At 45.4% G+C, this 144,179-nt stretch overlaps 1 protein-coding gene across 1 annotated transcript; it reads left to right on the top strand.

The window, feature by feature from the left end:
- Positions 1 to 41,291: 41,291 nt before the first annotated feature.
- Positions 41,292 to 106,017, top strand: FDFT1 (farnesyl-diphosphate farnesyltransferase 1). Its single transcript, XM_069236154.1, has 8 exons — positions 41,292 to 41,879; positions 59,949 to 60,046; positions 76,740 to 76,923; positions 78,288 to 78,416; positions 81,525 to 81,716; positions 82,969 to 83,145; positions 94,403 to 94,555; positions 102,527 to 106,017. Exons 1-8 carry the CDS (start codon positions 41,661 to 41,663, stop codon positions 102,746 to 102,748), a joined length of 1,374 nt encoding a protein of 457 aa, XP_069092255.1. The 5' UTR covers positions 41,292 to 41,660; the 3' UTR covers positions 102,749 to 106,017.
- Positions 106,018 to 144,179: the final 38,162 nt, after the last annotated feature.

The following is a 144,179-nucleotide window of genomic DNA, read 5'->3' as shown; positions in this document are numbered from 1 at the left end:
GCGTGTACCGCCTCTTGCCAACCTCTGTTGTTGACATTGTTGCCCCCATGACCGTCTGCGTCACTGGGTCTCCCTGCGCCGACTAACCCCTCGGCCGCTCTAGCCTCTTGTCCCTGCTCTCCTCTTTCCCGTGGTACCCATACCCAGGATCCGCTCTCTTGACCTGGCTGTTGCATACCTGGTTGCCCTCTGGCCTCTCTGTTTTTTGGCGTTGCCTCGCTGTGTGCGCTCGCCTCTTCCCTGTCTTTGCACAGCTGTGCCCACCTGGCCTCCGTCTCTAATACCACCCTGCGCTGTTCCTTGATTCTAGCCTCCAAATCCCATGTATCTGCATGTTCCCAATTCCCTTGAGTTTGCGGAACCTGGCTCGTCCCCGCCCTTGCTTCTTGCGGTGTCTTGACTTCCCCCCCCTGGCCTGGCGGGGCGCCATCTTGGCCCTCCCCGTCCCCCCCCTGTTCTTCCCGGCGTACTTGCCTCTTTTCTTCAGTGGCGCCCCAAACCAACTTGGGTTGGGTGCCTCCCCCCTGTGATATGACAAATCTAGGGGGGCGCAAACCCCGCTAGTCCCCGGTGCGTGTTGTTCTGCCTCCTTCCCTAGTCCTTCCACTCCGGCCTCCCCCGCCGCTTGGCCGCCCGGGCCTGCGGGGTCAGGGCCCACCTGTGCGCTATCTGTGCCCCTGCCTTGAGAGGCTTGTGTCTCTTCGCCGAACATCAGAGGGCTCTGAGCCCCGTACCTTAATTGAGCCGCAGTGCCTTGCCCAGGGGGAATTGGCCCTTCATCCTTCTCCCCGTCAGACTCCTGTGACTCACAGGCCGCTACTGCAGCCGCGACCCGGCCAGATGCCGCCCTGGTGGGGCGTGTCATCCCGACCCACGCCTGGTCTAAGACCCCTGGCCTGAGCAGATCTGCCCTGCCCGCTTCACCCAAAACGCGCAGTGCGGCCCTCACCGCCTCCGCATCATGGCCTGTGGCCATACCGTCGGCCTGCCTTATCGGTTGCCGGTCCAATGAAAACATTAGATCCCCTTGGCCTAAACTCTGTATGTCTGTCTGACTATATCTGTGGCATGGGTGTGCCCTGTAGACCTGCAGCTGATGCCTATTTGCCCTATAGGGTATATATAAATGGGGGGTTGGGGAAACGCTGCCCAAGGTTGTCCCGGTCTCAAAATACGAACGCCGCAATTATAATTGAAAATTATTATTATTATTTTTTTTTAAATATTATTTTTATAACCGGGCGGCCCTCGCCGCCCCTTGTGATTCCGCTTGCTCTGTGTGCCCCCCCCCGCGGGGAAACGTGCTCGCCGCCCGCCGCTGGGCCTGCTGAATCTGGCTCCTGCACTGCACCCGACGCTCACAGCTGCCGGCGATCTATGGGGGCCGCCTTGATTAGACGCGCGTGCTCCGCGCGTAGTAAAATATTTATTTATTTATTTTTTTAAATGTCCGCGGGGCCGGCTCCCGCTGGCGCGGCGCTGCCCTTATGGGCTTCCCCGGTTTCCCGGCTCCACACGCCTTTGCAGGCGTAGGCTTGCCCGCGGAGCCGCCCTCCCTTTCCTACACTGCCTGCCGCCTCTACCGCCCGCGACCCAGTGAATAGAAACTGGGTAAAACCTCCCCTATATAACAGGCCTAAACTAATTGTTTTTTCCTCCTGCCTCACCTCACTTAAATAAATCCTGCCCCCTCCTAAGTCGGCGCGCAAAGAGGCCCGACCCCACCCTCCACCCCCCTTATAAACCTACTCTAACCCCCACCCCCACTTACCCCTATCCAATCAGGCGCCTAGTGCGCCACTTCCCCCGTCCTGAATCCCCCCGCGGAGAGACTAGACTGCGTCTATCTCTCCGCAGGTCCCTTCACAGGAAAAATAAACCTGAAAATGAAAGGAATGCTTTGAGACGGAAAGGAGAGAAAGAACGGAAAATATGGAATCAAGCATATGGAATCAAATAACGAAATAAAACAGGAGAGGGAGTGGATGAAAGCCAAGAGCAAAAAATGGCTAGACGAAACAAACATTGGTAAAGCCAATAGGTCTCACTTGCCTTTTCTTTTTGCAGTACAGCATCTGTGCCAAAGCCGTAGGACATTAAGATTTTTTTTTAAGTGCCCATTGAAGTGACTGCTGCATCATAGGGTGGGAAGGTGCAATTAACCAGACCAGTTAGAGAGTAAAAGGCTGCCTTATTAGGACAGGTAAGGAGAATATTAACCAATTATGCTTAAACATTAATCAACCCCCCCCCCACTCACTAATGCACAGTACAATCCTAACCCCCCGCCCTTAAACCTCCCACCCTAAAAATAAAACAGTTGCCCCATCCCTCATCAAAAACATTCATTCTTTTATCAAAAACAACAACCCTGTCAAGGATATGGGTGCTCTAGAAATTAGGGGTCTCTTGTGTTTTTTTGATCACCCCACTAAAATTCTTTTCCCATCTCACCCACTGAAGGTTAGTAGCCCCCCAAACATATTTGCCATAGAAACTTATCTCCACTAGTATTCCTGAAAGAGTAGTAGCTGAGATCTCTTTATTCATATTAGCCACGATAAACCTCACCACCTCATCCCTCCTGGCTGCCAAATCAAGAACTCTGTGGTTTCTACATTTAGCCTCTCCTCATAAAAACTCCACCCATGCTGTCCGACAAGCACACCTGCTGCTCACTGCGATGGGTTTTTCAACCAATTCCATTATTCTTAATCTGTTGGCTCCCAAACTTCTGAAGGAACCTGTGCCTTCTACCAGTCTTCTCCGGGCACCAAACCACAGAATCTCTGCCACTGCAAACAAGACAAAGCGTCTGCGATGTCATTGTCCGCACCTGGCACATGCTTGGCTCTGAATACTATGTTAAAGATCGAACAACCTAGCATGAATCTCTGTAATAATTTCAAGAGCTTCTTGTCCTTTACTTTTTGTCCATTGACCAGTTCCACAACTGTTCTGTTGTCTACATGGAATGTCACTGTTTTGTTTTCCAGCCACTTGCCCTGTACCGGAAAGGTCACCAGAAGAGCGAAAAACTCAAAGAAATCTATACTTCGACTTTCCTGTTTCTAGTGCAAAGGCCACTTCACCGCACACCAGTGGCCGTCCCAAAAGAGACCAAAATGCTCTAAAGCCTCAGCATCAGCGTAAATTTGTACCATTCAGTGAAAATCTTTGTCCAAGGACATTATAGAAACACCATTAAGACCTCTCAGGAACATTAGCCATACCTCAAACTCTGCTCTAAACTGGGGTAAAATCCTTACCCTGTGATGCAGTATATGTGCTCCTGCCATGGCAAAACCACCTGACAAGCAAAATTGAGGTGCCCCAGCAATTGTTGCCATTGTCTTAGCTGCAACTTGCTTGCTGCTATTGCCTGCTCTAGCAACATGATCAATTCTTGAAATTTTTGTTGAGATAACCTAGCCTCCATTCTCACAGTGTCTAGCTCAATTCCCAAGAAGACCACATTTGTAGAAAGCTCTTTAGTCGTTTTTTGGTGCTAATGGAACCCCTGTTTCTGTTAGCAATGCCTGAAAACTGTGTGGTGCATGCAAACATTTTCCACCCTCCGTCTCACCAATAAACAAGAAATTGTCTAAATAATGAGTAACTAACTCATGTCCTGCCTGAAAAGAAAAGCACCATTGTAAAAATGAACCAAATGTCTCAAATACCCTCCAAGATATGGCACAACCCATTGGAAGTATCTTGTCGACATACAAACCATTCTGAAACTAAATCCCCAACAGAGAGAAATCAATAGGATGAACATGAAAGCGCCTGAAAGCAGATTTAATATCTAATTTTGCCAGTCCTGCGCCCACACCTATCTTTCTTACCATTTGAAGTGCCACATCCAAGGACGAAAACTGCACCACTGAATCTTTTCTGGCAATAAAACTGTTTACTGAGAACCCCTCCGACCACGTAAGGTGATGGATTAATATAAATTCTCCAGTATGCTATTTTGGCACCACCCCCAGTGGGGATACCATCAAGTCAAGCAACGGACAGTAATCAAAAGGTCCGGCCATCCTCTTCCTTGTCCAATGTTTGTCTTACAACCTCTGGGTGATCTTGTGCTGATTTAGAATTATCCGCAAATCGCTTAACCTGGGGTCCTTGGTAGCCTAGCTTAAATCCAGTCTCATAGCCACATTGTGAAATTAATGGCTCCTCTCTGATACAGCCAATATTTCAAAACTTCCAATTTAATTGGAGTAGAAGCTCTTGTTTCCAGACATATATGTCCCCTGAGCTCTATCATGTCCACACTGTTGAAACCTGCTTGCTCCCCGAAGCAGTGCAAAACTGTGCCTACCTGCTCATTTGGAAGATTGATGCTTATACTTGCAGGGATTTCTGGGAGAAAATACCCTGTTAAAACTGCAGCAGGCCCCAGGGTTTGCACTGTATCCTCTACCCCAAACTACCTACCCCTTCCCCCCCCAGGGTGTGTCTTTTCTGTAAGGGCTGATACTGAACTGCTAAGCTGCTAGCTGTATTTATAGTTGTTGGGGGACGTTGTGGGTACATCCACTGAAGTCCGAGTTCATTATCCACTTCCCCTCAGGGTTTGTCAGGCCTCAGTACAATCCAGGTCCTAAACTCCTCATCATAGTCGAGCCAAGCGAAAGCCCCAAACTCCATATGTGCTTTTCATATGGTATCCGTGTACTTAAATATGGCTACAGATATGTCTGGGAAGTTTTTGCAATAAACACTAGCCTATATAAAAAATGTTGATATCCATGTGTCAATTGTAGTGGGTACCTAAGGGCTTTTAGTCAATTCCCAAGTTTCCTCCCTAGAGCCCTCTTTGTATTGCAGTTCCCTATGTAATAATTTGAAAACATCTACAAACTCCCCTTTCCAAATCTTCTCCTTTGTCGCCACCGACAAATGAGCTCCTAAAAACGAGAGCCACATATACGGTAATCTTTTTAAACCTTCCTTCAAGCTTTTGTCATTATCATCCCCTTTCCTGGATGCTGTTTCTGTGCCCCCTTTTCCCGTATCCTCCTTTTTGCCAGCTTTTTTGATACTTCCTTTTCTGCTGCCCCCCCGAATGTGTGTCTCCTCCTTCACTTACCGTCATATCACTGGAATCTTTACCAACTAATTTGTCCTCTGTGGACGTTCCTACCCCAATATCCATTGTAAGTGATTCTCAGGCCTTTTGTGTGTCCCAACCAAGCTACCAATTTTTCTCACCTTGCCTAAAAGTACGCCTCTCTAGAGCCAGCGTTGATTTCTCGTTTGTCCCTGCATCCTTTTTAGATGTCTTCTTGCTTCTCTCGCCACTGCGAACCCCTCCTTGCCCCTTATTTTTTCTTGCAGTCGAGTACTGGGATGGAAAGCATTATTGGATTCCACCTTCCTTGCCTCCACTTTTTAGGCCTTTGTTTCTCCAACCAGTTAGGTAACTCCCCCTCTTCCAATTCGTCCTCTTCCTCTTCATAATCAAATTCACATTTGGACACATTACACGCACCCCGCCACTCACTCCCGGTCTTTCCCCATCCCCAACACCCCCATCAAATGTCCTCCAATCAGTCACCACTTGTTGAAAATTATTTGTGGTCGCATGGCAGCCACTCCTTCGCTGTCGGGATGGTTGCACTGAACCACTCCCTTGCCTTGGGCTTTTTGATCCAGGTTGCCTGAAACCTGGCTGGATCTATCTCACCACAGCTCCCTGGTTTCTGTGGTGTGCTCACGACAGTGCCCTGCAGGTCGCCTCAAACTGCGGGATCTGTGGTCCTGGTCCCTGACCTAAAAGCTCCTCCTAAAGCCACATTGTCATTATTGGAAGCTTCTGCCCATACCCATCTTCTTTGTGGGAACCCCAAGCTCTTACATCCCAATTGTATGTATTTCTCATTAAATGATTACCTGTTAACACTTGAAATATATTCTCCTGTAACCTTTCTTCCTGATTGGACTCTGTTTGACGGATTAGGTCACCACCATCCAACACAGTTTCACTTCCCCCCTCCCTCAAAGGCATCACATGTTCACTGTAGGAAGCTGGCTCCATATTGTGCGCTAAAAAGGAGTGCACCATGCAGAGAGTCTAGTGGATCCCCAACTGGTTTTCAGAGGCACAAGTTGATAGGACTAATTAATCAATCAATTGTGTATTTGTAAAGCACGACTTGTCACCCACAAAGGTATCCAGGTGCTGAGAAAGGTCTTATTCAAAATGTCAAGTTTTGAGTCCTTTCTTGAAGTCTCAGTGAAGGGGTGATAGGGAGGTGGATGGGGAGGGCGTTCCAAGCCTTGGCGGCAAGAAAGTAGAAGGAGCGTCCTCCGGTGCGGCAGTGACAAGTACGAGGGATCTGTGGGAGGGCCTGGTGTCTGGCGCGAAGGCTCCTGCTGGAGTGGTGGAAGTGCAGGTGCTGGTTCAGGTAGGCGGGCCCTTGGTCATGGAGGGCTTTGTAGGCATTGGTGAGGAGCTTGAAGTGGCATCACGTCTGGACTGGGAGTCAGTGGAGGTGTTTCTGGTGCTGGGAGATGTGAGTTCTCCTAGGCAGGTCGAGAACCAGTCTGGCTGCAGCGTTCTGTATTGTTTGGAGCCTTTGGATGAGTTTGGTGGAGGTGCCAGCATAGAATGCGTTGCTGTAGTTGAGCCGGCTGGTAATGACAGCGTGGGTGACCCTCTTTCTTGTGTTGATGGGGAGCCACCTGGAAATTTTTCTGAGCATGCAAAGCATGTGGAAGCAGGCTGAGGTGACAGAGCTGACCTGACATCTAATGGAGAGTTCTCTGTCTAGGATGATGCTGAGGTTGGGGGCGTGCTCTTTTGGCGTGGGGCCTTGATCCGCTGGCCACTAGGAATCGTTCCAGATGGCAGAGTGTTTGCCGAAGATGAAAACTTCCACCTCGTCTGTGTTCAGCTTTAGGCAGTTGTCCTTCATCCATATTGCAACACTCTTCATGCAGTTGTGAACATTTTTCTTGGCTGTAATTGGGTCGGCGGATAGCGATAGGATGAGCAGGGTGTCGTCGGCATAGGAGATGATGCTGATGTTGTGAGATGTAGATCTTGAAGAGTGTGGGGCTGAGGGACGAGCCATGGAGAACGCCACAGATGTTATTCTTGGTGAGTGATGCGAAGGGGGGAGGCTGACTTTCTGGGTGTGTCCTGTGATGAAGGATGCCATCCATTTGAGCATGTTGCTGATTATTTCTATCTGGCACAGGCGGTTGATGAGTGCGTAGTAGGAAACCATGTTGAAGGCAGCAGACAGGTTGAGAAAGATGAGAGCTGTGGATTCTCCTCTGTCGAGAAGGGCGCCGATGCCATATGAAGCAGCGATCAGCAATATCTTAGTGCTGTGGTTGGTCCTGAAACCAGATTGGGAGGAGTCTAGTATGTTGTGTCTCTCCAGGTGTTTGGTGAGTTGGAAGTTGATGGCCTTCTCCAGGACTTTGGTGTGGAATGGGAGCAAGGAGATGGGTCTGTAGTTTTGTAGTTCGTTAGGGTCTGCCAAGGGTTTCTTGAGAAGTGGTCTGGCCTTGCGTGTTTCCATGCATTTGGGAAGGTGGCTGTAGTTAGCGAAGCGTTGATGATGGTGGATAGTTAGAGGCTGTTCTTTTCTTTTCCTACGTAGAAAAGATCGTGGGCGCTCCCGAATGGATGGTGCTCATAAGGGTAATTGTGTCATCTTTGCTGAGTTGTCTCCAGGTGTTGAATAGGTGGTCGTTAGCAGTGGTTGATTAGAGGCTGGATGTGCAGGAGGGTTTGGGGTTGATTCTTGTACATGGCTGCTGTTTTGTTGTGGAAATGGTCGGCAAGTGCGTCACAGAGCTTCTGTGATGTGTGGATTGTGTTTTCTGTGGCTGCGGGGCAGGTGAACTGTCTAACAATGGTGAAAAATTCCTTGGTTTGGTTGGTGCTGGTATCGATTTGGACAGGCAGGGCCTCCCTCTTTGCTGTTTGGATCTGTTGGTGGTAGTTGTTGAGGGCTGATTTGAATTTGGCTCTGTCGATTTCGTTCCTGCTGATGCGCCATCTTCTTTCCAGCTATTTGCATTTGCGTTTTGTCATGCTGAGTTCCGTAGTGCACCAAGTGGCTTGTTTGGCTAATATGTGTGTTTTGCCTGGTTTGGTGGAGCAACTATGTCAGCGGCATTAATGATCCAGTTGTTAAAGTTCTGTACTGCTAGGTCCAGCTTGGGGGGGTAGTTGGGCTGAGTGTTGCAGAGGGCGTCAGTCCATTGTTGCTGCATGACCTTGCGCCACACGTGGGAGAGTGTGCTGTGGTTGTTGGGAATGGAATAGGTATGTCTGGTGATGGTGAAGTTTACGATGGAGTGGTCTGTCCAGGTGTGGTCCGAGGAGTGGGTGTACCTGATTCTGTTGCTAGATGAGAAAATGGGGTCCAGCGTATGTCCTGCTGTGTGCTTGGGGTCGGTGACTAGTTGCTTTAGGCCAGTCTTTCCAAAAGGTTGGTGGAGTTGGTGAGGTCATCCATGTGAATGTTGAGGTCTCTCAGGAAGATAAGACGAGAGGAGTGATGAAATCTGCAATGACGTTGTTTATTCTGGTCCGAGGACCTGATGGTCTGCAGGCCAAGGTGCCTTTGATGGTGGTGTTATGGTCGATGTGGAGCTGGAAATTCATGTGTTCCATGATTAGCGTGGTGTGATGGTGCAGGTGATCATTTCCTTGTGTATGATCGTGATGCCGCTCCATATTTGTTGGGGTTGTCCTGGTGGGTATCTGGTGGGTATTGCAGTGGTGATGTTCAGAGTGAAAGCTGGGGTGATCCAGGTTTTGGTGATGAATGTTACATCAGGGGCGAGTGAGGAGATGGTGTCCCGGATTTCAATGGGATGCTTGCAGAGGGATCTGGCATTGAGAAGGATGCAGCTGAGTTTGCCTGCTTTGGTCGGTGTTGATGGTGAAGAGAAGGGTACTGCAGGGGTGTTCAGAGACGGCGTGGCGGTGAGGTGGCAGTGATGACAGCTGAAAGGTCCTCCTGTGTTGCGGGTGATGCTAGGCAGCAGTTGTTGCATCTGGGATTTGGGGTGCAAAGATCAGTGGCGGAATACCTAAGGAGGTCCGGAGATCCAGGGTTCCTGGTGTAGGGCGCGGTCAAAGGCATTAATGAATTAAATAGACCGTTCAATTTCAGTTTCTCAGTGTTAACGTATGTGAGGAAAACACAGTCAGCATACAAGCACCTATTGACAATTCACAGGACCAGTCTTGTGGACTTAAGGTAAGTACTGGGCAAGGGTCAGGACCACACCAACAGAACACTTCGGGGAGCAGAGGCGCAGTACTCGTCTGGTGCCCAGGGTATTTCAAAGTGGATTGGTCTCTGTGGAGTTAGGCTGCAGGCTCTAGCTAGTTGGGAGGCAGTCAGGGCATCCAACAGATAGGTCACAAACGTGTAGTGCTCAGGGACATAGGTGCACCTTTGCTCCTCTTCTCCAAGGCACAGGGGCAATGGATGCAGGGGTGTCCTTTGGTGTTGGGTTTCCTAGTCCAGGAGCACTCGCGGTTGGGTGGGGTCTTGTGGTCTGAGGCTGCAGGCATTGTCGGGGAGTCCAGGAGGGGTGACACCACAGTAGACTCAAGCTCAAGAGAGCTGGGGGATTTTGTTGAGGGGATGGGGTCCACTTCAACTCAGGCCGGCAACGACGAGTATAATGGTTGCTTTAGGTGTTGGGTTCTCTCACTTTAGTAAGCTGCAGTAGAAGTGCGGTCTGTGTGCAGAGGCAGCAGGTGCCTTCAAGGAGCCACAGGAGGGATGAAACCACAATGGACTCAGAATCTTTACAGCTTGGGGACCTTGTTGGCACCGAAGGTCCACTCCCACTCGGATCGGTGACAGCGGGTGCGGTGGTGACTTCAGGCGTCAGGTCTTTATTGGTCCGGAGGCTGCAGAGTCCTTTCTCTGGAGTTGGTTGGAGAGCAGGCCTACTGCTCACAGGAGTCTTGGGTCTTTTTCAAAGGCAGGCACTCCCCCCAGCCTTCTGGAGGTTCAGCTGCAGGACAAGTCTTTTTTTGGTGCAGAGTCCACCAAGGAGTGCAGACAGGCCAGCGGGGCTGGTACCAGGTCAGCTTCTTCTTATTCTCCTCTTTTGCTGGTACTTCTCTTCTTTGTCCTTTTCTTCATAGGTCGTCAACATTTGAGTTCTAGGGTTCAGGGGTGCCACCTAAATACTCAATTTAGGGGCGCTACAGGGAGTGACAGGTGGTAGCCAGTGGGCTGACCACCTTCAAGGTGACTTCACCCCTTCTATCATCACATCCGCTGGGAAGTGGACATAGCCCTAACCGTAGTGGCCTAATTCCTTCCAAACACAGATGGAGGGATATAAAAATTGGTGTCCACTTAAGCTTGTCCACCTTAGGGGTGGAACTGGCATGAAATGAGCACACCTCCTAATCTGCCTGATTTTCCCACCTGTTCTGCCACCAAAAGGGGGGTCAGGAATCTCAGTCATCTCGGTCATCTGGAGAGACCTGAGTCACATTACAAAGGTGGTTAGGCCTTTGAAGCTTCCCGCCTTGGAATGTCCATCCTGCCTGGGTGAGGGGCTAATACCCCTGCCCAGTGGAGGCTTTTGTCTGTGGCCCTCGAGAGCGCTGGCTCTCACCTTGAGGGGCTAGAAACGTGTCTAAGGTGATTGAACTGGTCAGGGCAAGTCAGTCAACACAGTATTACCTCTAAAGTGCCTTCTGGGTGCATTTATTAATAAATCCCTCACTGGAACCACTGAGGGTTTATTAATCTTAGATATTTGATACCAAACAAACCTGGGTTCAGAGAAGCCATCAAGTAGCTGAGAAAGTCATAGTGACCAGTGCCCAGCATATGTATTTAAAATGGCTTCCCTGTTCACTTACTATGTCCAAGAGTTGGCTGAGAAAGTCATAGTGACCAGTGCCCAGCATATGTATTTAAAATGGCTTCCCTGTTCACTTACTATGTCCAAGAGTTGACAGAGACATAGTAGGGGCATATCTACTCATGCATATATTCCCTCACATGTGCCCTGATGCACCCTGCCTTAGGGGTGACTTACACCTGGCATGTGCAGTGGTAAGAGACATGGCACACAGGGTTGTAACAGGTCGTATTTTCAATCTTACCTACACCAGCACATGCTGTTTGCAATAGCAGCACTGTGTGGGTTTGGTGAGAAGTCCTTGGGGGTAGCACAACTGGTGCTGCAGTCCTTAGGGACCTTCCTTAGTACCCTAGGCACGAGGGTTACCATTTACTAGGGACTTACAGAGGGTACTAAAGAGTTTGCCAACTATGGAGAACAACTGTGCAGTTTTGGGAATGAGCTCTAGCACTGGGAACCTGGTTATCAGGGACCTAGTGCACTTTCAGTCTAAATCACATCAGATACTAGGCAAACAGTGGGGGCTAACCATGCCAAAAAGAGTGCGTTCCTACATTCACCTTTTACTGCTCTTTTTCCTTTACTGCCCTTCATCATCAAATTATGGGCCTTTCCCGGCCTCTTTCCTGCATTTAGCAGTCCTCCTTCACTTCCCATTGTTCCCCCAAGAGCACTCGTGATATGGCTGATAATATGACTGACAAACGAGCACTCTGCTGTTTGACCAGAAACTGTTAGGGTTGTCTTTGTGGTGGGGCTGAGGCCCCGTGCAAATGCGCCACCTTGCTAGCTGCCTCCTTCTCTTGTCCCTTGAGACTCGCTGCACAAACACCGGGCATGCCGCGGACCCGAGCTCTGCCTCTGCCCACCTGATAAAAACCATCATCACCATCTGCGGTAAGTACTTTTTTCCAGTGCTAATTTCTTTTGTGCTTGCCTCAATTACACCAACCTCCTCAACTGGATTAATTTTTTATTTGCCTTTTGCTGGTGAACATGCTAATACGGCCGCCACCACTCCACTTGTGGCTGATCTCTTTGGCCTAGTCATCCCAACCGAGGCCTGAGATAATACACCTGGTAGAATTAAATCGTCTCTCCCTGCCTCAAACAGAACCGTCAAAGCATTGCGCATCACTTGCCATAATCGATTTTAAAATTTCTACACTGCAAATTTTGCTAATGTAATTACAGGTCATCCGAACAATTTCACATACATTCACCACCAAATTTGGCACACTCAGTAAACTGGGCCTAGCTCTAAAGAAAAAAAACGAACTGCGTCCCTCCTGGACCATATTTAACTGACTGGGACGTCGTTGAGGTGACAAATGACCCAAACTTTCACTGTAACACCCCCCACCCACCTACTAACCAATAGGGGACCCCTGGTCAAGGACCGCGCCACCCACCCGAAGAACCCAAGGGGTGGACACCATTGGGTGCTATCACAGTACACCCATTTTGTAGACACACACACGCAACACTCCTGGACCTGAAGCTTTCTACAGATTTTTGCCTTTCCCTACTTTCCTTTGCTGAACCGTTTTAGTTGGCTTTTAGGGCTCTGCAATTTCGTCCTTACTAACCAGTGGTAAAGTTTACAAATAAGTCCCTAGTAAATGGTACTACATGTACCCAGGCCCTATAAATTACATTTTACTGGTGGGCTGCAACACTAATTGTGCCACCCACTAAAGAAGCCTTTTAAAACATGTCTGAACCCTGCCATTGAATATTTATTTTTTCAGAAATTTAGAGTAAATCTCTACATTGGCATCTATTAAAGATAATACTATTTAAATATAAACATTTCGGCAATGATGTGGCAAGACTTGCTTGAATGAAGCAAGAGATGGCATTTGTCAATAGCACTGTATACAAGGCCAAAATTATGATGTTATGTTGATTTGTATAGCACGACTTCTCACGCATGAGGGATCCAGGTGCTTAAATGCATGGCATTATTTTCAATTAAACCATACATGCATTAAGTTTTTAAGTAGTGCACATTCTAAACTTACTCAAGGTGCTCTCAGATCTGGCATACACTCAAAATAAGGCATAGCGAAGTACAGTAAATTGAGTAAAATCACACAAATTGGTTAAGCGAGGACAGGTGGATTTGAAACCAGATTCTTTTGTTATAGACAATGCAGTTTAGTCACTAGATGAATATCTCCTGCTCTGTTGCACAAACATTTTGTGACCTAAATTAATGTATACACTATTTTAAAAAAAAAGTCAGATTTTATTTCAATCTAACATAATGTACACACATAAAAGGCAAAAATATATTTCTGTTTTTATGTTAGTATCGCTGTTTCCCTGACTTAACAAACAGTGAAGAGTGAACAAGTTTGTGCCTCTATGACCGAAATGACATTAACTAGCTAAACAAGGAAAATACTAACATCCTGCTGAAATTACTATCCTTTTGCAGTAAGATACATGTAAACTACATGTTGACTGCAGTGAGATACATGTAAACTGCACTTCAGTCTGGCTGCAGACTAGGGATGTGTGAATTGTGTATCTTTTTTAAATTTCAATAAAATAAATTCATGACGTTATGCTAATAGAATGAAATATGGTTTGCTGGTGTGAAAGATTGGGCTTTTGATTGAGGTGAGTGAAAACCCTTCTCAAGCAACAACCACAACCCTTGTCAGTGTGAACCACAGAAATCACTAAATTAAACTTGTGCTTACTCCTCTGTTAACTTGGCAGACAGGTATAACTTAGAAGCAATGTGTAAAAAACATATGCAGCACAAAACAGTAATAAAGTGAAAAAGCACAAGAGAATCCCCATATCAATTCAGGAAACTGGAGTCAAATTTAATAAATAAATTTAGACCAAAACAACAAACATCCACTCAGTAGAACCGGATTTATACATTTTTAGTGCAATCTGGTGCCTAACAGATCAAAGCGGTAACCGAAGACATTTAGTTGCTTGAGACAAGGGCAGAGTCAAAAGTTATGGCTGACCACAAGGGGGCGCAGTTCAAATACAAGAAGTGGATTGGGCACGGTCTCCGCTTACCTTTAGACTTAAAAGAAATGTCAAATTAAAATGTCTGAGAAAATAACGTTCTGCAGGGCAAGAGAGTCAGCAGTGTCTGAGGAGGAAGCATTGTCACTGGGGAGCCACTGGGCAAAGCCACAGTGAAGATTTCTATGTTCTGACTTAGTCTTTTATTTAGAAGTCAAAACTCTCCAGCAAGATGAAGTTGCAGACTGTATCCAATGAAGGCTCCAGAAGAGTGCATACCTTTCCAGAGAGGACCCGCAAAACAGGATTTGCTGCTGCAGAGAAGAATGTAATGAAAGCTACTACAAAGTCAGACAGACCAGCAGAGCATCTTGGGCAGATAGGTAAGCAGGTAGGTCCAAGTTTCCTCTCAGTTCTCTGAGTAATTTCTAGCAGAAAAATATCTGAGTCCCAAAGTCTGGATTTTGGCTGGTTGGGGACCTTAGCGCCACTTCCTAGGTCCAGGACTGGGGGACACCACTTGGAGGGTTAGGACTAACTTCAGGCTGGATCCTGGGGCACTGTAGCATGACAGTCTCCTCTCCTGAGAGTCCTGTGTCGGTCTGGAAGTGAAATGAAGAGTTGGTCTAAGATTTCTGATTTTATACTTGGTGCCAGCTTCAAAGTGGGAGAAACTTCTGGAATCCCCCCACACTGATAGTTCTGGAATTATCTGCCTCCCTGACAAGGCTCCACAGGGTCTGGGGTCACAAAAGGCTAGAATGAAGTTCTTTCTTTGTGTGTTGAGGCAGCTCCTTTGAAATGTAAGTAGGGCTGTGCCTAGCTCCGCCCCTCCCATCCTGCAATCATGGCACAACCGGCCGTTACCCAGTCCCCTTTGTGTTACTTCTGCGAGGCACCAAATGGTTAGGACAAGAAAATGGCAACTTTCTAAAAAAGTGGCATTTTCAGAATTGTGACTTAAAATTCCAATTTACCTTTACATGATACTTCAGATTACAGTTCTCTGTACAATAAACATGACATTTCTATGTGTTCCCAAACAAACATTATGACTTACTAAATGCATTAGGTAACCCAGTGTTATCCTAGGGGAGAGATAGGCCTCACAGTAGTGAAAAACGAATTTGTGAGTTTTCCACTACCAAAACATATAAAACTTAAAAGTACATGTCCAATGTTTTAAATACAATGTACCCTGCCCTATTGGCTGTTTAAGACTTCTCTTGGGATGACTTATATGTACTGTTAGACCTGACAGCCTTAGGGTAGTCACCCCTAACTTTTTGCCTGCCTCCCTCCATTTTTTTGGACACTGTTTTTGCTGGTTTATAGACTCTGCGCACTTTACCACTGCTAACCAGTGCTAAAGTGCATATGCTCTCTCCCTTAAAACATGGTAACCTGGAATCATACCTGATTGGACTATTAATTTACTTATAAGTCCCTAGTAAGGTGCACTTTATGTGCATAGGGCTGGTAAATTAAATGCTACTAGTGGGCCTGCAGCACTGGTTGTGCCACCCACTTAAGTAGCCCCTTTTTCCTTGTCTCAGGCCTGCCATTGCAAGGCCTGTGTGTGCAGTTTCACTGCCACCTCGACTTGGCATTTAAAAGTACTTGCCAAGCCTAGAACTCCCCTTTCTCTACATATAAGTCACCCTTAAGGTGTGCCCTAGGTAACCCCTAGGGCAGGGTGCTGTGTAGGTAAAAGGCAGGACATGTACCTGTGTAGTTATGTCCTGGTAGTGTAAAACTCCTAAATTCGTTTTCACACTACTGAGAGGCCTGCTCCCTTCATAGGCTAACATTAGGGCTGCCCTCATACACTGTTGAAGTGGCAGCTGCTGATCTGAAAGGAGCAGGGAGGTCATATTTAGTATGGCCAGAATGGTAATACAAAGTCCTACTGACTGGTGAAGTCGGATTTAATATTACTATTCTAGAAATGCCACTTTTAGAAAGTGAGCATTTCTTTGCACTTAAATCCTTCTGTGCCTTACAATCCACGTCTGGCTGGGCTTGGTTGACAGCTCCTTGTGCATTCACTCAGACACACCCCAAACACAGGGTACTCAGCCTCACTTGCATACATCTGCATTTTGAATGGGTCTTCCTGGGCTGGGAGGGTGGAGGGTCTGCTCTCACACAAAGGACTGCCACACCCCCTACTGGGACCCTGGCAGACAGGAGTAAACTGAAAGGGGACCTGGTGCACTTCTTAGCCACTCTTTGAAGTCTCCCCCACTTCAAAGGCACATTTGGGTATAAAACAGGGCCTCTGCCCTACCTCATCAGACACTTGCTGGAGAAGAAACCTGAACCAGAAACTACATCCTGCCAAGAAGAACTGCCTGGCTGCTCAAAGGACTCACCTGTCTGCTTTCTACAAAGGACTGCTGCCTTGCTGTTGCCCTGCTGTCTTGCTGAACTCTTGTCTGGCTGTGAAAGTGCTCTCCAAGGGCTTGGATAGAGCTTGCCTCCTGTTCCTTGAAGTCTCAGGACCAAAAAGACTTCTTCCTTTCACTTGGACGCTCCGTGCAATGAAAATTTCGACGCACAGCTTGTTTCGCGGCGAGAAAAACGCCGCACACCGACGCTGATCGACGCGACGCCCTCGGGACGATCGAGACTTCGACGCACAACCTCGCAAGGACAAAGCCGCCCAACTTTCCAGGAGAAATCGACGCGACGCCTACCGTGAGCGCGAAACTTTGACGCACGGCCTCGCAAGGACCACGCCGCCCGACTTCCAAGGAGAAATCGACGCGACGCCTACCGTGAGATCGAAACTTCGACGCGCAGCCCCGCAGAACGACGCGCAGCCGGAAAACAAGCAGGAGAATCCACGCACAGACCCGGGACATCTGGTAATCCCCGCGACCCACAAAAAGAGACTGTCTGCGCGCCGGAAAACGACGCCCGACTTCCCCGCGTGGAAAAGAACGACGCAAGTCTGTGTGTGCTGAGGAGAAATCGACGCACACACCCCTTTTTCCGCGCATCTCTTCTCCTGTGGCCCTCTGAGGAGATTTCCCACCAGAAACCAGGTACTCTGTGCTTGAAAGACACTTTATTGCTTTTTAAAGACTTAAGACCCTTTATATCACTTCCCTGTGATATTTCTACAATTTTCCATTGCAACTTTATTCTTTTTGACCTACAATTATCCTGATAAATATTATATATTTTTCTAAACACTGTGTGGTGTATTTTTGTGGTGCTATATGGTGGTATTGTATGATTTATTGCACAAATACTTTACACATTGCCTTCTAAGTTAAGCCTGACTGCTCGTGCCAAGCTACCAGAGGGTGGGCACAGGATAATCTTGGATAGTGTGTGACTTACCCTGACTAGAGTGAGGGCTTTTGCTTGGACAGAGGGTAACCTGACTGCCAACCAAAAACCCCATTTCTAACATTGGTGATCAGCGGTGAGGATAGGACTTGTATTTGTGCAGTGACATACAGTAGCTAAGTATTTCACTACCTACCCACAGTTGAAGGTCAACTTGGTTTTTTCTCTTTTTGAAAATCCGTTTTTTTTCCTGACAATTTTCAAAAACTAAATCCTCACTCAACATGTCTCTGACTGGGTCTCAGACAGGGGACTTTGACCTAGTCCAGTTGGATACATACACGGTCAAACAACTAAGAGGATTCTGCAGGGCATTAAGGGTACCCACCCAAGGGGCCTCCAGAAAGGAGGACTTTCAAGTGGCGCTGAGGGCCTGGGCAGAAGCCCATTTAGAGGATGATGAGGAAGAGGAGCCAGAAAATGGCCCCTCAGAAGGATTTTCACTATCTATGGATGGTGTTACCACTGCAATTGTGCACCCTTCCAGACCAGGGAGCAGTGTCTCCATGCAAAGCCTGACCGCAGAGGAAAGGAGAGAGGAAAGGGAGTTCCAATTGCAAATGGCAAAACTGAAAATTGAGGCGCAACAGGAGGAAAGGAGGGCAGAAAGAGAAGCCAAACAAGCTGAGGCTGAAAGAGCAGCCAAACAGATTGAAGCTGAAAGGACAGCCAAACAGATTCAAGCAGAAGCTGAAAGGGCAGCCAAACAAGCAGAAGCTGAAAGAGCAGCCAAACAAGTGGAAGCTGAAAGAGCTTTGGCTGAAAAGAAACTATTGTTGGCTCACGAACTGAGTCTCAAGGAGCTGGAGATCAAGGCAAGACAGTCTGAATCCAGCAATAATGGTGGCAGCATACAGACAGGACCTGCTGGAGAAAAGAAGGTTCGTATACCCAAAAATGTGGTGCCCAGTTTTGTGGTGGGAGATGACATAGATAAATGGTTAGCTGCTTATGAAGTTGCACTAAGGGCTCATGAGGTTCCTGAAGGGCAATGGGGGGTAGCTATGTGGGGTTATGTGCCGCCATTGGGGAGGGACACACTTCTCACATTGGATCCACCGGATCAAAACACCTACCCACTCCAGAAAGCCACTTTACTTGCCAAGTTTGGGCTGACCCCTGAGGGATACCGTCAGAGGTTCAGGGACAGCACCAAACAAACCACACAAACATGGGTAGATTTCTTTGATTTCTCTAGTAAGGCACTGAATGGATGGGTGCGGGGCAACAAAGTAGCAGATTATAAAGGTTTATATGACTTGATCCTGAGAGAGCATATGCTTAATGTTACTTATACAGATTTGCGCCAGCACCTAGTGGATAGTAAGCTGACTGATCCCAGGAAGCTTGCTGAGGAGGCGGACCTCTGGGTTAGCACCAGAGTGTCCAAAAAGGTACCTGGGGGGGACTCCCACAAAGGTGGTCAGGGTTCCCAACAGAAGAAAGAGGGGGGAGATAAACTTACAGATAAGGAACTCTCTAAAGGCCCCCAAAAGAATTCCCAGGGGGGGGGGTGGCAACCCTTCCTTTTCCAGATTTGGGAAAAAGCCAGGGACATTTGACAAGTCAGGAAAATCTAGCCCCAAATGCATGGAGTGTTACCAATATGGTCACTACAAAGGCGATCCACAGTGCCCCAAGAGGGCACCGTCCACTACCGGACAGGCACCTGGGTTGACTAGTGTAGCACTCGGGGGGGAGATGGACCCAACTAGCTTTGGGGAGCAGGTAGAGATTTCCCTAGTGTCCCTGGGAGAAGGAGAAATGGTGCCCAAGGCCCACATGCCCAGAAATACTTCCAAGTACCGGCAGTGGGTCACCATTGATGGGCAGAGGGTGGAGGCTCTGCGTGACACAGGAGCCAGTATGACTACTATCAAGAGTCAGCTGGTGTCAGCAGAGCAGATAATACCTAATACATTCCACCAGGTCAGAGTAGCTGACAATCGCGAGAGTCACCTACCGGTGGCTCTGGTTCCCTTTGAGTGGGGGGGGGTCTCTGGTACTCTGAAAGTAGCTGTGAGTCCTGCCATGCCTGTAGATTGTCTGTTAGGCAATGACCTTGAGCACACTGCTTGGAAAGAAGTGGAGCTCAGGTCTCACCTGGAGATGTTAGGGTTACCTGAGTGGGTCTGCATGACCACACGGTCCATGGCTGACCGAGAGGGAAGTCAAGGGCATCTGGAGCCTGGAACGATGGCCCAGAGAGCTGCCAGGAGGAGGGACCAGGGGTGCGGGAAACCGGCCCCAGCTGTTCCCACAGTGGCTGACGGGGCTCCTGAGGAGGAGGCTTCCGAGCCAACTGGGGAAGACATTGCCGCCCTAGGTGACTTACCTGAGCTTGCTGGCTGGCAAGTTGAGGGTGGACCCACCAGGGAGGAATTCTGCAAGGCGCAGAAAGAATGTCCCACTCTAGAAGGTTTGAGGAAACAAGCCTCAAACCAGGCAGCCGGCGACGCCTCTGGCGATCACCACATATATTGGGAGAATGATCTCCTCTACAGTGAGCCTAAGGTTCCGGGCTTTGGGGCAGCACGTGTGCTGGTGGTCCCCCAATGTTACCGAACCTTCCTACTGGGTCTGGCTCACGACATTCCCCTGGCAGGACATTTGGGGCAGGGCAAGACCTTTAACAGGCTTGTCACCCACTTTTATTGGCCCAAAATGAGGACACACTCAGACAAGTGCTGCAGATCCTGTCCTACCTGCCAGGCCAGTGGTAAAGCAGGAAAAAGGGTTAAAACCCCCCTGATTCCACTTCCTGTCGTTGGCACCCCCTTTGAAAGGGTGGGCATCGACATTGTTGGTCCCTTGGACCCCAAAACTGCCTTAGGCAACAGGTTCATCCTGGTTTTGGTGGACCATGCCACCCGTTACCCAGAGGCAATCCCTCTAAGGACAGTAACTGCAGCGGTGGTGGCCAGAACCCTGATGGGGATATTTACCCGTGTGGGATTCCCCAAGGAAATAGTGTCTGACAGAGGCACTAACTTCATGTCTGCATACATGAAGTCTCTGTGGGATGCGTGTGGTGTAACTTACAAGTTCACCACACCCTATCACCCCCAGACGAATGGTCTTGTGGAGAGATTCAACAAGACCCTGAAAGGCATGATTGGTGGCCTCCCTGAGGCCATGAGGCGTAAGTGGGACGTCCTCTTACCATGCCTTCTCTTTGCTTATAGAGAGGTCCCCCAGAGAGGGGTAGGGTTCAGTCCCTTTGAACTTCTCTATGGGTACCCTGTCAGGGGACCCTTAAGCATTGTCCAGGAGGGATTGGAGAAAGCTCCAAAGACACCCCCTCAGGATGTGGTCAGCTATATGTTGGCCCTCCGCAACCAGATGACCCGCTTCTGGAAAGAAGCCCAAGATAACCTTGAGGCCAGTCAAGAGGTGATGAAACAATGGTATGACCAGAAGGCCACCCTGGTAGAGTTTCAACCTGGAGACAAAGTGTGGGTAATGGAGCCAGTAGAGCCCAGAGCTCTCCAGGACCGCTGGTCTGGCCCATTTGAAATAAAGGAGCGGAAAGGGGAGGACACTTACCTCGTGGACCTCAAAACCCCTAGGAATCCCCTAAGGGTGCTCCATGTGAACCGACTAAAAGCTCATTTTGAGAGGTCGGAGATCAACATGCTTCTGGTCACAGATGAAGGAACGGAAGAGGAGAGTGAACCTCTCCCCGACCTCCTCTCTGCCCAAGAAGGTGATGGGTCAGTAAGCGGGGTCATTCTGTCTGACTCCCTGACTCTAAATCAGAAAGGAGACTGTTATGAGCTGTTGGAGCAGTTCTCCCCCCTGTTCTCCCTTACTCCTGGGCTGACCCACCTCTGTGTTCATGATATTGACACAGGTGACAGTCTCCCTGTGAAAAACAAAATTTACAGGTTGTCGGATAAGGTGAAGGCCAGCATCAAGGAGGAGGTCTCCAAGATGTTGACTCTAGGGGTCATTGAGAAATCCAGTAGTCCCTGGGCCAGCCCAGTGGTATTGGTCCCTAAGGCTACTGCCCCAGGTGCGAAGCCAGAACTCCGGTTCTGTGTGGACTACCGGGGTCTCAACTCAGTCACCCGGACTGATGCTCACCCCATCCCCCGAGCTGATGAGCTCGTGGACAGGCTAGGCGCTGCCAAGTTCCTGAGTACGTTTGATCTTACTTCAGGGTACTGGCAGATCGGCCTAACTGAGGGGGCCAAGGAAAGATCCGCATTTTCAACCCCGGATGGCCATTACCAGTTCCGGGTGATGCCGTTTGGGTTGAAAAATGCCCCCGCTACCTTCCAACGGTTGGTTAACGGGGTCCTAGCTGGCAAGGATGCCTTCTGTGCAGCCTACCTGGATGACATAGCTGTCTACAGTTCCAGCTGGGAGGAACACCTGCTTCACCTCAAGGAGGTGCTTCAGGCCCTGCAACAGGCAGGCCTGACCATCAAGGCCAGTAAGTGCCAGATTGGGCAGGGTTCTGTGGTGTACTTAGGACACCTAGTGGGTGGTGGCAAGGTGCAGCCACTCCAGGCCAAGATTGAAACTATCAAGGCCTGGCAACCACCCCGAACACAGACGGAGGTGAGAGCCTTTCTAGGCCTCACGGGATACTACCGCCGATTTGTCAAGGGCTATGGTACCATTGTAACACCCTTGACAGAACTCACTTCCAAGAAGCAACCTAGGTTGGTGAATTGGACAGAGGCTTGTCAGAAAGCCTTTGACGCCCTGAAGGAAGCCATGTGCACGGCCCCCGTACTCATGGCCCCTGACTACTCCCAGGAATTTATCGTGCAGACAGACGCTTCAGAGCATGGCATAGGGGCAGTCCTAGCACAGCTGAATGAGGAGGGCAGAGATCAACCGGTAGTCTTTATTAGCAGAAGGCTATTACCACGGGAACAGAGGTGGAGTGCTATTGAACGAGAAGCTTTTGCTGTGGTCTGGGCACTAAAGAAGCTAAGACCCTACCTTTTTGGGACTCACTTCCGGGTTCAGACAGACCACAGGCCCCTCAGATGGCTCATGCAGATGAGGGGTGAGAATCCAAAACTCTTGAGGTGGTCCATTTCCCTACAGGGGATGGACTTTACGGTGGAACATCGCCCAGGGGTTGACCACGCCAATGCTGATGGTCTCTCCAGGTACTTCCGCCTTAGCGATGAGAGCTCCCAGGAGGTCGGGTAGCTCTCCCCACTTTCAGCTGGGGGGGACACATGTTAGACCTGACAGCCTTAGGGTAGTCACCCCTAACTTTTTGCCTGCCTCCCTCCATTTTTTTGGACACTGTTTTTGCTGGTTTATAGACTCTGCGCACTTTACCACTGCTAACCAGTGCTAAAGTGCATATGCTCTCTCCCTTAAAACATGGTAACCTGGAATCATACCTGATTGGACTATTAATTTACTTATAAGTCCCTAGTAAGGTGCACTTTATGTGCATAGGGCTGGTAAATTAAATGCTACTAGTGGGCCTGCAGCACTGGTTGTGCCACCCACTTAAGTAGCCCCTTTTTCCTTGTCTCAGGCCTGCCATTGCAAGGCCTGTGTGTGCAGTTTCACTGCCACCTCGACTTGGCATTTAAAAGTACTTGCCAAGCCTAGAACTCCCCTTTCTCTACATATAAGTCACCCTTAAGGTGTGCCCTAGGTAACCCCTAGGGCAGGGTGCTGTGTAGGTAAAAGGCAGGACATGTACCTGTGTAGTTATATGTCCTGGTAGTGTAAAACTCCTAAATTCGTTTTCACACTACTGAGAGGCCTGCTCCCTTCATAGGCTAACATTAGGGCTGCCCTCATACACTGTTGAAGTGGCAGCTGCTGATCTGAAAGGCGCAGGGAGGTCATATTTAGTATGGCCAGAATGGTAATACAAAGTCCTACTGACTGGTGAAGTCGGATTTAATATTACTATTCTAGAAATGCCACTTTTAGAAAGTGAGCATTTCTTTGCACTTAAATCCTTCTGTGCCTTACAATCCACGTCTGGCTGGGCTTGGTTGACAGCTCCTTGTGCATTCACTCAGACACACCCCAAACACAGGGTACTCAGCCTCACTTGCATACATCTGCATTTTGAATGGGTCTTCCTGGGCTGGGAGGGTGGAGGGTCTGCTCTCACACAAAGGACTGCCACACCCCCTACTGGGACCCTGGCAGACAGGAGTAAACTGAAAGGGGACCTGGTGCACTTCTTAGCCACTCTTTGAAGTCTCCCCCACTTCAAAGGCACATTTGGGTATAAAACAGGGCCTCTGCCCTACCTCATCAGACACTTGCTGGAGAAGAAACCTGAACCAGAAACTACATCCTGCCAAGAAGAACTGCCTGGCTGCTCAAAGGACTCACCTGTCTGCTTTCTACAAAGGACTGCTGCCTTGCTGTTGCCCTGCTGTCTTGCTGAACTCTTGTCTGGCTGTGAAAGTGCTCTCCAAGGGCTTGGATAGAGCTTGCCTCCTGTTCCTTGAAGTCTCAGGACCAAAAAGACTTCTTCCTTTCACTTGGACGCTCCGTGCGCCGAAAATTTCGGCGCACAGCTTGTTTCGCGGCGAGAAAAACGCCGCACACCGACGCTGATCGACGCGACGCCCTCGGGACGATCGAGACTTCGACGCACAACCTCGCAAGGACAAAGCCGCCCGACTTTCCAGGAGAAATCGACGCGACGCCTACCATGAGCGCGAAACTTTGACGCACGGCCTCGCAAGGACCACGCCGCCCGACTTCCAAGGAGAAATCGACGCGACGCCTGCCGTGAGACCAAAATTTCGACGCACGGCCTCGAAAGGACAACGCCGCCCGACTTCCAAGGAGAAATCGACGCGACGCCTACCGTGAGATCGAAACTTCGACGCGCAGCCCCGCAGAACGACGCGCAGCCGGAAAACAAGCAGGAGAATCCACGCACAGACCCGGGACATCTGGTAATCCCCGCGACCCACAAAAAGAGACTGTCTGCGCGCCGGAAAACGACGCCCGACTTCCCCGCGTGGAAAAGAACGACGCAAGTCTGTGTGTGCTGAGGAGAAATCGACGCACACACCCCTTTTTCCGCGCATCTCTTCTCCTGTGGCCCTCTGAGGAGATTTCCCACCAGAAACCAGGTACTCTGTGCTTGAAAGACACTTTATTGCTTTTTAAAGACTTAAGACCCTTTATATCACTTCCCTGTGATATTTCTACAATTTTCCATTGCAACTTTATTCTTTTTGACCTACAATTATCCTGATAAATATTATATATTTTTCTAAACACTGTGTGGTGTATTTTTGTGGTGCTATATGGTGGTATTGTATGATTTATTGCACAAATACTTTACACATTGCCTTCTAAGTTAAGCCTGACTGCTCGTGCCAAGATACCAGAGGGTGGGCACAGGATAATCTTGGATAGTGTGTGACTTACCCTGACTAGAGTGAGGGCTTTTGCTTGGACAGAGGGTAACCTGACTGCCAACCAAAAAACCCATTTCTAACATGTACTAAATGGGAATTTTAGGCCTGGCAAAATGTTTTTTTGCCAAGATGGACTGGCAGTTTAAAACAGCATACCACCTGCAATGGTAGGCCTGAGACATATTTTAAAGAGTTATTTAATTGGGGGTGCAATACGTGCTGTAGGCCGAATAGTAGCATTTAATTCGCTACATAGTGTGGAAGACCACCCTGAGGATGAAAGGTCTAACAACAGGTCCCCTGTATGACTTCTTTTATGCAAGCATTCAATTTTCATTAAAAAAAAGTATTGTGCGATAGACTGAAGAACAGTTTAAGTACAAAATATATGTCAGTGAGACATGTTCTGTGCTAAACAGCCTCCCATGTGCAAATAAAAAAAATACGATACAGTGCAATACCATAAAAGTTCACGAATTTTGTGTAATACAAAATTCTGAAATTAAATACGTTTTGCTGGCATAAATAAAATTATGGCTATTCCTAGTGCAACTACCTTGCATAAAAGAACATCTGTGGATGCCATGTTCTCAGCTGTCTAGTAGTTTTTATTTTAAAAGAAAACTACAATAGGAAGTGAAAATATCAGTGGCTAGAATGATGGGATCAGCTCTTTCTTTCTTGCCTTTCCTCATTGGACAAAGGTTGAGCCAGTCTTAAACATTCTGCCTAAGTCAGGCTCGAACCTTGATTCTAGTTCACCTATAGCCAATATTGAATAGTGTTGATATTTTGATGACTTTTTATCAATGAAAAAATAAATTCTGGAAGAGAGAAGGATAGAGCCAGATCTGATATCTGTTACTAAGCCGGGTCCTGGATCTGAGCTGGCTCCAATTAAATGTACTGAGTTTATCCCTGTGCAGTTTGCCAGCACTGGGGCACTCTGAGCAGAATTCACACTCCGAGTGTTTTGCATTGAGAGCAGCTATCTGGTGGGGGTGAGGTAGCCTCTTATTTTCCGTTCTAGCTGGACCCACAAAAATAACACAATTAAAAGGTAATCAGCACCGCTTATCTCTCATTATGGTGTGGAGTTAGCTATAACTTAACATCTTGATGCTAATACCCTTGAGAAAACAAAGACACTTAGCTTGTTACTTCACAAGTGCTCATGATATAAACTATGATACAGAAACTTTTTTAACTTTCCAACGTCTTTATAAGAAGGGATATGAATGCACTATAAGAATGTTGGATATATCTGTGGTACCAATATGGGGTACAGAAGCTTCCCGTAACCATATACAGCCCCATATTACCCATCACGCGAACTGTACCAATCTGCATCAAAGCCCTGCTTATATTGCTCCTCCCCGGAAAAGAGTTAAAATCTCCGTTGCTCATGGTGAAAGAGTGGTAAACATTTTGAAGGATGCCTCATTGTATTGCACAGGCACCAAAAAGGAAAGGCTGGCGGGAGCGTTAAATAGCACTCTAAACGGCACCCAGGTGAAGGGTATTTCTTTACATCCCTGTTACACACCAGAGTTTCTCCTTGGTCTCCTGGAATGCGGCAGGCTTAGGGAACACTACAGAGAAATGAGATCTTATCTGTTCACTTCAAGTGGGTGCAATCTTCATTCAGGAGACCTGGAGAGTAACAAACTTAACCTATCCTGGGCATCTGGTTCTAAGTATAAAGGCACAGCCATCAAAGAAAGGGCGAGCAAAAGGAGGAATTGCCATGTTATTCAATGATACATTTAAATGGGGATATGTTAGCACGTCTATCTCCCCAAATCTTTTTCAGATTGTGAGAGTGTAACCGATTTCTGAGAATGGTAGAAAAACCTCCCTGTTAAAAGTTAATACTTGTATCCCCCCCCAAATAAGGAATTTGATAGTGTTTTATTGTCTATGCTTAATCAAATATTAGTTACCTGCTCTAATCCACATGAAAGGGTAGATGGGTTACTGATAATGGGAGATTTAAATTGTAGAATCTTCAACTTATCCCTTTCCACCTTTGGGGACTCAGAGAGGGAAACTGCTTTAAATATTCTGCTGACTCTATTCCCCCGAGAATAAGGACTGATAAAAGGGGATATATCCTATTTGAAAGGCTTGCGAGAATTATGCTGTTATTCTAAATGGGCGTTTTAATTCTGATCATCCAGCAGCCTCTACACATAAATCCCCGCAGAGTAGCTCAATAATTGATTATATGATAGCTTCCTATAATATTGCTCAATCAGTAGAGGATATGAGGGTCATGAATACATCCTTTAGGGATCACAAATGTTTTCATTCTTTTGTTAAAAATGCAGTTTTCCCCCATAGATTCTTGGAATCCCCTGGGCAAAACCATTAGCTCTTGTGGGAAAACAGGTAGAATTTTTTGGACTCCCGCTAAAATGTCCTCTGTAAAAAAAAAAAGCTCTTGAATCTGTAGTGAAAGATGGAGTGGAATGGAATATCGATCCCCTAAATAATTTTTCTGAATTTATTGAATATATAACCCGCAGTGTTAAATATCATCGTCCAAAGCCGCGACAAACGAAAATAAGTCAATCCATTTTATTATTAAATAGAGAAATTAATAAATTGTTAAGTAGACAGTATGAATGGGAGTCTATAGATAGGAGCAAGAGAATATCTTTATTAAAAAGAAGACCACGAGTGAAGTTAGGTATAAAAAGGGAAAAGGAGGAACAGATGTGGATAGCTGTGAGGGAAGCAGCGTTGAAAAAAAATTCCCGCAAATTTTGGGACACCATTGCTAAAGGCTGTGGAAGGCGTAAATCGTCCAGTGCCCCCCTATAGCCGAGGCGGTTTGGAAGAATTATATATTGGCTCTATACGTATAAAACAAGATGAGAGAGACATGGGAAATGGATTGGAGTAAAAATAATAGCTCTGATGAGAATTGTTGGGGTCCCCCCTCTGTGTCTGAAATTGAGGAGTTTATTAGGACAATGAGGAATTCTTGAGCCATGGGCCCAGATGAGGTCCCGATGGCTTTAATCAAACTTGAACCTCTGCTTTGGGCAAAAATCCTCCATCCGGTGTCCCGTGCCAGCTACTTAAAAAGTGGAGTCCCAGACTCCTGGACAGGAAGTATTATTGTCCCATTACATAAAAAGGGTGATAAATCCTTGCCCGTAAATTATCGCCAAATCGCACTATTGGATGCAACTGGCAATATATTTGCAAAAAGTATTTTAGTACATTTAACTTCCTGGGTCGAGGACAGCAAAATACTTTCTCTGGCACAAGCAGGTTTTAGAAAGGAACGTAGTACTTTGGACAATATTCTATTGTTACATACAATAAATGAAAAATATGTTCAGATAAGGGGGGGGGGACAGTATATGGAGCGTTTATTGACTTCTCTATGGCTTTCAACAGAGTGGACAGGAAAATACTGTGGGAAAAACTATATGAGCTGGGTGTCCCCCCAAACCTGCTACGCTTGATTATAGCCTTGCACTCCTCTACCTGGTGTAACATTCTGCTAGGAGGAGAACAGGGCTTGTCTGATAAATTTACTACAAAAAATGGACTGAAGCAAGGCTGCCTGTTGGCACCAGTGTTATTTCTATATATTCATGATCTGCCTGTTTTTTGCAAAATGCGGATGGGTTTTCACCGAAAATTGGAGGATATCCTTTGTCTTGCCTCCTATATGCAGATGATATAGTTGTGATTGACCTTACCCCAAAAGGTTTGAATCAGCGATTGGCGGCGTTACATCTATATTCTACACCGCATCATCAACATATTAATCTATCCAAATCTCAAGTTATATGTTTTCTTGGGGAAAAACTGGGTAGGAAAATCAACTTTTCCTGGTCTTTGGGCCAAAACAGCTAGAGCGGATAAAATCCTGCTGTTTCTTGGGGAAAACCTTTTCTTCCTTACTCAGTGATAAAGATCACATGTGCAATAATGTTTCGAAGGCTTTATCTCAAGCACAAGGTTTAGCTGCATTTTTTACAGCAGTTGGCCGCCGTTATTTCCACCATTTATTAACCGTATATCAAACAAACATCCTGGCCACTCTTCTGTATGCTCTTGAGGGCATAGAGATCTCCAAATGGAATTTTTGAGATAGGACGGAAGGACAGATATTAAGATGATTAGCGCTGTGTCATAACTCGGCCTCAGTGGCAGCCTCAAGGCTCAAATTTGGTATTAGGAATATTTTCGTATTGGGCCTTGTTGCTGTGGTCAGGAGAGCTTATGGTTTAGCCCACAGTAAGACAGCTACCTTAACAAATGTAGCTTTTTTAGAAATATTTAATAGACTGAAAGAAAAATCTTTTTTTTTTTTATTATTATCTAGCTTTACAATTGCTTGAGCTAAACCATGATTCGATTCAGTCCTCCCTGCCCACTAGTCTTAAAACTCTTTTAAAAGAAGCGTCCTGGCTAAAAGGTTTCTCCTCTTATTTTTAGCTCTGCAGTAATAAAAGGAGACTGACCAGGTTAACCGAATCAGTAATGCTTACACAATCTCAGTCCTACCTTTCTTGGAATCTTCCCGATGGGATAAGGCGCTTGTACCTTTTGCTGAAATTAGATAGATTGCCCCTTAGAGATCTTACTTCCAAATGGGATGGTCCTGATAATAATTGCAAACGGTTAAATGGGTGTGCAGAATTGTAAACATGTTCTACTTATTTGTCCGGCTTTAGCCCCGGCTAAGAAAAAATGGCTAAAACCTCTTTACCTGCACTTTAATATTCGCTCAGCAGGAGAAGCTTTGGAAGCCCTCTTTAATCCTCCCAATGAACTGTTTTGTTTTAGGATTTTTAAATTCTTTCAGTCTTTTTTAAATCTCTACTGATTGTCCTGTATCAGTGATAAATGCAAAGTTTGAAAATGTACTCTACAGGGAAGACTGGAGAACTCTGATAAGATCTCCTGGTGTTTTTCAATTCGCAGTTACTGTTAAAGGTCGTTAGTCTTGAACTTTTCTATTATTCTGGCTTGGAAGTATGTTTCACTACCTTTTTATTATAGAAAATGTTATGGTATGTGAGGGTTCTTTACGAGAAGTCTCCCTATTGTTACATGTCTTACTGTCTGAGGTACTCTATGGATTTTTCCTCCTCAGAATATTTAATGCTTATACTCTCGAGGCTAATTTGAATAACTCAATCAATTTTAGACCCGCTATTATGATATTCTATATGAGCAATGTATTTGTATAATTTTTTAACTCTTTTTTGATCTTCTGTGGAATTTGTTTTTTATATGAATGTTCTTAGGTTGTTTTATGTTTTTTAGGGAGTGGTTTAACATGTGGACCTCTTAGGAGTTCCAATTCATGAAATAAAAAACTTGTGTACATATATCTGTCTATATTAATGATTATTGTGTAGCACTCAAAGAAACATTTTAGCAATCTTGGACTAATGATGGAATGATAAAAACACCAAGGTTCTAAATGTCTGCCCTGCAGTTTGCCTGCAGCTCCTTGATGCAGGCTCATAACTCATTAATAAGGATTGTAGCTTCTGACTTGCAAGTATGCAACAAAAACAAAAAACGTTTGAACTGTTTGCTTTGAATTCAACTCTGAAATAAAAAAAAGACAAATTTGCAAGTTACACAGTGTACTTTGCAGCAAGCATATTAACCCTTTATGATTAGTCAAGCCTGTAAGCACTGCACACACATCTCTCCAGCAAGTGCATTAACTTCCAGAATTATCTTACCGTTGTGATACACCTGAACTAGAAGTTTACATAAGAGATTAATGTAGCAAGTCGTTTAACCCCTCGGGCATTTAAAAATGCATTGTACTGTCACCAGTCAACATGGATACATTTACAATAAATGTCATAATTGTATTTATATAGCACTTACTACCCCTGATGAGGTGTCAAAGCGCTTTTCAACAAGTAGCATGCTATGCCCGAACCGAAAAGGATTAGTTGTGGATTAGTATAGATAAATACGAGTTAATTTGAGCGGTAGACATGCAACTTTGTTAGTTGGATTGCATAGAAAGTGTTATTTGAGAGATCATAGTATTAAAACGAGGTTTGGGTTGAGTTAAAAGGAAAGATGGAGGAGAGAAGAGTCTGTAGAAAAGGGATTAGGGAAATCACAGTTGTAATATGTGGTTTGGGATTCGTCATAAGAAAGATACTTGAGGGAAAAATTTAGTGAGAGTTGTTTGGGAGAACATTGTAGTAAACTGAGGTTTGGGGTGAGCCAGGCGGGACAGAGGAGGGAGGAGTCTAGAAAGGGTTATTTTGGAGACAATAGTGGTAGAATGAGGTTAGGGGTGCATCAGAGAGTGGAGGTAGAGGATATATTAAGAGAGGTATAGGATGAGACAGAGTAGTGCATTGGAGAGAATAAAAGTTATTTTTTCCCTCTTTTCTACAGTAAGGGGAAAGTAATAAATATATAGTTAAAATACTACATAGAAAGGGTACATAATAAGTGGAAGATAATACATTGAAATTTAAAGTTGTATTGTATTAACTCAGACTTTCAAGTATTGCTGTACTTCCAGCTAATTTATCTTTGTATTTTTTATAACTTGTTTTTTTTTTTAAATGTGATGTTTTCCTCAATATTTCAATAATGAAGCGCTTGCTTGTAGATAAAATAGTTATGAGAAAATTGACATATTGTGATAGATAAATAAAAGAAACACCCATAAGCATCTAATCAGACAACTTATATAAAAACTATGCAACGGCTTATAAACATGTTAACCCCTTGGGTGCGGGCGTCGGCCACTGGCCGACGCCCGCACTCCCTCCCTGGTGCGGGTCACGACCAGTGGCCGACACCAGGGAGGGGGTTAATAAATCCTCGGGTGTGACTTATTTATTTTTTTCTCCCCGGGAGACATGGAAGCTTTTCCGTGTCTCCCCCCCCCCCCGCCCCTTTTTGACGTCAGTACGCTGCGAGGCGCGCTGACGTCACTTTGTTGATTTCCCCGTCGGAGCAGGAAGCGGCTCCGATGGGGAAAACGGCCCCAAACGGCCTTCCCCACGTTCGGGAAGTCCTCGTAAGAAAGGGGAGACTCTCCCCTTTCTTACGAGGCCTACCTGAAAGTGTTTCTGCGATCGGGGGCCAGGAAACACCACTAGACACCAGGGATTCACTTGGGTGGGTCGGCCCCCTCGGAAAACACCCCCCCCCCCCCCCGCCGGCATATTTTTTTTAAAAAAAGGTAGGTGCCCCCTGGGGGGGGGGAGGGTGTTGTGATCTCTTTCGATCGTGCTCCCCCCCCCCACCCCCAGGGGCTAATTTTTTATTTTTTTTTAATGTATTTAAAAAAAAAAATGGACAGGGGGTCGTCCGTGGGCAGGGCAACCCCCTGTGGGGACAATATTTTTTTTTTGTGGTTGTATGGTTTCCCTGGGGGCCATTTTGGCCCCAAAGGAAAACATACAACTACTAAAAAAAATATATAGATCCATATATATATATATATATATATATATATATATAGATATATAGATCACTTTTGTCAACATACAACTACTAAAAAAAATATATACATCTATATATATATATATATATATATATATATATATATATATATATATAGATCTATATCTATAGATATATCTATGTAGATATATCTACATGGATATATCTATAGATAGATAGATAGATTTATATATATATATATATATATATATATATATATATATATATATATAGATCACTTTTGTCAATACATGTGTGGTTTCCCTGGGGGCTGAGATCGGTCCCATGGAAAACCAGACGCACATATAAAAGTGATATATATATATATATATATATATATATATATATATATATATATATACTTGCCACCAGTTGTCTTGCAGTTGCAGCTTGAGTCTTCAAAGCAATGCCAGTTTCACCTGTAGCTTTTAGGCAGCAATAAAAAAGTCAAGTAAATATTCTGATTATGTTTCTGCTAGAAAAGGATCAGACTTTTGTCTAGTGGCAGTTTTAGTGAAGCGCAGAAGGTTTATATGCCTACTGCAAAGAGCAAATCTGTATTTTTTGTCAGTAGCTGAGTACATTAGTAAAGTCAGCCATTATTTGTGCTATAATACAAATTAAATGTATGTGCGGGGTGGGGGGCGGCTATGGAGAGATGAAGGGCACATTTGCTGGGTGGTAATGAGGGAATCAGAGGAGGAGGGAGTGGGAGCACCAATAATGATTGTTGGACTGGGCGCAGGAGGTGCTAAAGACTGTGACAAATGGTACGTGACAAGGTATTTTTTGAGTGTCTTGAAAGAACGTGCTCATTGAGGGAAGAAACGCAGGTAAGGTGGCCTCTACTGTTGCACGTATCTCACACACACCATCGATTTTGTGACTGTCTACGTAGGCTAGTGTTTTAGAGCAACAGTTTAGCCAATAGCAGAGATGGCATCTTGATGGATGACTGCTGCCGTCACTCGGGTTATAGAGGACAGCTCTGACATAGGATCAGTTACTGAGACATCAGATACTGAGACAGCATCTGAGGGATAGGACAATGGCGCAGACTCTGGGAGTGTTTTTTCAGCCAGAGGAGTCCCATTTGATAAATCCTCTTCCAGTAAATTATGAGGGAGATGATGAGGACAGTCCTGCGGTCCCTTCGCAAGCACAGTCTGTGCAACGGGGTGATAGTGGGTTAGCCCAACCCAGAGAGCAGGTGAATGCGGCGGCAAGCAGAGAGAGAGAGTGCTCTCTTGGGAGCTCCCCAATTTAGTTCAGCCCCAAATTCCACCGCCCAAATCGTATTGTGGAGACATAAAAATTATCTATCACAAAACAAACTGGTTTTGTAAGGCAGGCACCTGTGTTTTTGGTCCTGGGTTCGGCGGCCATATAGAGAAACATACTAAACCCAAACATTTCTGGAAACTAGACATTCGGGGGAGTCCACAGAGGTGTGACTTGTGTGGATTCCCCAAAGTTTTCTTACCCAGAATTCCTGCAAAGCTGAAATGTTGAATAAAAACTCTATTTTTCTTGCATTTCTGTCACACAAACTACAGGACTATGCTGGGATCCACAAAATTCCTACCACCCAGTGATTCCTCACCTGTCCTGATAAAAACACTACCCCACTTGAGTGCCTATACCTAGTGCCTGTGTCAGGAATGGATCACCCCAGGGTCAACAGCTGCCTCATGTAAGGACCAACATTGACCGTTGTGTGATCTATTCCTGTTGCGGGCACCAGGCCTACCCACACAAGTGAGGTACCATTTTTATTGGGAGACTTGGGGGAACGCTGGGTGGAAGAAAATTTGTGGCTCCTCTCAGATTCCAGAACTTTCTGTCACCGAAATGAGATGAAAAAGTGTTTTTTTAGCCACATTTTGAGGTTTGCAAAGGATTATGGGTATCAGAACCTGGTCAGAGCCCCACAAGTCACCCCATCTTGGATTCCCCAAGGTCTCTAGTTTTCAAAAATGCACAGGTTTGGTAGGTTTCCCTAGGTTCCGGCTGAGCTAGAGGCCAGAATCTACAGGTAGGCACTTTGCAAAAAACACCTCTGTTTTCTGTCAAAAAATGGGATGTGTCCACGTTGTGTTTTGGGGCATTTCCTGTCGCTGGCGCTAGGCCTACCCACACAAGTGAGGTATCAATTTTATTGGGAGACTTGGGGGAACGCTGGGTGGAAGGAAATTTGTGGCTACTCTCAGATTCCAGAACTTTCTGTCACCGAAATGTGAGGAAAATGTGTTTTTTAAGCCAAATTTTGAGGTTTGCAAAGGATTCTGGGTAACAGAACCTGGTCAGAGCCCGACAAGTCACCCCATCTTGGATTCCCCTAGATGTCTAGTTTTCAAAAAGGCCAAGGTTTGCTAGGTTTCCCTAGGTGCCAGCTGAGCTAAAGGCCAAAATCCACAGCTAGGCACCTTGCAAAAAACAGGTCTGTTTTCTTTGGGAAAATGTGATGTGTCCACGTGTTTTGGGGCACAACCTCTCGCGGGCGCTAGGCCTACCCACACAAGAGAGGTACCATTTTTATTGGGAGACGTGGGGGAACGCTGGGTGGAAGGAAATTTGTGGCTTCTCTCAGATTCCAGAACTTTCTGTCACCGAAATGTGAGGAAAAAGTGTTTTGGGGCCAAATTTTGAGGTTTGCAAAGGATTCTGGGTAACAGAACCTGGTGAGAGCCCCACAAGTCACCCCATCCTGGATTCCCCTAGGTGACTAGTTTTCAGAAATGCACAGGTTTGGTAGGCTTCCCTAGGTGCCGGCTGAGCTAGAGGCCAAAATCTACAGCTAGGCACTTTAAAAAAAAAAACGTCAGATTTCAATGTAAACATGTGATGTGTCCATGTTGCGTTTCCTGTTGCGAGCATTAGGCCTACCCATGCAAGTGAGGTACCATTTTTATCGGGAGACTTGGGGGAACACAGAATAGCAAAACAAGTGTTATTGTCCCTTGTCTTTCTCTACATTTTTTCCTTCCAAATGTAAGACAGTGTGTAAAAAAGACCTTTATTTGAGATATGACCTGTAATTCACATGCTAGTATGGGCACCCCGGAATTCAGAGATGTGCAAATAGCAACTGCTTCTCAACACCTTATCTTATGGCCATTTTGGAAATACAAAGGTTTTCTTGATACCTATTTTTCACTCTTTATATTTCAGCAAATGAATTACTGTATACCCGGTATAGAATGAAAACCCATTGCAAGGTGCATCTCATTTATTGGCTCTGGGTACCTAGGGATCTTGATGAACCTACAAGCCCTATATATCCTCGCAGCCGGAAGAGTCCAGCACACGTAACGGTATATTGCTTTAAAAAATCTGACATTGCAGGAAAAAGTTACAGAGTAAAACGTGGAGAAAAATTGCTGTTTTTTTAGCTCACTTTCAATATTTTTTTTATTTCAGCTGTTATTTTCTGTAGGAAAACCTTGTAGGATCTACACAAATGACCCCTTGCTGAATTCAGAATTTTGTCTACTTTTCAGAAATGTTTAGTTTTCCGGGATCCAGCATTGGTTTCACACCCATTCCTGTCACTAACTGGAAGGAGGCTGAAAGCACCAAAAATAGTAAAAATGGGGTATGTCCCAGTAAAATGCCAAAATTGTGTTTAAAAATGTGATTTTCTGATTCAAGCCTGCCCGTTCCTGAAAGGTGGGAAGATGGTGATTTTAGCACCAGAAACCCTTTGTTGATGTCATTTTCAGGGACAAAACCACAAGTCTTCTTCAGCAGCCCTTTTTTCCCATTTTAAAAAAAAAAAGCGAAATTTTCACTGTATTTTGGCTAATTTCTTGGTCTCCTCCAGGGGAAACCACAAACTCAGAATTGCTGTACATTAGTGTTTAAGTATGGTGGTTCTGTAGGAAAGAATCAACTCTTGAGTAGACTTCTGAAGATAGGATAGTTATCAGCAGATCTTATATTGCAGGGTAATGAATTCCATAGTTTGGCTGCTTGAACAGAGAAAGATGTACCACCTATGGTACTTTTTGGGGGTTTTGAGGCGAGGTGCCAATCTCAAGCGGAGGCTCCTTTGCTGAATATATTTGGTGATTTTGTTCCTGATGAAAAGTGGTCCTGCTCCATGTATTGCTTTCTGGGTGATACAAAGCAGCTTGAAGGTAGATCTTTTGCAACTGATAACCAATGTAGGTTGCCCGTGAATTCTTGAGTAATGGGATGAGTTCCCTTCCGTGCATTTAGGTTTGCGAAATTTGGTGAGCATTTTGAGAAAATTATTTATTTGCACATTTTGAATTCTGTCTGAAAAGTACCTTTTTTTAGGTTTTTTGATTGTTGATTCTGTTAAGTTTGCATATGTAAAATTTGTCTTGATTGCTGTTTGTTTTGAGCCAGTTTGTTGCAGCCTTCTAATTTGTTTTATCTTTTTTTTGTTTTAGTGGTATAAGGATATCAAAATCTTCCTTTAGCCACTCAAAGTTTTTGAATGAAATTTTCTACATCTATGTTGGATGTTAGTTGTGTTTCTAAGTATTCAAAACTGAGTTTGCTCCATGATCAATAGGTGGATGCATGTAAGGTTGTCTTGGTTGTGTTGATTTGTGCTGTTTTATGTTGGAGTGCTACCAAATAGTGACCTGAACATGTGACTGGAGAAATCCTTTGAGAAGTAACTAGTTCTGGATTTGCAGAAATGTCACCTAGGATGTGTCCTGCGATGTGGGTGGGTTTGGGTACGATCTGATGTAGGTTCAGTGTGACTAGGCCAGTGATGACAGTTTTTGTATGGGTATATTGGGTTTGTCAAACCAAATGTTTAGGTCACCAAGAATGCTTAGGTTGGAGTGTAGTGTTATATAGTTTGAAACTAGGTCTAGACAGGTGTCTGGGAATGTTGCACTGCTAGGTGGTGGCCTGTAAAGGATGCGGAAGTTACAGGAGGGATTGGTGTAGGGTTGCATCTAGTGATGAGGGTCTCATAACCCTGTATGGAAACATCATGAGTTTTGGTGAGATTTATTGTTTGCTTGGATATAACAGCTAATTAACCTCCTCTTTTGCATATATGATTTTGTGTGATAGTTTGAAAGCCTGGAGGAATGGCTTCATGCAATACTGGAACCATGTCATCTCCCAACTGTGATTCAGTTATGAAGAGTAAGTCAGGTTGTGTGTCAGTGAGTAGGTCGTAGATGTGGTGCTTGTTTTTAGAAAGTGATTGAGAATTTATTAGTAAACAGTTTAGAGATTGTGTTTTGGTGGTGTTGTGACTTTGTTTTCTAGAAGATTCAGCAGTATATTTTGAACTTGTGGTCATTAGTACTGGTTTAACTGTGGTGCTTTTCTACATCGTATTCCTCACCCAGCAGGCTTAGAAGGCATTTTGTTGGGTTGTGTGTGTCAGTGGTGGAGATGGTGGTTGAGAGTGAGGGTGACTGTGTTGTTTTTATAGCGTAACCTTGTTGGGTAACAGAAAAGGAGATGTGAATCTGCGAAGACGGGCTGTTGTTTATTTTGTTTGTGTCTGTTTAGGGCGCAAGGTGTATGGGCAAACAAGAGCTGTGTTTACCAATTTGTGGTAGGTTTTTTTGAAGACTGAAAACTTGGTAGTAAAGATGGTTTAGGATGTGTATTATTTGTGTAGTCTTGAGGGTGGAAGTGGGCGTATGTTTCTCATTTGTGACAAAGTATTATGAATGTGTGTGTGTATGAGAGAGTTTGATGTGTTTGTGTGTGTGTGTTATGTTTTATATGGCATAATAAAAGGAGATATTAATATAGTGGTTTTCTGAGAAGGATTTGCGTGTTAAGTTCTGCTGGTGAGGGGAATTTGAAAGGTAAAGGGGGTTGTGATGTGTTTTGCGAAAGAACGTATGTGTTGTGTGAGAGGGGATGGGCAATAGTTATGGGTGTTTGTGTTCGATTTAATCGCTGGAAGAGGTAACATGTGTGGTGGAGTGTAAGAATTGTTTGGTTGTGTGTTTTTCGGAAAAAGAGGAGGGTGTTGGTTGATGATATGATGGAAGGCGGAGTATTGTTTGGTGGTGACAGAAAGATCTGTTAGGAGCAAGTAGAGGATGGGGCAGGTGTTGTATATGAATAGGGAATGTGTGTCTGGATGGATTAAAGTTTTGTATAATGGGGCTTTCTGATGTGCTGGTGATGTGTGGATTTGTTAGTGGCATAGAACAGAGTGTTTTGTGTGAGAATGAGGGTGCCATTGTGTGGTATTTGGGATAGAAGGATGTATACGTGTGGTTTGTAATCTTGTTGATTTGTTTGTGGCAGGATTCTTTTTTTAAATAAATACATGAGTTGACTTTCGGAGTCCACTCATGACTCATCTCCCACATGACTCCACTTACTGTTTGATGCCATAACTTATACGATCTGAACTTTGTTTCCATTTCCCACTTTATAAGAGACAAAAACAAATCTTACAATACAAATTGCTGTAGGCTGAAAAGGAGATGCTTATCCTAGCACGAGTCCCTGTGCAAACAAATAAAACATGTGATGCCCAGTCGGTGTTGTACTCAAAGAAGCCATGGGAATGTTTAATTATTGAAAAGCCATAGGGGGTCATTCCAACCCTGGCGGGTGGACGACCACGGAAGCACCGCCAACAGGCTGGCGGTGCCTCCTTTGGTATTCCGCGGTCGCCCAGCCGGGTCCGGCGGTTTTCCGCCGGATTTCCCCCGGCTGGGAGAATCCTCCATGGTGGCGCTGCTTCCGACCCCCTTTCCGCCAGCCTGTTTCTGCTGGTTTTCACCGCCAGAAACAGGATGGCGGGAACGGGTGTCGTGGAGCCCCTGGACTGCCCATGCCACTGGCATGGCCCTAGCATGATTTTCACTGTCTGCATTGCAGACAGTGAAAATCGCGACGGATGCAACTGCACCCGTCGCACCCCTGCAACACTGCCGCCTCCATTTCGGAGCCGGCTTCAATGTTGCAGGGCCTTTCCCGCTGGGCTGGCGGGTGCTCCTTTGGCGGTCGCCCGCCGGCCCAGCGGGAAAGTCGAAATGGCCGCTGCGGTCTTCTGACTGTGGAGCGGTCTTTCGACGGGGGAAGTTTGGCGGGCGGCAACTGCCGCCCACCAAACTTGGAATGACCCTCATAGTGTTTTATTCAATGGTTGAAGTGGGTGGGATCTATTGAGAACGGCGTTTCCAAACCTTTTTAATTTTACACTAGCAGTTCCCAATCTTCTTCTTGCCTCGCCCATCAATTCACTGACCCCAGGCCCTCTGCGCTCATCATGCTCCCCCATACTTTTCTTTATGCACTTCATCCTCTGGTGATATTTCCGTTTTCTTCTCGTGCGATTTCCCCTTATCTCTTAATTCCTACACCGTTCCCTCGAGGGATTCGCTGCCACTATTCCCTCTCCTTTTTTATTTATCCTCCCTTCGTGTTCCTTTCTTTCTGTACAGGGAGTGTAGAATTATTAGGCAAGTTGTATTTTTGAGGATTAATTTTATTATTGAACAACAACCATGTTCTCAATGAACCCAAAAAACTCATTAATATCAAAGCTGAATATTTTTGGAAGTAGTTTTTAGTTTGTTTTTAGTTTTAGCTATGTTAGGGGGATATCTGTGTGTGCAGGTGACTATTACAGTGCATAATTATTAGGCAACTTAACAAAAAAAAATATATACCCATTTCAATTATTTATTATTACCAGTGAAACCAATATAACATCTCAACATTCACAAATATACATTTCTGACATTCAAAAACAAAAACAAATCAGTGACCAATATAGCCACCTTTCTTTGCAAGGTCACTCAAAAGCCTGCCATCCATGGATTCTGTCAGTGTTTTGATCTGTTCACCATCAACATTGCGTGCAGCAGCAACCACAGCCTCCCAGACACTGTTCAGAGAGGTGTACTGTTTTCCCTCCTTGTAAATCTCACATTTGATGATGGACCACAGGTTCTCAATGGGGTTCAGATCAGGTGAACAAGGAGGCCATGTCATTAGATTTCCTTCTTTTATACCCTTTCTTGCCAGCCACGCTGTGGAGTACTTGGACGCGTGTGATGGAGCATTGTCCTGCATGAAAATCATGTTTTTCTTGAAGGATGCAGACTTCTTCCTGTACCACTGCTTGAAGAAGGTGTCTTCCAGGAACTGGCAGTAGGACTGGGAGTTGAGCTTGACTCCAGCCTCAACCCGAAAAGGCCCCACAAGCTCATCTTTGATGATACCAGCCCAAACCAGTACTCCACCTCCACCTTGCTGGCGTCTGAGTCGTACTGGAACTCTCTGCCCTTTACCAATCCAGCCACGGGCCCATCCATCTGGCCCATCAAGACTCACTCTCATTTCATCAGTCCATAAAACCTTAGAAAAATCAGTCTTGAGATATTTCTTGGCCCAGTCTTGACGTTTCAGCTTGTGTGTCTTGTTCAGTGGTGGTCGTCTTTCAGCCTTTCTTACCTTGGCCATGTCTCTGAGTATTACACACCTTGTGCTTTTGGGCACTCCAGTGATGTTGCAGCTCTGAAATATGGCCAAACTGGTGGCAAGTGGCATCGTGGCAGCTGCACGCTTGACTTTTCTCAGTTCATGGGCAGTTATTTTGCGCCTTGGTTTTTCCACACGCTTCTTGCGACCCTGTTGACTATTTTGAATGAAACGCTTGATTGTTCGATGATCACGCTTCAGAAGCTTTGCAATTTTAAGAGTGCTGCATCCCTCTGCAAGATATCTCACTATTTTTGACTTTTCTGAGCCTGTCAAGTCTTTCTTTTGACCCATTTTGCCAAAGGAAAGGAAGTTGCCTAATAATTATGCACACCTGATATAGGGTGTTGATGTCATTAGACCACACTCCTTCTCATTACAGAGATGCACATCACCTAATATGCTTAATTGGTAGTAGGCTTTCGAGCCTATACAGCTTAGAGTAAGACAACATGCATAAAGAGGATGATGTGGTCAAAATACTCATTTGCCTAATAATTCTGCACTCCCTGTAGTTGCTATCATTTTTTTTCGTTTCCCTGATTTTCCTCGATACTTTCCATATGATTGTATTAATTTGGCTCTCCCGTGAGGCTGTCATTGCCAGTTATCCGTGATGGTGGTGGCACAGAGACGCTTGCTGACCGACGCTAGCCAAACGGGGACCGGTGTTTCCAGCAGCAGCTCTCCTCGGTGCGCGATTGCTTCTGTCTGCCCCTGCAGAGGCAGGGCGGAGAAGCCCGTTTCCTTGAGCAGGCTGGGCAACGAAGGAGCCGTCCGAGCTGTCCCTTAGGGCTGAGCTCCGAAGACAGTAGTTGTGCGGCAACCAAATATCACCTGTTCAGCTTCACGGGATCCTTCCCGGGCGCACGAACTGCCGTTTCGCCTGCGTTGTAGTGAATGATAAACCGGATCTTGACGTTAAAAGACCTCCGCATTCGGTTCATTTAACGCCATCCAATCATTCGGTTTAATGAATTTGTCATGACATCGGCCGAGTCCTGCGATTGGTTGGCGGCCTGATCCGAGAGGCGGGTAACCAATAGTTCGTGTCAGCCCACCCTGAGGCCAGGTGCGCCATTGGCTGTCGCCGAGGAACGTTTACGCTGCTTTTTAAAGATGTCGCTCCGGGAGCTGGGTGATGGAGAGGCGTTGGGTCGGGGAGGGGGACATCGCCGAAGCATACGCCGGTCGAGACAGCAGCTACACCGCAGAAAGGGAGGAGTGACAGCTGTCGTAATGGACATCCTAAAGTCGCTGGGGCACCCGGACGAGATCTACAAGTTGCTTAAGTTCAAGATGGGGGGCTGCTCCACTATAATGCCTCGGCTGGACTATGTAAGTACACACATGCGCCTCTGCTCTTGCCCGGCCGTACATCCCTGCGTCTTACACCCTCCTCGCTGAAAGGATGCTTCCTCGACCGCAGGTCACACGTTCCTCAGGGGAAGCCAGATGTTATAGTTTGCAACCTTATGTGCCATGACAGCGGTAAATTAGATGTCCAGTTTGTGGTGCGCTTAAAAGGTCCAACAAGCCATCATGTGCGTGTAGTTCCCAGTCTGTAAGGATGAAAATAAAAATACATTTGCTTGTATTGTACTGTGATGCGAGGTAAAAAAAAACAATATTTGAGTGGTTGTATCTGCGCTGGCGTGCGAAAGATTGAGATCTCTTAAGCCAGTGTCTGTATGGAGATTGTCCGACAGAAATCTTAAGGAATCGTGCTACTCGCTCCCCTTGTAAGTAAAGAGACCCGAGCATTGTTGTCAAATGTCTCTCTGCTGCGTAACACTCTTGAGGCAGGCATTTTCTCCTCTCTGAAACTTCTAGTTAGGTTCTTCGATTATAAACATGGGTTTGCACGTCTCTGAAATCAGAATGGGCTTAAGGAGCACACATAATTTGGGCCCAATGTATGTGTTGTAGTTGCATGATATGAAGATGCTCAGGACACAGGTTGTTTCTACGGCATGTTTACTTCAAGGTTATACGTCAAAGACAGGTTGCGCACTAAATGGGACCAGAAATGTATTTCAGTTTCCAGCCCAATTCTAAGATCAGTGTAACTAGAGGATCGCAAATATTCTGAACCCTCCACAATCCGACATTAACGCTCCAGGCAAGCACCTTTCGAACACCCTGGAACCAAAGGGAAAATAAGATCCCATATACCTCCTTCATTCATAACGCACACTCCAAATCTATGGAACTCATCCAATATAAACTGAGAAACATAGAAAAGGTTCACGAGATCACCTCCCCCCCCCCCTTCAGAAATATGTCAGATCATAACACTTAATCCACGAAACATTATACAGTAACACATTACAGACCTGAAGACCTCCACAAAGGCGTGAACTGATATGTGGCATAAAATACCCCTGCATAATAAATACTCAACACTGCTCTACCCCCTTTTGACCCACTTTGAACAAAACCTGTTGTGAAAACCCAGTACCAACCTTTAGTCGCAGAGCTGTATTCTGGTCCACTATAACTCCACAGAAAGACTACATATTGACTGGCAACACATTTCCAGACAACTGCTCGAGTCCACCTTGACTGGAACATAAACCTTCAAACAATTGCACTGGTCCACAATGATATGCTACTGTTGCCAATACTTGACAAATTAAAATGTTAATAAACAAAAAAAAATGCACTGGACCACTTTGATACATTGGCAGCAACAGTACATGCCCACCTGAACCGACCAGCAAGATCTGAAAGACCCCCCCTCCCTCAGAATCATCAGAAGAGAACCACATTGCCCCACAGCCCTGCTAGTCCTGGTCTACTTTGAGCGACAATCAATTCAAATAGACGTTCTCTCTAACTTTCCTGCACACTTGTATAGTTTCAACCTCACCCACAAGAAACGTTAATCACACTGTCTGTTCGACGGCCAACAAAGAAATGTGTACAGAAAAAAACTTAGCATTTCCAGAGCTCTACTGCATTTGCACATTCCAGATATCATGCAACCAGTGCTTAATTTGATCAAATTTAAAATCCACTGTCCTCCTTCAGGAGGCCACCTCCGCTTATACTGCTCATTGCTACTTTCAGAACTGCCATTTACGGTAACAACACAACTACTAACTAGCACAGTCTTACTAGTGTGACTAATCTGACTATTCTAGGCCCCAAAGCTATAAGAATGGCTTTGGCTGAGTTATCAGTCATTTTAATGTGCACTGAATAAATAAAGAACTTGTTATGCTCGTCTTTAAATAACACAGACTTCACCAGCATGTGGCAGACTGTCATAAGTACTGCTGCCGAGCACCGGAATCCATCGGCTGTTACGAGCACAACACAAAGTACAGGGACATGGATTTGGGGGAAGGAAGGACAACACACAAGGGAGAGAGTAAGAAAACATGCATTCCATTGGAATTCTGAAATTAAAAGAAAAAAGTAGTTTCCTGAATGTAAAGCAGTTTAAGGAAAGATAGAAGACATTCAATCAAACTTATCCAAAAGAAGCTATACTCTAGGTGAGACAAGCTCAGGAATAGGAAGGAAAGCCTTTGAATAAGCAAGTTCATTATATTGACAAAAAGTCAGCCAGTAGTAAGAAATGGTTTGAAACCAAACTCAGTACAAGTATTCATATTTTCCACAGTAAGTCTTCAATAACAGACAGCTAAAAGCGTCTGTAGGCAAGACTTGATGCAACTACAAGCACCACACAGAGTACTCAGAAATCGCTCACAATATCCACATCGTTTTAACGAGGCAGAACACACTTGCAGTTTTTCCATTTTTTTTTTCTAGTTTCAGGCATGTAAAAGAGGGGTGGATTTAAAGGACAGGGTGTGATATGCTAGGAGCTGCAATGCCTGCTCTTTGATTAGTTTTGCCATATGGAGAAGGCTACCTCTATAGGAAATCGCTCAAGTGGCATTTTTTTTGTGAGCTCGTGCACCCACCAGCATTCTGGCTATTTCGCTGTGCGCCATGCCGTACCCAGGATTTCACCAAAGCCCTTACCGGCAGACACGTCAGTAAATAACTGTAACTGATGCAAGATCACCCAAGGCAGCTGCTAGATCAGTCCTCCTGAAAACAGTGAGAAAAGTGATCCACGTTTGCAGATCCTGCTATCAGCCTAACGTGATGATGCTTCTTGCATTAACCTGCTATGAGTCTTATTATCCTTTTCGAAAATGCCTTACCAAGCAGAATATCATGTTTCTTGCAAAGCTGAATTTGCCTAGCAATTCCTTGATCTCTCTTAGCATAACCTTGGTCCTTCCAGCCACATTTTGAACAGTACACTTGCGTTCCTTCAGCTTGTCCTGTGGCAACCTGCACAGAGTATAGTTCAGTCCCTAGGAATGTCTATCTGGTCACTGGACCCACTGTTTTGTATTCTGCCAATGGCACCTCCAGTGTCCATGCCAGCTGCTGAAAGGATCCTGGTAACTCCCTACACTGCCCTGTGCATGCTGCCACAAAAAACAGTCTTCTGGGTAATGTCATTTACCTTCCCCAAGGTGTTGCCTATGCAATTCTTACTCCAAGACAGTGGTGAATGCCACGAAGTATGAGCATGACATGGAGCAAATCATGCATAAGCACATATAGTGTTGACCTACAAGCCGCAAGCCCAAGAGGTGGACGCGATCTAGGTGAAGAGGGAACAGCCAGAACGATGATTAGATGTCTGCTTTAGCTACAGGAGCACCTTTTCCAGCTGTCCATACAAGATCATTTGCCTCACCAAAAGCCACCAACCATTGTTCCCGTTTTATCCAGTCGTTGACGTATCCACCTGAACATGAGATAGATGATGAGTTAGTCTAGACTGAGACAGATCTTTCTTCGTGACTACCCCCAGTGGTGAGACTATAAAGTTGGGAAATGGGGCTTGATTGACTGTGCCTTCGGTCCAGTCCAGTCCAAGTTCTTTGTTCAGTGCATCCCTACCCATTGTTGTATGCTTGGAAACTGATTTCATTTTTTTTTCCCTGTCCCTTCCACTGAAAAAACTCTGGAAGGAATTTGGAACCCACCTTCCTAAATGTGACCTCGTTAGCTGGGCATCCTTATTCTTTGGTACTTATTCAGCAGCATCCAGAGGGGTACTAGCATTATAGGTGATAATGTCAATTGTCTGTCCCTGCCAATCCTTGTTCTGGCCACCTCAACTGCTGCACCTTCACTCCATTCGGGTTTGGGTGCTTCCTTGGTACCCGCTAAGTCTTGGTGAACCCATGTTGTATTATTTCTGTTATTTATTAGTTTATGCTTCAGTCTTGTGATTTAGGAATCACAATTTAAAGTGAATCCAGCACCCCACCCACTCTTGTTCCCTCTATAGTGTACATATTCAGGCCAAAACTGCCAAACGTAGATGGTTAGAGCATGCCAGCCAGTCTTAGGGAGGTAGGAGGTGTGAGCAGGATTCTGTCATCGCCCACATCAAAAGCTGCAGAGAGGTCCAGGAGGGCGAGCCTGGAGAAAATTGCTCATGATGAGCAGAAGGTAGAAATGTTAATACCTGAGTAGGGGCTGTTACAGTGCAATGAAGTTAGAGGTGGAGGAGTTGTGGTGGAATAATTTGTGAAAGAAGAGCTGGACAGGAGGGATTGCCGAACTTGGGCTCTTTGTTGGATGGGTGGGAATTTCTTTTTAGTTTTTTCGGTCGTTACCCTCTGGTCTGCAGCAGCTTTTTGACTGTTTGATGGGAGAGGGTGCTGGTATCGTAAAGCAAGGTGCCGGCTTCATACAGTAAGTTTTATTTTCTCACTTCTTGGCTGTTTAGTACTGCACCACCATTTTGGTAATTAGCGGTATAGTTGTTTAGAACATTTGGCTCCTTCTAGCAACATCTAATTAAGGAGCATGCCAGCACAGACACCTGCCTAAGGCAAGGTCATCCGTGCCCAGACAGCGCCAGGACCAATGGCCGTTTTAGGTCAGATCCCTGCAAGTACTCCTCAGCTGTACTATGGAACTTGGCGTCCCCATCCTCTAATAGGTGTCATCATGTTTTGGACCTCTCAAAGGTGCAGCAAGTACCGGTTGTGTACTGTGACTACTCCAGCTCCGAGCAGGGAGGTAAGTCCCACTCCTCAGCCCCTGTTCTCTACCAAACTTGTTTCACTGAATTGTAGGATTAGCTAAACATAAATCAGAGACAAATGAATTCCTGGTGAACACTCACCGGATGTGTTCTTCTTGACGGAGACCTGGCTGAACGAGAACTCTTCGTCGAATATTCTGGAAGCCGTCCCACAAGGCTTCACCAAAGTGAGACAGGATTGGCACCTGCATAGAGGTTGAGGAATTGCTTTCATCTTTAAACAATCTTTGCAGTGCTCCTTCTCGATGTGTTCTATTGAGGGATTTGAAGCAGCCCTGCTTTTCCTTGCTCTTACAAAAAAGTTTTGTAGGATTCTGCTCTACTGCCTGCCTGGGCCGGTGGCCAGTTCCTACACCTCTTTTTGCAGTTGTTCTGCCCTCTCTTGGTTCTCTGCTGCGCCAGCTTTTTGATTGTAGGTATTTCAATATTCATTTAGATGCTTCAGAGTGCATGATAGCATCATCCTTGCTTTCAGAGCTAAAGGACTTACAGCTCACCCATTCTGTCTCTGCCTCTACTCACAGACTGGGAGCATATTCTAGATCCCATCTTTTCCAACTTGGCTCAGTTAGTGTCCTGCCCTTATATTCCACTTGCCTGGTTAGACCACTTGGCTATCCTGTTCTCGGTTCCTTATTCGAAACCAACTGTGAATCATCCGCTTGCCTAGACAGCGTGAGTGGGTCAAAGTGATCACTTCAGTTTTACTAAAGCATTGAAGGTTAGCCAATCGAGCTTAATCCCCTACTGGAAAATTGGATCTCTGGTGCCCTAGGTCAAATGGCCCCTCTGGCTCATCAGTCTGTGTCAAAGACAGAAACCTTCTCCGGAATGGTTTAATGACGAACTTATAGGGATGAAGAAGAATTGCAAGTGCCTTGAACGCCTTTGGTGTAACGCATATGATCCTGATAGCATAATTAACTATTTGGCTGCGCTCAAACAGTATCACAGGCGCCTCAAGTATGTTCGCTGGGTTACTACAATAATAAACATTTTCTCTGAGCTGAATTCCTCATGAGAAGTGGTTGCTATTGTAACGTTGCTTACCTCTTTGTCTCGAATTTCAGCATCTACCATACCGTCAGAGGAGGGTTTTAATACCCTCACTCAGTTTTTCTCAGAAGGCGGCAAAGATTTATTACTCTTTTCCAGTAGAGTCTAAAGAATTTGCATGCCTGATTACATGATTTGACTCTACTGATGATAGCTCAGGGCTTTTGCATTTCAAACCCATAGAATTTGAGGAGAATTTCAGAAGATGTCTGCTTTGCTTATGTCTGTCAAGTCGGGTTCCCTGTTTGATCCGGTTTTGTCCTCCAACTTAGAACAAGAAGTGGAAGCTCTGTTGCCTCTGATCCATGAGCTACTTAATAATTCCCTGACGGTCGGCTAGGCCCCAAAGAAGTGGAAGCACGCAATGGTAGACCCTGTGCTTAAAAAGCCATTGCTGGATCCTGCTAATCCGGAAATCTACCGACCTGTTTCATTGCTATCACGTTTAACTAAAGTTATTGAAAAGCATGTCAAACGACAGCTTTCTCTGTTCATCAAGGGTAAATCTTTTGTTGCATAGGACAATGTGGGGTTTTGCCTGTCTTATGATACAGAGTTGGCACTGCAGTTAGCCTCAGAATCCATTCGCCGAATATTGGATGCAGGAGACATGACCACTATGTTGATGCTAGATCTCAGTGTGGCGTTCAACACCATATCGCACAACTTGCTCATTGAGTGACTGTAGAGATGTGGTGTCAGTAACCCGGCCTGACGGTGGGTTGCGTCCTGTTTACAGGGACGCACCTTCCAGGTGTGTCAAAAAGCAAACCACTCTAAAGTGTTTAATCTGCAGCAGGGAGCACCTCGGCGCCTCCCCTGAGTCCTGCTGTATTTAATATATACATGCTCCCCCGGCTAAGATGATTGTTGTACCTGAGAATGTCAGAATCTCACATGATGAGACTCCAGTGAGTGCAGAATAGAGCATGCTCGTCTGCTATTAAATCACTCGAAACGTGTCTCCATCAGATCTTTACTGGCTAAGCTACACTGGTTTCATGTAGAGCAGAGGACCTCATTCAAGGCTTTGTGCTACTGTTACAAAGCTTTGACAAACAACGGCCCGTGGTACATTCAGCCTTTCATTTAACTCTATACCCCTTGGATGAATCTCAGATCTTTGGGAGCTAGGAGGGTTTGTATCCCAAAAGATAGTCGAGCGCGCTTTGGTGGTAGCAGTTTTAGCTTTCAAGCTTCTAAGCTCTGTAATTCACTATACTTCTCTGTCTGACCGGCCCCTTCGGAACTGTTTTTTTTAAGGAAAAACATAGATTTTCCTAGTAATTTATGACGGAAAGTCTTAATTTTATTAAAGCGAAAGTAGAAACGAAACGGCTAAGGTCTTTGATGAACGAATCACCGAAAAGTTTACCATCGGCCTGGATGCCGGGATCCAAAGTACCATCGGCCTGGATGCCGGGATCCAAAGTAGCCAAATTAGCCAGCTTAGGGTCCATCCTTAGGAGGAGACCCTTACATCTCTCGTGAATGATTGCCGAATTTGCATTTCCCAAAAGGCAGAAGGCTCTTTGTGTCCAAAGGGACAGATCCGAGGGATCGATTGGAGAATCTTCCAATCTGGCTGATTCGCCTAAGTCAAATATTCTTGCGAGGGGACCAACTACGTCCAGGAGTTTATCCTGGTACGTCGTCCAGGCCTTGTCCACCCCCTTGTGGGGATCCTTTCCGAATTTGGTGAAGAACGTTATGAGTGACTGGTCGATAGCCGGAGTTACTGTTATGTTGGAATCCAACGAAGGTCTAGGACACTCCGATTTTAGTTTCGACCGTGTCTGTTTGTCCAAAGGGAGACGCAAGCAAGAAGATATATATTCGCCCACATGGTCCAAAGGGAGCCACTCGGTGGAGTTAGGATGTTGTATCAGAGACGGATCGAACATGGGGACACCCTCTGAATCAACAACACTGGACGAAGAATCACTGGAAGAAAGTTTAACACGTTTTGGGGGAGGAGAGGATGGGGAAAACGCATCATCAGGATTATCAGATTGTGATAAATTGTCCATGTCCTCATTATCTGTGTCCAATATTTTTGAAATAACAATCTTTTTTGGCGCGGAAATATGCTTCGTTTTTTAATTACATTTTAATTGCGACACCGGTTTTTTAGAGATATTCCCCTCCTTCGTAGGAGGCCTGGGAGGAATCAAGTCCTCAGTCTGATGTGAGGCAAGCTCACTTTCTATTTGTGCGCCTTTGCCGGATTTAGATATAGTTATTTTTAGTTCTGATACAACTACCTGTGGATTCCTCACCTAATGAATACTCCTATGGCGCCAGCATTCGACGGAAATCTTCTTACTAGTCTCTGCACGTCGACGAGGACGTCACTCTAGCCCACGCGACGCCGTCTGACGTCATACAGGCAATAAGAGGTCCTCGACGACGTGCGGACGTCAGTTCCCTTTTTTCCGTGCATTCGAAACGGTTATCTTCGAGGGAGCAACTGTTACTTTTGTGGTTACAGTGTATTTTTGCTGCGTAGTCTTTCGCTGTGGTAATAATGTCGCAGAGAAAGTCTGGATTCAAGCCTTGTCGTGAGTGTGGAGGCAAGATGTCGGTGACAGATCCTCATTCCGATTGCCTTTGGTGTTTGAGCTCCGACCACAACGTCTCGACTTGTGATTCATGCCAGCACATGAATCCAAAGGCCCTCAAGGAACTTGAGGCGAAGCTGTTTATGGCGAAATCGAAGGAGAAGCATCACAAGAAGTCTTCTTCTCCAAGACATCGGCGTCATCGAGACTCCCGGCGCCGTAGAGAATCTCGGCGTCATTCGAAGGAGACTCGTTCCAGGTCTTCGGATCGGCCCTCTCCGGCGTCTCCAACTTCACCTGGACAGGCGTCGGTGATTGAGGTATTGGAGCCTCAGGTGTTTTCTCCGGCGTTGCAGACGTCGAGGCCGGCGTCGGGGTCGCCTCCGAGACAGGCACCCCAGTATCCGGCTTTTCCCACCCCTGGAGCCGATAGTTCCGCATTCTTGAATGCGATGTATGCCATCTTCCAACAGATGGCTCCAGGGGGTGCTCCGGCTGGGCCTTTGGCCTTTTCATTGGGTGATCCTGCGCCTCTTCGGCCGGCACCCTTTATGCCCTTTCTCCCTTTTGGGAACGTGGGCTCGGTGCCAGTGTCGGCGCCGGTGGCCGCTCCGGTGGCTTCAGAGGGATTGGCCCCGGGGATTTCCATCCCGTCGACGTCGGGATTTCGGCCTGTGACTCCGGTGGGTCCATCTGCTTCAACTGCTCTTTCGTCGGCGCCGAAGTTACCTGTGGCGCCGGACGCGGCGTCGGTGGCTTCTGAAGATCGGCGCCGATTTTCGACTTCGGCGGAGGCATTGTCGACTCCGCGTATTGAACAACGGCTTCATTCGAGGAGACGTGCTCTCCGTGTATTAGAGGAGCAGGAGTACCAACGAGCCCTGGAGGAAGGAGAGCTAGAGGACTCGGGTGATGGGCTGCGTGGTCTGAAGTCGGCCAGTGGGCTGGACACTTCCCCTGAGTGGGATCTTTCGTCCACGGGAGAATACACTGAGGAGGCTGCTTCCTTTCATGCAGTGGTACGGAAGGCAGCTAGTTTTTTGGACCTGCCTTTGCCGGTGGTGGAGGCTAAACAAAACCTTCTAACAGAGGTGCTACATCCGGCCTCAGCTGCGGCGGAGCCTCTTTTGCCATTTAATGACGCTCTGCTGGATCCGGTGTTAGAGGTGTGGAAGAGGCCGGCATCTTCCCCAGCAGTTCACAGAGCCGTGGCCAGGAGGTATCGGGCGGCTCCGACTGACCCTGGTTTTCTGTCTAGGCACCCTACGCCGGAGAGCTTGGTGGTGCAGGCCTCCTGTTCATCTAAGTCAGCGCCTGGTTCTTTCCCGACGGTGCCTGGGGACAGAGATTCAAAGAAACTAGAGGCGCAGTCCAAGAAGATTTTTTCGTCCTCCAGTCTGGCGTTGAAGGCCACCAACGCAACCTGTATCCTGGGGAGGTATATTCATGCTCTGATGGATGACATTTCCTCATCATTTACAGAGCTTCCCCAGGGTCTTTTGGATGTTGTTTCAAATGCCCAGGCTGCTGCGACCCAGATTATCCAGACGGGACTGGATACGACCGACTCGGTAGCCAGAGCAATGGGCACAACTGTGGTGGCAAGGAGACAGGCCTGGCTCCGTAACTCGGGCTTTTCTGCGGATGTACAGTCCACATTGTTGGATCTCCCGTTTGATGGGGACAAACTGTTTGGAGCCAAGGCTGATTCGGCCTTGGAACGTTTTAAGGAGAGCAGGGCCACGGCTAAGTCGTTAGGGCTCCAAGCTCCTTCTTCCACGGCCTCTTCCAGATTTTTCAGGAGGTTTCGTGGATTTGGGCGTGGCTCTTCCTCCTCTTCCTTTCGGGGAAGATATCAGCAACCTGCCTCTTCCCATCCCTATAGATCTTTTAGGGGGAGAGGTAGGGTCCGCACCAGAGGAGCCTCTCAGCAGCACTCTGCCTCTTCCTCATCCTCTGGCGGGGTGCAGCAGGGGAAGCAGCCTTAGGCTTCCACCATTTCCCACTCACTCCTCTCCTGTAGGGGGAAGATTACAGCATTTTCTCACCAAATGGAAGACTGTTACAACGGACACTTGGGTTCTCAGTATTGAGGGAAAAGGCTACACCCTTCCCTTTCGGGAGATCCCGCCCCGCCCTTCTTATTGTTCAGAAGAACACCTCCTGTTGCTAGAACAGGAGGTACAAGCCCTCCTTTCAAAGGGTGCGGTGGAGTTGGTCCCAGAGCAGGAAAGGGGTCGAGGATGTTACTCAAGGTATTTCCTGATTCCCAAGAAGGATGGTCGTTTGAGACCAATCCTGGACCTGAGGATCTTGAATTGGTTCCTCAAGCAGGAAAAGTTCAAGATGCTGACCCTAGCACAGGTGCTTTTGGCGTTGAACAAGGAAGACTGGATGGTGTCTGTCGACTTGCAGGATGCTTACTTTCATATCCCGATACTCAAGTCACACAGGAAGTATCTCCGGTTTGTGGTGGGATCGCAGCACTATCAGTTTGCGGTCCTTCCGTTTGGTCTTACTTCAGCACCTCGACTCTTCACGAAGGTGATGTCGGTGGTTGCGGCAGAACTCAGAAGGAAGGGGATAGCAGTATTCCCTTATTTGGACGACTGGTTGATCAAAGCCAAGTCCCCGGAGCTTGTGTCGCATCATCTGCAGTCAACAACCCAGTTGTTGTTCGACCTGGGTTTTTCGGTGAACGAGCCCAAATCTCACCTAGAGCCCTCTCAGCGCCTCCTGTTCATAGGGGCAGTACTGGATACAACATTGGGTCGGGCCTTTCCTCCGCCTCAGCGGATTCAAGATATTCAGGATTTGGTTCCAATGTTTCGAAATGGAGCGGTAGTTCCAGTCCTCAAGGTCCTTCGTCTGCTCGGTCTGTTTGCCTCCTGCATTCTGTTGGTCACGCATGCTCGCTGGCACATGAGGGCTCTTCAGTGGTGCCTCCGAAGGCAGTGGTCTCAACACAAAGGGGATCTAGAGGGTACTGTCAAGATCTCCAGAGATGCTGCTGTGGATTTGAAGTGGTGGATTGCAAGCAACAATCTTTCACAAGGAAAGCCGTTCCAGCAGTCGCCACCAGTGGCCACAGTCATAACGGATGCTTCCACTCTAGGGTGGGGAGCTCATCTGGGGGATCTGGAGATCAAAGGTCTTTGGTCTCCAGAGGAACAGATGTTTCACATCAATCTGTTAGAGTTACGGGCTGTACGTCTGGCTCTCAAGGCCTTCCTCCCTTCCCTTCGTGGTCAGTCGGTACAGGTCCTAACGGACAATACTACCACGATGTGGTACATAAACAAGCAGGGAGGAGTGGGGTCGTACCTTCTCTGCAGAGAAGCTCTTCGACTATGGTCCTGGGCAAAGGACCATCAGATTTGCTTGATAGCAAACCATGTGGCCGGAGTCTTGAACGTGCGTGCGGACAGTCTCAGTCGCCAATTCTCGGCAGACCACGAGTGGCGTCTCCATCCAGATCAAGTCCGTTTAATCTTCCAGAGGTGGGGGTTTCCTCGGGTAGATCTGTTTGCCACTCGAGAGAACGCGCATTGTCCGTTATTCTGCAGCCTCCAGTATCCGATGCAGGGAGCGTTGGGGGACGCGTTTCAAATAACCTGGTGCGGCCAGTTGCTTTACGCGTTTCCTCCCATACCCTTGATTCCTCGAGTATTGAGGAAGATTCGCCAGGACCGGGCTCTAGTCATCCTAATAGCTCCGGATTGGCCAAGGAGGGTATGGTACTCCGACCTTCTCCAACTCTCAATGTGCCCTCCGCTCCGTCTCCCTTTCAGGGCAGACCTCCTCTCGCAGTCGCAGGGGCAGGTTCTACACCCCAACCTCCAGAGTCTGCACCTACATGCCTGGAGATTGAACGGGGCAACCTGAGTTCCTTCTCTCTCCCGCCTGAGGTAGTGGATGTTATATTAGCGGCCAGGCGACACTCCACTAAATCTATCTACGCTAATAGATGGTCTAAATTTGTTGCGTGGTGTGGAGAGAGGCAGATTGATCCTTTGCATGCTCATCTATCGGACGTTTTGTCTTTTGCTCTGTCTCTAGCGCAGAAAGGTTGTGCAGTGGCTACCATTAAGGGTTATTTATCGGCCTTGTCAGCCTTCATATGTCTTCCAGACCAACCATCTTTATTTAAATCCCCTATTGTTATCAGATTCTTGAAAGGTATTCTAAATAAATATCCTCCAAAGCCATTCGTTATGCCGCAATGGGATTTGTCCTTGGTCCTGACTTTCCTTATGGGGTCCCCTTTTGAACCTATGCATTCTTGCCCCTTAAGGTATTTGGTTTTAAAAACAGTCTTCCTGATAGCTATAACATCAGCAAGGAGAGTGAGTGAGTTGCAGGCCTTATCAGTAAAGCCCCCTTATACAACTTTTTATGGGGATAAGGTGGTGCTGAGGACCAAGGCTGCTTTCCTCCCGAAGGTTGTTTCACCTTTCCATTTGGCTCAGGCAATTACTTTGTCCACGTTCTATCCTCCGCCTCATCCTTCCAAAGAGGAAGAAAGACTGCACCGTCTGGACCCAAAGAGGGCGTTGAGCTTCTTTATTGATAGAACAAAGGATTTCAGGCTGGAGGATCAGCTGTTTATTGGATACGTGGGCAAGAGGAGAGGAAAGGTAGTCCACAAGAGAACACTATCCAGGTGGGTTGTTCTTTGCATTAAAATCTGTTACTCTTTGGCAAAGAAGGATCCTCCTGAGGGCATTAGAGCTCATTCCACCAGAGCTAAGTCGGCCACTTCGGCCTTGGCCAGAAGTGTTCCTGTGGTCGACATCTGCAAGGCCGCAACTTGGTCGTCCCTTCACACTTTTGCAAAACATTACTGTTTTGGATTCTGAGGTTAGAAGGGACAGCCATTTTGCACGGTCAGTGCTGCAGGATTTCTTGGTTTGACCATTTAGGCACCCACCGCCGGGCGTGGTACTGCTTTGGGACTCTATTCATTAGGTGAGGAATCCACAGGTAGTTGTATCCATCAGAAGAACGAGTTACTTATCTTCGGTAGCGACTTTTCTGGTGGATACATTAGCTACCTGTGGATTCCTCACGGTCCCACCCGCCTCCCCGTTGCCTTTCTGGTCTTACCAAGTAATCCTTGAGTACGCTCCTCTTGGTCTTTGAGGGTGCAATAGATGTTGTATATATGTATATATCTTTGTGTATATACTTGATGTGTAGATATATATATTTTTAAAAAGAGAGAGTTATATATATATATATAAAAGATTTACAATTATTCATGCAATGTTGTGTATTTTTACAATGTAATGGGATGTTGCCTTGCTCTTTCATTGCATTGCCTGGTTGTTCTCATGCACGTAAAAAATGATTGGTACTGACGTCCGCACGTCGTCGAGGACCTCTTATTGCCTGTATGACGTCAGACGGCGTCGCGTGGGCTAGAGTGACGTCCTCGTCGACGTGCAGAGACTAGTAAGAAGATTTCCGTCGAATGCTGGCGCCATGGGAGTATTCATTAGGTGAGGAATCCACAGGTAGCTAATGTATCCACCAGAAAAGTCGCTACCGAAGGTAAGTAACTCGTTCTTTTCTGCCTTCCCCTGCAGAATGGGCCATAGAATTGGACACCATGGACAGGACACCATGGACATTACAGAATTTTCAATGTTTTTTTACAATTTGTCCATAGATGCTTTTAAAGCATGTTTCACAGTAGCTTGGATAAACATGTTTAAATCCTGTTTAAAGGATTCCTCATCCTCATTGAAATCAGGCATTAAAGGGGAACTATCAAGTTCCATAATAAATACAGTAATAACAATAATAATAATCCCCCAAAAACAAGAAGGAAATTCGAGTGGCGAAAAAATTGCTGGGCAGGCAGGGGTTAATTGAGATCAGCACGCTCTCTGAAACGCAATACAGCTCCTCCCCGAGGGTGGAGACGTAGAGGAAAAAGCCGGGCCGACAAGGCTCGCTCCTCAGCAGCTCGCTTCCGGCAGACGGAAGCGGCGTGGTAAGAGGAACTGAGTCAGAAGGCTCTCTGGCTGGAAGCGGTGTCCCGGTGGGCCACTTCTGACGAGGAAGAACCACGTGAAGTGCAGAAAGGCCAGGGGAGCACTCCCGTTGGTCAGACACGCCAAGGAATGAAGCGCGCTGACAGAACAAAGCGAAGGCCGAGAAATGGAACTTGCGACGGTTAGTGAGCGCGCTGGCCCCCAACGTGGAAATGAAAGTGGGAGGGGGGGCAGCATAAAGAGCACGCAACGCGTCTGGGGAACAGGCTATTAATATAAAGTGTGAAACAAGTAAACACTAATACATAACAGCGCAATAAACACGGAAGAACCAAGAAAGAGTACTTATCTTGACTGCGAGCAGCAAGAAAAGAGGGCTGCTTGCAGTCAAGGGTAGTCTCTATAGGTTAATGGGTCTTGCTGATTGGTTTAGTGTTGGTTTCTGTTTTGCTCCCATTGGCTAGCCTGTTGCTAGTCCTTTTGGGAGCTGTAGTTCTTGACGGCTGCTATTGAAAATAAAGTAAGAAAAGAATGCATAATAGAGCCTCCGGTCTTGACATAAAATTAATAACGTGGCTGTTCAGATAGAGCTGACCTGTTACTTTTTGTGAGTGTGTAGCACATGGGATCTTGGACCGCAGTGGTGGGACAATCATTTCGAAGTAACTATGCACTTTACAAGCTCCATTATTATATGTTTTTATTTAGAGGTTACCTGGTACTGTTTGAAAAATCAAAATCTGCAAGATCACAACAAAGAGTAATGGAAGAGAGGGTTTGGAGTCGAAATTGTGATTCAAATATTTCAGTCTACCAACTTGCTTAGATTTCTAGGTGGTGCAGGTCTGTAGTTGTTGATCTTTAGTTTATTGATGCTGCCTGTGACTCTTGAAGAAGAATGATGGTCTCTTGTTTAGCCTTAGAAATCAACATACCCGTCATAGAGCAAAATACTGCATCCATATAACATCTGGATCCAGTCAAAATGTCATGCCAGCATCCCCATCATGGGAGTAGACAGAAAAGTAAAATACCCCCAGTTTGAATCGTATCCTGAATTGTAGTGAGTGAGGACACTAGGCCAGTTGCATCCAGAAGGGAATTCTGAAAACAGTGTGGCAAAATGGTGCCTTTCGATCCTCACTCAATGGTCATCCATCTGTCCAGCCATCCATCTCTCCACCCTTCTTTCCTTTTGTCCACAATCTATCATCCATCCATTGCTTCGTTCTGTCATGATCCCTTTTTTTCATTTCTTCCTTTCCCCCAGGTCCATCATACCATTCTTTTGGACTGTGCTTCTGTTTGAAGACGAGCTTATCCAATCAAAGTTAAAGGAGGGGCAAACAGCATCTTAAGGATTTTATGATCACCCCGAAGCCATGAAGTACTGACCCCTCAAATCCCTTTTTCCTGCTCTAGCAGCTAAAATGAGGGGTTCACGGTGCCCCTGTTTCAACCCTATCTGATTCTTGTTACAGTCAGGGTCACTGGAATAATGTGATTGTGCGGCTGCAGTGATTTTTGCATATTATAGATTTGCTGCATTTGGCACTTTATCCATCATCTGCTGCATAATATGAAGATTTTACCACCCAAAAAAAAATGTTTCTAGCTCAAACGGTTCAAGTTACTATAAACGCACCAACGTGTGTTGCCGTGCAGTGGAAGGCCCATTGCAAAGCTGGACTGATCAAATTTCTGTTGCTATATTTGGGTGTTAAAATGGGATTACTGAGGTGGAGCCAACTTAAAAAATGACAAAATAGTTAATCAGTACTATTACAAACTGAGCCGCATTGTGCGGCACAATTTGCCTTTTCTTGCCACATAATTTACTCAACCCTGCCTCATAATTGGTCACTTTCCTGCAACATAATTTCAGTGGCCCTGGTTACAATGGGCGAATTTACTTTTTTTGTTTTGCGAGGGACGCAATTCTCCTTAGAAGTGCTGGTCTTATGCATGTTATGCAAGGGAGGTCTGCAGGCTTGTAAATCAGTTCCTTTTTTTAAACAACGTTAGCAAGATTAAATTATTTTGTGTAGGATTTTCTCTCAGCTGTTAGTAAATGCGAGACATTTCTGCTAGAATCAACTCTCCCACGAGATAAAGCTATGTGATTGGCTTTACGTGTAAAGGAAAAGGCAAAGCTACATAACTACAAGTACCCCAGTGATCTGGTTGTATGCAAGGCCTAGTTTTCGGTTTTTTATGTTGCGTGTGCTGGAATAAAGAACTCCATAACAGTGGTCACTCGGTGTTTGTTGTAGAAAACACTGAAAAATAACCATAAGCATTATTGGTTGAGCTGGTGAACTAAACTGCAGTTGGGTAACTTGCGATCGTCTCTGTGCCTTGGGAGGGGCGGGGGGTGATAGTTGGCACAACAGAGGCCATGGCTCTACCGCGTTCCATGGTAAGGTCGTTGGAAACTGACCCCGTAGCTTTCTGAGTGGTTTCAATAAGAGATGTAGTGGTCTTTGTTCTACAGCCTGAAGGAGTATGTACCTACCCACTCCTCCTGCCCCCACCCAGAAAAAAAATCTTCTCAGGAGCTGCTTTACATATAAAGTACCCCCTGCCACGCGTCTTCCACACTCTACGTCCGCCCCTCCTCCGGTGCTCCCACCTCCACCCTCTGTCGTTAGCATCTCAGTAGGCGCGCCGCGTGGGGTGGGCACTGGGGGTTGTGCTTGTGTAGGAAAGGCTTGTCTATTTTTTCCTCAGTTGTATATAGCACGACTCGAACGTATTGGAGCGCTTCACATGAGCACTGGTTGCATTCATTTTTTAGGCACGGTAATATTAAGTGGTTTGCAAGCGTATTGACATTCAAGCCTGTCCCCGGTGCCCGTGTATACCTTCTTCAGTCCTCGAAAAATGCTTTAACATTTCAGCAGAGGGAGGCCGTTTCCATTCCTCTCTCATTTATTCTACAATGATGTCACATTTTAGGCGCCCGGCATGTCCAGAACAAAGTGTATGTAATATGTATTGTGCTATAAGGTTACTCCACATCACCAGGAACCTCCCTTTTCAATCCTGAGCTATTAAAAAATAAATGCGTTCTGAGAGTTGTAGTGGTTTTTCATGCCGCACTGGCCTGCTTCAGCAGATTCGGGTCCCGCTCTGAAGTGTTTTCTTGCCGCCGGCCTTGCTTCGCTCGAGTGTGTGCCGTCACCCTGCGCCAGTACACAGGGGGTTAAGGAGTTTCCCCGGCTGCCTCCGGGCGGCCGTCTGCTGTCAACATTGAGGGGCGGGGAAGGCGCTTGTTCTTCGCTTGCAGGAGGGCGTGCGTCGTGTGTTTGTGTGTGTTTGTGTGTGCATGTGGGTTGTGTGTCTCCTCGCCACCCTGCAGCGTTGCCCCCGGCTGTGTGCGCTCACCCCCAACCCTCGCGAGGCCATGGAGAGCCCCTCACCGGAGGGCCCGTCCCCCTCTCCCTGTGCTTGAGGCCTGAAGAAGGCTGCCATTGTTGGGCCCATGGCCAGCGCCAGCTGTAAGGTGGCAGTGTTGCTCTTCAAGCGCTCCCTCGCCCTGTCCCCGGCCCAGAAGCCCAGCGGCCAGCGCTCCCTTCTGGGCCTGCCCCGGCTGCAGGAGCGTGGCCTGAGGGAGGGCAGGGTCGTGCAGAAATGCGTGCCTCTGCAGGCAGCCGCGGCCTCCCGCATTCACCCTGTGACTTTCCTCTCCCAGGACTCCATGAGCGACAGCCTGAAAGTTTGTTACAAGTACCTGAACGAGACCAGCAGGAGCTTTGCAGCGGTGATCCAGGCGCTAGACGGCGAGCTGCGGTGAGTACCAGTGCCTGCTCTCTGTCCAAGAGTGTCTGTGTGATTTATACGTACCTGTTCGGGTGTGTGGGGTGCAACTCTGGTTTTAACAGTTGCAGCAGTACGTTTTAAGGACTTGTTATTGTTTGGCAGATTGTAACACGCTAAGTAGCAAATTACTCATTTCCAGGTGTGGCCAGAGACAGAAGTTTATATCGATGTAGAAAAGTTGGTTTATTTTGTTGCAATTTTTTTAAATAAGTTGGCCCCTTCGCTGCAACGCTGTTTTTTTGCAATGTGCCTAGCTGTGGAGTTTGGGCCCTAGTTCAGCCGGCACCTAGTTAAACCTAGCAAACCTGTATATTTTTAAAAACTAGACGCCTAGGGAAATTTAGGATGGAGTTACCTGTGTGGCTCTTACCATTTTCATGCCCAGAATCCATTGCAAACCTAAAAAAGTGTCTTTAAAAAAAAAAATGCATTTTCCTAATTTCTGTGATGCAAAGTTCTGCAGTCTGACGAGAGCCACAAATTTTCCTACCATTCGGCGTGCCACTCTGTCTCCCAATAAAAATGATACCTCACTTGTGTGGGTGGGCCAAGTGCCTGTGACAGGGAAGGGACAAAAACATGTAGAGATTGAGGGGCAGCAAAGCGTGTTCGTAAGTGCAGTTTTTTAAAAATACGTTTTTAGGCTGACTGCTTGTATCATTTTTAACATGAGACCAAGGGGTACGCTTGGTGGTAGAAACATTGTGATTTAGTTATGTTTCTGGAAGAATATGGCACAAATACAAGGAGAATGTGCAATTTTAGTCACAATTTGAGATTTGCAGGGCATTGTGGGTAAGAAAACTTGTTGGGCTCCCTGAGAGGCATACCACCCTGTACTCCCCTGGGAAAGAGTTGTTAGAGTTTCCCTACCAAGTCTCTTCTATGATGTCCCAAACACTCAATTACTCACAGCTCATGAGCTGTAAAGCCACGTCAAGGCACCAACCACTTTACAGTCCAATCACCCACCTTTAATACGCAATGTACCCAAGACTATTCATGCCGCCAGCCGTGGGCCCAGCACATTACAATACTCGCATCAACAGACTGTGCCATTCAAGGGCTCATCACCGTCACATGCCCATATGCCTGCCTCAGCAATCACACTGGCTTAGGGAGTGTGTGGACTGGGGTTTGGCTAGCAGTGTGTTTAGGGATGACCAGCATCATGTCACTACTCACAGCGCCAGCCAAGCGCTAATCCAAGTGCTAATCCAAGCACACAGCCAGCCAAGCACCTCTCCAAGCACACCACCCGTCAAGCGCCAGTCCATGCACACAGCCATCACATTTTTTTTTTTAAACAAAAAAGAAAACACAAACTAATTGTAAGTAAACACAAAACTACAAACACAAAGCCTCTAACTAAATACATGATACTAATGCCATCCGTGAAACTGAACAAAAAATATAAAACAGTATAGAATGGGCAGTTCACATTTACACTCACAGTAGCTAATTTTTTTTATTTTGGGTGTGGTAAATTCTGAAACAGGTGGGCACACACAGCACAGGTTCATAAGGACAGTTTGAGCAGTACATACAACTCTTTTGTGCACCCCTTTGTATACAGACTCTACATCTCCTACTGGGAAAGTCTTTTTTTTGGGCATGGTAAGAATGTGATCAGCAAAATGGCGATCTTTCAATCTAGCCACATCCTTTACCACTCCAACTCTAGGAACACTTTCCTGTTCCACTACAACCAGGCTGCTTATCACAGAATGGTCAAACTGAACAAATGTTAACTTTGACTCTGGAGAACAATCTTTGAATACAACAAAAGCATTGAAGGTTGCTAAGTGGAATAAATTGATAGGCAACTTCTTATACCACATGTAAGCATTATGAACCGCAGTGTAAGGTTCCAACCTCTGATGGACTCTGTCAACACCGCTCATGTGCCTATTATAGTCTAAAGTGAACATAGGTTTGCGCACTTCAGCAACCTGACCCCAAACAGTCACAGGTGAAGTACATTCATCATGGATGGGAGTCCGCATGTACACATCTTTCCTGTCTGCAAATTTCACTGCTAGAAGGTCGTCACTACACAGAGCACTGCACTGTCCTCTCAGTTTTTTTTAAATAAACAAGCTCTCTTGGTAACCTTTACAGTTACATTGGATTGTGCCACATGAAACAGTGTCCATGTTGACCAATTCCCTGAACAATTGCACACCATTGTAGAAGTTATCTACATATAAATGGTGACCTTTCTTAAAAAAAAAAAAAAAGTCCTCAACCAAGTTCCCACACAATCTTCTCACTAACTCCAGAACTGGACAGACAACCGGGTGGGTCAGTACTGAAATCCCTACCAGTGTACATCCTGAAATTATAGATATAGCCAGTCCTTCTCTCAGACAGCATATACATCTTAATTTCATAACATGCTCTCTTGCTAGGAACGTACTGCCTAAAAACCAAATGGCCCATGAACGGGACAAAAGACTCATCTACAGCTGTTTCTTTCCCTGAAAACTGATGTACAAAGTGATCAAGGACAGGCCAAATCTTAAAAAGACGGTCACTAACAGAGTGATCTTGTGGCAACGCTAAATCATTATCAACAAAATGCAGGATCCAAAGCAGAAGAAAATACCAATCATGACTCATGGTTGAAGGAAATATAGCTGTTGCCATCAAGGGACTAGTAGACCAATATGAAGACAGCAACGGCTTCCTTATCAAGACCGTCAAAAAAGTTAAATCCAAAAACAACTTAATCTCATCCACATTTGTGTGAGTTTACTGCGTAGCTCTAGAGCGGGGCCTAAGTCTGGCACTGTTGTCCCTCAAATACTGTTCAGCATACAGATTAATCTGTTCGATAGTCTCATCCAAAAATACGTCATCCATAAACAACTGAAAGAAATGTATAGGCAACAAACTTTCAGTATTCACTCTACACCCTGCCACACCAGTACAGACCGGCAACTCCGGCTGCCCCATGTTTGGGGCAACCCAGAGTTCATCTCTTCCAGTGGGAAGCCTTTCAACCCCAGGCTGCAATCCAGATACCTCTTGTTGCACAGCAGTGTCCTCTTCTGAAAGAAACACTTCATCCGCACCGAGTGGCTCCATCATCAGATGAGTGCTCTTGGACAGAAAATTTGCTTCCAGAATGTTGGACTGCCTCAGATGCAAAGTCAGTCTCATAATCATAGTCGGAAGAAGATTAAAAAGTATACCAGCAACCTGCTGAGCATTCCTCCTGCAGCTAGCCATAATCCTTACTAATAAAAGTAACTTGACAAATAAGTCAACAACAATCAAAACCATATAAAATAAGTAATAAACAAAGTGTGGCTTTATCACTAAGACCTATACACTCAAAAGCGATACAACTCACTTGCCAGAGACGGCTAGACACAGCAGCACCTACTCTGCACAGACGCAGCAAGCACCAACAATATCCCACTAGAAACTAAAACATCTTTTACTCACAAGACTACACAGAACACATCAGGAAGAAATGCAAGGAGAATTTCACACACAATAAAACGGAAGCTAAAATGCAGCTATTATTACACCATGTACAAAAACACATTCATGCAGGGAAATGATACTCATTTAGAGTAAATGGTAGAAAAATCGTTTTCTTACCAAACACATGCAACTACACAAACTGCACTCTACCAATGATGAAACCGCAAGCAGGAATCACAGCAAAGGAAAGCAAAAGCTTTGCACTAGAATGAAAAGGAGAAATAAAATGACAAGAAACAAAACCGTTAACGTTATAAATGCTTCGTCACTAACCAAATGCCAGTCCACACACACACTGCCAGCCAAGCCTTATTTGACACACACTGCTACTCGAACTCAAAACACACAAAAACTTTCCTGGTGTCTAGTGGTTTTCTAGTGTTGAGGGGACCAACCATGCTGAGGGATGCCAGATGAGGGAGCATGGGACACCGGGAAGTGTGGGGGTAAAGAATGCAGGGGAGGAGGAAGGAACAGAGGGTCCCATGTGGAAGGTGGTGGGGAATCATAAAGGAAAGACTGAGTGCGGGCCTACGGCAAACCTGAGAACAAGTGTGCGGAAGGAGGAGATTTTGTTTGACATGTTAGGGCATCCCCGGAGAAGGGGGTCCGCGGCAGGTGCATGAGTAGCTGCTAATCCGAACATCGCGACTCAGGGCAGGCGTGTGTTATTTTTTGCCTCCATGTGTAGCAGGAAAGTGTCCCAGCACTCCCCACCCGTGCATGAGTCTTCCCACCTGCAGAGTACCCAGAGGATGTTGGCCTTCACACTAGTCCATTTCAGCAGTTTAGCCAGCCATCCGTAAAGGTCGGTGGGGGTTGGGGTCTTCCATATCATCATAGTCAGCCTCATGAAGAGGATGAAAACCTGATCAATAAATCTGTGGAGGTGTTTATCACCCTTTGCCCGGGCCCGTAGACATAGTAAACAGGATTCAGGTGTTCAAGTGAGTGCTCGGAGAGCTCAGCCACTGTGGAAGTGACAACTTGCCATACCAGGTATAGAAACAGGCAATACCAAACCAGGTGATAGAATCTGGCATCGGTAGGTGACATTGAGGACACTCCGGAGTCAGGGTGGGATCTATGTCCCTGATCCGCTGAGGGAAAAAAATAGGCATGGTGCATGTAGTTAAATTGTTTGAATCGGAATCTGGGTTACAGGAAATATCTTTCACCAATTGGAGTGCCCAGGATTAGGATTTGTTTGAGATGGATTTGGGTAACACTGCATCCACTTAGCTCGTGTTCCCGCTGCGTGTCCTGGCGGGGTTCAGTTAAGGGCTGTGTATGGGATGGTTATGGTGTGATACGTCAAGTCGTTTGTTAGGAGCACATCCAAAGTGGTGGAAGTGGGCAGGTTCGTTGTTGCTGGCTTTCCAAGTGGCACACAGCACAAGTTATATGGCGCGGTGTGTCAAAAATTGTCCTGTGCCCATGCCATATGTGTCTGTGATGGCCTGAAAAGACATGATGGAGCCCTCATGGTAAAAGTCCCCTACCTGATCCACACAGATTCTCTCTAAGGGGCAGCATCATCTCGCAGCACCGCATAGGTGAGGGACGTGCCGGAGCCCAATTACCGGGGGATATGGCAGATGATGCCCTTTAACGTGTACAGATCTGCACCAGCAAGTGCGGGCCAGTCATCTTGCTCGTTTCCTGACTATGGCAGATAGTTGGATCAGGAAGCCACATATAAAATAGGCATATTGCTGAGTACCACACCAACTGACGCTAGTATGAGGCATGTGGGAGTACATAGCCAGTCAATTGGCTAATGTAGTTGGACTGCTTTATAATACAACTCTAAGTTGGATGCACCAAGACCACCTCCAATCAGCAGCCGCTGCAGGGTGAGAAGCACGACTCGGCGGCTTTCCATGCCTGAGATTAATTAGAGCAGCGATCTGTATAGTTTATGGAAAAGCTCGTAAGGAGCACTATGGGCGGCGCAGCGAAGAAGTACAGGACCTGGGGGAGCACCAGCATCTTGGATATTGCCACTCGTCCCAAAGGGGATAAGGGGAGTGATCTCCAAGAAGGCAGGGTACTGCAGATTGAGCTCACTGCCCTGCTAAGGTTGCCCTCCTTGTTTTTTCATGAGTGGTAAATCTCAGATTCCCAGATATTTGAAGGTGTTGCAGCACCTCCTAAGATGGCTACCCGGGGGACAGTCCTCTGTAAGGGGGGGTTCGCGGTGCCAAAGGGAACAAATAGGATTTAGGCCAGTTCACGCATATCCCAGAGACTTCACCAAAGTCATCCAACGGTCGCATGAGGTCTGGCAGGGCAGCATCTACATCACGCAGGTAAATCAGGTCAACGCCAGTGTAAGCGAGATGACGTGATGTACCCCTGGCTCTGGTATGCCCCACTCACTCCAGCGGCTCCATGGTGAGGGCAAAGAGGAGTACGGAGAATGAGTAACCCTGTCTTGTGCCTTTCTGTATGTTAAAATGGTCAGATATCAACTGGCCAGTCTTCACCCACAATTTGACAGGCTGTGGTACAGAGTTTTAATCATCCACCCTAGGAAGCGTGGTCCAAATCTCATGGAATCAGGGGTGAAAGGGAGGAAGTCCCAGCCCATTGTGTCAAACCCCATTTCGATATCCAATGACACTACAACCTGGTGAAAGGCATCGACCAGTGTGCCATGGATTAAACGAAGCAACAGGCAGATGTTGGTGAAGGTACTGTGCTCGGCGATAAATCCCGACTATTCAGTGTGTACCAGCATATCAATTATGGGGAGGAGACTGTATGCTAGTACTCTGCCTTTGATCTTACAGTCAAGGTTCAGTAGCGAGACAGGGTGATAGGAACAAACATCTAAGGGGTCTCAGCCTGGCATATGGAGGTGGCATAGTACACAATCATTAGCCCTTTGGTACCTGGTGTCTTGTTCCGAGCTATCAGTGAAATAACTGCACGTATTTCTTCTAGTTGCAGGGGCTTGTGTAGTCCAGCCCCCTGTAATGGGTTTAGCCTAAATGCCGGTGGATCGTGGGAAAAAAAGGCTCATCCACTCTGGCAGGTGCAGTGTACAGTCCCTGGGAATGCTCACGAAAGACCACTTTTATAATAGTTTTTACTCAAGTTGCTTCGGCCTCAACCCTTTGGTTGTGAAGCCTGTGAAGTTGTTCTGCTGTGGCAGTGTGGGGAGAAAGCCCTACCTCTAAAGGTCGCAAATTCTCCTCTATGAGTTAAAGTTCCACCAGCAAGCATTGGCATATTCCCCTGGAGGCTGCTAGACAGTGGCTATGCATGACAACATTGTGAGTTCCTTTTTAAGGCTCAGAATGAAGTAGTGCCCTGGTTGAGCTCAAAGTACGGTGTGATACACTGCTCAAACTTCTCGTGGAATAGAGGGTCAGAGAGAGCCTCTGTTTGCAGTTGCCGGGTGGGTATGGTGGGACGTTGCCTGCCCCAGCGCAGGGTGATCAAGATCGAGCAATGGTCCAGGTGGGTGGACGCCAGATATTCCAAGCGAGTCAGGAAGGAGCCCAGTTGTTCCTTACAAAGGAAAGGTCAATCCTGGTGTGCATTTCATGCACCAGGGAGTAAAAGGAGTATTCCCAGAATGTCGGGTGTCCAGGACTTCAGATGTCATGTAAGCGGTGGAGCGCAAGCGAGGTGTAAAAGTATTGTGTAGTACGAACACAGGTGGCGACATGCAGTGGAGGAGTGGACCAGTCTAGGATAACATCGGTCATGCAATTAAAACCACCCTGGAGCTCTGGGTGCAAAGGGTTCTGAAAAAGCACTGGGGTTAACGAGTCCAGGAAACCAGGTAGTTTAGTGTTGGGAGTGTAGATCACTACTAGCGTGAGGTGGCCCCATCAAGTTGTCCTTTTAATATCACGAAGAGCCTGTCTGCGTCCACCCTGTTGTTTCAACTACATTTGGGACCCCCAGAGCTATCCAAATAAGCCCCACCCAGCCCCCTCCGCTCCAGAGTCGAAGGCTGACATGGAAGTGCTGTACGCTTATTCTCACCACTTTGTGCCGATCTTTTGTAACTCGGCCGCTGGTATACACTGTGCATTTTGTGGCCTTGCCATTACTGTTTTAGCCTCCTCGTTGTGGATTGCTTCAGCATTTCACCTGAAATACAACAGTGGGGCTCCCAATGAAGGAAAAAACGCAAATGACCCCCCTTTTTTTTTTTGGCTAAGATTTTTACTCCCTAGTGCAGTACGTTATTTAATTACTCCAGTTGTCCATATTCTGAACTAGTGCCAAGAGATCCATGGCCTTTTAAAGGAGGTGCTATGGATACCCACCTTATATCAGATGCCCGGATATTCACCTTGTCAGAAATGGCGTGCTTTGTCCAGGGAAGTGTACCAGAGGTTATCAAATGCCAGAGTAATAGTCTGAATGCTATGGAGGGGCCATATACGTTATAAGTGGTCATAATCACAACAGAAACTCTCATGTTAGGGATACTGACTAAATGCAAGAAGGCTCCTGGTACATTGGGCATGGCCATCAGATGCTGTGTGTTACTATCTTGTAATAGCATCAATGCCAGCAGTGGCCAACAATTGTCAATTATGGCCACTATGTGTCATGGGTGGACCCAATAGGCCGGGGTGACTAAAAGGGGCACTGTGATCACCAGACACCACAGAGCAATACTGTCTGATTGAAACACACACTGTGTCCCACCATAAATATGTGCTTTCATCCCATAAGTACCCACACTTATGCATTCAAATACGTATGGACATAGACATAGACATGCATATGTGTGTTTTATGAAACCATACTGTATAACATTTGCACAGATGTGTACAGACACCCACTCTTGTGAGCTTTTACTGTCATGGACTGAAACTGCGCAGTCGTCTGCTGCAGTGTGCAGGGGCTGTGCTGCAGAACTCCAGTTTCTGGTGCAGAAACTGCTCCATATGTAACATATTTAAAGTTTTGAAAAGCCTTTTGTTTAATATCCCTTTCTTGTGTCCCTAAACTTCTTGAAGTTTGTCATGGCTTTGAACTTCACTAGATCCAGCTTTGTATTACCATTGTTTCATCAATACAACGCTCTAAGCTTTAACGTTTTAGATCTGACTTTAGCGACAGTTGTTTGTACATGAGCACCCCTACTCATTGAAGGGAGCCTGTTTTTAATGTGTTTGTAAATTGTCCAGTGTTACATTATAGATGTCTCATTCATCTTCATGGGACCAAGGTTTTCTTCTTAATCTTGAGGCTAAAACCCCTGAGGCACCGATCAGGAATTGTTGGGATGATTGTAGGTGACTTCCACAGGGGTTCCTGAGTCAATTATTGAAAGTTGAAACTAACCTCTTTGATATGCTGTCTTGGATTTGTGACCATTTGAGTTCCTTGAGTAGCGTCACAGTCAGAGTCTTGGAGAAAAAGGGAGATACACGTAAAAGCATGAACAGACTAAGTGACAGGCAGACGGAGGTCTGTGTGTTCTCTAGCCCAGGTGTTAAACGTATTTGTTAGTGGCATGCTCCGTTAAATAAATTACGCTTCTTCAATTGACTTGTAATAACTTTAGTAGATGTGTTAAGATTTTTTCCCAGACACTGAGGCCCCCAATTACAAGTGTTCTTTTGGTTATTACATTTCATTTGTTCAGTCTTGAGTGGAATTCGTTATGGGAGATTGCATTATGGAGCGGTAGATAGTAATCCTTACCAGAAGTGAAGAAAAGATTGAGGCCCAGGTGCACCCAGCGGCAAACATTTACAATAATGGAAGATTTATAAAATAGAGTGTGGTTGCTGGGCATTTCTTAAGAGTAATGTTATTTTACAATTTCTATTTTAAGGTCTGGTTTACTTTTTATATTGAAGAAAGTGGCTAAAGTTCCTACTTGGGTCATCTTTCTTTATTGGTAATAAGGTCAAGCAGACCAGGCGTAATCCATTGTTGGTTATAGGGAAGGAAATCATATACAATATGGCACAACCAAATAGCACTAAAAAATCATGGCAAGCAGGAGTCATTAGTAGGTTTTTATTTATTGTACAGAGCAGGGATACTCGGCAGCCCTCCTGCCCTTTACAAGTACCCCCTGGTGAAAAGCAGTACTTTGTTGCTGTTTACATGACAGGGCACTAACTTTCAGATAGCTGTTAAATGGGTAATCTTTTATTTACAAGTTAACTAAAGTAATTCAAGAGAAGCACAGAAGGTGTCCTGCACCACTTATCTTTAGGAACACATTCTTACATTGTGTACGAAACATGTTGATACACTTTTTAGGTTTCGCCTGTGCAGCGCTTGCGCTGTACTTTTGAAATCTATTGTATTTAATATAAACCTTAAAAGGGGCTTGCATCCCGACCCCTTGCTTTCCTTGCTTATCATTGGTTCCTGTGCTTGCCACTTATTTCTCCACTGTTTCTGTTGGCTGTAGCACTATTTCCTTCATTTACCAATGCTTGTTTCTCCGTGTTTGCTCATATCAGTGCCCTGAGGCCCAAGTACTGTTTACATGCACTTTTGGGGAACTTATTCTAGCACTGGCAAGCCATCTGCACTCCCTCCCCAAACCTGCATAGCCCACGGCTGTAAATCTTGTCCGAAGTCTTTTATTTAATTAATGACCTTGTGTCAGCACGCATTTCAAGTTGCGTAGTTTTGTTTTGTTTCTTCAATGCATTTTAAGCAGTGTTTTCATGTTGTTTGTCCAACCTATTTTATTTAATATCCTTTTATTTAATGACCTTGTGTCAGCACACATTTCAAGCATGTTTGTTTGTTTGAGTTTTTAAGACAGTTAAAGCAGTTTCCTGATTATTCCTGAGCTCCGACCGTTCTGTGAACACATTCTACTGGTGAGAGTCACGCGCCTTGGGCTTGCGTCACGTTCAAGTCACCTCCTGCAGCCCATCCCTCTGCAATATTGCCTTTATGCGCTCTTTCAGCAGTTTCTCACCATCATCTCAAGGTGCATCTACTACCACAAACCGTTATTGAAAACACTTGTGAAAAATTATAGATGTTAATCCAGTTCTTACACACATTGTATCAGTAGTGCACTCCAGTTTCTTTTTCTTACTTTATTTTTTATTTTGTTTTGTTTAAACACAGTAGAAGTTTCCTTTAAGTTGGTATTTGCCTCTGAGTGCTTGCTTGACTGCAGTGATTTTAATGTATCCAAATTACAAATACTCTACTCGGGCCCCCTAAATACCTTAGTGCTTACAAAATACTGCAGCATGCCTGCACAGTTGTACTTGAATGCCTCTGATAATTTCTGTTAGATCTGGCAGCTTTTTGGCGTGTCTCCCCAGACTTTTTGCCTTCTGACCTCCTGGTTTTATGGTGTATAGGACTCTGTTTTTGCTAGTTTATTGTCTCTGCGCACTTTACCACTGCTAATCAGTGCTAAAGTGCTCCCGATATAAATTGTACTGTGGATTGGTTCATCCATGATTGGCATATTTGATTTACTAATAAGTCCCTAGTAAAGTGCACTTGAGGTGCCCAGGGACTGTAATCAAATGCTGCTAGTGGGCCTGCAGCATTGATTGTGCCACCCACATAAGTAGCCCTATAAACGTGGCTCAGACCTGCTACTGCAATGTCTGTGTGTGCAGTTTTAAATTGCCACTTCGACTTGGCAAGTGTACCCACTTGCCAGACCTAACTAAACCTTCCCTTTTACTACATGTAAGGCACCCCTAAGGTAGGCTTTGGGTGGCCCCATGGGCAGGGTACAGTGTATGTTTAAGGTTGGACATATACTAGTGTGTTTTCATGTCCTAAGAGTGACATACTGCCAAATTCGGTTTTCACTGTGCAGGGCCTATCTTTCTCATAGATTAACATGGGTGCTGCCTTTAAATATCCTTATGTAGCGTGGATTCCATTTGAGAGCAGATAAAAATGTGGGGTTTAGGGTCTCTCATAATTTTAAAAATACATCTTTTATTGAAGTTGGTTTTTAAATTGTCTGTTCGAAAATGCCATGTTTAGAAAGTAGGCATTTTCTTGCTTAAACCATTCAGTGATTCTGCCTGTTTGTGAATTGTCTTTCTGGGTCAGTTTGACAGTTGGGCTGTTTTGCACCTCTCTAGACAGTGACACAAAAGGGGGCGGGGTGTAGCATGCATATACTGATGAGCCATCTGAGCTAGAGAGGAGGGAGGAGTGCGCGTTTAAACCTGAAAGGACGGTGCCTGCCCTCACACAATACAGTCTCCGACTCCCTGGTGTGGGTCTGGGCCCTGGCGTGTACAAGGAAGGATCTTGCAAACACTTGAGACTTTGCTTTGAAGTTTGCCAACTTCAAAGGCAGAACAGGGTATAAGAAGAAGATCCAAAACCCCAGACTTTTAGAATCTTTCTGGAATCAAGAGAATCCTCTGCCAAGGAGAAGAGCTAAAGAGCTGGAGGAGGAGTACTGTCCCTTTGCTGTGTTGCGTTGCTGGACTGGCCAGCAGTTGCTGCTTCTGCCTGAAAGGAGTGCAAAGGGTGAATTTTGCTGTGTGTCCTGCTTGAGAAAGTTCCCAAGGGCTTGGAGTAGAGCTTGCCTCCTGTTGGAAGTCTCAGGGACACCAAAGACTTCAGTTTCCTCAACCTGCAGGACTGAGAACAGCGTGTTTTGTGCTGTTCAGGAGGAGAAACCACTGAGATGCTGCCAACAAAACCGCTGACTTGCACCGTGACCTGCCGACGCCACACTGCCCCGCTTTACACCACGACCCTGGTCTCACCGTCATCGGATGACTTCACCAAGCTGCTGTTCGCACCTTGACCTATGGGCTCGCACTCCGGCATCGCCTGCTCACACCGCAGCCTCGGCCTCCCCGACACCGCCACTCCTGCTGATACCGGCACAGCTGCCTGCACCATGGGCTGTGGACACTGCTTGTGATGAGCACGAAGCACCCTCCCGCACTGCAGCCCCAGTCCACCAACGCCAGCACCATCGACTCCAGTGTCGTCACCAGGCATACCTGCTTGCACCATGGCCTGGGGACACCGTTCGTGAGGAGCACAATCCACCGCCCCGCACTGTAGCCCCGGTCAACCAACGTCAGCACCATCGACTCCAGTGTCGTCACCAGGCATTTCTGCCTGCACTTTGGCCTGTGGCCACCGCTCGTGAGGGTCACGAAGCACCGTCGCATCCTGCGCCGCTGGCTTGGGCCTACCAACGACAGTGCTTCAGCAACGTCGACGACACTGCCTGCACTGTGACCTGTGGACACTGCATGTTGCACCTCCCCACTTCACACCGCAGCCCTGGTCTCACGGATGACTCTCACCAAGCCACTGCCTGCACCATGACCTGTGGGCACCGCAATTCGCACCGTCCCACTTCACACCGCAGCCCTGGTCTCACGGACGCCGCTGGACGACCGTCACCGAGCCACTGCCTGCACCGTGACCTGTGGGCACCGCAAGTCGCACCGTCCTGCTTCGCACCACAGTCCTGACACTATCCATGCCCGCGCTCCTGACTTCATCCCTAAGTTCGATCCGCAACGCGTGTAACTTCAAGGGCCAGACAACCCCCGCACCAACACCGCTCTCCGTGAAGATCACGATGCCCTGCAAATCCAAAGGTATTGTTTGCGGGTCTTCCCGACACTGAAGCTAGCCAGTGACTGGCCTGAACTGTTGGTTTTGTTGATCACGATGCCGTTATAGCCCCAGGTGGAGCTATCGACTTTAAGGAACTGTATTTTTAAGATAAATCTTACACAATTCATATCGTTAGCACTATGTGTTGGATTTCTATCGTTTTGGTCTTGTTTTACACAGATAAATAGTGGCTATTTTTCTAAAATTGGCGAGGTGTCCTTTTGCAGTATTTTCACAGTATTACTGTGTGTTATGTGCAAATGCTTTACACATTTCCTCTGAGATAAGCCTGACTGCTCGTGCCAAGCTAACAAGGGGGTGAGCAGAGGTTATCTCAGCGGGTATCACCCTTATCCACACTAGAAGAAGGGTCCCTACTTGAACAGGGTGCCAACCGACTGCCAACTAGAGACCCCATTTCTAACAATCTCCTTTAATCAAAGTGGTAAAGGGCACAGTAGGCTGACGGATGAAATAGTGTGCAGGTTCTAGGCAGACAAGCTGCCACCGTACTCAAACGCCAGATTTTAATTTCACTAGTGCTCTGCTACTTGAACATCATCCATTATTGTGTTTGTTTTAGTATTTGAGTGGTCAAGCCATACATTAAAAAAGAATCCAAACACATTATGGTTCCTGCAAGGACCACTGCAGGGCACTAGTTTCTATTAGCATTGAGAGATTTTCAGCCCTCCCACTAATATACTATGATCCTGTTTTATCAAGGTAGACAAAAGGTGTTAATGTACACTGGAAATGTTCAGTGCTCTGTAGGGAATGTCCTACGGTACAACCCCTCTTCTTTCTCTGGCGCAGTACTTTAAAACGCTCTTTTAACGTGCGTTACTTCGGGCACTGTTTCACATGGCATAAATTTTAGTTGCAATTTTCATGAAACAGTTTTCTGAATAGTTTAGTTTATTTACCTCAAATCCTGTTGCTGATGGCTTGAAATGCAGTTGTTTGGGGCAGCTTTACAGCGAGACAGGTGGCTCACCTGCAATCTTCAGATTAATCTACCGAGATTTAGAACTCTTGAGCTGGCATGCATTGACTTGTAGATTCACTGAGTCCACTAACTATCAACAGGTGAAGGATATTCCTCATGCACTACTCTCGGATGTATCTTCCTGGGCATTTTGGTTGCTGAGGAATAACTTACATTATTAAATAAGAACAAACTTGTTTTTATGAAGCATTTATTGCTTTAAACAGGTGTTAACGATACACTATTCAATGGTACTTAATGAAACAACCTCATAACGATGAAAGTTACGTGGGCTTCAAACATGTGGTTTGCATACCTATCTATACATTAGGTAATGCAGCTTTAATGGTCTTTTATGCTGCAAATATTGCATGGCTAATATTCGAGTTCTGTGGGTATTAATTGTAATTGAGGGAGGAATCAGCTCATACTGACAATATTGCAGCGTGTAAGCACTGTAAAATAACAGGCGTTTATCTGCATGGTTTTGTTTTCTCTATCTTCCTGCATATTATTGCTTGAAAGGTTCAAACAATATCGATCTGGTGAAGATTAGCTGTATATTGACGCTAGGCAAAAAAACCAAAGTACGGGCAAAATTGCATAATAGCTCTCCTGTTTTGAGGTCCAGGCTGCTTCTCATTTGGAAAACTTGCTTTGCAGGTGACAGTGAGAGCCCATCCTACCCACCACAGTTAGATTTGCATTTCCTAAAAAAATTAAGTTTGGGTTTATATTTTGCCGACTTCGGTTTTATTCACATAGGCGAGAGAGAATCTACATTGAGACAGAAACAGTAATGCGTCTCTTGGGAGAGAGTGATGGTCAGCTGAAAACTTGGTGCCCCTTGGCTTCCAGCACACCTCATTCCGCGGCAGACGATCTCCTCCTCCGTGCTGGACTCACACTTATGCAGATACGTCCCTCTGATAATCCCTTGTGCAAGGCAGGGGCCGCGTTGTTTTACCACCATAGCTGGATGTAGCTGACTGACATACGTAGGCTTCATCGTCTAATAAAGTGCTGTTAAGCTAGCTCAGTGAGGTAGGCATGTTAAGCCATCTAGGTGATCTGGCGATCATCAATGCAAAACATATCTGTTTTTATTACTGGTAACAGCAGCACAGGGAAATGTTTATTTTATTGCCACCAGTTACTGCACAATATATTGGATTTTGCAATTAACGAGTCATAACACTTTTATGGAGTTTCAGTAAGATATTGCAGAACAGCTCACCAAGCTAAATCTTACAACAACAAAAAATATTGATCACGTAGGCGAAACCTAATGCATTTACCAAAGCTTGTTTGAATATTGAAGTTTTTTTCATTAATATGCAGAAGTGTTTTACCTTAGTAGATCAGATTATATTGATGCATTGAGAGGAATGTATTAAAAGAGATAGTTTTCAAACGTGAACTTAAAAGCAGTCATAACACCCACCCCTTCGGCCTCCCCGACCCACCAACAATGTCATTAGTGAACAAAGAGGCAAGTAATTTTCCATGTGCACCCTCTAGGTGGCCTAAGGAGTTGTTAGACTGGAAACAACATTAAAGTTTATTCATTCTAACACAAGAGAAGGTGTTGTACAGAGCCAATTCCGAGCTAAAGTATTTCAATATGTTCTCATGTGTGCTAATCAAGAAAAATAAAACAATTATTAAGTAGTGGGCCAGACCCTTTTTGCAGTGTCGCCTCCAAATTTTTGCCCTCAGTTGCTGAACCCAGTTTTGTTGGCAGTAGGATTTTGTGCGCTTTTCCCATGGTGACCTGTAGTCAAATGTTTTGTGCTTTCTCCCTAAAACATGGTAAAACTTGCATTTACCCGATTGCCACATTTAATTTACTTGTCAGTCCCTAATAAATGGTGCTACCTGTACCCTGGGCTTGTAAATTAAATGCTACAAGGCAGCAGGACTCATTGTGCCACCCATTAAAGTAGCAGTGTAAAACATGTCTCGGGCCCGCCACTGCAGCCTTTGTGAGCAGTTTTTAAACTGCCATTTTGACCTGGCACAATAAACCCTTTGCCAGGTGTAAAACTTCCTTTTTAATACATATCAGCTACCCTAAGGTAGACCCTAAAGGCTCCTAGGGCTGGGTACATGGTATCTACAAGGTAGGACATTTAAGTTTAAGTTTTATATGCCCTGGCAGTGAAATAAATACTCCTAAAGTTGTTTTCACTGTTTTTTAGGGTATCTCTCCCACATACTTAATGGTAAGTTTCCTTAGTTCAGATAATAAGTGGTAACTTCTGATTGGGAGCAGATAGAGAGATTCTGTTTACACTAAAATTTATTATAATTTAAACTCCTCTTTAATGGTGAAGTCAAATTTCAAGTTACAATTTTGAAAGTTATCATTATCTTGTCCCAACCACCTCTGCCTTTCTGTTGGACCTTTGTAGCCTCTTTGATCAGTGGAGGATGTACTGGTAAATGAGAATTTCCGTTGCTCTGAAATCATGCAAACGTGTTTAGTGTATTGGTTGCTCCTTATACTGTTCTGCTTAAAGCAGATTTAAGGTGTGTGCATCAGGTGAATACATTTTTTACCATTGGTTCTATTAATGATTCTTTTCACCACAGCCATGCTGTCTGCATATTCTACCTGGTGCTTCGAGCTCTGGACACTGTAGAAGATGACATGACTATCACCTTGGAAGCCAAGATCCCATTGTTGCATGACTTCCACACTTACCTTTATAAGCCTGACTGGAGATACATGGAAAGCAAGGAAAAAGACAGACAAATACTGGAAGACTTTCCTACGGTAGGAAAACAATCATCGTACTTTTTTTTGTTTCAGAATCCATGTCTTTATTTTTTTGCATCTTGTATTGAGTTGAACAAGTTCACGTTTGACTGCTTCCGCTAGGGTGGTATTAAATGTTTCTCGGAAAGCTGTTGAGTGTATATTTACCATGAAGGCTGTCTCGGTGACCTGATATGACTGGAGGAGGATCAGCTTTTCCCTTAAGTGTGATAACTTTTATGAGAACAGTACTTGACAGCACTGGCCATTGCATCTTTTAGGGTGATGTACTGCATCCTGTGTGAGGGTACTGGTATGCCATTATCAAACTCCCAAATGTTATAGCTCAATAGAAGGATTGATATAATTATTCAAGAAACTCAGTGCTAGATCATCTTTTAATCTCCTCTGAATCTAGCCTGGGTGGAAATTCTGACTTTTGAGTAGCTAACCTCTGATTGATCCACATTCTACTCGACGTGCCGTGCTGTTCACTGCTGCGTCATTCAAGTTTCTTACAAGATGTTTTGTCCTGTCAGTCCCATTCTCTCAATCTTCTACCAACGAATATTATTCTTGAAGGAGAAACTTTCAACTTTCCAGTTATTATGTGTTGCACATTGTGGCAGGTGCAAATATGCTGCCAGAAATCGTCTGACTACCAAGGAGACTGGGTAAAGGTGAGGTGGCCATAGCTGGGCTTCCAGGGCCTTTGGGAATGACTACTAGCCTTTGGAGGATGCACAAGATGTTAGGTAGTAATCACCACTCAACCATGTAGATATGTCATTACGTCATGTGGGGGTTGTGATTCAGGGTGTATTGGAGGTTGGGGGACTCTAACTTGTAAGGCTTTCTGAGTGTATCCTCTACTTGCCAAAGGTCGGCTAGTTCCTTCCAGGACATACAGTCTCCTTATTCCTAGCAGCAGATAATTATTTACTTTACCCCGACGTTCATCTTATATCATCCCAATTCCAATATAGTGTTTGCTTGCACGTCCCGGCCATGTGAAGAGAATAATCTCAGAATTTGTAAAGACTGAGTAATTTATTCAGTGATTACTTCAGCTGGTCATGCAAAGTTTTTCATTTCTTTAATGGCCCAGTGCAAGCAGAAGTGTGCCTGTCTGAAAATCAATTCACATGCGTACCTATAATGGTAATTTGGAATTAGCGGGCGTGATACGGATTTTTCCAAGGAGAGTGATATAAATGATTTACCTTTTGATTACTCTGGGATTGATACACTGAAAATGATCCTGAATATAAAAAGCTCACTTGGAGGATATCTTCATCTGTCATTGCACTACTTTTCTGTATTGTGTGAAGTGTATTACATTTCTCATTGCTTCATGATGTGTGTTGTGCTCCCTGTTTCAGATCTCTTTGGAGTTTCGTAATCTTGATAAGGAATTCCAAGTTGTGATTGCAGACATCTGCCACAAGATGGGTGTTGGCATGGCTGAGTTTCTGGGGAAAAAGGTGGAATCCCTACAAGAGTGGGATAAGGTAAAGAAACCTGTAGCCTATTAGATAGAATACAATATGGGAGAGAAGGTATGTCCTGCTTATTCTAATCATATCTGTTTCTAGATAAGTAGTGGAAAGTTTTGCACCTGAGCCATGGTTATATACACCTTGTGTCACTGCTTTTACTGTGTATCCAGTAGTGTATTTGTTAATCTAAGGCAGTGGTTCCCAACCTGTGGTCAGGGGACCCATGGGGGACCGCGAAACCTCCTCAGGGGGTCCGCTGCTGCTTGGAAAACGAAATAATAATAACAGATTAGGTCCCCAGCCTTCAGTAATGACTCAGTGGGGGTGTGTCCCGGGATTCCAATAATGATTCAGTGGGTGTTCTCGGGTTCCAGTAATGACAAAGTGGGGGTCCACAGAAGTCAAAAGGTTGGGAACCACTGATTCAAGGCACAGTATCTAAACGGGTTGCTGTGAGAGTAGGTGAATTTTAAATAATGTGCACCATAAAAGGATACAAGTTGTTACGTGTCCTGATTGACACATGGTAATTACTTTAGTGCTTTCTGAGCAGCATTCTATAATTTTGTCAGTTCTGGCGTGTCACTACAGAAGACCAACCAGATGCATATACAGGGAGTGCAGAATTATTAGGCAAATGAGTATTTTGACCACATCATCCTCTTTATGCATGTTGTCTTACTCCAAGCTGTATAGGCTCGAAAGCCTACTACCAATTAAGCATATTAGGTGATGTGCATCTCTGTAATGTGAAGGGGTGTGGTCTAATGACATCAACACCCTATATCAGGTGTGCATAATTATTAGGCAACTTCCTTTCCTTTGGCAAAATGGGTCAAAAGAAGGACTTGACAGGCTCAGAAAAGTCAAAAATAGTGAGATATCTTGCAGAGGGATGCAGCACTCTTAAAATTGCAAAGCTTCTGAAGCATGATCATCGAACAATCAAGCGTTTCATTCAAAATAGTCAACAGGGTCGCAAGAAGCGTGTGGAAAAACCAAGGCGCAAAATAACTGCCCATGAACTGAGAAAAGTCAAGCGTGCAGCTGCCACGATGCCACTTGCCACCAGTTTGGCCATATTTCAGAGCTGCAACATCACTGGAGTGCCCAAAAGCACAAGGTGTGCAATACTCAGAGACATGGCCAAGGTAAGAAAGGCTGAAAGACGACCACCACTGAACAAGACATACAAGCTGAAACGTCAAGACTGGGCCAAGAAATATCTCAAGACTGATTTTTCTAAGGTTTTATGGACTGATGAAATGAGAGTGAGTCTTGATGGGCCAGATGGATGGGCCCGTGGCTGGATTGGTAAAGGGCAGAGAGCTCCAGTCCGACTCAGACGCCAGCAAGGTGGAGGTGGAGTACTGGTTTGGGCTGGTATCGTCAAAGATGAGCTTGTGGGGCCTTTTCGGGTTGAGGATGGAGTCAAGCTCAACTCCCAGTCCTACTGCCAGTTCCTGGAAGACACCTTCTTCAAGCAGTGGTACAGGAAGAAGTCTGCATCCTTCAAGAAAAACATGATTTTCATGCAGGACAATGCTCCATCACACGCGTCCAAGTACTCCACAGCGTGGCTGGCAAGAAAGGGTATAAAAGAAGGAAATCTAATGACATGGCCTCCTTGTTCACCTGATCTGAACCCCATTGAGAACCTGTGGTCCATCATCAAATGTGAGATTTACAAGGAGGGAAAACAGTACACCTCTCTGAACAGTGTCTGGGAGGCTGTGGTTGCTGCTACACGCAATGTTGATGGTGAACAGATCAAAACACTGACAGAATCCATGGATGGCAGGCTTTTGAGTGTCCTTGCAAAGAAAGGTGGCTATATTGGTCACTGATTTTTTTTGTTTTGTTTTTGAATGTCAGAAATGTATATTTGTGAATGTTGAGATGTTATATTGGTTTCACTGGTAATAATAAATAATTGAAATGGGTATATATTTTTTTTTGTTGAGTTGCCTAATAATTATGCACAGTAATAGTCACCTGCACACACAGATATCCCCCTAACATAGCTAAAACTAAAAACAAACTAAAAACTAATTCCAAAAATATTCAGCTTTGATATTAATGAGTTTTTTGGGTTCATTGAGAACATGGTTGTTGTTCAATAATAAAATTAATCCTCAAAAATACAACTTGCCTAATAATTCTGCACTCCCTGTAATTCTGCATTTGTTAGGCCTCGCTTGCAAACAGCTTTGAAAACCTATTATGAACAATACCAATACTTAGCACGGGCTTTAGGTCAGCCCATTGCTTACCATTAATTGGCCTTCCTATTAATCTAATTTGCTTGCTTCTTATTCGATGGCTTTCCTTCCTCTACTTGCTTGTTTGCCTCCCCCTGCCATCATTTTGATTGGATGACTTGTATTCTTCCACTGCTTACATTAAGACAACTATGTTTTTGGTTTTCTTTCCCAAAACTCCTTGAGAATGCCGGTATTTTCTTGCTCTTTCCTTAGTGTGCGAGCTCACCGCCATATCTCTGTGCTTTCCATGATGTCCACCCCTCATTGTTTTATTTAAAAAAAAAATTATTGTATTTAATTTTTCAGGTCTGCCTCCCTCAAGCTCTTCCTATGCTCCCTTGCTTCTTCATTTTGCTTCCTGACTATTATTCATAGGGTTGGACTTGCCACCCATCAACTCACCCCACCACACTTCTCTGTTCTTCCCACCTCTCACCGTTGCTTTCTTTTTTTTAAATTATTTTTGAAAATCTTTTTTGGAGCACCCACTTCCCAAATTTGTTGCAGCCCAACTCTGTTTCATTAACGCTTTTAATTTTTTTTTTTTTAAATTGTTTTTAATTTGTGACTTCAGGATTGGCACCCACAATTTTGGAACAATAAATTAAAAGCTAAAACATTTTTAAAATGGCTGCCTCTTCATGACAAATGCATGCTCCATTACAGGCTGTTCTTCTTGGGAGAGTGAAAAGAACTTAATGTAATAGAATGTTACTGTAGAGCATACAAATAAAAGCAGAGATTTTATCAAACAGAAAATTACCATATTTTTATAGTAGTTTTTCCTCAAAAAGAAGATTTAAGACTTTGTCAACATAAAGACCTAATGATATTAACCACCACGTTTTCCTTGCAGTATTGTTACTATGTCGCTGGACTTGTAGGAATTGGCCTTTCGCGCCTATTTTCTGCTTCAGAAGTGGAAGACCCCCTTGTTGGTCAGGACTTGAAGCTCGCCAATTCCATGGGCCTTTTCCTGCAGAAAACCAACATCATTCGAGATTACCTGGAGGACGAACTTGAGGGTCGAGAGTTCTGGCCCAGAGAGGTAAAAAAAAAAAAACATAAGTTATCCCAACTGCGTTGAAGCACAGTCCGTTCTGTGTGTTAAATATAGGCTGGTAGTTGTGTTCAAAGTGAGCAAGGTCACTAATTAGTGGCTAAGGTCCTGCAGGACAAGAGGAATGAGAGGTTTACTGAACTCATTTTTGTAATTTGCTCTATTTAGTCTATTATTCAGAGAAACAAAGACCTGCTACAGTTATGCTGGGTGTATATGTATCGCACACAACTCTTCCCTACGGATATCCTGGCATTGAAAATAGGTTTTAGTAGATTAGGTACCTTCTGGTGTGGATTTCGGTATTGTTTCTTGCGGTGTACATATGTCCTCAGATAACCTGCCTGTGCTGAAAGATACATGAAGCTTTGGATCTCCTATTTATTACTATTAAGGGCAAATTTATAAATTAAGGGAAAGCTGAAAAACAAATTACTAAATTAATCTTAAATTCATGCATTCTATAATTTAGATAGATTTGCGTATTTTACAAATATGTTGGTAATACTATAATTGAAGTGATTAAACAGCGCATCATATTTTCTTACCAGTCTCCTCAGGGTTCACTTCTTAGCATATGTTATTATTCTGTACACTGAGATATATTTTGACTTCTACGTAAAGGCAAGCAACATTGGGCTGTTACTTATATTTTGAGTTTGCAAATAAACCATGACGCTCTCATATCAAAATAACAGCACCAATTTTACTTAAATCTTTTTCATTGAATTGATATTCATCAAGTCTTGTTCTCCCAGTGCTTTGTCTTACTGAGCTTTGAGCAACAACAGTGCGTTTTACAAAGCGCATAGAAGCGTGTTGGTTCCCTTTTTTTTATTTGTTAAGAGTCCCACGCTACTGTATTTACTCCCTGCACGCCCCTCAAATGTTTATTACTTTAGGATCAGTTTGTTTTTAGATCTTTTATAAATGTTGTTACTGTATACTTAATCGCTAAATTACTGTTTAACTTGGTGGACGAAAGGGCTTTTAAAGCAAAGTACTATGAGATGCTCTTTCTAATGAAATATGTCTTTAAAAATCAGGCTTGGCGATAAAACAAGTCATTGAGATTTACAAAGTTATTCTAGAACTTGCCTTCTAGTCTCCTTACTATTTAGAAAGAAATAATGGTCAAGTTTGTTGATTCAACAAGGCCATCCTTACTCACGGCTCATTAGAACCCCGCGTCCCGCCAATTCTGTAATATTTCCCGCTGTCTTTTTTTGTTTAACTCTAGGTGTGGAGCAGATATGCTAAAAAGCTGTCAGACTTTGCAAAACCAGAAAACATAGACTTGGCAGTGCACTGCATGAATGAACTGATTACCAACGCTCTCCACCATGTTCCAGACGTCCTCACGTACCTTTCGCAATTGAAAAACCAAAGCGTCTTCAACTTTTGCGCTATTCCACAAGTACGTCAACATTTTTGAAATTATTATTCTGCATATTGACAGTATTCAGAGTAACTGCCCCCCCCCCCCCAACATGACACCTCATCAACTGCGTATAAATTGAACTTGGTTTTAGGCGAATGTTCCTGTTTATGAATATTGTATTGTCTACATTGTCTTATGTAAGAGCAAAATGATTTTGTACTTTATGAGTGCCTAAAACGCATTTTGGAACTAGAGGGTTTAACATTTTCCATTTCCCTACCATGAGTTTTATTTTGAAAGTGTTAGGGGAGTTTTTTTGCGTTCACTTGAACAAAAGTAAGTGAAAAAGTTGCGGATCTAGAAAAGACTATCTACAACCTTTCCCAGCTGCATCTGTAGCTGCATTACAAACAGCAGGCAGAGGTGCATTGGACAGATTGCAAGTGACATTGATTAGTGCAACTATGTAGTATAAATGACGGACCTTGTGACTAATGCATGTTTATTTGTTGTGTTTTTATACAACACCAATAGGCCATCTGTCCATCTCGGCACTTTTGGTGCAGGTTGGTGTTCCATCACATTTAATGACTGACACTGTAATGTACAATTACAATTACATCTCAATAGAGCCTAGAGCTACACACTGGTAGGATAGCCAAGCCTATTGCTAGTACCAACATATAGAGATGCTTTCCGAAATTGCTATATATTTTTTTAAACCGTGTTAGTGGAACATGGGTCTGTGATTTCGAGACACTACCAGGGTCGGGTTGGTACACAAATAGCCCCAGGCACCAAAATAAGTGGCATAATTACAGAATCGGATGGCTCAAAAAAGCGTCTTCCATTGCAAACTGGGGCAACTTAAAAAACATAACTTAAAAAAACATATCAGGTGTTTTGCAGGGTATGGGAGACTGCATGCATTTGGGCTTGATGGAGGCAGTTTTTGTGATAATGTCAGGGAAATACACAATAAGAAATGGCCTACCAGTCCATAAAACAGAGCCACAAACATTCCGAAAACTGGCCCACACACTGGCACGACCAGATTGCCTCCTCGGCCTGTCCAACACTGGGAGGTACTAGTTACATGTATCTGTGAAAGGAAAGTATACATCAGCATGTCTCTTTGCAGGTATTGTTTTTTGGCCGAGCATAGCAGCGTGCAAGCGCTGCTCTTCTCAACATATGTATTCTGTGGGCTTTAACCACACCCATCTTGCGCTCATCACTTTTGCTTTCATTGGATCCTGAGCCTGACTTTCAAAAATCCCTTAATGCCGTTGGTAAATGCTTTAAGTTTGTCCCGCCTTGAGGCTGGTTTGTTATCGCCTTGGAGACTGACTTTGTTGCATGGATTATTGCACGATTAGAGAGATACCTTAGTGTGGCGCACATTTTTCAAATTTTTTTTTTGCCTTGTACTTTTGGGCTGCATGGCTGTATGTTGTTTCTTTCTCTTCCTTGTTTATAGGCATTTTGCTGTTACATTGCGCTGTCGGCGGGGTCTTTCTTTTTTTTTTTTTTTTTTTTTTTTTTTGCAGTTTTATGTAGCGCGACACGGAGGTTTTGGAGCACATATATATATATATTCATATTCAATGGCATGTGTAGCTGCAGATACACATGCTGTGCACTGTTCCTGCCATCTGGTGTTGGGCTCGGAGTATTACAAGTTGTTTTTCTTTGAAGAAGTCTTTTCGAGTTACGGGATCGAGTGACACCTTCCTTTCGGCTCCATTGCGCATGGGCGTAGACTCCATCTTAGATTGTTTTCTTTCCACCATCGGGTACGGACGTGTTCCTCTTCACTCCGTAATTAGAATCAGGATAACTTAGAAAATCATTGAAATCCGTCGGTATTGTTTGTGTTCGGGACCGGTTTAGTATAAACTCATCGGCACCGACAACAAGACCGCTTCGGTGGCCCTTAGGGGCTTCCGCACTTAACCAAGGTCTGGTGGGCCCGATCACACCCGTCGTTGAAGACTCCTGGACCGGACCCCCTTCAGTTTTTGACCGACATGTCATGCCAAGTATCCTTATACAGACCAGCATCGGGTCTGTAACCTGTGTTTATCGCCCGAACACAGAGAGGATACTTGTGAGGCCTGCAAAGCTTTTTGATCCAAGAAGACCCTAAGAGATCGCTGCACAAGACGTTTGCAGATGGCGTTGAAGCCGACACAACACCTAGACGTCGAGGAAGAAGAAACGAGAATATCCATTCAGGGTTTGGACTCTGATGACTCCGACGGGGATCGGCCACCGACGGCGGCGCAAAAAGTGAGTACACCGGCCCTGTCCCAGACCCAAAGTCAGATTAAAAAAACACAAGGCCTCGGGGACGCCACTGCCAGACGGCCATGGCTTAACCCATAGAAAAGACGATGACCAAATACCATCATCTGCACCGAAAAAGGCCAAAATATTGCCCAAGACTTCCGACTCCGGTTGAGAAATCGACACCGAAAAGAGTCGACATCGAGTGGTCGAGTTTAGCAAACCTCAGAAAAGCCTCTCGGAGCCGAGACTAACAGTTTCCATCGGGGTTTCGGTACTGAAAAAAAACGGCTTCGGAGCCGAAAAAGACTTCCTGTATGGAAGAGCAGGGACTCCCTCAACAGCTCAAGGAAAGGCACAGATTCAAGCAGAAACTGGATTTGGAAGAGCTTGACCAAACTCAACCAAGGCTCCAAATCCAAAAAGACACAGGGAAAATTCAAACCATCCCCCGCTCAAGTTCAAGAGAAAACTGGCTTTTCATGAGACTGAAATGCAACCAAAGGCCAAGGAGGTTAGAGAAAAGTCACCACCCCCACATTTCTCACCACAAATGTCCCCACTTCATTCACCGCAACTATCACCAGTGGGTACACCAATGGCACAGTCACCCACACATACTGGGATGACGCAGGACGATGCAGACCCCTGGGATCTATACGACCCACCAGTTTCAGACAACAGTCCAGAGTGTTATCCTACAAAACCTTCACCTCCAGAGGATAGCACGTCCTACACGCAGGTACTGGCCAGAGCAGCAACATTTCACAATGTTCCAATGCATTCAGAACCAGTGGAGGATGACTTTCTATTTAACACTCTGGCATCCACGCATGCTTCGTACCAAAGCTTGCCAATGCTAACGGGCATGCTTAAACATGCACAACAGGTTTTCCAAGAACCTGTAAAAGGGAGAGCCATCACGCGAAGCATCGAGAAAAAATATAAACCGCCCCGTCAGACCCTGTGTTTATTACACAACAGCTTCCTCCGGACTCAGTTTTTGTGGGGGCTGCAAGAAAGCAGGCAAATTCAGTCATCAAGGGATGCGCCACCCCCTGATAAGGAAAGCTGTAAGTTCGACGAGGCAGGGAAAAGAGTGGCATCGCAAGCGGCCAATCAGTGGCATATTGCCAACTCACAAGCCCTCCTTGCCCGCTACGACAGAGCACATTGGGACGAGATGCAGGATATTAACCAACATCTACCAAAAGAGCATCAAAAACGTGCCCAACAAGTGGTGGAGGAGGGACAGGCCATCTCAAATAACCAGATCCGCTCTGCACTAGACTCTGCTGATACAGCAGCACGGACTGTCAATACAGCAGTCACCATTAGAAGGCACGCATGGCTGCGAAGTTCTGGTTTTAAACCAGAGATACAGCAGGCGGTATTGAATATGCCGTTCTATCAACACCAGCTATTCAGGCCGGAGGTGGACACCGCAATAGAAAAAATGAAAAAGGACACAGTCAAAGCCATGGGCGCGCTCTACTCCTATCAATACAGGGGAACATTTAGGAAACCACAGTTTCGGGGAGGGTTCAGACACCAACCTGCAGAACCATCCACCTCCCAAACAAAACCCACTTACCATTCTCAGTACCAGAGAGGGGGGTTTTGTGGTTCCTACAGAGGACAGTCCCCAAGAGGAAGCAGGACATTTCAGCCTGCTAAGCAAACCCCTAATAGCAAGCAGTGACTTCAGTGTCACACTTCCCCAACACACATCACCAGTGGGGGGAGATTAACAAAATACCACAAAAATTGGGCACACATTACCACAGACACATGGGTTGTATCAATTATCCAACATGGTTACTGCATAGAGTTCATAAAATTCCCTCCAGATGTTCCCCCAAGAACGCACAAGATGTCAATACAACACCTAGACCTACTACAAATAGAGTTCCAAGCACTACTAGCAAAACAAGCCATAGAACTAGTACCTTATCACCAGAAAGGAACAGGGGTTTACTCCCTATATTTCCTTATTCCAAAGAAAGACAAAACTTTAAGGCCTATTCTAGATCTCAGAACGTTAAATCTCTTTATCAAATCAGATCATTTCCACGCGGTAACACTACAGGACGTAGTGCCCTTACTAAAACAAGGGGAATACATGGCAACACTGGATCTAAAAGATACGTATTTTTACATACCCATTCATCCATCTCACAGGAAATACCTCAGGTTTGTAATACAAGGCAAACATTACCAATTCAAAGTGTTACCCTTCGGAATAACAACGGCACCCAGGGTATTTACAAAATGCCTAGCTGTAGTAGCAGCTCATATAAGGAGACATCACATGCACGTATTCCCGTATTTAGACGATTGGCTAATAAAAGCCAACACTCAACAACAATGTACAAGTCACACGCAATACATAATAGATACTCTACACAAACTAGAGTTTTCTAAAAATTACCAAAAATCTCATTTACAACCATTCCAAATACAACAATACTTGGGAGCGACGCTCAACACACAAAAAGTAATTGCCACTCCAAGTCCACAAAGAGTTCAATCGTTTCAAAATATAAGATCAAGCGTGCAGCCAAACCGACAATACACGGTCAGGTTTGTGATGAAACTACTAGGCATGATGTCCTCATGCATAGCTATTGTCCCAAATGCAAGACTACACATGCAGTCCTTACAACAGTGGCTAGCAAAACAATGGACGCAGGCACAGGGTCAACTCCAAGATGTAGTGTTGATAGACCGCCAAACACACTCTTCGCTTCAGTGGTGGAACCCTGTAAATTTAAACAAAGGGCGGCCTTTTCAATAACCAGTGCCTCACACCATTATCACAACAGACGCCTCCAGGATTGGGTGGGGAGCACACCTCAACAATCCCAGCATACAAGGTCAGTGGGACAATCAACAAAAACAACTTCACATAAATCGCTTAGAACTGCTAGCAGTCTTTCTAGCACTAAAAGCCTTTCAGCCCCTTCTAGTCCACAAACCCATTCTTGTCAAAACAGACAATATGACAACAATGAATTATCTAAACAAACAGGGGGGGGGGACATACTCGTCACAACTGTGTCTCCTAGCACAAAAATTTGGCATTGGGCAATTCACAACAACATTCGCCTGATAGCACAGTATATACCAGGCATTCACAATCAGTTGGCCGAAAATCTCAGTCGATCACCAGCAAGCTCACGAGTGGGAAATACATCCCCAAGTTCTGCAAGATTACTTCTACCGCTGGGGGACACCAAGCATAGATCTGTTTGCAACACAACAAAACGCAAAATGCCAAAACTTCGCATCCAGGTACCCACACCCTCAGTCCAAGGGCAATGCTCTATGGATTAGCTGGTCAGGGATATTTGCTTACGCTTTTCCCCCTCTCCCACTCATTCCTTTCCTGGTCAACAAACTGAGTCAAAACAAACTCAAACTAATACTCATAGCACCAACGTGGGCTCGCCAACCATAGTACACCACACTGTTGGACTTCTCGGTAGTACCGCACATCAAACTACCAAACAGACCAGATCTGTTAACACAACACAAACAACAGATCAGACACCCGAATCCAGCATCGCTCAACCTAGCAATCTGGCTCCTGAAGTCTTAGAATTTGGATATCTAAACCTTTCAAATGAGTGTATGGGGGTCATTAAACAAGCAAGGAAACCGACAACAGGGCATTGTTATGCTAATAAATGGAAAAGGTTTGTTTTCTATTGCCAGGCAAATCAAATCACACCGCTAGAGGCCTTCATACAAAACATTGAAGGTTATTTACTACACTTACAAAAAGCAAATCTTGCTTTTTCTTCCATAAAAATCCATCTCACTGCAATATCTGCTTATCTGCAGATTAAATATACAAAGTCGCTTTTTAGAATCCCAGTTATAAAAGCCTTTATGGAAGGACTAAAAAGAATCATACCTCCAAGAACACCACCAGTACCTTCGTGGAATCTTAATATTGTACTTACATGACTCATGGGTCCACCATTTGAACCCATGCATTCTTGTCAAATCCAATTCTTGACTTGGAAAGTAGCCTTTCTAATAGCCATCACTTCACTACGAAGAGTTAGCGAAATACAGGCGTTTACTATACAAGAACCCTTTATACAATTACACAAACATAAAGTGGTTCTCCGTACAAATCCACAATTTTTACCAAAAGTCATATCACTGTTTCATCTAAACCAAACAGTTGAACTCCCAGTCTTCTTTCCACAACCAGACTCAGTAGCAGAAAGGGCATTGCATACATTAGACATAAAAAGAGCGCTAATGTACTACATAGACAGAACAAAAGCATTTCGTAAAACTAAACCATTGTTCGTAGCTTTCTAAAAACCCCATGCCGGTAACCCTATATCCAAACAGGGCATAGCCAGATGGATAGTCAAATGTATTCAGACCTGTTACCTTAAAGCTAAAAGAGAATTACCCATTACACCAAGGGCACACTCCACTAGAAAGAAAGGTGCCACAATGGCTTTTCTAGGTAATATACCAATGACAGATATTTGTAAGGCAGCCACTTGGTCTACACCCCATACATTTACTAAGCATGTGTAGATGTGTTAGCAACACAACAAGCCACAGTAGGACAGGCTGTATTAAGAACATTATTTCAAACAACTTCAACTCTTACAGGCTGACCACCGCTTTTGGGAGGATTACTGCTTTGTAGTCTATGCACAGCATGTGTATCTGCAGCTACACATGCCATTGAACGGAAAATGTCACTTACCCAGTGTACATCTCTTTGAGGCATGTTGCGCTGCAGATTCACATGCGCCCTCCCACCTCCCCGGGAGCCTGTAGCCGTTTTAGTTGCATGTAAATTGTATATATGTAAATAAATATTCCTTACTACAAACTATGTACATACATATCTACTCCATTGCATGGGCGTCTTTAGTATCCTTATTTTACCAACTCCTACCTCCCCCTATGCGGGAAAACAATCTAAGATCGAGTCTACGCCCATGCGCAATGGACCCGAAAGGGAGGAGTCACTCGGTCCCGTGACTTGAAAAGACTTCTTCGAAGAAAAACAACTTGTAACACTCCGAGCCCAACACTAGATGGCAGGAACAGTGCACAGCATGTGAATCTGTAGCGCAACATGCCACGAACAGATGTACACTGGGTAAGTGACATTTTCCATATATTATTTATATATATATATATATATATATATATATACACATCGCTTGGAAATACAGGTTCTGTCATTTCATAGCGCTTAAAAGCAGGTTCCATTCTTAACAAAATCGCTATAATTAATTTGCATCGACCATGAAGAGTTGAAAAAGCTATGTCAAGATTGTAATCTGTGACATTTTCGTTCTGTCAAGACCTCTGCAGTGGGTGCAATAACCAACTGTCTTGAATAGAGCTTAACACCAGGCAATGCTCTTGATAACCCTGGAGGGTCACTAACAAAGCACATAGGTTAGTTCTAGGCAAGAAGATGGCGAAAGGTGTTGTCTCTAAAATGGTCGACTCCAGATCCAAGCACTTCACAGCCTCAAGCTTGATAGCAAAAAAACATCTAGCCTTTTGGATGTAAATTGGGCCTCTTCAAAAAGAGTTCAGTTAGTGCAAACCCGATACAAAGGTATTACAGCACTTTACATGAACACCGTTTACATTACATAAGAACACATTCATTTTTAGTAGCAAGGGGAGATTAAGTAATTTGCACAGAATCGCAGGATGTTGAGCCTGTTCAAGACTCGAACTATGTTCCCCAGTTCCAAAGTCGGCAGCTCTGGCCCTTCCACCACATCCTCTCCCCTAGGGTTCTTTGTCTGGTGCATGTTGGGGCAGTCTCAGAATAACTTGTTTTTCTTATATAGTACTTGGTAATACAGGTTCTGCCATTTCATAGCGCTGCAAAGCAGGTGCCATTCTTAACAAAATCGCTATAATTCATTTGCAGTTAAGTTGCCTCTTCGGTTATTCTCTTTGTATACAGTCAGTGTTTTTTAACATTAGGCTGGTATTGACAATGTAGAGGAATATTTCCTTTAAAAGTTTAACAGAGAAATATATGGCTCTTCTCTGTGGTGTTCCAGGGCCAGAAATTACTAAGAAGTGATTAGCAGGAGTGCAGCAAAGAAACTCTGTTTTACTCCTTTTAAATTTCAGAGTATTCTACTTGAGCCACTTTGCCATCTTTATTAGGCAGGTGTGCAGCCTTTCTACCTGGATCAAGCTGTTATTGTCTAGGGACAGGATACTCTGTGTGTTTTCAGCATAGTTTACGCACGAGAGCCCATATGACTTGATCAGAGTCCGTAGTAGTCGTACACATATATTAAAGAGAATGGGGCTTAGCGCTGAGTCTTTGGAGACCCCCTGGATCCTCTCCTTAAATTCAGATTGGAAAGAAAGGAGTTCAATTGCCTGGTGTCCATCAGATGGGTACGATTCTATCCAATCCAAAAAGGTGCCCTCTACCTCTATTTCCTTCATTCTGCTGAGCAGTATTTGATGATTGACAGTATCAAATGCAGCTGACGGGTCTAACAGAATCGGTACTGCCATCTCCCCACTGTCACCCGCCATCCTTGGTTCATCTATTGCATCAGCTAGGGCAGTTTCTGTACCATGTGCTGGGAATAAGCCCGTCTGTTCACTTTCCTGGATATTATGGTGTTCTAGGTGATTGGCTAATTTGCTAACTTATTTCTTTACAGTCTCTACCAGACATGGAAGTTGAGGGATTGGCCGGTAGTTACTAAGATCAGTTATGTCCGCCAATGGTTTTTTTTTTTCAGCCGCGGGCAGCAAGTGCATTTTTTTTTTTTTTTTCCCCCCCCAAGCAGATGACACCTTGCCCGTAGTCATTGATTTCATACCCTTGATAGGCCTGTATATAGTTAATTTACTCTTTCTTTGCAAACCGTGGGCGGGATTGGGTTTAGTAAGGAGTACGAGGAAATATAGCCAGTAATCTAGATTCTTCTTTCCTGGGTTCCATATTGACTAGTTTGCTGCAGGACCCCTCCCCATGGCCTACTGTATCGGATAGTAGGGTCTTACAGGCCAGCATATCTTCAAGCAGAGGTTCACATATGTCATGAGGGTCATTTTCCTCCTTAATGTTATTTATAATTAACTCAATTTTTTGTGAAAGAAATCCGATAAGTTGTTTAATTCCTGTGACTAATTCACTATTTGTTTAACCCAGTCAGGAATAGCCAGGTCTTTTAGTACACCAGATATTTGTTTTAGACTTATTAGCTGCTTTCAGAATGGTCATGGTATGGTAGGTTTCTTTGGCCCTCCCTATTTCCTTTTGGTATTTATTGGGGGCACTTTTTAGGTGCAGCGTGTTGTTTTATGAGTAAGTCCTACGCCATTGCCTTTTAAGCTTGCTGCAGTTAGTTTTACTTTCCTTCAAGGTTTCTGTGTACCAAGGTGCTGACTCTCTAGATTTCGCAGTCAAAGTCTTCATAGGTATAATTTTATCTAGAGTCTTTGTGACTGGATTCTGTAAATAATCGTAGATTTCCTCCACTAAATCTCTCTCATTATTGCAGCTTTGCAGGTCAAATACTCTTCCCTCTTTTAACCTCCTTAGCTTAGACAAGGCTGTAGCTTGCATAGCTTTCTTAGTTACTGTTTCTTCTACCTCTAATTTAGGTCTAGATAATTGGAATGTCACTAGTGAGTGATCAGACCAGCTTACAGGGGTCAGATCCTTAACTACAATCAGACCTGGGGGTGTGAGTATTAAATCGAGGGTATGGCCTCCTTGATGTGTTGGGCCATTAACCAATTGTTTCAGACCCAGAGTCTAACAAGAAAACCAGGAGGTCCCTACTCTGGGGGTGTGCTGTACTCTGCCCAGTTATTGAAATTCCTCAAAATCCCGAAATTGGCATGAGTCCGAGCAAGATTAGTGACCAAGTTGAAAAATGGTTGAGTGAAGTACACTGAGTCCCTGGGAGTCATGACACAAATGTGCTGTGGAGACTACCCCACATCGTTCCTTTAGGGAAAAGCCCAGCAGTTCCACCCCTTGTACTTTATCCGTTTGGAGGGTGGTTGACTCCCACTTTGCTTTAAAAATAACTGCTACCCCTCACCTCTTTTTCCTGTCCTAGGTTGGTGGATTACTTCATAACACAGCGGGCATGTAAAACCCAGATCTACTTCTGAATCTGGGGGATCCATGTTTCTGTGATAAAGAAAAGATCCCACTCATTTGAATCAAGTAAAAAGTTTAATTCAGGCGAGTGCTTGACCAAAGAGCATGTGTTAATAAGTCTGCATTTAAGGGATTTAGCTCCCTGCTCCATCTTCCTACCTCCTCCCTTAACTGGTTTCAGATTTTTCACCACTCTTCCCTTCTGAGTCTCAGCTCCCTCACTCTACTTTATTATATTAAGCCTGAGCCTAAGTAGCCCCTTACTTCAGTATGTTACTCGGGGGCCTGCCTTTCACATTCTGGCCCAAAACTGTCAGCTTGGCTGGAGCCACCCAAGAAAATTGCAAATCTGTAAATCTGTCAAATGGCAGGTGATGTTCGAATCCGCGTCCAATTAATGGCACTGACAGAAAAGATCTGACACCAGCGTAAGCAAGTGATGTGTATATACTGCTCCAGATGTCACGCCACGCGAGATGGAGCAGCACGGTGTCACACGGCTCCACCTGCCGACGCTGGAGGGAATTACTATGTAAAAGTTTCCCGATCCAGGCTTAGGTCTCTGGATATTCAGAAGGTGAGGACTCTGCAGGTAGTCTCTACCAAAAAAAGGTGTTACCGGTGGTAAGAAACGTACGTTTTACCCTAAAGCATTAGTAAATAACTTACCTCTCCCATATTAGGACGTTTGCCCATTAAGTCTAGTTTGACATGCCAAGACTGTCTTTTCTGGTCAGTTTATACCTCTGGACAGGACGGCTCTTTAGTGGACTAGGAACGTCTTGGATCTCCTGCTGTCTCTTCCTGTTAGTAGCTGAATAACGCGTGCTATCTATCTCCTGTGCGCAGGTAATGGCGATCGCCACCTTGGCTGCTTGTTACAATAACCAGCAGGTGTTCAGAGGTGTGGTGAAGATTCGAAAGGGACAAGCAGTGACCATGATGATGGATGCCACAAACATACAAGCTGTGAAAGCTTTAATGTACCAGTATGTGGAAGAGGTGAGGAGAGCAGCGCTTTCAATTATATACAAAAAATAGTACAATGCAGCGTTTTTCGTTGTTTAAGTTTGAAAAGCTGTTGGAGGAAATTTCACTCTGTGGAACAGAACTGTCAGTTTATTTCTCAGTTGGGGGAATAATTGAAGCTAAAAAGTTGTAATTTGGAAGTGTGTGCAGCCTTTTTTTTTCTCATGTTATAGCCATTTCTAAACTCCATGGATGCTTTGTATTGTACCTTTCTTTCAAATCAACATATTCTGTAATGGATGGGACAAAGATAGATACATACATATATATATATATATATATATATATATATATATATATATATATATATATATAACCATGTAGTATACATTCTGCACATTCCAATTAATTGTTTTTTCTGTTTTACTTACTCCTCCCAAAACCAATATTCTTTGGTGTTTTTCTGAAGCATAAGAACTGAATTCTGAAATGTTCAACAGTCACAGTAAACCCGCACAAGCAGTTGTTTGCAATACACTATGGAGAGGTCTGTTTAAAAGTCTTTAATGAAAAACTCTTTTTACCGAAGCTCATGTTTCTGCCGCAGTAGAGGTTTTTACTAAAAGCGTTATTTGTGTGCAAAACTTTGGAATCCCGTTTAAGGCCTGCTTGAGAGGCACAAAAATAGGATTTTATTACAATACCCTTCCTTTATCACGCAGTGACGAAGCAAGTTGATCTGGCCTGGCATGCAGGCGTTGATGGTTATATTTTCTAATTTTATTGCATGCACATGAAGCAAAAATGAAAATGAAGAAAAAGGGAACATGTTATCTTTTAAATGTGGCAGCCGTATGCTTGCAATTACCATTTTAAATTAAAAATAAATTGAATATTTGAACAGTATGAGTGCTTTCGGTCAAACGGGCATCTTTGTAACAGGTGTAGAAACAAATTTTAGGTTTAATGCACGCAGGGAAAAAAAAATCTTGTTGGGTGCAAAAAACATAATATTGGCTTTGAATTACTGCAACATAAAGATATTAGCCATACAACATGACAAAAAAGGTCATGAATGAAAAAGCACTGAGTTGGGGAAGTAGAGGCCCTTCATCTCTCTGCACTTAAGGGCGGGTTTTTAAGTGAATGTGTGTTTTAATCTTTATTATCAATATATTATAATCGCTTCCAATGTGAATTGTACCTTACCCCATCCAGTTCCCCTTTTCTCGGTTTCCCCCTTCACCGTCGCTAGGGAGTTGGTACATTCCGTTTAGATTTCGACAGTTGGCTTCTGCAGTGACTGGAGAGTTCTGGAGTGGCTCGGGATGTTGCTGTTTAAAAGGACTGTACTATAATAAAACTCCTGATCCTGCTTACTATGTTGGCTAGATTATGATAATGTGCTCTAAGCATGCGATCAGGATGCTGCTGCCCCAAACACCACAAGAGAGCCGATGGCTGAAGTGGGCTGGAACATTTCCCCACGCCTCTCATGTGGCAGGTGAAGGTTTAATATGGCAGTGGATAGAAAGGGCTGACCCAGAGCCCTCTATGTATGGATAAGGAAGGGTCATTTTAAAGAATGTGTTACTAAAACACGAGGCTGGCAAGACATAGGAATTACAGAAGGAAGTGATAGGAATTACAGAAGAAAAGACAAATTCCTTTTTAGGTGCTCTTTTTAATAACTATATTAATCTTCAGTATTGACTTTTTAGGATTCCTTAATTTATTCCCAGTTCTGTAGCAGAAAACTCCGGACTTCTCCTTAGTAGGCTCGCTGTTTGTCCTGTTAAAGAGAAATACTGAAGCACATGTTTACGACGCCGGGAGCTACGTGGCACACCTTCTGCTCTAGATAATAGCCTTTTAATTTTTTTGCAATCAGCGTTTATGCCAACATATACCAGGGTGCTTTGATCTTTATTTGCTGTATTTATATAGCGCAACCACTCATCGCAGAGGGATATCACGGCGCTAATAGGGCCAGACATTTAACTAGCCAATGTACTCGGGAAAGAATAGATTATTGAATAAAGGCCCATTGCTCTGGGGGAAAAGCCATGTTTTACGTTTTGTTTTGTTTTTTTGCCCCCTGAAAATAATATAATTGTCTGTAAGGCGGATGGCCAGGGGAGGTAAATTCCATTGGGCTGCAGCCAGGTAAGTAAAAGAGCGGCCTCCGACTCTAATTTTCCTGATGCGTTTTATTTTTGCTAAAGCTACATTTTGCAGATCATATTTCTGGTGGGTTGAATAAATTCCACCTTGGATCTTAGAACTGGATGTTGCTTAATAATGCAGAGCACTACCAATAATACTGGGATGCTGCTAGAATTATCCTTGTAGAAAGCTGCGTATTTTATATATTCCATATTCCTGTTGTAAATGACACAGAACTCAGTGGATCCCTTAAGTGATAGCTTTGAAAGCATTTAAGCGGCCGCTGTGACTTAAAATGGATTTTCACCTCTAGATCGCCCAATTTAAGCAAAGTACTTACTTGTACAGATTGTCATGTATTGTCCAGTGAAGGTTTTGCAATGGTGATTTCCAGGATGTAGCTGTGCACATGAGAAATGAGGTGAACTTAACTAACGTGTCATCCTTAATTTGAATGATTGTTGTGTCCACCACAACACTGTGTAGAGGCATATTTTAAACTGCTTTCTGAACAGAAGACGTTTAAATTCTCCCAGGTGCAGGCGAATTAAATATTGCACGTCTGTTCTAGGTAGCTGACTGAAGTCAGAAGGCTGTTCTACACACGTCTGTTCAACATGCCAGTTCAAATTGATACATGCCAAGGGAGCTTCTGTTTTCAGAAAGGTTTAGATCATTAAAGAAAAGCCGTCTTTTATATGTCTGGCCTTTGAGTCTGCCTTAGCTATTTCACCAATCATTTTTCTTAAAATCATACATTATATATCTATATGTATAGAGGAGTTCTGAGTCCGTGCGCTCCATCTGTTGATCTGTTAAATTGTCATTCATATTTTTGTTTCCACCTACCACAGCATACGGCAATAGGTCAGCCCAGCCCACTTTTTCTATAGGCTCCGTTTACTTTGAATGCCTGCACAAAGCCTGTACACGTTATTCACATTTGCTTGAAGATAGTTATTTTATCGACAGTGACAAAGGTGTTAAATGATTTTTTAATTTTTTTTATTATTTTGTTTTTATTTTAACTTTAAATACCAGATAATTATTTCTCCTGCAATTCGGACGTCGAGTTAGATTATGATTTCATCATCATCATTATTCTTTAGTCGGTCATCCAGTGACCTTAAAAGAAACAAAAGTACAATAAAATCACACAAGATAAATAAAACAATGGTTCAGTTCCAAGGTCATACAAAATCATAACACCGTAAGACTAGGGCGTGTCGAACAGGAATGACAATTTATAAAGCAGTTGCAGAGCGTAAGCCTATTGCTCATTGTATAAAAATTGCAGTCGAAAGACATCCTCACTGTAGGTAATGTATGTAAAAACTCCATGGCAGCTCTACACTGTTTTAAGTTTGCCTGTTTAAAGAAAAGTAAAATAAGCACTTTCCTTAGCCTGGAATAATATTTACCAAAAAGAATAAAGAGCATTGTGCTTTGTGCAGAACGTCCATCACGTGTACAAATAGGCATCAAACATTCCTTGCCTAGGGTATGCAACAAGAAAGTGGACGGTGTTTAGGCGTAACCTAGTTTGCAGGTACCTATGATGTAGATTATTTTCCAAATACAGACAATCAGCTATAATTGAAGGATTGAGTAGGGTTTTCACCTTAGAGCATATTTTCAGCCATGGCTGCAAATTCACATGGTCACTTATATACTGTAGCCCAATTTCTGTGTGGCATATTTAATTGCTAGTCAACTTATGCACGACTAGCAACCTTTTTATAAAACCATTTTCTACCTTCTCCAGCCCCTGTGGGTCTCGAAAACCCTAAACATCAGCCCTATGTGTGCCTGGCTAGCACTTAGACTTAGAAATGATCAACTCTTTAATTGGCTTGCTACTTAACCAGGCTGCAAAGCCTGGAACCACTTCTGTCTAGAGCTGCTGCCCTGCCAATGTTCAGGATACTCCAAGTCAGTCTATCACCAAGTAACGATATAAGGAGACCTTAACTAATTTTCATACTGTTAACTAAGAAAGCCTTATTTTCCTTGTCACAGGTTCTAAAGACCTTTTAATGTGGGTTTTTGTTTGATTATCAACCATCCGGTTTAAACTATTCATAAAGGAACAGAACTGATTTAGTAATCGCTGCAAGCCAATTGCAGTCTTTGCCAATAACTGTATCTACGGCATAGATCAGAGCAGATACACTAAGTTTGCTGACCATGGGACAGTCAACACTGAAATTCAGTAAATATTTTTCCAAACTGATGATGTATAAAGAAAAAAAAGTGGGACAGAAAGCAACGCTGGTGCATGCCACAATCGAGTTTAAAACTCTCAGTTACCACTAAACAAAGCTCTCTGAAAAAGTTTATAATGCTGGGCTCAGCCTCTACTTCCGCTATAAATCCCCAGAGGTTTGACCTGTTGACTAAATCAAACGCTAAACTCTAATCCATAAAGCTACATAAACTTTACCTTCCGTTGCTAATATGTATTTATTGATTAACAGATATAGGTTGAGACTTTGCTCTACGGTCCCCTCCCCTTGGATCCTTTCTTAAGGATCAGGACTATTGTCCCATGTGACCAAGCCTTGGGTGGGCCCAAGAATGAGGAAGCCTTAAGAACATTTGTCACGAGGGAGGTCCAGAGGGGTAAATTTGCCTTTAAAAGATCCACTGGTATCCTATCTGGGCCTGGAGCTTTCCCATTCATATAAATCTCAAGGATACAAATTGGTTTAGTGGGAGCCATTGGGTTTTTGTCTGGATCTTGCTCGAAGCGCGACTCTTTTGAAGCCTGGTGTCCGAGTATAGTTGAAAAACGTGCCTAACGCAGACCGCCAGGTTTGGTGAGCTCTCTCTAGAAAGTTATAGTTAACTGTATGTCACTCTCTTTAAGATCACTGGCCTTAATTAGGTTATGGTATGCTTCTTCTTAATATCCTTTTCCAGGCCAATAAGGCAGCCTATACCTCTTTCTGCAGATGCAGACCAGTTCAGGGTCTCTTGGCAACATTTTGAGTTCTGACAATAATTGGTTATGGGTTTGGTACAAATTGTGTCAAACCACCCTGCATGTTTATTGTTATTCAGAGTAACTGAGCATTTTCCGTGCAGTCCAGAAAATTCTATTAAAACTACTATTTATCTCAAGTACCCCCCCCCCCCCCCAACCTCCTTGATCACCCCCAGACATGTCATAAAATCACAATAGCTTGCAGCCTCAAGATTTGATAGAAAAGTATTCTTGTCAACTCTCACCCAACTCATGGTTGATTCCAGACCCCCCTGCACCCCCCACCCCCCCCCTTTTATTGGTTGAGAATGCCAGTGGTGTCGGATGGGCCTTCACCTGCTGCTTTTTTTTTTTTTTTTTTTTTTAAATAAATAAAAGGGCATTGCCTATCAAGACGGCTATAAGCCTATGGTTGCTCAGGAGTGAATCCAAAACCATGTATTCTCCTGCCCATGACCTAAGATTATAGGACAATAAAATGAAGTCAGTTAGAAGTGGCCATGCCCACTACATGTAGGAATAACTAGGCTGCTGTTTAAGGAATCAAAAGCAAACATCTGGTTGTACCTTATTATTAATAGCAAATTGAGTTCATCCTCATATGGGCTGAGATCAAAATGTTCTGTACTCTCCCCTTCGGTGTTCAACAGACCACACAACATTGCTTGGGTCACTTGGTGATGTTTTGTATTAAAATCCCCCATCCACACTATCACATAGCTAGTGTTAAATGTGCTCAGACTTTGCTCTATATCCTCCTGCAAGGCTTTCACTGTAGCATTTACTGGCATCAAATTTGTTATAATAAAAATTAACCAGTAGCATATGTTCTCTTTTTTATGTTTTATTAATATATATGATAATAGGGAGAGGCCAGGTTTGCCCACATAATCCGACCCACAAAGGTAATGGCCACCAGTGTAACTAAGCCTCCGTTAGGCCTGCCCAGCCGGCCTGCTCTTGTAGAAGTGGAATAGGTCATAAGTCCATCAATGAAAATAGATTCTAGGAGCCAGGTTGCTTGATGAAGTTTAACCAGTACAGGTTCGCCAGTTTTGCACCTAATCCTGCCACATTCTATGATGCAGATCTCATTCTTCCACCTCTGTTGTTTCCTGGGCACATGGTAGCAAGACTTTTCCTCCATTGAAATGAAAAGACCAACTGCCCTCCCTAGGGATACAGGCATATTGCAACCTACCTCTTTGTCTTATAAGTCCTTATGGTCGGGCGACTTGTTTGCGAGTCACTCTAGTTGATCTAGCTGTGTTAGGGGTGCAAATCTGTTTGTGGTAGTGAGAAAGTTAATAATACTGGATAATGGCCTGATGGGATTGCTGGCTGGTCTGTAGAAATAGCCCAATTGAGGGACATTGATAACTGAACGACTCACTGTTAGAAAATTGAGTCTTCTCAAAATGTGTTTGACAGTGGTTCTATTCCTACAATTAACAACAATGCAGTTGTTGCTGTCCAGTTTTGGAAGAGTGCCTACGCAAGATGATCCTCCTCACAAAGTTGATCTCGCTGTGTAGTTGTCCTAGGCCGTCCACCCGCCTATTTAAACAGTGCGCTACCTTGTTCAACAACTGGTTGTGTTTTTTTTGTGAGTGCCTGGCTTCAGTGGGGGTGCATCTTCAAGGGCCAACACAAAAGGTGTAGACTGTGGAGGGAGCTGGAGAGTTTGAAGGCCTGATGCACATATTGAAGACTGATCCTCTCTCATCATATGCATCTTGAGCAGTATTATCACCTAAGTCCACCTTGTGACTGTCCCCTGTGCCATGGTTCTCTCAAGCTGGGCAAGGGCGTTGTTGAGCTGCCTGGATTTGTGAGAAGGGGATGGTAGGAGCTGAAAAGTCCCTTTGATCTGTAATGTGGCCCCCCGTCCATTTTAGTATCTGTGCTTGCATCCTTAGTCAAGTGCTAGATGACTGCCCACTTTGCTTAGAGCCCATCATATGAGCCTCCAGGGAGTTCAGCCTGCCCTTCACAGCAGACATGAAGTTTACTAATTTATCCTCCAGGCAAGTGATCTTACTGACTATATCCCTAGCCGAAATCTAGGGCCCCATGATGTAGCTCCATCAGCAATCAAGCCTGTGTCCTGGGCGGCCTTTCCTTTCCTCCACTGGGGGCGCTTCTTTTTTGCTGGAGGCGACGAACAATATGAATCGTGCATTTGGTACACCATGTGCTGGCCCGTCCTCTCACCTAGGGGCTGCTGGGTGACAAAGTCGTACCCCAGCAATATGGCCAAAAGTCAGTGCAGGCAGGGAACGGCTTGATATGGATTGTGGTTTACTTTTTGTATCCTTAAGGTTGTTACCATAAAGTCTTTAAGTGACATTGTAGCTGCCTGAGATTTGATTCCTTGTCTAGGTGGCAATTTATTCTGAACTTCTTCAGAAATAATAATGAAATGCATGTTATGGCTGAATGGCTTGCCATTAAAAAAAACCAAAAACATCACAAGTAAAAAACCTGCATCAGTGATTATTTTATTTTTTAATTTTAAATCTTTTTTTGTAAGCGTATGGAAGCCTCACTTGGGAGGTGGCTTGCTTACATTCTTTTGTTTTTGTGACATGTGCTTGAAATAAAAAATAACCATTGAACCAAGTTGCCAAGGCCAGACCTTTTGCTTTGCCAAAGCTTGTTTGTATGAGGGAACATAGATTAGTATGGAAATTACATCTGCAGAGCAAAATCCCTTTGGGAAACCTTACCTTGTCACTCAAGACTAACAAGCAACGGGTAATCGAAAACAGTTTTTTGCAAACACAACCGCTTGTTTGGGTCTTTGAAATTACCTCTGTGTTTAATACCCTTTTCTCTATTACTGCCAACAGATCCATCAGAAAATTCCCTCTACGGATCCTTCTTGCAGCAAGACTCGGCAGATTATCATCTCTATCAGGACTCAGAGTTTGCCTAATGGAACACTTGTGTCTCGGAATCACTACTCCCCTATTTACCTGTCGTGTGCAATGCTCTTCGCAGCACTGAGCTGGCAGTATCTCACTAAGGTGTCTCAAGCATCTGACGAGTTTGTACAGGCAACAGAGAACTGAGACTCTATAAGGCCCTAACCATGGAAAAATGTTATTATTACGACTCATCTGCAGATAATATGGCAACCAGGAAAAACGTGTGCAGTAGTCTGACAGTTCGCTTCATGGCAATCTTCTCAGTACAGTTGGTTTGGACTTCATCATCATTCCCTTTGAAATGACATTACAACTAAACACATGCAATTCTGACACTTTACATAAATCTTCCTCAAATTTGTCGAAAAAGCCAGGATGTTGCATAAGATGACGAAAGAAAGCAGTCCAAGGGGAAATGTTTCTTTTGAAAACACGTAGGCTGAGTGTAGATATTCTTACTACTGTTATTGAACGCATATTATTCAATATCTTAGGAAGATGGCTCGCAATTCATATTCTGTCATCGGTAGGGTCTATGGAATTTTCAGTTTTTCTCTCCATTATCTGCAAAACATTTGAAGCCAGTTTGGAGATCTGCAGATAAATGAAGACTACACCCAATTTCCAGGGTTTTAAGTTGTGAAGGTCATATTTCGATAATTGGATGTGATGCCGTTTGTAAAGAATTAAGAAAGAGTGTGCACATATGTTCCCCAGAGCATTGGATACATTTTGCAGGACCTGATTTAATTGCAAAATGATTCTACTGCAACACTCAAAAAATTGCCAGTATTGAAGATTAACAGAAGAAACTGGAAAACCTCTGCATATATTATACATTTTGACTCTTGTATCTAGCTCCTTACATTTCCAATAAGTAGGAATGGCACTAAGTTATGGTTTACACTATCAATGCCCATAAGCTACATCTAGTAAGGCTGGAACAGAATGATTCCGGTGTACCCCACCTCCCATGTTGGAAGCCCCTGCTACTCAATTTGTTCTGTCTACTGAGGCTGCTGGCTCTTCAGTGATACTGTACATTTTTCAACAAGACTGCACAGTTGTTGGCATTTAAGTCGACGTGCATCTGCACCCTATTCATTTGACAGATTTGTGCATTTAAGTACTGGGAGCCCTGTTAGGTCACAGAAACTCACTATGCTAAGGACTAAAGGTTATCTTGGTCATGTCCATCTGTTGTGACACAGAATTATTGACCTCTCTTAAAATGATGGCTTTAAACAAGTGGGCCACATTTTAAGGCTATTTGTATGCCTATGTTTTACTTAGGTGTAGGAGAATTTATTTACGAGTGCAAATTTCCATTCCTTGTCAGCGAATCGTTAATGGTGAACACATTTCACTCATAGCTGTGATTTTTGGGTTTTCCAAGTTGGGTCCACCTGAGAAGTCAGTGAACACCCTCAGACTCACAGGCCTCAGCACAGCATTAGCTGCCGGTTTCTCTCCCTGGGAGGTGAGTGGTAAAAGCGCTTCAAGCACTGATTCTTATGTATGTTTGCCTCTTGGGAGTTCAACGTCCCAAGAAACTTGTAGGCCGTCACTGTGCCCACATTTACTCGGCCATATTACTTACAAACACTTATCTTACTGTTTGCCTTGTTTTAAAGAAGGTGACATAATGAAATTGTTCAGCGAAAGTGCATGCATCTATGCTACCTCCATAGAAGGGTCAGTCTAAGTAATTTGCAACATCAAACCACAGATGCTCGTTAAAGGAAGGGCAAGCTGCCACGCAGAGGTGTTTGATATAGGGCTGTTTTCCTTTTCCACTAAGCCCCGAATCAAAGTATATGCATCTGTGCTATCTTTGCATCTAATGCTGTAGTCTTCAATCGTTTGAAGATTCCTTCGGTAGTAACATACTTTCTGTTTCAGGTGGTTAGATGCGAAATTCCCGGATCATTCTCTTAAAGTGTATGCTTTGTCTTAAAGCCCTGAAGCTTCTGTGCAACTAGAGTAACATTATCTGCAATGCTTTATGGCGTTGACAGCACATCATGTGCCCACTTATAACATGTTAATCAACTCGAGCATGTACTGTAACAAAAACACAATGCTCCAAAAGGTTTGGCCAGGAAGTTATTTAAGGGCCCTCATCTTGAGTTTTTTTTTGTTTTTTTTTGTTTTTAATCCGCGTTTAAATATGTGGAATTAAAATATATGGAATCGGACATATCTTCGTATAAGTCACCAACCTTCCTGGAAGTGGTAAAGAGGTGGGCATTTGGTCTGTCTTGACCTACAGCATGTTTGCCATAGTTTGTGCTTTGGATTATCTGCATTAGATTAAGGGCCTGCTTTAGATCCTGGCGGAGGGTGTTACCCCGTCACAAATGTGACGGATATCCCTCCCCGTATTAGGATCCTATTACAGCCTATGGGGATCGTAACACGGCGGACGGGATATCCATCACATTTGTGACTGAGTCACCCCCTTCGCCAGGATCTAAATCTAAGTTTTATTTCTATTGATCAATACACTATTAGTACATTGAACTCTTAAAATCACTACTGTTTATAATTGATCTCGCTCCAGATCCATGTTTTATGTCTAGGGTATTGTATGTGCAACTGGTTCCGCTTGGGTCCTTTAAGCACACCCACAACTCCCAAGTGCATATTATGTAGGTCGCCTGCGGTATAGTTAATGAGCTGATCAGTCAGTGCACATTCCTTTCCATTGAGACTGCTTTATTAACCCTGATGAAAATACACCCTACTGTTCAGATGTCTGACATGCGTGCTTCATCTAGTGCTTGTGTTCAGTATATGACTTCAGAAGGTAAGTTTTCCTCTTGCTGGGATAGTTTGTTTGCTTTCATCCTCATTCTGTGTAGCCATTTTGTCTGCGCACGCTCAGAGACCTGCCATGTTGAGTCACCAGTGTGATGTATGTACAGTGTTGATTTGTCAGCAACCGCTGGTGAAGGAGCAGTGTTGTTCCATTTTAATATGTAAAGTTTAATTTTTTCGAATAGAAAAAATATCTTTTTAAAGTAATTTAATAGAAACGGGCTCTTAGTCTGTCGAGCCCATTGTTTTTTTGTTTTTTGTTTTCCGAATTCTTGTGTTGTTTAATTGACAGAAAAAAAGCTGTGATAAAATGATTAAATCATTTGTGCTGTAACTGGTTTGAGAGTTTGATATAAAGAAGTGAGGTGAAAAAAGCTACATTTATACAAGGAAGTTGATTTAGATTTTCTTTCTACTTTTATTTAATGTACAGAAATGTTGCATTTTTAGATAGCTTTAGATGTCAAACTCAAAACCACGCCCCTGTAAGTAATTTGCTCATCTGTATTTGAGTGGTCGGACTGCTCAGTATTTTGACATTGTTATACAATGTTTTAAAGTTTTATTCATTAAAACTGTTATGAACATTGAAAGACTACGGATTCCATTATTTCCTATTTGTGGGTTGTAGGTTCTTTTACACTGCACTTGTAATGACTAGAATTACAGGTGTTTGAGCTCCTACGAGGGGAATCGATCAAATGGAAAACAGCGTTGCAAATTCCTCGTACCTCGGGGCACAGTAGCCGATGTTAAAGGCATTATTCATAAGGGTATTAGTGCGTGTAAGTTTCAGTTAATGCATAAGCAACTTCGTTAGACGTACGAGGCAACTATTGCGATTCACAAAGGTTTGTTTCCTTCATGGAAATGATTTTACTCTCTCAGATCTCCATGTGAGGAGATTTTCTCCCATGTTTGGGGAGTGAGCATTCCAGGGGGAGAATGTCTTAGAATGTTGTTTCCACTCCTAAACCTACACATTCACAGGTATTCACAAACTCCTGTTTGAGTCATGCCCTCTGTGCAAACTACCAGCTTTATTCCTGACTATTGGAGGAATTCATAATTTTCCAGCAAGGTTGTGGAACGGCAAACCTCAAAGTGCTGCCCACAGACATTTTCTAGGTGTTTCTGGATCATTGAAGCACCACCGGCAGCCCACTGAAATGTTCTAGGTGTTTTTTAGGGTCGAGCCTGCGAGTGCATGCGCTAGCGCATGTGTCTTGCTTGAGAGACTCTTGTGTACACTAAAGGGCTTGGAGTCCGCCTGTCAGTCGCTTGAGAGACTCTTGTGTACAGTAAGGGGCTTGGAGTCCGCCTGTCGGTCACCATTTGTCAGCTTGCATGGCACTCTTCTTTATAGCCTCATAATTTGTCCACTTCAGACCTGGCATCCTTTCCGTCCCTGTCTAGCGCAGGGGCCGAGCACTGATTGATGCATCTTATTCAGTGCTAGTCTGCTGCTCCGGACGTGATTGAGGTACTGTTTTTTATTTTTTACTTCTAGAGCCATGCAAACAGAAGGCTTGTGACCTGCAAAAACATGCCCAGCAGGCAAAGTGCACGGATTTTTTTTTTTTTTTTATAGCTAACTTTTATTTTGCCAAGTTGTCTTTTCTCACTTTCCACACATGTTTTATTCTATTTTTGCTTGTGGCAGCTCTTCTCTAAAGATTAGCTTGTTGAAAATTTTGCACTGCAATGTTGTTTCTTTATTATGTGTCATTTATAAAATGATTCTTTAACACATAATCGTGCAGTACACCCCAATCCAATCTGCCCCACACCAATCCACCCCACCCCACTCCAGTCCAGTCCAACTCACCCCACTCTAATTCTCCCACCCACGTCAGTCTAATCTGCCCCACTCCAATTCATCCCACTCTAATCCAAAACAATCTGCACTACTACAAAACAACCGACCCCACTACAATTCAAAACAATATACCCCACTCCAATCCAAAACAATATGCCCCACTGAAATCCATATTAATATGCCCCACTCCAATCTGCACCATTGCCTCCACTCCAATCTGCACCAGTCTAATCTGCCCCAATCCAAAACAGTACTGCACCACTGCAGTCTGCCCCACTCCAATCTGCCCCTCTGCAATCCAAAACAATCTGCCCCACCCCAGTCCACCTCACTCCAATCTGCCCCACTTTAGTCTAAAACAATCTGTCCCACTCCAAAGCAATCTGTCCCCCTCTCCAATCTGTCCCACTTCCGTCTGCCCCATTCCAATCCAAAACCATATGCCCCACTCCAAAACAATCTATCCCACTCCAGTCCGCCACACTCCACAATCTGCTCCACTCCAATCTAAAGAAATACGTCCTACTGCAATCCAATCCACCTGACCCCCATCCAGTCCACTCCACTCCCATCCAGTCCACTCCAGTCCCATCCAGTCTGCTCCAGTCCACCCTAATACAATCGGACCCTCTCCGATTTGCTCACTCCAATCCAAAACAATCTGCCCAACTCCAGCCTACCCACTCCAGTTCAGAGCAATCTGTCCCACTGCAATCTGCCCCACCCGCCCCATTCCAATCCAAACCAATCTACCCCACTTCAATCCATTCCAATCTGCCCCACTGGAATTCAAAACAACCTGTCCATCTCGAATCTGCAGCACTCCACCGTGTCCCAGTCCAGTCTTAACCCCTTCGCTGCCAGGCCTTTTCCCCCTCCTGTGCCAGCCCTTTTTTTGCCTATTTGGGGCAGTTCGCGCTTAGGCCCTCATAACTTTTTGTCCACATAAGCTAACCAAGCCAAATTTGTGTCCTTTTTTTCCAACATCCTAGGGATTCTAGAGGTACCCAGACTTTGTGGGTTCCCCTGAAGGAGGCCAAGAAATTGGCCAAAATACAGGGACAATTTCGTTTTTTTTTTTAAAAATTGAAAAAGTGGCTGCAGAAGAAGGCTTGTGGTTTCCCCCCTGAAAATGGCATCGACAAAGGGTTTGCGGTGCTAAACTCAGCTGCTTCCCAGCTTTCAGGAACAGGCAGACTTGAATCAGAAAACACAATTTTTCAACACAATTTTGGCATTTTACTGGGACATACCCCATTTTTGCAATTTTTTGTGCTTTCAGCCTCCTTCCAGTCAGTGACATAAATGGGCATGAAACCAATGCTGGATCCCAGAAACCTTAACATTTCTGAAAAGTAGACAAAATTCTGAATTCAGCAAGGGGTCATTTGTGTAGATCCTACAAGGGTTTCCTACAGAAAATAACAACTGAAAAAGAAAAATATTGAAATTGAGGTGAAAAAAACCCAGCCATTTTTCCCCACGTTTTACTCTGTAACTTTTCCCTGCAATGTCAGATTATCGAAAGCAATATACCGTTACGTCTGCTGGACTCCTCTGGTTGCGGGGATATATAGGGCTTGTAGGTTCATCAAGAACCCAAGGAACCCAGAGCCAATAAATGAGCTGCACCCTGCAGTGCGTTTTCATTCTATACCGGGTATACAGCAATTCATTTGCTGAAATATAAAGAGTAAAAAATTGCTATCAAGAAAACCTTTGTATTTCCAAAAAGGGCACAAGATAAGATGTTGAGGAGCAGTGGTTATTTGCAAATCTCTGAATTCCGGGGTGACCATACTAGCATGTGAATTACAGGGCATTTCTCAAATAGATGTCTTTTTTACACACTCTCCTATATTTGGAAGGATAAAATGTAGAGAAAGACAAGGGGCAATAACACTTGTTTTGCTAATCTATGTTCCCCCAAGTCTCCCGATAAAAATGATACCTCACTTGTGTGGGTAGGCCTAGCGCCTGCGACAGGAAACGCCCCAAAGCGCAACGTGGACACATCCAAATTTTTGGAAGAAAACAGAGGTGTTTTTTGCGAAGTGCCTACCTGTAGATTTTGGCCTCTAGCTCAGCCGGCACCTAGGGAAACCTACCAAACCTGTGCATTTCTGAAAACTAGAGACCTAGGGGAATCCAAGATGGGGTAACTTGCGGGGCTCGGACCAGGTTCTGTTACCCAGAATCCTTTGCAAACCTCACAATTTGGCTAAAAAAACACGTTCCTCACATTTCTGTGGCAGAAAGTTCTGGAATCTGAGAGGAGCCACAAATTTCCTTCCACCCAGCGTTCCCCCAAGTCTCCCGATAAAAATGATACCTCACTTGTGTGGGTAGGACTAGCGCCCACGAAAGGAAAGGGCCCAAAACACAACGTGGACACATCACATTTTTTTTTAATAAAAAGCAGTGCCTACCTGTGGATTTTGGCCTGTAGCTCAGCCGGCACCTGGGGAAACCTAGCAAACCAGCGCATTTTTGAAAACTAGAAACCCAGGGGAATCCAAGATGGGGTGACTTGCGGGGCTCTGACCAGGTTATGTTACCCAGAATCCTTTGCAAACATCAAAATTTGGCCAATAAAACACTTTTTCCTCTCATTTCGGTGACAGAAAGTTCTGGAATCTGAGAGGAGCCACAAATTTCCTTCCACCCAGCGTTCCCCTAAGTCTCTCGATAAAAATGGTACCTCACTTCTTTGGGTAGGCCTAGCGCCCACGAAAGGAAATGGCCCAAAACACAACGTGGACACAACATATTGTTTCACAGAAAACAGAGGTGTTTTTTGCAAGGTGCCTACCTGTGGAGTTTGGCCTGTAGCTCAGCCGGCCCCGGGGGGGGGGGGGCAGAGATGCCCTAAAATAAATTTGCCTCCCCAACCCCCCTCCCCCCCCCGGGAGCGACCCTTGCCTATGGGGTCGCTCCCCCTGCTTGACATTGGCGCCAAAAAACAAATCCCCGGTGCCTAGTGGTTTCTGCCCCCTTGGGGGCAGATTGACCTAAACTCTGCCAATCTGCCCCCAGGGGGGCAGAAATGGTCTAAATACAATTTCCCCCCCTGGGGAGCGACCCTTGCATGATGGGTCGCTCCCCATCTCTAAAAAAACAAAAACAAAAAAAAAAAAATTTGCCCTGCCGCCTAGAGGTTTCTGCCCCCCCCCCCCCCCCGGGGGCAGATCGGCCTAATAATAGGCCGTAATGGCCTAAAATAAATTTCCCCCCCCTGACCTCCACCCTCCCCCCCGGGAGCGACCCTTGCCTACGGGGTCGCTCCCCCTGCGTGACATTGGCGCCAAAAAACTAATCCCAGGTGCCTAGTCGTTTCTGCAGATTGACCTAAAATCGGCCAATCTGCCCCCAGGGGGGCAGAAATGGTCTAAATACAATTTGCCACCCTGGGGAGCGACCCTTGCCTGATGGGTCGCTCCCCATCTCTAAAAACAAACAAACAAACAAAAAAAAAACAAAAAAAATAATTTGCCCTGGCGCCTAAAGGTTTCTGCCCCCCCTGGGGACAGATCGGCCTAATAGGCCGATCTGCCCCCAAGGGGGGCAGAAATGGCCTAAAATAAATTTGCCCCCCCAGGGAGCGACCCTTGCGTGAAATTCACGCAAAGAAAAAACTCCCTGGTGTCTAGTGGTTTCTGCCCCCCTTGGGGGCAGATTGGCCTCATCAAAATAGGCCAATCTGCCCCCAAGGGGGGCAGAAATGGCCTAAATATAATTTTCCCCCAAGGGGAGCGACCCTTGCCTAAGGGGTCGCTCCCCACCTAAAAAAAAAAAATGAAACATAAAAAATAAAACAAAAATAAAAAGGTCCCTGGTGCCTAGAGGTTTCTGCCCCTGGGGGGGGCAGAAAAGGCCTTCCCGAAAAAATGCCCCCCATGGGAGCGACCCTTGCCCAAGGGGTCGCTCCCTTATGTGAATTTCAGTAAAAAATAAATAAATCCCTGGTGTCTAGTGGGGTTTCAAAAGCCGGATTGCAAGCAATCCGGCTTTTGAAACCCTCGGAGAGACTTCAAAGGGAAGAAATACATTTCCTTCCCTTTGAAGCCCCTCCGGGCCTCCCCCAGTGATTGAAAGAGAAATGCTTTTGCATTTCTCTTTCAATCGCGCTGGAAGCAGAGCCCCTGTGACAAATCAGCGCGTGCTCGGGGCGGGGGGGGCTGGTAAATCCACCTTACTAAAATCCAATCCACCAACCCCACCCAGTCCACACCACTCCAATACAATCCACATTAATCCACCCTACTCAGTCCAGTCAACCCTACTCCAAATCACCTTAATCTATCCCACTTCAATCCAGTCCACCCATCTCCAATCAATTCACTCCACTCCAGTCTAATCCAACCCACTCCACTCCAGTCCACCCCACTCTAGTGCAAACCACCCTAATTCAGTCCATGTAAGAGGCTGTTCTGATGGATACAACTACCTGTGGATTCCTCACCTCATGAATACTCCCATGGCGCCAGCATTCGACTGAAATCTTCTTACTAGTCTCTGCACGTCGACGAGGACGTCACTGTCTCGCACGCGACGCCGTCTGACGTCATACAGGCAATAAGAGGTCCTCGACGACGTGCAGACGTCAGTTCCCTTTTTTCCGTGCATTCGAAACGGTTATCTTCGAGGGAGCAACTGTTACTCTTGCGGTTACAGTGTATATCTTGCTGCGTACTCTTTCTCTGTGGAAATAATGTCGCAGAGAAAGTCTGGATTTAAGCCTTGTCGTGAGTGTGGAGGCAAGATGTCGGTGACGGATCCTCATTCCGATTGCCTTTGGTGTTTGAGCTCCGACCACGACGTCTCGACTTGTGATTCATGTCAGCACATGAATCCGAAGGCCCTTAAAGAACGCGAGGCGAAGCTGTTTATGGCCAAGTCAAAGGAGAAGCATCACAAGAAAAAGTCTTCTCCAAGACATCGGCGTCATCGAGACTCCCGGTGCCGTAGAGAATCTCGGCGTCATTCAAGGGAGGCTCGTTCCAGGTCTCCGGATCGGCGCCGAAGAACATGGGAGGTCAGCCCCACGGTGACGCCGCATCCTTCGACGCCGTTGCCCTCTCCGGCGTCTCCAACTTCGCCTGGACAGGCGTCGGTGATTGAGGTATTGGAGCCTCAAGTGTTTTCTCCGGCGCAGACGCCGAGGCCGGCGTCGGGGTCGCCTCCGAGTCAGGCACCCCAGTATCCGGCTTTTCCCACCCCTGGAGCCGATAGTTCCGCATTCTTGAATGCGATGTATGCCATCTTCCAACAGATGGCTCCAGGGGGTGCTCCGGCTGGGCCTTTGGCCTTTTCTTTGGGTGATCCTGCGCCTCTTCGGCCGGCACCCTTTATGCCCTTTCTCCCGTTTGGGAACGTGGGCTCGGCGCCAGTGTCGGCGCCGGTGGCCGCTCCGGTGGCTTCGGAGGGATTGGCCCCAGGGATTTCCATCCCGTCGACGTCGAGATTTCGGCCTGTGACTCCGGTGGGTCCATCCGTTTCAACTGCTCTTCAGTCGGCGCCGAAGTTACCTGTGGCGCCGGATGCGGCGTCGGTGGCTTCGGAAGATCGGCGCCGATCTCCGACTTCGGCGGAGGTATTGTCGACTCCGCGGATTGAGCAACGACTGCATTCAAGGAGGCGTGCTCTCCGGGTACTAGAAGAGCAGGAGTACCAACGAGCCCTAGAGGAAGGAGAGCTAGAGGACTCGGGTGATGGGCTGCGTGGACTGGAGTCGGCCAGTGGGCTGGACACTTCCCCTGAGTGGGACCTTTCGTCCCCGGGGGAATATACCGAGGAAGCTGCTTCCTTTCATACAGTGGTACGGAAGGCAGCTAGTTTTTTGGACCTGCCTTTGCCGGTGGTGGAGGCGAAACAAAACCTTTTGACAGAGGTGTTGCATCCGGCCTCAGCCGCGGCGGAGCCTCTATTACCTTTTAATGACGCTCTGCTGGATCCGGTTTTAGAGGTGTGGAAGAAGCCGGCATCTTCCCCAGCAGTTCACAGAGCCGTGGCCAGGAGGTATCGGACGGCTCCAACTGATCCTGGTTTCCTATCTAGGCACCCTACGCCGGAGAGCTTGGTTGTGCAGGCCTCCTGTTCGTCCAAGTCAGCGCCTGGTTCTTTTCTGACGGTGCCTGGGGACAGAGATTCAAAAAAGCTGGAGGCGCAGTCGAAGAAGATTTTTTCGTCCTGCAGTCTGGCATTAAAAGCCACCAATGCAACCTGTATCCTGGGGAGGTATATTCATGCTCTGATGGATGACATCTCCTCTTCGTTTACAGAGCTTCCCCAGGGTCTTTTGGATCTTGTCTCTGATGCCCAGGCTGCTGCGACCCAAATTATCCAGACGGGACTGGATACCACCGACTCGGTAGCCAGAGCAATGGGCACAACTGTGGTGGAAAGGAGACAGGCCTGGCTCCGTAACTCAGGCTTTTCGGCAGATGTACAGTCCACATTGTTGGATCTCCCGTTTGATGGGGACAAACTGTTTGGGGCTAAGGCTGATTCGGCCTTGGAACGGTTTAAGGAGAGCAGGGCCACGGCTAAGTCGTTGGGACTCCAAGCTCCTTCTTCCACGGCCTCTTCCAGATTCTTCAGGAGGTTTCGTGGATTTGGGCGTGGCTCTTCCTCCTCCTCTTCCTTTCGGGGAAGATATCAGCAACCTGCCTCTTCCCATCCCTATAGATCTTTTAGGGGGAGGGGTAGGGTCCGCACCAGGGGAGCTTCTCAGCAGCACTCTGCCTCTTCCTCATCCTCTGGCGGGGTGCAGCAGGGGAAGCAGCCTTAGGCTTCCACCATTTCCCACTCACTCCTCTCCTGTAGGGGGAAGATTACAGCATTTTCTCACCAAATGAGAGACTGTTACGTCGGACACTTGGGTTCTCAGTGTTGTGGGAAAAGGCTACACCCTTCCCTTTCGGGAGTTTCCGCCCCTCATCCCGCCCCGCCCTTCGTATTGTTCACAAGAACACCTCCTGTTGCTAGAACAGGAGGTAGAAGTCCTCCTTTTAAAGGGCGCGGTGGAGTTGGTCCCGGAGCAGGAAAGGGGTCAAGGAGTTTACTCAAGGTATTTCCTGATTCCCAAGAAGGATGGTCGTTTGAGACCAATTCTGGACCTGAGGATCTTGAATTGGTTCCTCAAGCAGGAAAAGTTCAAGATGCTGACCCTAGCACAGGTGCTTTTGGCGTTGAACATGGAAGACTGGATGGTGTCTGTCGACTTGCAGGATGCTTACTTTCATATCCCGATACTCAAGTCACACAGGAAGTATCTCCGGTTTGTGGTGGGATCGCAACACTACCAGTTTGCGGTCCTTCCGTTTGGTCTTACTTCAGCACCTCGAGTCTTCACGAAGGTGATGTCGGTGGTTGCGGCAGAGCTCAGAAGGAAGGGGATAGCAGTATTCCCTTACTTGGACGATTGGTTGATCAAAGCCAAGTCCCCGGAGCTTGTGTTGCGTCATCTGCAGTCAACAACCCAGTTGTTGTTCGACCTGGGCTTTTCGGTGAACGAGCCCAAATCTCACCTAGAGCCCTCTCAGCGCCTCCTGTTCATAGGGGCAGTACTGGATACAACATTGGGTCGGGCCTTTCCTCCGCCTCAGCGGATTCAAGATATTCAGGATTTGGTTCCAATGTTTCGAAATGGAGCGGTAGTTCCAGTCCTCAAGGTCCTTCGTCTGCTCGGTCTTTTTGCCTCCTGCATTCTGTTGGTCACGCATGCTCGCTGGCACATGAGGGCTCTTCAGTGGTGCCTCCGAAGGCAGTGGTCTCAACACAGAGGGGATCTAGAGGGTACTGTCAAGATCTCCAGAGATGCTGCTGTGTATTTGAAGTGGTGGATTGCAAGCAACAATCTTTCACAAGGAAAGCCGTTCCAGCAGTCGCCACCAGTGGCCACAGTCATAACGGATGCTTCCACTCTAGGGTGGGGAGCTCATCTGGGGGATCTGGAGATCAAAGGTCTTTGGTCTCCAGAGGAACAGATTTTTCACATCAATCTGTTAGAGTTACGGGCTGTACGTCTGGCTCTCAAGGCCTTCCTCCCTTCCCTTCGTGGTCAGTCGGTACAGGTCCTAACGGACAATACTACCACGATGTGGTACATAAACAAGCAGGGAGGAGTGGGGTCGTACCTTCTCTGCAGAGAAGCTCTTCGACTATGGTCCTGGGCAAAGGACCATCGGATTTGCTTGATAGCAAACCATCTGGCCGGAGTTTTGAACGTGCGTGCGGACAGTCTCAGTCGCCACTTCTCGGCAGACCACGAGTGGCGTCTCCATCCAGATCAAGTCCGTTTAATCTTCCAGAAGTGGGGGTTTCCTCGGGTAGATCTGTTCGCCACTCGAGAGAACGCGCATTGTCCGTTGTTCTGCAGCCTTCAGTATCCGATGCAGGAAGCGTTGGGGGACGCGTTTCAAATGACCTGGTGCGGCCAGTTGCTTTACGCGTTTCCTCCCATACCCTTGATTCCTCGAGTATTGAGGAAGATTCGCCAAGACCGGGCTCTAGTAATCTTAATAGCTCTGGATTGGCCAAGGAGGGTGTGGTACTCCGACCTTCTCCAACTCTCAACGTGCCCGCCGCTCCGTCTCCCTTTCAGGGCAGACCTCCTCTCACAGTCGCAGGGGCAGGTTCTACACCCCAACCTCCAGAGTCTGCACCTACATGCCTGGAGATTGAACGGGGCAACCTGAGTTCCTTCTCTCTCCCGCCTGAGGTAGTGGATGTTATATTAGCGGCCAGGCGACACTCCACTAAATCTATCTACGCTAATAGGTGGTCTAAATTTGTTGCGTGGTGTGGAGAGAGGCAGATTGATCCTTTACATGCTCATCTATCGGACGTTTTGTCTTTTGCTCTATCTCTGGCGCAGAAAGGTTGTGCAGTGGCTACCATTAAAGGTTATTTATCGGCCTTGTCAGCCTTCATATGTCTTCCAGACCAACCATCTTTATTTAAATCCCCTATTTTTATCAGATTCTTGAAAGGTCTTCTAAATCCATATCCTCCAAAGCCATTCATTATGCCGCAATGGGATTTGTCCTTAGTCCTGACTTTCCTTATGGGGTCCCCTTTTGAACCTATGCATTCTTGCCCCTTGAGGTATTTGGTTTTAAAAACAGTCTTCCTGATAGCTATAACATCAGCAAGGAGAGTGAGTGAGTTGCAGGCCTTATCAGTAAAACCCCCTTATACAACTTTTTATGGGGATAAGGTGGTGTTGAGGACCAAGGCTGCTTTCCTCCCGAAGGTTGTTTCACCCTTCCATTTGGCTCAGGCAATTACTTTGTCCACGTTCTATCCTCCGCCTCATCCTTCCAAAGAGGAAGAAAGACTGCACCGTCTGGACCCAAAGAGAGCGTTGAGCTTCTTTATCGATAGAACAAGGGATTTCAGGCTGGAGGATCAGCTGTTTATTGGATACGTGGGCAAGAGGAGAGGAAAGGCAGTCCACAAGAGAACACTATCCAGGTGGGTTGTTCTTTGCATTAAAATATGTTACTCTTTGGCAAAGAAGGATCCTCCTGAGGGCATTAGAGCTCATTCCACCAGAGCTAAGTCGGCCACTTCGGCCTTAGCCAGAGGTGTTCCTGTGGTCGACATCTGCAAGGCCGCAACTTGGTCGTCCCTTCACACTTTTGCAAAACATTACTGTTTAGATTCTGAGGTTAGAAGGGACGGCCATTTTGCACGGTCAGTGCTGCAGGATTTCTTGGTTTGACCATTTAGGCACCCACCGCCGGGCGTGGTACTGCTTTGGGACTCTATTCATGAGGTGAGGAATCCACAGGTAGTTGTATCCATCAGAAGAACGAGTTACTTACCTTCGGTAACGACTTTTCTGGTGGATACATTAGCTACCTGTGGATTCCTCACGGTCCCACCCGCCTCCCCGTTGCCTTTATGGTCTTGCCAAGTAATCCTTGAGTGCGCTCCTCTTGGTCTTTGAGGGTGCAATAGATGTATATATAATATATTTATATATATATATATATATGTATATGTGTATATATCTTTATGTATATACTTGGTGTGTGTATATATTTTAAAAGAGAGAGTTTTATATGTATATATATATATATGTACATAAAAAGATTTACAGTTATTCATACAATGTGGTGTATTTTTACAATATAATGGATGTTGCCTTGCTCTTTCATTGCATTGCCTGGTTGTTCTCATGCACGTAAAAAATGATTGGTACTGACGTCTGCACGTCGTCGAGGACCTCTTATTGCCTGTATGACGTCAGACGGCGTCGCGTGCGAGACAGTGACGTCCTCGTCGACGTGCAGAGACTAGTAAGAAGATTTCCGTCGAATGCTGGCGCCATGGGAGTATTCATGAGGTGAGGAATCCACAGGTAGCTAATGTATCCACCAGAAAAGTCGTTACCGAAGGTAAGTAACTCGTTCGTCTGGTGTGTAGTGGGTTTCTATGGTACTTACACCTTATACCAGGTCCAGTTATCCCTTATTAGTGTAGTGTAGGCAGTGTCTAGAAGCCAGGCTCTCTAGAGGTAGCTGTGGATGAGTAGCCAAGGCTAATCTAGGAGACATGCAAAGCTTATTCAATACAACTGTAGTCACACTTAGTACTTACGCACATGAAAGAAAACACTCAGGAGTTACAAAAATAAAGGTACTTTATTTTGGTGACACAAATACCAAAAATACCATAGAGACTATACTCCCTTAGGAGGTAAGTAATACACAAATTGTATACACTAGTATGCAGAAATAGGCATAAAAACAGTTAGAAAACAGTGCAATTAGTGAAAACCACAATAGTTAGAAATGGTCCTGGGGGGGGCACAAACCATATACTAAAAGTGGAATGCGAAAGTCAGTCCCCACCTAGGCAAGTGTAGTGTGAAGAGGGGAGCTGCGAGTACTAGAAAAGCCCAAAGGTAAGTACCACAGTCCACCCCAGCGACCAGGAAGACAGGAGTAAATTACAGTAAGTTTCCCACATCACACACAGAAGAAAAGAAGAACTATGCAAAGCCCAGAAGAGACTGCAAGACACAACAGTGGATTCCTGGACCAGAAGACCTGTGGATGAATGGGACCAAGTCCAAGAAGCACAGAAGAGTCCAGGAAGAGCAGGAACCCCTGCTAACCCGGATGAAGGTGCAAAAGGTGAACCACCGGTGAAGAAGAAAAGTCAGCACTGCACCCAAGAAGACAAAGTCGGGTTCCTGGAGGGTGCCAGTGATGTCCCACGCAGGGTGGAGGATTGCAGTCGGGTTTCCGTTATTGGAGTCTGCTAACAAGCCTTGGCACACGCAAAGCTCCCGATTAGCGGAAAATGGTGCTGCTGGGGACCAGGAAGGACCAGGTGGACTCTACCCAAGAGGGCCTTCAGTGACACAGAGAGCCCACAGAAGACCAGGCAGCACACCCAGGAGTCCCACAGGACGGGGACAAGAAAGTTGCAGAAGAGGCCCACGCAGCACTACGACAAAGGCTCCCACGCTGCCAGAGAACCACTCGGGATAGAGTGCTGGGGGCCGGAGCTTCAAGATGCACAAAGATCTTAGAGGGAGAATGCCAACAAGCCTTGGCAGCTGCAAAAGACGCAGTGCATTGGGGGTACTGTCTTGCGTGGGGAGGCAAGGTCTTACCTCCACCAAAGTTGGACAGCTGGAAGAGAGGACCGCCGGTACCACTTCAGTCCACCACCTGTGATGCATGATCCACGCAGCTCAGCAGGAGACGGGATCCACGTAGCCAGTCGTCTGCACAGTTAGTGTCTGCAGAAGTAGGGGAGTGACTCCACCCCAAGAGCGATTCCTTCTTTCTTCTGATGCAGACAGAAGACTGGCTGTCCTCGAAGGATGCACAGCCAGGGGAAATGTTGCAGTTGCTGGAAGGAGCCGGAGATACAATGTTGCAGGAGGCGTCTTGCTTCTTTGTTGCAGCTTCAAGGGTCCTGAAGAGTCCAGATGCAGTTTCTTTGGTCAGAAGTCGAACTGGAGGATGCAATGCAGAGTATTGCTGTGGAGTCTTGCAATCTGAATCTGATGAACCACCCAAAGGAGAGGCCCTAAATAGCCCTGAAAGGGGGATTGGTCACCTAACCAGGTAAGCACCTATCAGGGAAGGGCTCTGACATCACCTGCTGGCACTGGCCACTCACATGCTCCCAGAGTTCCCTGCCAACCTTGAATCCAAGATGGCAAAACCCAAGGACCCTCTGGAGGAGCTCTGAGCGCCACCCCTGGGGTGGTGATGGACAGAGGAGTAGTCACTCCCCTTTCCTTTGTCCATTTACGAGCCAGAGCAGGGACTGGGGGTCCCTGAACCAGTGTGGACTGGTTTATGCAAGGAGGGCACCAAATGTGCCCTTCAAAGCATTTCCAGTGGCTTGGGAGGCTACCCCTCCCAAGCCTGTAACACCTATTTCCAAAGGGAGAGGGTGTAACACCCCTCTCACAAAGGAAATCCTTTGTTCTGCCTTCCTAGACTAGAGCTTGTCAAGCAACAGGAGGGCAGAAACCTGTCTGGGAGGTGGCAGCATCTTGGGCTGCCTGGAAACCCTCAGAAGGCTGTAATGGAAATACTGGGGGTCCTCTAAGGAGCCCCCAGAGTGCACAGAATCATACAACCAATGCTTGCAAAAGCCTTGGGGTATGATTCAAACATGTTTGATACCAAACATGCCTATATTCGGAGTTACCATTATGTAGCTGGACATAGGTAGTGACCTATGTCCAGTACATGTATAAAATGGCGTCTCCGCCCTCACAAAGTCCAGGAAAATGGGCCTAGAGTTCGTGGAGGCACAGCTGCTAGTGCAGTGGTGCCCTCACTCACAGGTACCTCTGGTCTAGAAGGCCTACCATAGGGGTGACTTATAATTAACCTGGTGTAGTGAAAAATGGCAGTACAAGGGTGCTTGGACCTTTTCATGCAGGCTGCAATGGCAGTCCTGCAGAAGTCTTTGCATGGGCTCCCTATGGGTAGCAAAATATATGCTGCAGCCCATAGGGGTCCCTTGGAACCAAAATCCCCTGGAGTACCATATACTTGGGACTTATAATGGAGCACCAGTGGGCCAATTGTGGATGAAATACAGAGTTTTGGGAGAGAGCGCATAATCACTGGGGTCCTGGTTAGCAGTATCCCAGTGAACACAGTCAAGCACACTGACATCAGGCAGAAAAAGGGGGTAGCCATGCGAAGAAAGAGGGTACTTTCCTACAATCCACCACACTCAATCCAATCCACCCTAATCCACCCCTCTCCATCCAATCCACCTCACTCCACCCCAATCAGATACACCCAGTGTGATCAACTGCACTCCACCACAGCCCACTCCAATCTAATCCACCCCACCCCACCTCAATGCAGTCCACCCCAGTCCAATCCAACCACCCAAACCATCCGCCCCACCCTATTGTAATTCAATCCATTTTACTCCAATCCACCCAACTCCTATCCAATCCACCCCACTCTACCCTAATCTAGCCCAATCCTCCCCGCTCCAATCCACCTGACCCCATCCCAGTTCAGCCCACCGCACTCCAATCCATCCACTCACCACATTCCAATCCACCCTTCCTCAATGTAGTCTGCCCCAATCCAATACACCCACCTCATTTCAATCCACCCCACACCAATCTATCATACTCACTCCAGTCCATCACACTCTGCTCCAATCCATTCACTCTATCCCAATCAGCCCTCCCCACTCCAATCTATCCAGCCCTTCCCACTCTAAACCACCCCACTCCAGTCATATCCACTCCAATCCAATCCACCCCACCCCACCCCTATCATTCCAGCCCAAACCACCCACCCCAATTTAATTTAATCCACCCCAATCCCATCCACCTCATCCCATTTCAATCTACCCCACTCCAATCCAGTCTACCCCACACAACTCCACCCCACTCAACCGCCATCCAATCCACCCCACTGCCTCATTCCACTCCAACCCATTCCACCCCCACCCCACTTTATGACATCTGCCACTGAACTCTACTCAGCTCTGACACTCTACTCTTCCTATTCCACTTTACGAGATTCTAACAAATCCACTCTACGACACTACTCCCCCACTCCACTCTGACACACCACTAACTTTTAGCCATGCTGAACCAGTGAGTGGTACTGGGACCTGAGAGAACTTTTGGCAGCTTTTCCAGAAACTCGAGAGATAGACCTGCTGCTCTCTGCTGTTAAAGGGCTAAACCCAGAAACACGTGACCAGAGATACACAGCACTAGCTGCACCTACTAAAGTGAAGAACTACAGACTACTTTGAGGTAAAAACGAACTTATACTGCATGTACCATGATGCAGTTAGGCTGACTGCATGCTGGAGTGTGAGGCAGGGTGCTCCCAACTGTTTCCTGTTTTTAATGGAAAAACACATTGCCAAAGCCAGTAGCTCTTGGATCGGTGAGACCCATTAACTTTGCCACTGCTTGTTGTTTCTTGCAGCACCACCGTCGGCCCACAGAACTGTGGCGGGTCATTCTTGAATGTAGTGCCACCTCCAGCACCACGTGTGACATGTGGCCCACTGAACTGTGCCGGGTGTTTCTTGATGCCTGTAGCACCACCTGTGGCCCACTGAACTATGCAGCACCACCTGTGGGCCACTGAACTGTGCTGGGTGTTTCTTGATGCCTGTAACACCACCTGTGGCCCACTGAACTATGCTGGGTGTTTCTTGATACCTGCAGCACCACCTGTGGCCCACAGAACTGTGCAGAACCACCTGTGGGCCACTGAACTGTGCCGGGTGTTTCTTGATGCCTGTAGCACCACCTGTGGCCCACTGAACTATGCTGGGTGTTCCTTGATGCCTGTAGCACCACCTATGGCCTACTGAACTGTGCAGCACCACCTGTGGGCCCCTGAACTGTGCCACGTGTTTCTTGATCCCTGTAGCACCACCTGTGGCCCACTGAACTATGCCGGGTGTTTCTTGATGCCTGCAGCACCACCTGTGGCCCACAGAACTGTGCAGAACCACCTGTGGGCCACTGAACTGTGCCGGGTGTTTCTTGATGCCTGTAGCACCACCTGTGGTCCACTGAACTATGCTGGGTGTTCCTTGATGCCTGTAGCACCACCTATGGCCTACTGAACTGTGCAGCACCACCTGTGGGCCCCTGAACTGTGCCACGTGTTTCTTGATCCCTGTAGCACCACCAGTGGCCCACTGAACTATGCCGGGTGTTTCTTGATGCCTGCAGCACCACCTGTGGCCCACAGAACTGTGCAGCAGCACCTGTGGGCCACTGAACTGTGCCGGGTGTTTCTTGATGCCTGTAGCACCACCTGTGCCCCATTGAACTATGCTGGGTGTTCCTTGATGCCTGTAGCACCACCTATGGCCCACTGAACTGTGCAGCACCACCTGTGGCCCTCTGAACTGTGCACGGTGTTTCTTGATGCCTGCAGCACCACCTATGGCCCACTGAACTGTGCAGCACCACCTGTGGGCCACGGAACTGTGCCACGTGTTTCTTGATCCCTGTAGCACCACTTGTGGCTCACTGAACAATGCCGGGTGTTTCTTGATGTCTGTAGCCGCATCACCACATGCGGCCCACAGTACTATACTAGATCTGGCCTCCACGTTTGATTTATCTTTTAACTATTTCTTGTTAATTTTTGATAATTTAAAAATTAAATCATTTAAAAAAAGTTTTGCAATGTTTTTGTCGTATGACGAAATAGATTGTTCACAAGAATCCCGGCTCACGACTATGCTTCCGTAGCAGGTCGTTGTGAAACATCCTATCTCTGTCATTCATGCAGAAGTGGAACCATCCTGGAGGTGTGTAGGAGAAAGGTGAACGAAGCATGTCTGGAGGTGTGTAGGAGAAAGGTGAACGAAGCATGTCTGGAGGTGTGTAGGAGAAAGGTGAACGAAGCATGTCGTATCCCCCAAACCAGTGTGCAGTGTCAATATCGAAAAAGCTGCAGAGTGGCCCAGTGTCTTGACTAACACCTTTAGCCAGTCCTAGTTTTGTCTCTGCGGTTGAGGCTTTACTTTCAATGGGAAACACAATACTATAAGTCGGTGTTATGTCAAGTGCAACTTGGCTAAATGCCTCACAGCAGATCATACGGCTACTTTGAGGCTACGAGTACTTGGCATTCGTGCACCTCCCCTGTAGTGATTTGAGGAATGCAGGAAAGCTCAGAGGAGCATGCTAAAATAATCAAGTTGTAGGTGTTTGTGGAAGCAGGGGTGCAGACTAAGGTGATGCACATCAGAAGGTTAATAGTTCCAGATAGCAACATTTCTTGGGTTGTGGACACATTTTGCACTGTTTAAGAAGAATTAGGGGGGAACATAGTACATAGTTTTGTTTTTGTGAACAATATTTTAAAATAAACTTTTGAGCCATTATAAGTCTTCTAAACCTGCCAGAGTTCTGAGCAGTGGCTGTGAGGAAGGTTTAGATTGAGCCACAGCGATTGGCCGATACAGAATATACCCGTCTCCTAAAAGCCCATGGCACACATTACCACTGTAATCTCATCCCTTCAAATAAATGATGCTTTTGGTACGTGCGCCCTGTTAAGAGAAACACGTTACCTAGATAACGGCAAGTCGGTTTTTATCTTTTTTTTTTTTGTCACCTTGTGCTATATAAATACAGATTTTGTAAATTGTCACAGGAAGCCGCAAATGGCAACCTAAAAATATGAAACCCTAATTGTAAATTAATGGCAGCCTATTATGGTTTGGCTTCTCAACTCAAGGTTCCAACTCTTGCGTTGGTCTTACTTGGTGATAGATTTTTTGGACTAAATACATATTTGTTTTTTTTTTAAACTATGGCTTTCGCTGGAAAAACGACAAATGGCGGCTGCACTGAAATGTTGACATCTGAGTATTAACACATCTATGGTGTTTTAGTTTGGCTCACCATTTTGACAAGAATTGAAGCTTTCTTTTCCAAATATCTGTCTAGCTGCACAATGTAAAACAAATCTAATGCACTAGTCACATCTGGATGCCAGTATCCCATCTTTTGGCGCTGGTATTATCCCACTAAAGCTATAATGCTTTTGAAGGGGACTGAGTTATTTTTCCCTACCGAGCATGACTCTTGTGCGGGCCTGAATTGTTATCCATACCGTCCTATGTACGAGCTTCCACCTTGTCGCATGGCCTGAGACACTGCTGGGTAAAGATGGGGCCACTGGAATTAAGTGATTGTGCGGCCGTGGCGATTTTCGCATAATTAATGATCTGGTGCATTTGCCAAGTAATCCATCAACTACCGCATAATCTACAGTTTCTTGCTCTAGTGGTTCAAAATTGACTATGAACGCAGGAACACGTTACCCTGAATGGAAGGCCGTTTGCAAAGCTAGACTGATCACCTTTCTGTTGCTTACCTAAATATGGGTCTCGAAGTGAGACTACTTTGGTGCAGGCAATGCCCGGACAGTGTTACCAAGTTTAAAAATGCCGAAATAATGAAGCAATAATATTGGAAAATATGTCGCATAATTTGTTTTTCTTGATGCTTAAGTAACTCTACCCTGCTGCATTATTTGACCCTCTCCTGCCGCATAATTCCAGTGGCCCTGGGTAAAGATGGCCATTCTTGGCTAGCACCTAGTTGTTTACCTCCAGACCCCGATCTGTTAAGATGCCGAGGCTTATCGGCGAGTATTCCTGTTATTCAGACCTAAAAAAAAAAAAACAGTACTGATTAAACTGAGCTCTGTAACTCCAGTAGTAGTATACAGTACCTGTGCAGTATTCTGGAGGTTTTTCGCCTACATTGCATTCCCTTACCCCTCTCAGCTGGGACAGGAACTTTCCTCTTTACTTTAATTGTATATAGGTCATAAAAAAGTGAATGCAGGCAAAACAGGTCTCACCTACCATAAAAAGTATTTCTTTCTTACAATAGTTGTATAAAATGTTTTTTTTTTTTTTATCTGTATGCAATTTTTATAAGTCACTTGTGCCAATTTCTCTTCCAACACCTTCCTGTATCCCCTTAATTGGCACCTATGAGAAGTATCTCCCTGGTGAGTTCTCGCAGGATTTGAATGGCAATGCCCTTCTGTGCTGGAAGAGAAATTGTGTTTTTCTGGTATGTAATTTACGTATAGTTGTTGTAACCCCTGACTGTCTCCTACGTAGTCAGTCTGGGCATCTCAGGATCTGTCCCACTGAGCTTTGGTTACGAATCATGTAGACAGTGGCACTTAAAGTAATTTAATGTGCAAGTGTAAGACACCTATTGAGAACATTGTACTGTATATTTGCGTCAGTGAAAAGTGGTCACACAGCCAAAGAGGACAGTGTCAGAGGCTGAGATGTTGGAGGCTGTCAAGCTAAGGGAATCCCTGCCCCTAACAGTAGTGAGAGTTTATGAATTGGAGGAGGCGGAAAATTCTGGATTGTACTTGGCAGAGATCAAGTTGCTACAGCCAATATATGCTGGCAACTGGAACATGGTGGGTGAGTGGTGCAGACCACTCGTCCTATCAAGTATTGAAGAACACCTGCTCTAGACCCTCCTGTCTGACTGGACTCTAAAATCTTTTGGCTTCAGCTTCTCTCATGCCTCCTAATTTTCCTTGATTCTAGTGCTTTGAAGTAGCCTGAGCGACATGTAACACTACACAACAGGCATTGGCAATGCCAGCAGGTCTGGATTTAAAACATTTAAAAACAAATGTACAGAAATCTCAAGCATTAGAAGTGTCATGGGAATGGATATGTATTTATGTGGAAGCAAAGGACTGTAGAATAATATTGGTGCAGGTTAAAGGGTCAGGTGACCGTCGCACTGTTAGCCCAGACCTAATAAATCATGTAGGTCAATGACTGCCCCTCTCCAATCTATGCTGCTGTCAGACAAAAACACCATAGATAAACTGGTTAACCAAGAGACTTTAATAGGATTACATTGTCATGCATGTGCCCCTGAAAGTTCAAACTAAGGCAGCTGGATAAATAAACAAAGTGACCTCAGCTGCATGGAGAGTGAACACTTTTTTTGTGAAAGCACACAACTTATGTCCAATCAAAACGTATTCCTGGCTTCCAGTATGTGGATAGAGCCAATGCCCATCTGTAGTGATCTGGAGACAGCTGTGCTGTCAAGCCAGACCATAAAAGCTAAGGCCCATATTTATACTTTTTGACGCAAACCACCACTAGGGCAGATTTGCGTCAAAAAGTTTATCGCCGGCTAATGCCATCCCAACGCGCCAGCCGGACGCCTTATTTATGGAATGACGTTAGCCGACGCTGCGGCCTGGTTAGCGTCAAAATAAATGCCGGTAACCGGGAAGCGGAGCCGAAGGGAAGACTGGGGGTTGTGCGCCAAAGAATGGTGCAAGTCAGGTTAGAGTCAAAAATATTGGCTCTAACCTGACTTCGGCCATTTTTTGATGCACAACCCCTATGGAAATGACTCCTGTCTTAGCAAAGACAGGAGTCATGCCCCCTGCCCAACGACCAGGCCCAGGGGACTTCTGCCCCCTGGGCATGGCCATTGGGCAAAGTGGCATGTAAGGGGGCCCATGCCATTAAAAAAAAATATATATATATATACTTACCTGCATTCACCATGGATGGGTCCCCCCCATCCATGGGTGTCCTCCCGGGGTGGGCGAGGGTGGCAGGGGGTGTCGCTGGGTGCAGGGAAGGGCACCTGTGTACTGCTTCCATGGTCTCCCACCATGGAAATGAGCCCACAGGTCCCTTAACGCCTGCCCTGACCCAGGTGTAAAAAAACGGCACAAATCCGGCTGGGCGCCTTGTTTTAAGGCCTGCCTCCTCCTGTGCGTCATTTTGACGCCGGAGGATAAATAAGGCGCACGTGCCTTATAGTAATTTTTGCACAGGAACGCCTACCTTGCCTGTCATTAGCGCAAGGTAGGTTTTCATGTACAAAAAGTTTCTCAAACTCCATAACTTTGGCGCTAGATGGGTCTAGCGCCAAAGTATAAATGTGGAGTTACGTTTGTGCCGAATTTGCGGGAAAAAAAAAAAAATTATGCTAATCCGGCGCAAACAGAGTATAAATATGGGCCTAAGTGTGATATAAATGTGCCTGGTGATTTATTACGGTGGAGAGATCTTGGGAGATTGGTTTCTATCCTACACTGGAATCAGCACTGTGCTTTTGACCCCAAGCCCTACAATATGTCTTTGTCCCATGAGCTAGAGGACAGGATTGTTGGACAGCAGTGGATTCACCTCCCCTTCCCTGACCCTCCCCTCACTCCATCTTTCTCCATTTCTTCCTTCTCACTCTATTGTTTCCTTCTGGTTTCTTCTTCCTTTAATCTGACACTTTGACATTATCTGCCTTTGTAAATGAATACCACGTCCACTGAAATGTATACACTGTCACTGGTCCTTATTCAACTGTTGACCTTAATGCACAATAAGCTTAGTTTTAATAAGCCAAAAACTGATTTTGACTTTCAATTATAATTTAGATCGATATATAGCTACTTTATTGACAGGAATATGTGCACTCTGGAGGTCCTATTAATTTCCTTGTTTGTGTTCCATAAATCCAAAATGACCTGTATCTCTATTGCGAAATCAAGTTATTAGGAATAGACATGGTTTAAATACATAGTTAATTGTTTGTGGATATGTTATACATGTTAAAGTGAGACCATTTCGTTTACTCCGAGGTAGTGAGTTATTAGAATGTCTGTGCCTTCTAAATCTACTGAAATCATGGCATGGAACTTTAAATCCTAGGAACAATGGGCTAGGGCTACTACCCAATCCCTGGGCTACCATAATATGGACAATGTACCTGACTGCTGACCAGACACCTAGTCACCAGAACAGTAACCCTAGCCTCCTCTCCACCCCACTGCCCCCGTCCCAAAAAACAGGATTTTGTTGTGTGGATCCTAGTTTCTGTCAGGGCTGTTTGAGCTCTACAGTTTTGAGGTTAACACAATTTACTGTGATATTGACTTTTTAGGGGACCTTTTCTTCCATCCCTTTGTTTCTTAAGTACTTTTGAGATCAAATAGTTGGGTCCAGAGCCCCCTTGCCAAACTTTTAGTCCCATTTGGAGAGCTTAGCTCCCTCTAAGAACTAGAAAAACATGCTTGTCAGGTTCCCTTTGTCAAACCAGTCCACAATTCATAGGCTGTTAAGGAATAGATGTATGTATGTGGAGTATCAACCAAGCATAAGACCAAGCGAAGTGCTGAATACAGGTGGGAGCTCAACATAAGATTCAAAAACGTTTACAGTAGGGGAGAATACTCATGGGTAACACATCCTGTTGTGTAGAGATGTAGTTTTCTCTGAATAGGTGAATCTTCAGCTTCTTCCTGGACTGAAGGACGGGGCATGCAGTTCATAGCCAGGCTTGTTCCTGGGAGGCTTCTAGTGTGGTGCTGTGTGCCTGTGGTGTTTAACGTTTTAGTCAGATATGCAGGGGGGGCAGTTTGTGTTGACCTTGATTGTGATGTAGGTCTTGAAGAGGATGCATGCTTGGAAGAGGAGCCAGCATAGCTCTTTCATGGTTGGTGTGATCTGTTTGAACTCCATTAGACCTGTGGTGTGTAAGATGCCTTCCATGAAACAGTATGGTGCGAAGGACACGTTTGAGCAGGGTGCTACATCTGCCCCAATGTGAAAGTACTAAGCCTTGGGCTGTTCTAAAGCTGGTAACTGGGATAGGGGAGTCTCACTTTCTTCAGGAAGGAGAATTGGCACCACTCTGTCTTGGTGTTAGGAATATATTATTTGAGGAGACTTCTGTGTCAAGTGGTATCCAAGCGATTTTGCATTGGGTGTCAGCTGGGGTTTGAAGTCTTCCAGGTTTATTCTGGAGAGTCAGGCTTGGCTTTGTGGTTGTTGCTGTTGGTAAACATGAGAGCTAAAGGGGCATAGTTATACTTTTTGGGGCAAAACTTTACTAACGCAGTTTTGCATTAAAAAGTTTTGCACCGGCTTGCACCATTCTTGAGCACCAGCCGGGAACCATATTTATGGAATGGTGCAAGCCGGTGCAAAGGGTAGGCTAGCGTTAAAAAAAAAAAAAAAAAAAATGATGTTCGCCGGGTGGCGGTATGGGAGAAGGGAGTTTTGCACCAAAAAATGACGTTAGGCAGGTTAAAGTAAAAAAAAAAAAAAAAGACTAACCAGCTTAGCGTCATTTTCTGACACAAAACCATCCATACCACATGACTCCTGTCTTAGAAAAGACAGGAGTGATGCCCACCACCCCAATGGCCAGCACAGGGGACCAGTGTCCCCTGGGCATGGCCATTGCACCCTGTGCCATGTAAGGGGCCCATCTCAGGGCCCCCAATCCCCCAATGGCACTTTCAAAGATAAAATAAAATACTTACCTATACTCACCAGGGATGGGATCCCCCATCCTCCGCTGTCCCTCTGGTGTGGGTGGGGGTGTCCCTGAAGCATGGGGAGGGCACCTGTGAGCTTATTCAATGGTGTTCCACCATGGAAATAGGCCCACAGGTCCCCTAACCTCTGCCCAGACGTTAAATAAAGGTGCAAAGCAAGCTTTGCACCATTATTTGACCCCTACTTCCCCCGTGCGTGATTTTGGCATGGGGGATAAATATGGCGCTAAGGACATAGTCATTTTTTGCATGGGAACGCCTACTGTGCATCGCATTGACACAATGTAGGTTCCTATGTCCAAAAAATGACTAGCTCCATAACTTTGGAGTAAATATGGAGTTAGTTTTGCACCAAATTTGCTTAAAAAAAAAAATGATGCAAATTTGGCGCAAAACAAGTATAAATATGCCCCTAAGTCTTGGCATAATTGGATTTCATTTGGGTGATGGTCATCTATTTTTTCAATGAGATACAGGCAGGTTTTGGCAGTGGAGAATTTTTAATGTACATGTGGGTGTTCTCTACATAGTGTTGATCTTCATGGTACTCTTAGTGGTTAACGTGTAGATGCTGAAAAAGATGGCTAACTTGAGGGAGCACTGAAGAACTCCACAAACGACTGATAGCTTTCTTGAGGTTCACAACTTGATGAACTGGTGGCATTTGTCAAAGTAGGTGACCTACTGCACGACTGCGTCTGAGAAGTCCATGTAAGCTTTCCCAGTGTCAGTCAATCTACTGTGTTGAAGGCAGGTAGAGTAGGATCAAGAAATAAGGGTTGCTGTTGATGATTTGGCGGGGGTAAACCATTTGAATGATAGTCGTCTCTATAGAGGGAGGTCTGAGTTGAGTTTATAGTCCTGAAAGAGCAGTCTTGTTTTGAGGTAATCTTGGAAAGTGTCTTCGATGAGGGTGGCATTAATGTTGAGGAGAGGTAAGGACATCTCCTTGGATGGATAAGGTCTTCATAGGTGTTGGGTTTGAAGGTGTCTGTGTGAGTGAGGGAAAAGTGGTTTGTGTGTTGTGTGTTCTTAATTATCTTCTCAGTGAACAAGCATTTTTTTGCGGTTGTATTTGTCGATTGAATATGCATGTGAGAGTGGGATTATCAATGTTTTCCTGTTTTGAAGAGTGCTTTTCCTCTTTCTTTTTTGCAACTTTTTTTATTTTAATTCTTTAGTTATCGTGGTAGCAGCATACAAATCAATACTAATATCAATAAATATCTCTTTCATGGTCCTAAAGGCAACCAGGAACATTGAGGAGGCCCAGACCCTGTTCAAGGTATGGCTCAGCCTATATTCAACATATATCCACCATTAGATAAGCAGTTTATCGCAAAAAAAGGGCAAGTAATAATGCACCATATGCTGCCCAGCAGTTCAAATCAAAGGAGGAATGTTGTATGGTAGAGTAAGAAGTAGGTTTAAAATAGAGGTCAAATTGGGTATTGACATATTTAATAAACAACTAACCTTTCTAGTGTATGCAAAAGTACTACATATAAGCACAGAAGACATAATACAAAGTCAGTATGCAAATACCCATTCTGGAATGCTAATTGTGTTTTGTCAGTAATGACGGTCTATGTTGTACTCTAATTGTTCAACACATGAGCCATCTCCCTTTTCTGACAAGAAAGGACCACAAAACCAGAAACCTCAAATTGATCAATTATCTACTATGTGATTCTCACAGTGGGCTATCCTTGAAAGCAGCAGCAGCAGCAGCAGCAGCAGCAGCAGCATCTGGTGCAAATGGCAAGGGAATGGGGGAAACTAATAATAAAAAAAAATAAAAAAAAAACTGTTCCCGTAGCCATCTCCTCTGGTGTCCTGCATTCACTGGGACACCAGCACAGGCTCCCCAGCAATACTGGTGCTTCTTCTATGCTTTCCTTAGCATGAGAGCAGTGTCAGGATTGGTCTGAGACACTGGGACCTGTGCAGTGTCTCCAGCCCAGCTGTGAAAAACCTAAGTGCACTAAGACGGCCAGCCAAACACACATGCACACTTAGTGCACTTCACTCCTCTCCCCCACCACCCACTCCCATGGCCCAGCCCCCACCCCTCCCTGCACATGCTTGCTGAGCCACCAGCAGGAATATAAAATGAAAATGAAATATTGTTTTATTTTTCTGCTACTGGCTCTTAGCCAGTGGGGTGATGCTCCTCCGCCATTGCGTAGGACCCACCCCTGCTTGGAAGCTTTGTCAACTAATATTGGGGGTTGGCACAGCCTATCATCTCCAGTGATGCAATATACAAAGTTTAGCAGCAGCTAGGATTTTACAATCCACGTATGACTGTTGTTGGTGAGTCCCATAACATTAATGACCCCAAGGTGACTAGGTGTGCATACGGTATGATAGTCTGCCGGTGTTAAATAGTATAACACCTCCAAAGAATATGTAACAATCATATCCTCCCTGTTCTCATCCACTCTTCTTTTTTTTTTTTTTTTTTGGGGGGGGGGGGGGAGTTTAGGGGGGTGTCAAGGCCCCTCAAGTACCAGTTACATAAAACTTGAAGGTATAGGCAATAATTTCAGTTTAGCTTCCCTCATACATTTTTCAGGGGAGGCAGTGTTCAGTCTACACAGAGGTAGTCTTTATTTAGAATCACTTATCAAAGTATGTGGCAATGCATTCTGTAGCCTTGGAGAGAATGATTTGTTGATAAGTACACTGTAAACCCCCACAGAAAACACCCCACACCCTGTGATATTGTAATATGGGGTAAACGTGTAGATCATATGGGATTGGGCTCAAGTTTTTTTTTTTTTTTTTTTTCCCACACTCTTGGACTACTGGAGTTGTTGCCAAGTGCAAATGCTAACTTGGTTGAACTCAGTTTGGAGTGTATGGGTCTCCCCAAGAGGCCCATCAAGGGCCAACTGATTCAGGCGTGAGCAGATCACACCATCCAACAGATAGGTGTATCATCCATCAATAAACCTGCATTATTATAAATAATGTAAAAAGGAGTTGTCTTTGTGATAACAATGTGCTGTTTTGCAGTCAGTAAACATGATCCTTATAATTGAGCCATCTAAACATGGGGAAACAGTCTTAGCGTTTGTTAAAGATTAATATATCCTTGGGATAACTGAGCAGTATCCTTTCAATACTACACACAGAGGAGCACTTTGCTATTGCAGCAGAATATGTGAAATTTGTGACACGTGGTGGGCCATATAATATGACACCAAATGAGGGAACTAAAGTCCTTCAGATGTAGTTTGTGGCCAAGAGTTTTTTAGTTTCAATTTAGGGTGCTTCCCAGCTCCTTTAAAAATTTGATATCAAACTCAATTTGGGAAACGTATGCTGTGGATTAGAACTGATAACAATGTGAAGACTTAATTACAATTGGGGATTCCCATCACCAAGCTTTTGTATCCTGCCTCACATAGAATGGTTAAGCTGCAACCACAACACAAATCAAGTTTTAATCTTGGTAGAGGACTCGTATTGTACCCACAGATGCTATCATTATTAGATCTGGACCGTGGTCGGGTTTCGTACTTACTTACATTTATTTAGTATGTTGATATTCTGTAGAATTAATGCATTAAGGACACAAGGAAGAAGAGATGGATATATCTCTCCTGGTTATTGTAAGTGGAATATCACCACCCTAAAAAGGATGCTCAATGGCATGCGTTGCTGTAGATACACATGCTTTGCATAATCCTGTCATCTAGTGTTGGGTCTGGAGTGGTGCAAGTTGTTTTTCCTTCGAAGATATCTTTTGAGTCACACGATCGAGTGACTCCTCTTGGTGATATTGTACATGGGTATTGACTCCTTTGTTAAATTGTTTTCTCTCCCCTGGCGGGATTGGATGTTTGTGCCTCCGCTTCGTGTCTTTACTCCGTTTTTTCTGTTCTGACGGCATTGTATTTGATTGTGCCTTTCTATCTCGGCGCTCCCTACACTTTTTCACGGTTCGAGCTTTGGTCGACTGCCCTTTGTGGTGTTAGCGCCCATCTCAGGCCTACCTTCCTCGTGGCTGTGGCACCGGCCTCTCTCCAGACCACGCGAGGCCAACTGAGATGCCTGCAAGTCATTAAGATCTTAAAAAAAAAAAAAAAAAAGAGCTTGTCTACTTAAGATGACCTGAAAGACGTCGGATGATACCCCAGATCTCTTCAGGAAAGAATTTGCCTAGGAGGACAGAGCAGCGCAGGAGGAGGGAACTTTTTCCATTCAGGACAGCTCAGAGTCTGATTTGGCGTTTGACATCGAGAGCTGAGAACTTTCTTCTATCCCGCGCTTGAGTACTGTGGCCTCTGCTCTCCCACAGAACCCCTCCAAGAAGGCCCTACAGTCTATCCTAGAGGTCGTCGGTCCCCCACTGCCTCTCGGCCATGGTCTGCATCGAAAGACTGTTTCAACAGCCCACCTTCTAGCTCTGTGCCAAATATATGGCCACACAGGCTAAAGACTCAGCCTCGACCACCTTGGACTGAGAAGTCTTTTCGGTGTCAATCCGAACCTTGGGACCAATCCAGCAGCTGAATGCTTTGACCACGGTGCCAACCAAGATCACTAAGCACAAATCTTTGGCGCCAAAACCCTTGCAGCCGAGAGACTCCGCCAGTCTTCTACCAGCCCTTCTCCAATATAGCCAGTTCTTAAAAAGATAGATGCTAGACTGCGCAAACTTCTATTTCAAGAGGACACAGCACACATCATAGCAACACCTTCATCTCCTGTGCTTCCAAAGAGGAAAATTACATTTGAGGAGGCCTTGGACATTCCTGTCCCTCCAACGAAGAGGACAAAGGATAAGGCTACCAGCCTGGCCCATCGTACTTCTCCTCCACTTCTGCCTCTACATCCGCTCCTTCACCACCTTTATCACCTTCACCTCCCCTCCCCACCTATACCAGGTGAAGAAGCACCTCAGGGGACACTGCAGTCTTACACTAGGGGGTCCATCTTGTGTTACTGATTCATGGGATTTTATGACCCTGATCACAGTACACCTAATGACCTGGATCTTTATCCTGCTCACCCCTCCCCTCCAGGGGACAGTAGCTTATAGTAAAAGGTAGTTTCAAGGACGGCAGCATTCCACCACACAGAGCTTCACAAAGAGACCATACAGCAGGACATCTTGTTCAGTACCCTCCCCACAACGCACAGGGACCTGCAATATCTGTCCATGCTCCCTAGTATGTTCAGAAATGGGGAGGACATATTTAAAGAACTGGTACACTTTAGAGTTATCCCACCATGGGTGGATAAGAACTAAAAGGCGTCCCTTTCACATCCCTTTACATCAGAGCACAAGTATCATTTGACTCTACAGTGGCCACCACTGGCCTTAGCAGGCTAATTTTCAAACCACCGTGGACTCTCCTCCTCTAGAAAAGGAGAGTAAGCACATTTTTGCTGCAGGGAAGAGGGTGGCATTGCAAGCCGAAAATCATTGGCACATTGCCAGTTCTCAAGCCCTTTTTGGCCTGATACGATCAAGCACATTGGGGCGAGATGGAGGAATTGCTACAATACCTCCTTGAAGGGCCCTGCAAACTGAGACAACAAATTGTCACTGAGGGGCAAAATTATTGCAAACCAGTCCATATGGTGCGCCCTAGATACAGCAGCCAGAGGGATCAACACCAGTATCCTCTTAAGAAGGCGTGCTTGGCTTCGGTGTTCCGTCTTCAAGCCAGGGGTCCAATAGGCAGTGTTAAACATGCCCTTTGACAAGGACCACCTGTGTGGACCGCAAGTGGATACTTGACAAAATAAAGGAGAACACCGATACTGCCAAGGTCATGGGCAATTATCAACACCTACACATAGAGGTAACTTTCGGCATCCAGTGTACAGGGGAATGTACAAATCCTCCACTACAAAGGGCTGCCACGCCCCAAAACAAGCAGCCTCGGTCCTCTTTGAGTAGAGGCTACTTGAGAGGCTCCTACTGGGAGACAAATAAAGAAATAGGGAAGAGTGCTGCCATACACACCTGTTGGGGGAAGACTCCAACACTTTCATTCTGTGTGGGACACCCTCACCATGAATTAATGGGTCCTTGCCCTTATCCAACATAGCTATTGCCTGGAGCTCATTACCAAACCCCCCAACATTCTCCCTCGCACCCACAGGTTATCGCAAGAACACCTCACATTTCTCGAGAAAGAGGTTGAAGCCCTTTGTCTCAAAGGGGCCATAGAGCCTGTTCCCTTAAAACAACGAGGTTTAGGAGTATACTTCCTATACTTCCTGATCCCCCAAAAAGGCAGGTCTTGCAGACCAATTCTGGATCTCCGGCCCTTAAACAAGTACAGCCTATCAGAACACTTCCACATGGTCACTCTTCAGGATGTAATTCCACTTCTGCAACAAGGTTGCTTTTTGTCAGCATTGGACCTAAAGGACGCCTACTTTCACATACCAATCCACCATGCACATTGTAAATAATTAGGATTTGTCATTTGAGGCAAACATTATCAATTCAAAGTCCTTCCATTCGGGGTGACTACCGCTTCCCGGGCATTCACAAAATGCTTGGCAGTGGTCACAGCGCACCTGTGGAGACCAAATGTCCACGTGTTTCCTTGCCTGGACGACTGGCTCATCAAAGCCAGTACACTGCACCAGTGTCAACAGCACACTCCGCTGACATTGGATCTCCTTCACAAACTAGGGTTAGCTCTCAACATTTCCAAATCTCACCTTCAGCATCTACAAGTTCAACCTTACTTGGGAGCAATATTGAACAAATATTTAGGGATAGCATACCCCAATCCCACTTGCATTCAGAATTTTCCGACACTTCTTCCTCTGTTTCACAAAGGCCAATATTATACAGTAAGGAACATCATGCGTCTTGGGGATGATGTCTTCTTGCATTGCCATAGTTCCCTATGCAAGACTGCACACTCATCCACTACAGCAGTGCCTATCTCACCAATGGCCTCAGTCACAGGATTACCTGGAAATTCTAGTGTTGCTAGACTGCCAAACTTGCCGTTCTCTCCAATGGTGGAATACCAACAACCCTTTGAAAGGGCGGCCATTTCTAGACCATGTTCCTCCATCACACGAACCACAGATGCATCACGGATGGGTTAGGATGCTCACCACCTAGACTTGACAGTACAAGGTCTGTGGAATGCCAAACACCAGTACCTACATCAACCTTCTGAAGCTTTAGGTATTATTCCTAGTACTGAAAGCTTTCCTTCCTCATCTGTCTCATAAGGTTGTCCTAGTCCTGCGGACAACACGACAGCCATGTATTACTTACAAAAACAGGGAGGGACACAGTCTTCACAACTATCAGACCTGTCTCAGACCATATTGAGGTGGGCTGTTCACCACCACATTCACCTGTTGACGGAATATTTCCAGTGAACGGACAACAACTTTTCAGACCTGTTCAGCAGAATGCAGCAACAAGTCCACAAGTGGGTACTCCAACCACAAGTCCTCCAGTCCTACTTCAGAAAGTGGGAGGCTCCTCACATAGACCTTTTCACCACAGCAGAAAATGCAAGATGCCCTGTGCCTCCATGTACCCATGGCCACTATCCAAGGGCAACGCTCAATGGATGAGTTGGTCAGGGATATTTGCCTATGCTTTTCCACCTCTTCCTCTCATTCCTTTTCTAGTTCAAAAGCTCAGGCAAACATCTCTCACCCTGATCCTTGTAGCTCCCACATTGGTACACCGTTCTTGGTTCACCACTTTCCTGTATTTCTCAGTAGTCCCACATGAGAAGCTGTCCAACAGGCCGGACCTTCTCACACAGAATTAAGTACAAATCTGACATCCATATCCCAAGTCACTCAACCTTGCAATATGGCTCCTGAGGTCATAGAGTTTAGCTATCTTGGTTTGCCTGCAGAATGTATAGACATTCTCAAGAAAGCACGCAGACCAACCGCTAGAGCTTGTTATACTACAAAATGGAAATGTTTTGTTTGCTACTGCCAACCCAAACACATTGATACAATGAAAGCCACAGTACAAGAAATTGTTTGCTATCTGCTTCATTTGTAGAAAGCAAATCTCACTTGCACTTCGGTTCGCTTGCATCTCGCAGTAATAGCTTCATATCTCCAAAATAGACAACATATCTCACTGTTCGAAAGTCCAGTTATTAAGGCTTTTATGGAACAACACAAACAAGTCATTTCACCACAGGTGCCCCCAGCCCCCTCGTGGAACCGTAACATTGTACTCATTAGACTCATTGGACCTCCTTTTGAGCCGCTTCACTCATGCTCACTTTAGTTTCTCTCATGGAAAGTGGCTTTCTTAGTCACCATCACTTCACTCAAATGTGTTAGTGAGCTCCAGGCATTAACCTTAGAACCCTTTTTTCAGATACAGAGACAAGGTAGTTCTTCAAACTAATCCTACATTTTTACCTAAGGTGCTTTCTCATTTTCACCTCAACCGGTCTATTGAGCTCCCGCTTTTCTTCCCACAACCATATTCAGGTGCAGAGAGAGCTCTTCACACCTTAGATGTCAAAAGAGCACTCTTGTTATGCATGGACAGAACTAAAATCTTTAGGAAAACAACTCTTTGTAGCCTTTTATCCTCCTCACAAAGGCCCTTAATGTGGTGCAGGCTGTCATGACTAGCTGACCGGACTACGTCAATGCACTCTATGCAGGCACCACCACCAAAGTCATGCAAAGACTTCAGACGATCCAGAACCCAGCTGCGTGCCTGATCCTCAACCTGCCCAAGAGAACCCACATCACCCAGCACCTGAAGGGACCTACATTGGTTCCCAATCCAGAAAAGATGCCACTTCAAGCTCCTGACCCATGCCAACAAAGCCCTCCATAACCAAGTACCCGCCTACCTGAATCACTGCCTTCACCTCCACCAATCGACCAGGAACCTTTGCTCAGCACACATCGCCCTTGCAAAGATACCACGCATATGCCTCTGCTGGCCGGAGATTGCCCCTTCTCCCACCTTGCCCCCAAAGCCTGGAACGCCCTCCACCTCCACACTGCATCCTTGCTGACCCACTTCAAAAGGGACTGAAAACCTGGCTTTTTGAATGAGCACCTGCAGCAAGCACCTGGATACCCACTTGGGTGAGCCGTTGCACAATAAGCACCTGCAGCAAGCCCCTGGATACACACTTGGGTGACAGCCTCACTATACAAAAACACCTGATCGATTGAAAGGCAACCTCATATGCAAATCAGAGATAACCAGGTGGATAGTCAAATGTATCCAGACTTGCTACATTGAGGCTAAAAGACCTTTACCTGTTTCTCCTAGAGCTCACTCCACTTGTAAAAAAAAAAAAGGGCTACTATGACTTTTCTTGGTCCACACCACACACCTTCACTAAACACTACTATGTGGATGATTTAGCACACCAACAAGCCAGTCAGGCAGTGCTACGTACCTTTTTTCAGACTACTGCAACTCCCAGGCTCGCCACCTTTTTTAAGGAGGGACTGCTTTACAGTCTATGCAAAGCATGTATATCTACAACCACACATGCCATCAAACGGATTATGTTACCCTGTAAGCATCTGCTCGTGGCATGTAGTGCTGTACATTCACATGTGACCCTCCCTCCTCTCCACACCCTTATGGCTGTTGCAGTTGCACGTTATGCACACATTTATATGTAGGTTACATTTAGCATCAACATCACTTTTCTCTTACACATACCTTTCGACTGCTTTCTCAAATTACTGCAGGAAAACAGTCTAACAAAGGAGTCAATGCCCATGCACAATAGCACCAAGAGAAGACACTTGATCTCATGACTCGAAAGATGTATTTGAAGAAAGACACTTGCACCACTCTGGACCCAACAGTAGATGGCAGGAGTAGGTCAAGCATGTGAGTCTAAACCTCTATATGCCACAAACAGATGCTTACAGCGTAAGTAACATAATCCTTAAGATGTTCCGCTGCAGTAGAAATGCCCTGTATGTCTTATGACAGTATTGATGCCAACAATAGTTCTAGGTCTAAGAGAAGAGTGGACATTGGCCATTCCTGGTGGGTGCCTTTGGTAATCTTTCTTCTGTACAGAAATCCACCAAAGTTGACATTCATGGTAGTTTTTGTGTATAAATGGCTACCTTTGGAAATAAAGTAATGTTGAAACCTGATATTGTTTAGAAGATATGTCCCATTCCACATTTTCAAAGTTCTTTTCCATATCTAGTGAGAGGACCAGGTATTTTGTTTGCTACAAAATGTGCCAGTGTCCTGAGATGATTTGTGGACCAGCAGCAAAGCACAAATCTAATCTGTGTGGCATCTACAAGAGATTACATTACCTTAAAATAGCCTTGATGCCAGCACTTTGGCTGCAAATGTTGACATTTATCAAAGTGACAGGATGGTAATCTGAGCATCCTAATGGGTCTTTGTAGTTCTTTGGGATAAGGGATGTGCTGGCTTTGTTACACACTGAACTTAGGCTATTGATAGTCTCATTCTCCTTGAATGCAGCTTATATTGAAAGGGACAAGTAGTGGCTTAACAGGCGTACAAAATTCTCCAGGGATTTCCAAGGATGGAGATAACATATTATTACAATCACAAAATTGCCTAGCAGTGGATTTTGGGCTCTAGCTCAGCTGGCACCTGGGATTGGTTGTGTAACAATTTGCCAGTTTGTCTCTGAATTCATGAGTAATGGAACGAGTTCCTTCCGTGCATTTAGGTTTACAAAATTTGTTGAGAATTTTATAATTCTTTATTTGCAGATTTAACATTTTGATTTCAGTCTGAATAGTACATTATTTTAGCTTTTTTGATTGTTGATTTGTATATTCTGTTAATTTTGCGTTGGTTACGTTTGTCTTGATTGCTGTTTGTTTTGAGCCAGGTTCATTGCAGTCTTCTGATTTAAAAATAAATCTTTTCTAGTTCTGCATTTCTCCAAGGTGCTTGTTTTCTTTTGTCCTGTTGAATGAAATGTATTGTGTCTAGATCTGTGTTGGCTGTTAGTTGTGTTTCTAAGATTTCAAAATTGAGCTCCCAAATGGTGATCTGACCATGTGACTGGAGTAATCCTTTGAAAGGTAACTAGTTTTGGATTTGAAAAAATGATATCTAGAATGTTTCCAGCGATATGTGTGGGATTGTGCACGATCTGATGTAGGTTGTGTGTGACTAGACCAGTGATCGTTTTTGGATTGGGGCATACTGACTTTGTCTAACCAAACATTTGGGTCCAAATAGATGCATAGGTTGGAGTATAGTGTTATAAGGTTTGAAACTGTCTAAAAGCATCTGGGAATGTTGCATTGCTAGGTGGTGGTCTGTAAAGGAGGAGGAAGTTACAGGCGGAAGTAGGTGTAGGGTTACATCTGGTGATGAGACTCAAAAGCCTTGTATGGAATTGACATTCATTTTGGTGAGATTTATTGTTTGCGTGAATATAACAGCTAGTCCACCTTCTCTATACAAATTTGTGTGATAGTTTGGTAACCAGGAGAAAGAGGTTCATGCAATACAGCCATGTCATCTCCTACCCATGATTCAGTTATGAAGAGGAAGTAATAGATGTGGTGCTTGTTTTTAGAGAAGGATCGAGCATTTATTAGTAGGCAGTTTAGAGATTATGGGGGTCATACTGACCCTGGCGGCCGGTGGCCGCCAGGGCCACCGACCACGGGAGCACCGCCAACAGGCTGGCGGTGCTCCCACGAGCATTCTGACCGCGGCGGTTCAGCCGCGGTCAGAAGCGGCAAGTCGGCGGGCTCCCGCCGACTTACCGCTGCTCGGGGGAATCCTTCATGGCGGCGGAGCGCGCTCCGCCGCCATGAGGATTCTGACCCCCCTACCGCCATCCTGTTCATGGCGGGAAAGCCGCCATGAACAGGATGGCGGTAGGGGGGGTCGCGGGGCCCCTGGGGGCCCCTGCCGTGCCCATGCCAATGGCATGGGCACGGCAGGGGCCCCCGTAAGAGGGCCCCGCAAAGTATTTCAGTGTCTGCCTTGCAGACACTGAAATACGCGACGGGTGCCACTGCACCCGTCGCACCTTCCCACTCCGCCGGCTCGATTACGAGCCGGCATCCTCGTGGGAAGGGAGTTTTTCCCTGGGCTGGCGGGCGGTCTTTTGGAGACCGCCCGCCAGCCCAGGGAAAAACTCATAATACCCTCCGCGGTCTTCTGACCGCGGAGCGGTATAATGGGGGCGAAATTCTGGCGGGCGGCCTCCGCCGCCCGCCAGAATCAGAATCACCCCCTATGTTTTGGTGGTGATCTTTTGTAGAAGAGTAAGCAGTATATCTTGAACTTGAGCAGGTGTGTCATTAGTGTAGGTATTAATTGTATGAGGGTCATAATAGTATTGTTTTTCTATATCATGTTTCTAGTCCAGCAGGCTTAGAAGGCATTGTGTTGGTTCTTCGTGTGTCAATGGTGAAGATGGTGTTTGTGTCTGTTTAGGGTGGAAGGAATTTGGGTTAGGGGTGGTGGTGGAGCATATGGGTCATATTCTAAGGCTCTAAATCATGGGTACTCGCAAACATTTTCCGGGGGACTACAAAGTTTGGTCTGTGGTGTGACTGAGGGCCGCAATGATGGCAGTAGAGTGGCGGTTTGGTGTGGGGGTTGACCGTAGGGGAAAGGTACATGTACACCTAGCGGCTAAATTGCACAGTGGCTTTCCCACCTGACCAAACTGTGTGAGCCTAGCCAATTCCAGAATATGCGTTGTAGAAAAACCTTCTCCTGTAGTTGATTTAATAAACTATGATATATTTCATGTATAATAGTAACCCACGCCACTCAAAGGGTGCACATAACAACTGACTTGCCTCTTAGTTCACTACTGGCATTGTTTTCGGGGTGGGGGGAAGCTTGAATGTTTCTAAGTACATGTTTGAAAACTATCACTTTTTAAAAAGTACTTCTCAGTGCAACCCACTGATATAATGTGATGTACTAATGTAAAATGTTAACGGTTCTGTGTTTTTTTAATTTTGAAGAGGCTATCATATTTTTTACATGTTTGCTGTAAGATGTCTTTAAAAACTGAAGTTGTTCCCAGACCTGCCAACTCAAATGGTGCCACCGACATCTTGTTTGGGGTCAAGGGCAACAAGTTTTTATGTTTACTTTGTCCTTGGGACAAGTAGGTCCAACCCCCTGCAGCACAAACCCTTTGGCTGCCTGTTCTCTGCAGTTGAGGTAATGTGTTTCCAAAGGATAATGCTGTTCGAACTTGTATTTATGGTTCATTATTTGAAAGCCTTCATTATTAGGGTGCGTGCTGTAAATAAATGTTTTAAGGTCACACTTCACTACTGACGTTGGTTCCAGTACAAAAAAAAAAAACGTGTACACACATGTTTGAAAAGTTTAGGCTAAGAGGCTAAGTATAATGCTCCCAGAATGCTCTCTGATTATATGCAAATGAAGTGTCATTTAGTAAAATGTGTTGATGCATGCTAGTATTTCCCAAAAATATTTCTAATGGAAAATCAGTGTAACCATTTTCAACACGATTATGGGAAGCATGAAAATAAACAAACACTGACAAAGCCAACTGATCTGACATATTTTTATAAGTCTTTTAGTTTCATCAATGCGTGTCTTGTTTTGACATGGCTTTTGTAACACTTTATTGTTGTGGGAGCTACCAGGCCCTCAACATTGTAACAAACATTGGCAAAACCCCCCCAAAACGTTTTTGAACTCTTAAAGCACACGTTGCCACCAGCGGCATAACAAATGCCCCGCAGCCGCCCTCCAGGGGGCCCCGTCAGCACAGCACCTGCCCTGAGTGAGTCTGGAGAGGGGGCTCCTCCGTGTTCTTTGCAAAGGGGCACCCTCCAGTTTCGTTACGTCACTGATTGCCACTGTAGTTCCTGACACTGAACAAAACTACTTTGTGTGGCAATATGCTCCTTGTGGAAGAGCAGAATGCGATCACTCACAGTAAAGCCAGCCGAAAGAGAGAGAAATAGAAGTTTAATAAAAACAAAATGTCTTTGTTAACACCAGACCTAATTAGGGACCAAGACCCACATGTAGGTAGCTTTTTGCATGTCGCAAACAGCGACTTTCGCTGTTTGCGACGTGCAAAAAGCACATTGCGATGCACAAACCCAGTTTTGCGATTCAGTAACGTGGTTACCGAATCACAAAACGGGTTTGCGACTCGCAATTAGTAAGGGGTGTTCCCTTCCTAATTTCAACTCGCAGTGCAATGTAGGATTGTTTTGTGACCGCGAACGCGGGCGCAAACCAATCGCAGTTTGCACCCATTTCAAATGGGTGCTAACACTTTCGCAAAAGGGAAGGGGTCCCCAGGGGACCCCTTTCCCATTGTGAATGTCACTGTAAACATTTTTTCAGAGCAAGCAGTGGTCCTGTGGACCACTGCCTGTTCTGAAAAAATGAAACGAAAATGTTTCATTTTTCGTTTTTGTTATGCATCTCGTTTTCCTTTAAGGAAAACGGGCAGCATTACAAAAAAAACTGCTTTATTGAAAAGCAGTCACAGACATGGTGGTCTGATGGCAGGCCACCATTCGTGAGGGGGTCGCAAATTGCGACCCACCTCATGATTATTCATGATGTGGGCATTTGCGAAGC

Source organism: Pleurodeles waltl, chromosome 5, assembly GCF_031143425.1.
Source record: "Pleurodeles waltl isolate 20211129_DDA chromosome 5, aPleWal1.hap1.20221129, whole genome shotgun sequence".
Taxonomy (NCBI): domain Eukaryota; kingdom Metazoa; phylum Chordata; class Amphibia; order Caudata; family Salamandridae; genus Pleurodeles; species Pleurodeles waltl.
This window is presented reverse-complemented; position numbering and strand designations above follow the sequence as displayed.

Excerpts from the sequence above, each read along its gene's own strand:
- FDFT1 (XM_069236154.1), top strand. The coding sequence starts at position 41,661 with ATGTCGCTCCGGGAGCTGGGTGATGGAGAGGCGTTGGGTCGGGGAGGG. Across the intron at positions 41,880-59,948 it reads TAATGCCTCGGCTGGACTAT|GACTCCATGAGCGACAGCCT; the intron begins GTAAGTACACAC and ends TTCCTCTCCCAG. Across the intron at positions 78,417-81,524 it reads CCCTACAAGAGTGGGATAAG|TATTGTTACTATGTCGCTGG; the intron begins GTAAAGAAACCT and ends TTTTCCTTGCAG.